The sequence below is a fragment of the Macaca nemestrina genome, chromosome 1, assembly GCF_043159975.1.
Source record: "Macaca nemestrina isolate mMacNem1 chromosome 1, mMacNem.hap1, whole genome shotgun sequence".
NCBI lineage: Eukaryota > Metazoa > Chordata > Mammalia > Primates > Cercopithecidae > Macaca > Macaca nemestrina.
The window spans coordinates 122,968,970-123,111,269 of record NC_092125.1 but is presented as its reverse complement, the minus strand read 5'-3'; the positions used below and the strand labels follow the sequence as shown (position 1 = coordinate 123,111,269).

General features: G+C 44.9%; 3 protein-coding genes and 1 long non-coding RNA gene across 6 annotated transcripts; 2 read left to right on the top strand and 2 right to left on the bottom strand.

The window, feature by feature from the left end:
* Positions 1–40,897: 40,897 nt before the first annotated feature.
* On the bottom strand, positions 40,898–47,026 carry LOC139363600 (uncharacterized). Its single transcript, XR_011624280.1, has 3 exons — positions 46,913–47,026; positions 43,466–43,613; positions 40,898–41,012 (listed from the first exon to the last, which is right to left on the bottom strand). It is a non-coding gene; the product is annotated as an uncharacterized lncRNA (long non-coding RNA).
* Positions 46,889–87,332, top strand: LOC105479256 (adenosylhomocysteinase like 1). 2 transcript variants are annotated; one of them, XM_011737179.2, is made up of 17 exons: positions 46,889–47,298; positions 72,253–72,364; positions 74,426–74,569; positions 75,577–75,677; positions 76,116–76,218; positions 78,016–78,110; positions 78,677–78,783; positions 79,605–79,721; positions 79,939–80,002; positions 80,767–80,855; positions 81,220–81,290; positions 81,647–81,741; positions 81,826–81,924; positions 82,327–82,395; positions 82,824–82,902; positions 84,026–84,146; positions 85,272–87,332. In XM_011737179.2, the coding sequence occupies exons 1-17, from the start codon at positions 47,179–47,181 to the stop codon at positions 85,276–85,278; spliced, it is 1,593 nt and encodes a 530-aa protein (XP_011735481.1). In that variant the 5' UTR covers positions 46,889–47,178; the 3' UTR covers positions 85,279–87,332. The 2 variants fall into 2 exon arrangements, with proteins under 2 accessions (XP_011735481.1, XP_070953982.1); XM_071097881.1 differs by lacking the exons at positions 82,327–82,395; positions 82,824–82,902; positions 84,026–84,146; positions 85,272–87,332 and adding an exon at positions 82,151–82,288 and having other exon boundaries at positions 47,140–47,298.
* Positions 87,333–98,794: 11,462 nt separating this feature from the next.
* Positions 98,795–119,712, top strand: LOC105479253 (striatin interacting protein 1). 2 transcript variants are annotated; one of them, XM_011737176.2, is made up of 21 exons: positions 98,795–99,072; positions 102,457–102,526; positions 103,364–103,438; positions 103,856–103,990; positions 104,079–104,199; positions 105,342–105,410; positions 106,552–106,658; positions 106,750–106,877; positions 108,102–108,284; positions 108,653–108,870; positions 109,872–109,937; positions 110,047–110,110; positions 112,018–112,089; positions 112,571–112,645; positions 112,801–112,898; positions 114,158–114,284; positions 114,502–114,602; positions 115,376–115,442; positions 115,988–116,092; positions 116,719–116,923; positions 118,692–119,712. In XM_011737176.2, the coding sequence occupies exons 1-21, from the start codon at positions 98,800–98,802 to the stop codon at positions 118,937–118,939; spliced, it is 2,607 nt and encodes an 868-aa protein (XP_011735478.1). In that variant the 5' UTR covers positions 98,795–98,799; the 3' UTR covers positions 118,940–119,712. The 2 variants fall into 2 exon arrangements, with proteins under 2 accessions (XP_011735478.1, XP_011735479.1); XM_011737177.3 differs by lacking the exon at positions 105,342–105,410.
* A 5,097-nt stretch (positions 119,713–124,809) lies between these two features.
* Positions 124,810–135,588, bottom strand: LOC105479254 (ALX homeobox 3). The gene is made up of 4 exons (XM_011737178.2): positions 135,311–135,588; positions 129,568–129,884; positions 126,470–126,598; positions 124,810–126,076 (listed from the first exon to the last, which is right to left on the bottom strand). The coding sequence occupies exons 1-4, from the start codon at positions 135,585–135,587 to the stop codon at positions 125,768–125,770; spliced, it is 1,032 nt and encodes a 343-aa protein (XP_011735480.2). The 5' UTR covers position 135,588; the 3' UTR covers positions 124,810–125,767.
* Between the last annotated feature and the right edge of the window lie 6,712 nt (positions 135,589–142,300).

Here is a 142,300-nt window from a genome sequence, read left to right as displayed (position 1 = left end):
TCTTTTCTAAGTTTTAATTATGGCAAATATAAAACATGTACCAACTGGGCACAGTGGCTCACACCTGTAATCCCAGCACTTTGGGAGGCTTAGGCAGGTGGATTGCTTGAGTCCAGGAGTTGGAGACCAGCCCTGGGTGACATGATGAAACCTCCCTCTACAAAATATACAAAAATTAGCCAGGTGTGGTGATGCATGCCTGTAGTCCCAGCTACTCAGGAGGCTGAGGCAGGAGGATCGTTTGAGCCCAGGAGGCTCTTGCAGTGAGCTGCAAGATCACTGTGATCTTGCAGTGAGCTGAGATCATGTGACTGCACTTCAGCTTGGGCAACAGAGCAAGATCCTGTCTCAAAAAAAAAAAAAAAAAAAGGACCAAAATAAACAGATAGTAAAATGAAATCCCATGCACTCATCACTCGGCCTGAACAATTACAGCCAATATTCATTCATCTATATTACCACACACTATTCCCTGCCCCACCTCATTATTTTGAAACAAATCCCACGTATACCCTATCAAACATAACAATCTCAGTACGAATCTTTAAAAGATAAAGATTTGTTTTTTAAAACATAACTACAATACTCATCACTTCTAAAAATTAATAATCTCTTAATGTAATCCAATAATTTGTCTCAAATTTTTTAAAGTTTGTTTGAATATGGATCCAATATTCATACATTGCAATTAGTCAATATGTTTCTTAACACTTTTCATCTCTAGGTCTCCTTCTCCTCATCTCTTTCCCTCAGCAGGTTATCTGATGAAAAACTTGCTTATTTGTCCTATAGAGTTTCCCAATATCTGAATTTTTCTGGTTGCAGACTCAATATGTCACTAACGTGTTCCTCTGTCACTTATATTTTCTACAAATTTGGAAATTCAATGTAGAGATTTAACCAGGTTCTGGATCAATTGTTTTTATAAGAATACTTCATAGGTGCTGTTGTATACTTTGATCAGAAGGGTACATAGAACCAGTTGTCTCCTTTTGCCTTCATGATATCTTTATCTTTAAACTTGGAAACACCTTAAATATCTGATACTAGGAGAATAGTTATATAATAATAGTTCATCATTTACAGTGGAATTTTATGCAATCATTACTGGTCATAGTTTTTAAAGAATACTGAGTGATATAGGAAATGCTAATCATATAATATTAAGGAATAAATGAGAATAGAAAATACCCATGGGGCTGGGCGCAGTGGCTCATGCCTGTAATTCCAGCACTTTGGGAGGCCAAGGTGGACAGATTACTTGAGACCACGAGTTCGAGACCAGCTTGGCCAACATGATGAAACTCTATCTCTACTGAAACTACAAAAATTAGCCAGGCATGGTGGTGCACATCTGTAATCCCAGCTACTCAGGAGGCTGAGGCACAAGAATCACTTGAACCTGGAGGTGAAGGTTGCAGTGAACCAAGATCACACCACTGCACTCCAGCCTTGGTGACAGAGCAAGACTCTGTTTCAATAAATAAATAAATAAGGTAAGCCATATACCTGTACATAGAAAAAAAGATGAAAAGGAGCCATTAATTGCAAGGAAAAATGACTATGTTAATGGAGGCTGTTACTAAGGGTTAGAATTATGGGTGATTTAATTTCTTTCTTTATTCCTTCTACATTTTCCAATTTTTAATAATACATTTACATTACTTTTATAATCTGAAAAAATATTTTATAAAACTCGTATTTTTGTAATGAAGTTGTGATTTTTCTGAAGTCATCCACAGCAGGGCCAGGAACTGGTACCAGTCCATAGGCTGTTAGGAACCAGGCCACACAGCAGGAGGTGAGTGGTGGGCCAGTGAGCAAAGCTTCATCTGTATTTACAACTGTTCCCCATTGCTGGCATTATCACTTGAGCTCTGCCTCCTGTCAGATCAGCAACAGCATTAAATTCTCAGAGGAGCACGAACCCTATTGTGAACTGCACATGTGAGGGATCTAGGTTGCACACTCCTTATGAGAATCTAATGACTGATGATCAGTCATTGTCTCCCATACCCCCAGATGGAACTATCTAGTTTCAGGAAAACAAGCTCGGGGCTCCCACTCCCTCTACATTACAGTGAGTTGTATAATTATTTTATTATATATTACAATTTAATCATAATAGAAATAAAATGCACAATAAATGTAATGCACTTGAACCATCCCGAAACCATCCCCCACTCCCTGGTTCATGGAAATATTGTCTTCCACAAAACCGGTCCCTGGTGCCAAAAAGGCTGGGGACTGCTGATCCACAGAATGGCAAAATGCTACCTTGAGGCAAGATCTAAACATACTAAACAGTGTGGTCATAGAACAAATTGCTAGTCCATTGCTGGTTGGTCACTGGTTGTTTGATGACTCTGAGTGGTTATTTTGGTCACAAAAATCAGTCTGCTGCTCACGGGAGCCTGGCAAGAGTGGAGAAGAGTTCATTAGGAAGGCCAAGGGAGAAGATCCTTTGGTTCAGCTGGTCTGGCCAGTAGGCTTGAGTCTTCAGAAAGCCCAGTCTCACTGCCCTGTGCTCTCTGTTAAATCGTTCACTATGAGACCAAATCACTCACACAGCCACAGAGGCGCGATCCCTCTAGCAGCAAAGATCTCCAGCAGGGCTAGACTAGCGTAGCAGCTATGGGAGGCATGCCCAAGGGTCCTTCCACCAGGACAGCAAAGGCCAGACTTGAAATTTGACCAGGACAGAGGAAGATGTGAGATTTCCATTTCTGATTTCAAACTTCTTCTCCTTCCTGGTCGATGTTAACCCTGAACAAAGGAGGCATCAGATACTGATCTGTAAGAAAAGAAGATTCGATTTTAGGATCTCTGAAGCCCCTTTCTAGCTCTGACACTCTAACCTTTTCTGGACTGGTTTTCTCCAAATTCCATAAACCATTTAAACTCTAAGAAGAGGCATTTTTTGTTTCTTCATTCATAAGTAATAATTTAAATCTGTATCCCCACATATAGACCATCTAATTGCAGCAGTGCGTCACATACACAAATCTACTCATTATGCAGCTCCACCCTTCAGACACCACAGATCACTAGGATGACCATTCAATCAACCAGTCTCTTCTATGGTGTTCATGTCTTCCTTTAAGTGGATGATTTATTTTAAAACATTTTCTCTTTTTATAAAGTTAGCACGAGCTGATAATAGGTAAATAGGAAAATGCAGAAAACTGTAACTAGGAATATAAAAATCACTCTTGGTTGGGCGCGGTAGCTCATGCCTGTAATCCCAGCACTTTGGGAGGCCAAGGTGGGTGGATCACCTGAGGTCAGGAGTTGGAGACCACCCTGGCCAACATGGTGAAATCCCGTCTCTACTAAAAATACAAAAATCAGCCGGATATGGTGGTACATGCCTATAATTCCAGCTACTTGGGAGGCTGAGGCACGAGAATCACTTGAACCTGGGAGGCAGAGGTTGCAATGAGCCAAGATTGTGCCACTGAACTCCAGCCTGGGCGACAGAGTGAGACTCCGTCTCAAAAAAATCACTCTTAACCGCACCATTCAGGAATAACTACTGTCAACATTCTGTTGTATTTCCTTCCAGTATTTTAATAGTATGTTTATATTTTTACGTAGTTGATATCATAATGAATGTACAGTATTGAGTTTTTACATAATGTCATAATCATGAATATTTTTCCATGTCATTACAATTTTTGTAGATAGCTTTTTACTCTTTTACCTTCTATGTTTTGTGCATTCAAAGCTTTCAGACAAGGCCAGGGAGGAAAGAAAGTTCATGTGTCTCAGAAATGGGAGACAGATGATAGGCAGTTCTGTGGACCAAATTTTCTGAGCCGAAAATTGAGCCACAAGATCTGACCGAAGTGCTCTTGGGTAAATAATTTAATCTCTCTGTGACTCAGTTTTCTCATCTGTAAATTGAGGGTGATAATAGCACAGTTCTTACTTCTAAACTGTCCTGGAAAATAGCACCATCCAAGTTGTAGTTTTTATCATTTGGGAGACACAGGTATTTCAGAAGCTCTTGCTTGGTTGTCAAAATATTTGCATTTCACTGTAATGTAGAGATTGTGGGGTAAAATATTTGAAATCTTAACTGTCCTGGGAGATGTAGAATAAAAGATTACTCCTACCTAGAGGAAAGGGTATGGAGAAGGGAGAGAGGCCAAGGGACAGAAAAAGAGAGAGAGAGAGTCCTTCCAGCAAATTATCAGGGAAGAATACATAGAGGAGGAGAAATTTTAAGTGGTCTTTAGAATCTTCCTTAAAAGTCATAACTCTTTGAGTTAAAAGCTCAAATACTGAGGTAGACGAACGTCGTCTGACATTCCCTCATCATTGGATGGGAACTCCATTCACAGGGCCTGCCCACCACCCACCACAGACCGGCAGAGAGAAGGCGCTCATTTAACGTCCGTGGAACTGATAAGAGCAAAATGGAAAGAGAAGACGAATACAACTTTCAGACCAATTATTCCCCTTTTTATTTTTTATTTTTATTTTATTTATTTATGTATTTATTGAGATGGAGTCTTGCTCTGTCGCCCAGGCTGGAGTGCAGTGGTGCGATCTCGGCTCACTGCAAGCTCCGCCTCCCGGGTTCCCATCATTCTCCTGCCTCAGCCTCCCCAGTAGCTGGGACTACGGGCGCCCGCCACCATGCCCGGCTGATTTTTGGTGTGTTTTTAGTAGAGACGGGATTTCACCATGTTAACCAGGATGGTCCCAATCTCCTGACCTCGTGATGAGCCTGCCTCGGCCTCCCATAGTTTATTTTTTAACCAAGAACCAAACCCTGAACCAGAATTTTTGTTCTAGTGCAACCATTCTCCACCAATTTTTCAGCACAACGTTATTTGATATGAGAATATCAGCAGAGGTCCAAGTAGAATGTATTTTAAACAGCATTTGGCTTTTTGGCTCACAGAGAATGCTCATCTCTCGCAGAAACTACTGTCTTCATCCTTTGCATGATTTAACAATGAGCAATTTTCTTTTCCTTTTTTTTTTTTCGAGATGGAGTTTCGCTCTTGTTGCCCATGCTGGAGTGCAATGGCGCAGTCTCAGCTCACTGCAACCTTCACCTCTCTGGTTCAAGCGATTCTCCTGCCTCAGCCTCCCAAGTAGCTGGGATTACAGGCACTCACCACCACACCCGGCTAATTTTTGTGTTTTTAGTAGAGACAGGGTTTCACCATGTTGGCCAGGCTGGTCTCAAACTCCTGAACTCAGGTGACCCATTTGCCTCGGCCTCCCAAAGTGCTGGGATTGCAGGCATGAGCCACTGCACCTGACCAACAATGAGTAATTTTCTAAAACAAAAACCAAAAACAAGACAAAAAAACGTTAACAGTATTTTTTAAAGGGAAAAAAAAAAAAACACAAACAAATTTCAGCCCCTAACTCTGCCTTGTGTTGAAATAGAATTGATGGAGAAAGGAGCACTGATTGGAACCACGCAACCTGGGTTCTGCTCTGGGCACCTTAATGAGGAGCTGGGATGAGGTGGTGGAAGTAGGATTAAGAAGGGCTTATGGAAAAGTTAAGATTTAGCCCTATGAAGGTGCCAACTTCCCCACCACTGAAATTCCTCATCATCCAGAGGTTCAAGTCACCTACAAAGGATGCAGGTTATCCCTTCACAATCAGGGCCCAATCTATCATTTAGCCATTTAACCTCATCTTCAGCCATTCACATTCACATCTAGTAAATGTTCTTCCTCCTTGCCCTTCCTTGGGCTCTCGCTCCCCTTCCCCTTCTCACATCTACTTCCTGTCCAACCACAACCTGCTAAAATGTCCTTCCTCTAGAAAGCTGTCCTGATCCTGCTGGCTGAGTTAATCTCTTCTGTCATTCCATCTGAATCTCCAGTATGTCATTTATGTCTTTCTCATATGCCTCAAGCTACTTAAGTGAGTGTCTTGTTTTTTATGTCTTTCTCATGTGCCTCAAGCTACTTAAGTGAGTGTCTTGTTTTTTATGTCTTTCTCATATGCCTTCAAGCTACTTAAGTGAGTGTCTTGTTTTTCTTATACCTAATTACAATAACACCTCTTATTTCTATAATGCTTTACAGATTACAAAGCAAGTTGGCATATATTTTATCACTTGGTCCTCACATCTGGTGAAGCAGCTCTTTCTATGGTTTACACAGAAGGACCTAAACCCAAAGAGGTTAAATAACTGGTCCAAAGTCATGACAACCCAGAGCTTTTATGCCAAGACTCTCCTGCTGGACTGTAAGTTCCTTGAGGGCAAGAACCCTGCCTTAATTATTTTCATATCCCATCAAAACCAACACAGGAGCTGGTTCAGAGCGGGTGCTCAATAAATGGATATGTATGACCCTGGACAATCCCTTCACCTCTCCACACCTAACAGTGCTAGGTAAAGATGCTCTTAACATACTTCCCAACTTCCTTTATGGCAAGAGTCAATAGCACCACTTCTCTGTATTCCCTTCTGACACCTGGATGAGCTGCATGTCAACAGAGCAATTGTCAGGATGTCCATTCCATTCTGTGCCTCTTCTTTCACTAAACACTAATATATTAATTTCCTACTGCCGATATAACTAATTGCTGCAAACTTAGTCACTTAAAACAACACAAATTGGGCCGGGTGTGATGGCTCAAGCCTGTAGTCCCAGTCCTTTGGGAGGTCAAGGTGGGTGGATCTCTTGAGGTCAGCACTTCTAGGCCAGCCTGGCCAACATGGTAAAATCAGGTCTCTACTAAAAATACAAAAATTAGCCGGGCATGGCGACTCACACCTGTAATCCCAGCTGCTCAGGAGGCTGAGGCAGAAGAATTGCTTGAACCAGGGAGGCAGAGGTTGCCGTGAGCCAAGATGGCACCACTGCACTACAGCCTAGGCAACAGAGTGAGACCCTGTCTCAGAAACAAACAAAAAAAACCCCACAAATTTATTCAATTTATTCTCTTAAAGATCTGGAGCTCAGAAGTCTGAAATTGGTCTCAGTGGGCCAGAGTCGAGGTGTGGGTTGGGCTGGTTCCTTCCAGACACTCGGAGGGGGAAATCTGTTTCCTTGACTTTTTCAGCTTCTAGAGGCCTCCTGCATTCCTTGGTGTGTGCCCCCTTCCTCCGTCTTCAACGCCCATCACACCAGTTGCAGCTTCCACCATCACATTGTCTTCTCTTCTGTGGGGAGATCTCCCTCTGCCTTCCTCTTATAAGGACTCTTCTGATCACATTTAGGGCCCACCTGAGTAAGATGGCATTCACAGGTTCCAGACACAAGGACCTGGATCTGTTTGGGAGACATTATTCAGCCTACCACAACTATTATTACACCCACAATTTACCTATTATTTGTATATGTATCTGTATCTCCAATACCCTGTGAGCAACTTGAGGACAAAGACTGTACGTTATCTACCTCTCTATTCTCATCTCCTAACATGTCTCCTCAGATACAGTAGGTGCTTAATAAATAATGATTGTGTGAATAAACAATCCCATACTTACAGACTTCTATTGCTTTTGCCTTAGGGAGCATCACAGCACAACATTCCAAAGAAATCTAAAGCTGACTTTTCTTTTAAAGCCTTAAAATAAATGTCAGTCTTTAGCAAAATTATCTTGGGACGTAGAGGAGAAGGTTATACAACACATTGCACAGCAACGCTTCCTAAAAATGCCCTGAAGACATTTCTTCTCTCCTCCAGACCCCTTCACTTGGTCCCTGCACTTGCCTGCCCATCCACTGCCTCAGCCAGCCAAATCTGTAACTTTTCCCAGGGAAAATGCACAAGCATCAGGATTTAATTTTGACACTACCCACTCTCAACCAATGGGCAGGCAATCAGCAGGAAGGAAAAAAAAAGCACTATCTACTTTCTAAATTCTTGGATGTGTTTCTGAATCTGTCTCCCACACAGTGGGGTCTTCAAGGCACCCGTGGTCTAGTGCCCAATGATCCCATGGCTCCATTTGGGACCAGTCCTGCCTCACTAGAAGCAATTCAAGAAGAACTCCTCTAGCCAGGGCCCCAAGGCTGACTGTGACAGGGCCTCTGGTGAGGGGAGAAACCTGCCTCGTAGCCCAACTGAGAACTGAAGGCTTAGGGCATCCAACCTCCCCATGCCAACCCAGCATCTCCAGTGTAAATAACTTGAAGGCTTTCTCTCTTCCTCCTCCCAGATACTCACTGGGTTGGGTAGCTCTTGGTTATAAATTCCTGATGCTTCTGTCTGATCCAACCTTTCTTATTCTCTGAGCAGTGCTCCCAGGCACTTTGCTGCATGGCAAGATAACCGTAGTACAAAATAATGACAGGAGCTTGAAGTTAATGAGAATCCTAATGTGGGAACTTTTCCTGTTTTGTTGCACCTAAACCTCACTGCACCCCTAAGAGGAAGGTGCTGTTGTTAAACTGAGCCACAGGCGTGTAAGTGACTTGCCCAAGGTCACACAGCTAATAAATGGTAGAGTCAGAATTCAAAGCCAGGGCTGGGTGTGGTGGCTCACACCTGTAATCCCAGCACTTTGGGAGGCCAAGGCTGGTGGATCACCTGAGGTCAGGAGTTCAAGACCAGTCTGGCCAACATAGTGAAACCCCTTCTCTACTAAAAATCCAAAAATTAGCCGGGCATGGTGGTGCACACCCGTAATCCCAGCTACTCAGGAGGCTGAAGCAGGAGAATTGCTGGAACCCAGGAGATGGAGGTTGCAGTGAGCCAAGATCAAGCCACTGTACTTGAGCCTGAGTCACAGAGTGAGACTACATCTCAAAAAAAAAAAAAGAATTCAAAGTCAGGCAGTCTGGCATGCCATGCAGGTAGGCAAAACATCTCATCTTCCTGTTTACCTGTATTTTGAGTTGGACAAATAAATTGTAACTCCTCTCCGTCTTGCCATGTGTCCTGTTTAGAACTTTCATGCATCCTGTGGCATTTACAGAAGGCTCTGGGTTCACACAGGCAGAATTCCCTCACAATGGACCTTTACTCTGGAATTTTCCCATCCCAAGGCCTGCCATTCCTGCAGCCTTAGAAGGCACTTCTTCCCTGGTGCAATGCTCCCTGCAAAGTTCTCTAGTTTCCCCGAGTGTGGCTTACAGCTTCCTCCTTTGTGGGCACCCAGTTCCTAATGAAGCTGAACCTTTCAGTCCTGCCTGCCTGGGCACCCTCCTCTCTTCCTCTTACTGCAGGACAAGTGTGTCCTTGAGGCCGAGTTAATAGTGTCCATGAAGTGAAATGAAATCATTACTTCAAGCCTCAAGCCTCACCAGGGAGTTTCTTAGACTTTTCAGTCTGGCAGGTTGGCATAACCCTGTGTAAGAGGATTCTTCACCTAGGACAATAAGTTCTGGGCAGCGCACTGTTCCAAAGATTAGAATTCTGTTCTCAGGGGTGACCTCTCTTGGCTTTATTACAGAAAAATCATACTTCAGCATCTCAGGTGGTAGCACTGCTGTGTTAACATTCGCATTCTTTCATGTTAGAAAAAAGTCCCCAGATTTTCATTCTTAATTGTCCAGTGTGTTATTACAAGAAAGTCTGCTTAGAATTTCCTCTATTATTTGGCACTTGAGTCATTTCAAAGTTTCACTTTTTCACACAGGATGAAACAGATTGATTTTTTTTTCTGTTTGCTTAATTTTGGGTTTATTTACTTCCTTGTAGATAAGCTTCCAAAAGCAGAGTCAATAGTCCAAAAGATATGAGCATTTTTGCTGCCTTTGATGCATGTCCTTTTATTGTTTAAGAGATTGCACAAGTTCATATTATCACCAGCAACATATAAGTACTTGTTTCCCCACAGTTCTGTTAACATGGGATTTATCACTTTTATTAGCTTTTTGCTAGTCTAATAGTTCTAGAATGATATGTTAAAGTTGTTTAAATGGTCTTCTCTTTATTGCTTTCAAGGCTGTATGTTTTTCTATGTGATAATTGTTCTTCCTTTTTGGGGGGAAGAAACTATTCCTCTTCTTTGACAATTTACAGAGTAGAATCCAGACACAGCCAAGAATTTTCTCCATCTGTTGTTTTCTATTTGGGGATAAGCTTTTAATAATTAATTTTTTCACATATCTTTTATTTCTATAGCGTAGTCTTGTATGTAGTAGCTACTGTAAAGTTCAGAGTAATCTTTATGTATTTGGCCAGGTATAGTGGCTCACACCTATAATCCCAGCAGCTTGGGAGGCTGAGGCGGGCAGATCATTTGAGGTCAGGAGTTCAAGACTAGGCTGACCAACATGGTGAAACCCCATCTCTACAAAAAAAATACAAAAGTTCGCTGGGCATGGTGGAGTGTGCCTTTAGTCCCAGCTACTTCTGTGGCTGAGACAGGAGGATCGCTTGAACCCAGGAGGTCAAGGCTGCAGTGAGCTAAGATTGTGCCACTACACTCCAGCCTGAGGGATAAAGTGAAACCCTATCTAAAAAATAATAAAATAATATATGTTTATATTTCTCTACCTTGTCCATAATACATTTTTTTCATTTCTTCAATAGTCAGACATTTATGACCCCTTCAAACATGAGATAACCATGTTATTTTTCCCATTTAAAAAAATACTAAGCTGGGTGCGGTAGCTCACGTCTGTCATCCTAGCACTTTGGGAGGCCGAGGTGGGCAGATCGCTTGAGGTAGGGAGTTCGACACCAGCCTGGCCAACATGATAAAACCCCCTCTTTATTAAAAATACAAAAATTAGCAGGGCGTCATTGCACACGTCTGTAATCCCAGCTACTCGGAAGGCTGAGGCAGGAGAATTTCTTGAACCCGGGAGGCAGAGGTTGCAGTGAGCCAAGATCACGTCACTGCACTCCAGCCTGGGTGACAGAGCGAGACTCCGTCCCCCCACCAAAAAAAAAAACCAAAACAAACAAAACAAAAAACAAAAAAAACCAGTGTAGGTTTTACTCTAATCCATCTGAAATGTATTATTATTATTATTATTATTTTATTTTTTTGAGACAGGGTCTCACTCTGTCTCCCACGCTGAAGTGAAGTGGCATGATCTCAGCCTCACTGCAGCCTTGACCTCATGGGCTCAAGTGATCCCTCCACCTCAGTCTCCTGAGTAGCTGTGGTTACAGGTGTGTGCCACCATGCCTGGCTAATTCTTTTATTTTTTTGTAGAGATGGGGTTTTACTATGTTGCCCAGGCTGGTCTTGGACTCCTGAACTCAAGCAATCTGCCTGCCTAGGCCTCCCAAATAGCTGGGATTACAGGCCTGAGCCACTGTGCCTGGCTGTATTATTATACATAATGCCATGTATTACTCTAAGGTATTAAATTCCCTTTTTATTATTTCATTGCTCAAACAATTAGCAAGCAGTGAAATCTTTCTGCATTGTTGTGTTGCTTCTGCTTTGTTGTAAATTAAGTTTATAAAATAGCATAGCAGTGCCACAGGAATTTCTGTTCTATCTCATTCATTCATTCATTTGACAAATATGTGTTAAGCACCTACTATGTGCCAGGTACCATTCTGGGTGCCAAGGATACAGCTGTTAACAAAACAAACATCCCTGCCCTCATGGAGTTATATCATTCTGGTGGTGATGGAGACAATTTAAAAATAGATAATAGATGGATAAATAAATAATAAATAAGATAGGAACGAGTGATAGGGAGCCTGGCATGGGAATGAAAAGTTGAACTTTTCTCTGGGAATCTTAAGGAAGATCTCATTGAGAAGAGGCTGTTTTAGCAAAGTCTGAAGGAGGGAGGGGAGGGAAGAAGTATGCAAATATGTGGGAGAAAAACGATTCCAGACAGAAGCACGAGTATAAAGGAACATCAAATTTTGTGAGCTGGAAAGTGCCTAATGCATTCAGGCCTAGCAAGAGGCCAAGGTGACTGCAGTGGAATAAGTGAGGGACAGAACAGGAGAGGTGACCTGACATGGAAGGGCGAGAGCAGATCTTGCAGGGCCAGGTCGTGCATTGTAAGGACTGTGGTGTTTACTCAGAGGCAGATGAGAAGTCTAGGATGGTTTTGCACAAAGGAAAGGCAGGGTCTGACTTAGCTTATCAGGGCCACCCTGGCTGTGGTGCTGAGAAAGTTTTGATCAATGTACTTTTTGTAATACATTTTAAATCCTGTGAAAGCCCTACTTTTTTTGTATCTTTTCTTATTTTCTAAGATTGTTATCTATTATTCTGCTTCTGTAATTATTTTATAAGGCCTTAAACTAGTACTGCATGAAATCTATTAACTTTGAAACACTGTCACATTTATTAATATGTATTTTTCCAATAATAATCTGGTATATCTCACCACTTGTTCATATCCTCCTTTACTTTTCCTGCTGTCGTTTAGTAATTTTCTTGGAATAAATCTTGCGGCTTAAAGAACATCCTCAAGCAAATTTATTTTTGGTTTATGGTTATGAATGGAATCTTTCTTTTTATTTTATGTTTTTATTAATATGCAGCTATATTTCACTGACAGAAATGCAATTGTTCTATGTGGGTTTCTTTTGGCTCACATCTTTGCTAAATTCATTTATTATTTATAGTAATTTAGGGGATACTATTCTTGGAACATTCAGATAAATAATCGCGTCAACTGGAGTAGTATTTTTTACCCTAATTGTTTGTTTTTTTTTTTTTCCGAGAAGGAGTCTCACTCTGTCACCCAGGCTGGAGTGCAGTGGCTCACTGTAACCTCCACCACCTGGGTTCAAGCCATTCTCTGCCTCAGCCTCCCGAATAGCTGGGATTACAGGCGCCCACCACCACACCTGGCTAATTTTTTGTATTTTTAGTAGAGACAGGGTTTCACCTTGGCCAGGCTGGTCTTGAACTCCTGACCTTGTGATACACCCACCTCAGCCTCCCAAAGTGCTGGGATTACAGGCGTGAGCCACTGCGCCTGGCCTACCCTAATTAGTTATGCCTTTCCCAAACAGCTATTGTCAGCATTTCTAGTACCATATTGAGAAAAATACACATGGGTGCACCTTCTGTTCTGTTTTCCAGAGAAACAAGCTTCATGCATCTCCAATAAGTATGACATTGGTTCTTCAGATTAAGTACATTTTGTTCTTATTTGAGAATAAAAATCTCTGCATCTAATTACAAAGATTTAATAAGGAATACATATTAAACTTTACTGACTGACTTTTCAACAAATATTAAAAATATTTTCCCTATTTTCTCTCTTTTGAAAATTAGCTAGTTAATAAAGTGCCAAGGAATCCAAATGCAATTATATTTTCATTTTTCTCTTTTTGCATGTCTTTATTATTGCGTTATTTAGATCCTAAAACTTGAGGATTACTAAACATTCATTGCTCAACATAGGTTATCATTCTTCATATTTGTTATCATAAAATCTCCTTTGCTGCCATTTTTTTATATAATCAGGCGAGAAGTTAGGATACTCCCATCATCTTAGTCTTTTTTTAAAAAAAGTCTTGTGGTTTTAGGCCAGGCGCGGTGGCTAATGCGTGTAATCCCAGCACTTTGGGAGGATGAGGTGGGCGGATCACCTAAAGTCAGGAGTTCGAGACCAGCCTGGCCAACGTGGTGGAACCCTGTCTCTACTAAAAATATAAAAATCAGCCAGGTGTGGTGGCAGGCGCCTGTAATCCCAGTTACTTCGGAGGCTGAGGCAAGAGAATCACTTGAACCTGGGAGGCAGAGGTTGGAGTGAGCCAAGATCACACCATTGTACTCCAGCCTGGGTGACAGAGTGAGACTCGTCTCAGAAAAAAAAAAAAAAAAAAAAAAAGTCTTGTGATTTGTGATTTTTCTTTTCCTTTTTTTTCTTTCTTTTTTTTTTTTGTTTTTTTTTTGTTTTGTTTTTGTTTGTTTGTTTGTTTCTTTCGTTTTTTGAGAAGGAGTCTTGCTTTGTCTCCCAGGCTGGAGTACAGGGGCGCAATCTTGGCTCACGGCAACCTCCTCCGCCTCTCGACTTGAAGCTATTCTCCTGCTCCTGCCTCAGCCTCCTGAGTAGCTGGGACTACAGGCGTGTGCCACCATGCCCAGCTAATTTATTTTTTTATTTTTAGTAGAGACAGGGTTTCACTATGTTGGCCAGGCTGGTCTCAAACTCCTGACCTTGTGATCTGCCCGCCTCAGCCTCCAAAAGTGCTGGGATTACAGGCGTGAGCCACCCTGCCTGGCCTAATTATTTTTCTTATAGATAATTAATAGTTACATTTCTTTTTTAACTCAGTCTTTAAACTTATTTTCTCCTTATAGGGAGTTATCTTCTGGATGTATAAGTGATATACTTGTAAGATCTTTAATTGGTCCTGGTATTTATCTTTATTTCATCATTCTTGACTTTCTTGATTTCTTCAACTCGTCTTGAAGAGGAACAGAAGTACCAATCCCAATCTTTGTGGTTATATTTTGACAGTCTGGAATCCTTTTTGAGGTTCCGGTTTTTCAGATGGGATTTGACAGATATTTGAATGTCAGGCATATTTTCTGCCTACATTGTCCCATTTATATGGGGTAACAAATGTGGGAAGTAGCTATTATCTTCATTTTGTAGACTTCGAAGCTCAGGGATGTTGGTTACTTGTCCGTGTTTTATATCTCGTAAGTGGTAGAACCGTAATTTAAACTTTATTAAATGTCATATTACCAGTTGTTTTTACTTTGATTCATTAACCTTGCCTTTTGATAATGTCCTAGTAGATTATTTTTACCGAAAGTTTTTTCAGGTGACTTCTTTGTCTCTGGCTGTGCTCTTTGCCTCTATAGGAATCTGCTGATAAATAGAACGCAGTCCTCTTCTTTGATCTTCAAGAAAAAAGATGGAATCGGTCAATCTCATTAGATTATAGGAAAAGGAGAGGTTCAGATACAAGTGTGCCCTTCTCCGAGTTCCTGAAGTAGCTTCCATGGTGGTGTTTGTGTAGCTATGGCCTGGGGACCACCTACCTCAGATGCATCTGAGAAATTAACTGCTGTCTAACTAAACAGATCTATGGGCCCCACCTCAGACTCACTGAGTCAGAAATTCTGGAGATAGGTCCCAGGAATCTATCTACTAACAGGCCCCCAGGCAATTCTTAGGTATACACAAAACAGAACCACTGCCCAAGTTTGACACGTTATGCTGCCTATGTAGGACAGATTCTAGGATGACCCCCTAGTGAGTCATTGGGTGGAAACTGTGACCCTCCTCTGAGCAATAGAAAAATGGCAAAGACAGTGAGATAGACTCTCATGTTACATTATACAAGAAAAATGGCATTATGCAAGAAAAATTTATACATTATACAAGAATGTATATAAGAATGTAAAAAATGTATACATTATACAAGAAAAATGGCAAAGACTGGGATAGACTCTCATGTTACAGTATACATTACACTTTACATTATGCGAGACTTACATTATGTCGCTACATTATATGAAATTCTGTCTTAGAGGACTAGAGAGAGGTTCTTGTGCTGGCCTTGAAGAAGTAAGAGGCCATGTTGTGACAGCCTGTGAAAAAGTCATATGCCAGGAAGTGTGGGTGACCTCTAGAAGTTGAGAGCAGGCCCAAGATGACAGTCAAAAGAAAACAGGGGCCCAGTCCTACAACCACAGGAACTGAATTCCGCTAACAGCCATGTGAGCTGGAAGAGGACCCGAGCTCCATAAAAGAATGCAGCCTGGCAGAAATCTTGATTGCCACCTTGTGAGACACTGAGCAGAACACTCAGCAGAGCCATGCCTGGACTCCTGACCCGCAGAGACTGTGAGATAATAAATGTATGCTGTGTTAAGCTACTAACTTTGGGGTCAGTTGCTACATAGCAATAGAAAAAAACTTAGACACCTTCCTTCTCAAAATTTCAACATTCAGCTTTTTCATAGCATTATTTAAGACTTGGAGGGAGAGGCTATAAGTAATGACCTATTTATTTATGTTTTATTTTAAATATTTCTTTTAAAATAGTGAATACACCACTACACACTCAATATAAAAATTAAAAAGACCCAACAACACCAAGTACTGGCAAAGATGAGTACAACTTGAATTCTTATGGTAGAAATGGAAAATGATAAAATCACTTTGAAAACCTGGCATTTCTTTAAGAGTTAACATATACCTACCATACTATCTAGCTGTTCCACTCAGTATTTACCCAAAATAAATAAAAACATATTTCCACTCAAATGGAACATTATACACAAATGTTCATAACAATGGCTGGGCAGGGCATGGTGGCTCACGCCTGTAATCCCAGCACTTTGGGAGGCAGAGGCAGGAGGATCACTTGAGGTCAGGAGTTTGAGACCAGCCTGACCAACATGGTGAAACCCCATCTCTACCAAAAATACAAAAATTAGCCAGGCATCTGTAATCCCAGCTACGCGGGAGGCTGAGGCAGAAGAATTGCTTGAACCCAGGAGGTGGAGGTTGCAGTGAGCTGAGATTGTGCCACTGCACTCCAGCCTGGGTGGCAAAGCAAGACTCTGTCTCAGGAACAAACAAACCAAAATGATCGTTAACAGGTTTATTCATGTAGTCCAAATCTGTAAACAATCCAAATGTTCATCAACAGTAGACTGGATAAACAAAATGGGGTATATCCATTCAATAGAATGCTATTCAGGAATGAACTATTGATACACATAACAACACTAATAAATCTCGAAATCATTATGCAGAATGCAGAAGTCAGATACAAAAGAGTATATACTGTGTGATTCCTTTGATATAAAATGCAAACTAATCTCTAATGACAGAAAGCAGATCAGTGGTTACCTGGGGCCAGGGAGGAGAGATGACGGATGGCAAAGGGCATGAGGCATCTTTTGGGGAAACGTTAATGTTCTGTGTCTTGATTGCGGAGCTGGTTTCACAAGTGTATAATTTTCTTTCTCTCTTTCTTTCTTTCTTTCTTTCTTTCTTTCTTTCTTTCTTTCTTTCTTTCTTTCTTTCTTTCTTTCTTTCTTTCTTTCTTTCTTTCTTTTCTTTCTTTCTTTCATTCTTTCTTTTTTTTTGAGACGGAGTCTTGCTCTGGCACCAGGCTAGACTGCTGTGGTGCAATCTCGGCTCACTGCAACCTCCAGCTCCCTGGTTCAAGCGATTCTCCTGCCTCAGCCTCCTGAGTAGTTGGGATTACAGGCACGCACCACCGTGCCTAGCTAATTTTTGTTTTTTTAGTAGAGACAGAGTTTCACCATGTTGGCCAGGACAGTCTCAATTTCCTGACCTCGAGATCTGCCTGCCTCAGCCACCTAAAGTGCTGGGATTACAGGTGTGAGCCACTGTGCCCAGCCTCACAAGTGTATAATTTTCAAAAGTCATTGCATTGTAAATTTTAAATGGATGTGGTTTAACTATACATAAATTATTGCTCTATAAAGCTGATTAGGGAAAAATAGATAATATACATGGTACAAAATTCCAAAGGTACAAAAGATTTTAAGTAAGTGCCCAACCTTAGAGGCAACCACTGTTACCAGTTTACTATGTATGTTTCTAGACATATTTTTACTTAATATAAATTGCAGGTCTTTACATATCGGTCCAATTTTTTTTTTTTTTTTTTTTTTTGAGACGGAGTCTCGCTCTGTCACCCAGGCTGGAGTGCAGTGGCGCGATCTCGGCTCACTGCAAGCTCTGCCTCCTGAGTTCACGCCATTCTCCTGCCTCAGCCTCCGAGTAGCTGGGACTACAGGCGCCCGCCACCATGCTTGGCTAATTTTTTGTATTTTTGGTAGAGACAAGGTCATATCAGTCCATTTTTAAAAGCCCTCTTTGTTTTTAAAAAGTGTCCATTTATGGCTGTATCATAATTTGCAGACCCAGTCTCTAGTCGGTGGTTGCTAGATTATCTCCAATCTTTTTACAAACAAAAATGAGCATAAAATTGCTGGACTAAAAAGTATGTGTATTTTTTCTATTTTTAAATTATCTTCCATAGAAGTTATAGCAATGTATATTTCCACCAGCAATGAGAGAGTCTATTTTTCCATCCCTTGCTGACACAGCACGTTACAAAATATTCCATTTGATAGGTAAAAAAGTAAATATCACTACAATTTTGTTTTGTATTTTATGTTATGAGTGAGATTGAACATCTCTTCACATTTTTTAAGAGTAATTTACATGATTATTTGCTTTTAGAGTTGCTTTTTGGTAAACTATTTAGACCTGCCTGCTTTTCTATTGGACTGTTGGTCTTTTTCACATTGTTTTATAATAGTTCTTTATATATGGTCTTGGCTCAGAATCCCCTATGAAACAGAGCCTGAAGCAAAGCTCACATGGTAATGCTTTACTGAGGGAGTGCAAGCCCAGAGCAGAATGCATGAAGGGAAAAACGGAAGGGAGGACAAAAAGGAGAGAAAGCAAATACAACATGATACATTATCAGGCTGACCATAGCTTCATGAGGATACAGACAGTTGCTCAGTTAAGTTGCTCAGTTGTCAGGAGTGAAGCATGGTGGGAATGGGAATGAGAGGATTTTATCTGTCCTCCTATCTGCAGCCTCTCATAGATCCTCTTTTGACACAGAGCGTTAACTATCCTGCACTTCTGGGTTGCCTTACCTAGCACAGATGATGGGAAAGCCAGGTCCTATGTCCCGCCTGAGACCAAAGGAGGAGAGCATCATATCTTCCAGATTTGGGTACCTGTGCAACTGTGGCCCTTGCCCAGCCTTCATCCTGAGGGGAGATGAGACAGGCAGTGTTGCTGGGGAGAAGGTAGAGAGGGAAGTGTTCAGGGCACCCTATGGAGCAAGCCACTGAGGCCCTGGAGAGGCAGGTAGATGTGAGCAATTCTGGAGGGAATAATAGTTATAGACATAGATACAAATATAATAAAATATACTTATAATAATATGTATAATTATTGTTTTGCTGTATTATAATTTTTAGATATCCTCACCCGCCCCCAAGTTTGTTATTTGACTTTAATCATTTATGTGATTTTTTTTGACCATGCAGAAATGTTTGATTTTTATCTGACTGAATTTATCAATTCTTTATATTATGGCTTCAGCCTTTTCCACCACTGAGATTATGAAAAAACTAACAAGCAAACAAAACCAAAAAAAACTTCTATATTCTTGTGCTTCTGGAATTTCATTTGTCAAAATTTAAATATCTCTGATCCATCTGGACTTTATTTTGGTATAAAAGCCTATATTATAGATATAATTTTATCTTTTCCAAATGGCCACACATTGTCCCTGATGTAAAAGGCCACCTTTATCATATATTAAACATACTTATTTCTGAAAACTTCTTATTGAGCATGCTTTCACCTAATCTGAATCAGACCTAGTCTGAAGTTTACTAGGTCTAAGAAATGATTTATGGGGGGAAAGTCACAAAATTGTAGAGCTGCACTCTGTCCTGCACTATTGTCCACTCTATAGAGGACAATAGTGGTCAAATAACGGAGTTAAAACATAATTAATAATTCATTTTGTAATACTATGGCCAAAGTTTCATCTCCTTCATTTCACCAAGATGTTGATAGTTGTGGAGACATCGCCCAGTCATGACGTATTGTGGTTTGAATTAAAGCTTCTTTCCCTGGAGAATGTTGTAAAATATAAATGTAGTTTTAGATGTGCTATTTTTACTTGGCATGGTCTGTGGGATATCCTCAAAGGTATTCAAAATGAAAAAAAAAAAAAAACCAAAAAAACAAAACAAAAAAAAACCCAGTAAGACAGGAATGAATAGGAAAAAGAAAAAACATGTTTAAAAGAAATTGGACCTTCGAAACAACCCTTGCCCTAGAGAATTAACCATTTATTTGTGCACCCAACCCCCACTCCATTGACCTATTTAACTTGTACATCCTTCTGGCATAACCCCAAGACAATTTTAATGTCATTTAATTATTTACAGTCCATCCCTCCTGGCCAGACGGAAGGAAGCCATGCCTACATTTAATCCCAGGGCTTAGCCTAGAGCCTGAAACAGAACAGTTGCTTAAAACACATTTCTGAAATGAATGAAATAAAGAGCAGGACAATGAATCAACCCAAGTCCTTTGAAAGCTTCTTCTGATGCCATCATTTCTTCGTCCAACCCCACCTGGACTCTGGGGTCCCACTGTGCCCTTTCATCTAATCACTGGCTTTCTCACTTACCCATTTACGTGTCTGTCTTCCCCATCAAAGTGTGAACTCTGAAGATGACTGTCTTAATCATTTTTATATCCCTACCACCTGATATACACTGTAAACATTTGTGGGGTGAATAAATGAATTAATTACAGTTACAGAGGCAAACAATTAGAAAAGGTCTGAAAGTTGTTAAGGGGAAGCCAGAGTATCTGGTCTTTGCCTCCAGAAAAATGGACTTCTCTTTGCAAAGGAGAAAATGTGGCCAAGTAGAAAGAGCATGTGCTTTGGAGAGAGAAGGCCTGGGTTCTAATTCCAGCTCTGCCACTTACTTTGGGCAAGTCACTTACCTTCTCTGAGCTTCCGTTTCCTGCACTGTAAACTGGAAATAGGATTGGAGATAACGCTTGGAAGCGTCCACCACAGGCATGGGCATGTAGTAGGTTATAGCTGTGCTTGGCTAATATTAATATTTACACTTATTGTTATTAAGAGGTGTAGGAGGAATACAGACCAAAGAGAGCTGTTAAATTTAGAATTTAGGGCCGGGTGCGGTGGCTCATGCCTATAATCCCAGCACTTTGGGAGGCCGAGGCAGGTGGATCACTTGAGGTCAGGAGTTGGAGACCAGCCTGGCCAACATGGCGAGACTCCGTCTCTACTAAAAATACAAAAAAAAAATTAGCAGGGAGTGGTAGTAGTCCCAGCTACTCAGGAGACTGAGGCAAGAGAATCGCTTGTACCTGGGAGGTGAAGGTTGCAGTGAACCGAGATGGTGCCATTGCACACCAGCCTAGGCAACAGGAGACTCTGTCTTAAAAAATAAAATAAAATAAAATAAAATAAAACAGAATTTGGGTAGCTTTGGAGGAGATAGTTTGGGTGTGGAATGGAGTGTGGGGGACCTCCAGTCATTGTTATGGTGATGCTAACCATCAAATACTGAGCCTACACTCCAAATACATCATTTCATTAATCCTCACAATAAATCCTAACATCAGTGGTATCACCCCAATTGTCAAAACAAGGAAACCAAACCTCAGAGAACATCTTTGAGTTTCAAGGTCACAGAGCTAGTAAGTGGTTGAGCTGGGTTCAAACCCAAATTCATTTGATTTCAAAGCACATGCTCCAATTTTAACTTTTATTATCTTATTCTGAATAATCTGGGAGCTGAGAATATTCTGGGAATCCAGGTTAGAGACCTGCCAAAAGCCTAGATAGTGAGTTAAGCTGGGCTAAGACACTGAGTAAACTCAGAAATACGTCTGTTTGTCATCTCCCTGTGCTTACTGCTCCTGTTGTTAAAGATGTCTTAGCATCTTAAACAACTGAGCTTGTGCTGAACCAATGGACTACATTGGGTGTGGGAGCTGGTCCTTGGGGGAAAAAACTCTCTCCCTGCACCCATATGTTTAGAAGCAGAAAGTTACCAGTGATTTTAAGAAAGCTGCCTTTTGGGAGACTGCCCTGGGCCTGGCTTATCACATGAATACAGACTATTGGTTTGCATTTCACCAGCCTACATCAGATGTTTGTCTTAGCATACCATACATTCTTAAAGCATGTGGGACAAGGAGATGCACCCCAGGAAGGGCCCTTTCAAAGTTTCAACTGGCCATAACCTCTTTTGACCTTTGCTCTAGTGCACAGGCTCGTCCTGGTCAAAGACTTGTCTTCAGCATTACAAAATTTAGAACCCAACTCTGAATTCACATGCATTGTTTGCCAATGTTTTTCAAGTCTTCTCACTTCCAGCCAGATGGTCTTAAATGTGCTCTGACCCGCACAGTTTCAGACAAGTTGCAGAGCACTTTGTAGGTATTTGATAAATATGCCCTGAATTGAGAGGCTAATTAAACAAGAGGAATTTAGCAATATCACCTCTTGGCATCAGTATTATGTAGCATCAGTATTCAGGAGGGGTGGAGGGGTTGTAGAGCAGGGGTGACTTCTTTAAAACCTCTCAGTTGCATATATGCGTCCCCTACTGAGAGTCCTGCTGGTAATAAACATAATCTGCCCTGTGTGTTCCCACCACAGGAGGGACATATAGCATGAATAAGAGCTGACTTCCCTTGGACAGCTTTTGCTATTTACTCAGCAAATATTTACTGAGCAAAATGGGATAAGAAGGGCATTCCGGGGAGAGAGATGAGTTTGAACAAAGCTAAAGCGGAGGGAAAACCAGGAGGATGTATGGGATACACTGAATAGTCAAATTCAGGTGATAAAATCTGAAAGGTAGGAGGGAACTGATAAGTAGAGCTTTGAATGCGTGGCATGGAGTTTGGACTTACTGAAATAGGCAAGAGGGAGCCAAAGAAGATTTTGAGCAAGTGATAAACATAATAAAAAATGCTTATTAGGCAAATTAATTTGCCAGCAGTTCCTAAATTGGACTGGGTTGAAGAATAACTATATAAAGTAGCCAGCAATGATTGAGTAGCTACTATGCACCCAGCACCATGCCAAACTCCTTGCATACATTTTCTCATTTAATGAAAGTAATAGTTAATGCATTTAAGACTCGGTGTCTGGCCCATAATGTATTCCAACCCTCACAATCATCCTGTAAATTGAGTATTATTATTACCTCAGTTTTATAGATGATGTCTGTATTGGTCTGTTTGCTATTGCTTATAACAGAATACCTGAAACTGACTAACTTCTAAAGTTTATTTCTTACAGTGATGGAAGCTAAGAAATCCCAGGCTGAGGGGCTGCATCTGGCGAGTCTTCTTGCTGGTGGGGAGTCCCCAGGTAGTGCAGGGCACCCCATGGTGAGAGGCTGAGCATGCTAATTAATTAATTAACTATTTAATCCATTAATCCATGAATGAATTAATCCACAAATGAGGGCACTGCTCACATCAAATGTTTGATTTTTTTTTTCCTGTGTCTAAAGGGTTTTTATTTAAGAGCCTGTAGTGCCGAGTTACACCAAGGAAAGGTCACTCTCAGCAGCAGCCACTTCTGCCAGGACCAGTGGTGAGCACCTGGCAGAGGAGCCTTGCTGTTTCCACATAAGGCAAAGGAATCCAGCTTTTCTGTACGATTTTTGCTGCAGCTGTTCAAAACTCTGTGTGAGCCAGCAGTTCCAGTTCAAAGGTTAAGAAGGTGCAGAGTACCTAGGTGGCCAGGTTCCTGTGAGTCACCACTCAGGCCATAAGTACACCATGGAGGGGAGAGACAAAGCAGCCACAGCTGTTCTGTTTCCAGTCCCACCCCTCTGGCAAACAGATCAGGGGAAATGGAGAAGAAAAGTTCACAAAGTTGGTGAAATGGCCAGGCACAGTGGCTCACACCTGTAATCCCGGCACTTTGGGAGGCCAAGACGGGTGGATCACTGGAGGTCAGGAGTTCGAGACCAGCCTGGCCAACATGACGAAACCCCATCTCTACTAAAGATACAAAAATCAGCCGGGCATAGTGGCAGGCTCCTGTAATCCCAGCTACTTGGTAGGCTGAGGCAGGAGAATCGCTTGAACCCAGAAGGTGGATGTTGCAGTGAGCCAAAATCGCACCACTGCACTCCAGCCTGGGCGACAGAGTAAGACTCTACCAAAAAAAAAAAAAAAATGTAGGTGAAATGAAGGGGGCAGAGGAGTTGTAGGCAACTATGTGCAGGCCCCATGCACCTGACAGTTCTGCCCTCAAGATCCAATCACCTCTTAAAGGCCCTACCTCTCAATACTGCCACAGTGGGGGTTAAATTTCAACATGAGTTTTGGAGGGGACCAATATTGAACCTATAGCACTGCCCAAGGTTCAAAGAGGTTAAGTATTTTATACCAAAGATCAAAGAACTACATGTGGCAGAGCTAGGATTTAATCTCAGGTTGATCTGACACCAAAGTTGACTCTTAAGGCAGGGAAGTATTAGGAAGCAGTTTCAAAAGTTCTGACAAGTGGTGATGGACTAGGGGAACGCGGGGGGAAAAAGACAAGAAAATGGATGTACAACTAAGTTACAAATGCATAGCACACATGACATGGCAATTGGTAAAACTTTAGATAGAGAGAATGGTCAAAAATGACCCAAGGTTTCAAGCATGAGTGACCAACAGAAAGGTGGCACCAGACTGAAAATCCAGAACATAAGAGGGAAAGTCAGTTAAAGGGATTGTGAATACGTTGAATTTGATATGTTGATGATAACCATGTGGAGATATCTTGCAAACATTTGGAAAAATTTTCTTATTCCTTATACTCCGTTCGTTATTCTTTTATTTAAAAACATTTTAAGAACAACTGAAAAATCAACAGCTCTTCTTAGATCCTTCAGAGAAGTGAGGTCACGGGACAAATCACTGCCTCTAAAATTAGAGACAGATACAGAGAATTACAACTTAACCAAGGCAGAAACCCATGAGCAGAAACTTCTGCGGGAACCAGTATTAGGGTACAACAACTTAAACTGTAATTGATAAATTGCTAGAGGCTCCATGTGGACAAGTCTGAGAAATAAAAATTCCAGGGGGTCCCAGTCAGAGGGAGGCCCCACAAGTTTTTTGTGAGGTTTAGCTCCAGGAGCGCTACCAGGTTCTCACAGAGAGTACTACAGAAAAATCCCTTTATACTTCTGGGGAAAAGTAACCATTTTGAAATATGCCAGAGCGTTCTGTTCTTCTGAACAAGGTCTGCCTTCAAGGGAAACTATTTTACCAGAGCCTAACCGAATGGGGTTTTATCAGAGCCTAAAAACAACTGGGCGGAAGGGAAATACCCAACTCCAGCCCACTGCAGCCATCCTGTCCCACACTGGGGGTTGAGGTGGATATTGAGAAGCACTGTGAAGTTTACAGCCCAGGGGCACAGGCTTACTAAAAAACTGAGACCTCATTATATAAAATGCTCATCCTCCCACTACGTCTTAACTCCACACCACTAAGGACTGTTTATCAGAGTTTCTTTTACCCAGTACATTGTATCTGGGGTTCAACAAAAAAAGTGCAAGACATACAAATGGCAAAAAACATAGTTTAAAAAGACAGAGCAAGCATTATAAGCAAGCTCAGGTATAGCATGGATGTTGGAATTATCAGACCAGGATTTTAAAACAACTGTGATTAGTATATTAAGGCCTCTAATGGAAATAGTAGACGACATACAAGAACAAACGGGTAAACAGAGGGATGGAGATTCTAAGAAAGAATTTTAATAATGCTAAAGATAAAAAAACACTGTAACAAAAATGAAGAATGCCTTTGATGGGCTCATTAGCAGACTAGACATAGCTGAGGAATCTCTCAGATTGAGGATATGGCAATAGAAAATTCCAAAGAGAAACGAGACTGAAAAAAAAAAAAAAGGAAGAGAATTTCAAGAACTGTGGGACAACTACAAAAGGTGTAACATAAGCATAATGGGAATATCTAAGGGAGGAGAAAAAGAGAAAGGAACAGAAGAAATACTTGAAGCAATAATGACTGAGAATTTCCCCAAATCAATATCAGTTAACCAAACCTCAGATCCAGGAAGCTCAGAGAACACCAAGCAGAATAAATGCCAAAAACAAAAACAAAGCCCCACACCTAGTCATATTATATTCAAACCGCAGAAAATCAAAGATAGAGAAGCCAGCTAGTGGAGGAAATCCCATTACCTGTAGAGGAGCAAAGGAAAAAATTACATTAGAATTTTCGGAAACCGGCCGGGCGCGGTGGCTCAAGCCTGTAATCCCAGCACTTTGGGAGGCCGAGACGGGCGGATCACGAGGTCAGGAGATCGAGACCATCCTGGCTAACACGGTGAAACCCCGTCTCTACTAAAAAATACAAAAAACTAGCCGGGCGAGGTGGCGGGCGCCTGTAGTCCCAGCTACTCGGGAGGCTGAGGCAGGAGAATGGCGTAAACCCGGGAGGCGGAGCTTGCAGTGAGCCGAGATCGCGCCACTGCACTCCAGCCTGGGTGACAGAGCCAGACTCCGTCTCAAAAAAAAAAAAAAAAAGAATTTTCGGAAACCATGCAAGCAAGAGAGAGGAGAGTGAAATATTTGAAACATTAAGAGAGAGAAAAAAAGCACCAACCTAGAATTCTGTGAAATTATCCTTCAAAAGCGAAAGAGAAATAATTACTCAGACAAACAAAAACTGAGGGAATTTGTTGCCTGCCTTGAAAGAAATGCTAAGACAGTTTTTTCAGAGACAAGGAAAATGATATAGGTCAGAAACTGTTCTATATAAAGAAGAGTATCAGACAAGAAATAAGTGAAGGTAAAACAAAACTTATTTTTCTTATACTTAATTGATCTAACAATAGTTTGCTCAAAGTAATTATATTATGGATACTTGTGTGTGTGTCTATATATGCTTATGTATGTGTATGTATTAAGTAAAACGAATGAATGATTAAAAGGATGGGAGGGAGGAATTAAGAATATTTTGTTATTGTAAGGTACTTTCCATATCCCTGAAGTGGTATAGTGTTATTTGAAAGTAGACTTGGATTAATTGTAAACACATATTGCAAATTCTAGGGCAACCATTAAAAAACGTTTTTTAAAAAGTATATATTAATTAATATGCTAAGAAAGGAGAGGAAATGGAATAATACAAAATGCTAAATTAAAGCCACAAAAGGCAGAAAAAGAATAGAAGCCAAAAATAGGAACAAAGAATAAGGATAATGAATAGAAAACAGTAATAACTATGGTAGATATTAATCCAAATGTATCAATAATAATTTTAAACATCAATGGTCTAATATGCCAATGAAAAGACAGATTGTCAGAGTAGATTTTTAAAAACCAACTATATGTTGTATACAAGAAACCCACTTTTAATATAAACATACAGATTAAAAGTAAATTATGGAGAAAGGCACACTATGTTAGTTCTAATCAAAAGGGAGTGTGAGAAACTATATTAATTTTAGGTGCAGACTTCAGAGCAGGAAAGTTATCAAGGGTAAAGAGAGGCATTAGATAATGATAAAGGGGTTAATTCTCTAAGAAGACAGGACAATTTTTTTTTTTTTTTGAGACGGAGTCTCGCTCTGTTGCCCAGGCTTGAGTGCAGTGGCCAGATCTCAGCTCACTGCAAGCTCCGCCCCCCGGGTTCACGCCATTCTCCTGCTTCAGCCTCCCGAGTAGCTGGGACTACAGGCACCCGCCACCGCGCCCAGCTAATTTTTTGTATTTTTTAGTAGAGACGGGGTTTCAGCGTGTTAGCCAGGATGGTCTCGATCTCCTGACCTCGTGATCCGCCCATCTCGGCCTCCCAAAGTGCTGGGATTACAGGCTTGAGCCACCGCGCCCGGCCTACAGGACAATTCTTAATGTGTGTGCACCTAAAAACAGAGCTTCGAAATATGTGAGCCAAAAATAGATAGAATAGCAAGGATAAACAGAAGAAACCACTATTATAGTTGGAGACTTCAACGCTCCTCCATCAGAAATGGACAAATCCAACAGGCAGAAAATCAGTAAGGACATAATTGAACTCAATAGCACCATTAATCAAGTGGATATAATTAACATCTATAGACGACTTCATCCAACAACAGCAGAAAACACATTCTTCTGAAGCTCACGCGGAACATCCACCAAGATGATCACATTCTGGGCCATAAAATACACCTTAACAAATTTAAATGAATAGAAATCACACCATGTCTGCCCTCAGATGACAATGGAACTAAACTAGAAATCTATCACAGAAAGATAGCTGAAAAGCCCCAAAATACTTGGGACATAAAACACTTCTACACAACACATGGATGGAAAACACAAATCTCAAGAGACTTTTTAAAATATTTTGAAGTAAATGAAAATGAAAATACAACTTATCACAACTTGTGGGATGCAGTGAAAGCAGCACTTAGAGGGAAAGTTGTAGCATTGAATGCATACATTAGAAAAGAACAAAGATTTAAAATTAATAATTGTTGTGTACTGAATGTTTGTGTCTCCCTGAAATTCATATGTTAAAGCTCTAACCTTGAATGTGATGGTATTAGGAGGTGGGACCTTTGGAAAATAATTAGATTTAGATAAGGTCATGAAGGTGGAGCCCCCATGATGAGATCTGTGCCCTTATAAAGAAGAGGAAGAAGCACCAGAACTTCCTTTCTCCACCATGTGAAGACACAGCAAGAAGGCAGCCCTCTGCAAGACATGAAAAGAACCCTCACCAGAACACAATTATGCTGACACCCTGATCTCAAACTTCCCAGCCTCCAAAACTGTGAGAAACAAATGTCTGTTGTTTAAGCCACGGTCTCTGGTATTTTGTTATAGCATCCCAAACGGACTAAAACAATAAATAATCGAAGCTTCTACCTAGGGAAACCAGAAAAAGAAGACCAAATTATATACAAAGTAAGCAAAAGAAAAGAAATAATAAAAATTAGAGACAAAATCAATAAAATTCAAAACAAGAAATCAATAGATAAAGTCAATGAAACAAAAAAAACTGGTTGTTTGAAGAGACCTATAAAATTGACAGGCCTCTAGCCAGGCTAACTTAGAAAAAAAAGAGAGAAGACACAAATTAGTAATATTAGAAATGAAAGAGGGGGCATCACTACAAATTTCATGGACACTAAAAGGATAATAAATACACTTTGGGAGGCCAAGACGGGCGGATCACAAGGTCAGGAGATCGAGAACACCCTGGCTAACACGGTGAAACCCCGTCTCTACTAAAAAATACAAAAAATTAGCCGGGCGCAGTGGTGGGCGCCTGTAGTCCCAGCTACACAGGAGGCTGAGGCAGGAGAATGGCATGAACCCGGGAGGCGGAGCTTGCAGTGAGTGGAGATCACACCACCGCACTCCAGCCTGGGCGACAGAGCAAGACTCCATCTCAAAAAAAAAAAAAAAGAAAAAAAGGATAATAACTAAATATGTGAGTGACTGTATGCCCACAAATTTGATAACCTATATTAAATGAACCAATTACTTGAAAGACACAATCTGCCAAAACTCACACACACACAAATAGACAATCTAAATAGGCTTATATCTATGAAAGAAATTGAATCAATAATTAATGACCTTCCAGAGCAAAAAGTACCATGCTCAGATGGATTCACTGGTGAATTCTACCAAACATTTAAGGAAGAAATTATGCCATTTCTTTATAATCTCTCCCAAAAGATAGAAGCAGAGAGAATATTTTCTAACTCATTCTATGAAGCCAGAATTACTCTAATACCAAAATCAGACAAAGACATTATAGAAAAGAAAACTACAGACCAATATCTCTCATGAACATAGAGCAAAAATCCTCAACAGAATACTAGCAAATGAAATCCAATAATGTACAAAAAGAATTATACAGGCCAGGCATGGTAGCTCATGGGATTACATAGTAGTGTAATCCCAGTGCTTTGGGAGGCCAGTAGGAGAACTGCTTGAGCCCAGGAGTTTGAGACCAGCCTGGGCAACATGGTGAGATACTGTCCTTACAAAAAATAAAAAATTAGCTAGATGTGGTGGCAAATGCCTGTAGTCCCAGCTACTTGGGAGGCTGAGGCAGAAGGATTGCTTGATCCCAGGAGTTCAAGGGTGTAGTGAGCTATGAGCAAGCCACTACACTTCAGCCTGGGTGACAGAGCAAGATCGTGTCTCTTAAAAAAAAACAAAAAGTATACACCATGACCAAATAGGTCATATCCCAGGTATGCAAGGCTGATTTAACATTCAAAAATCAATTAATGTGATACATCTCATCAACAGGCTAAAGAAAAAAATCATACAATCATATCAATAGATACAGAAAAAGCATTTGACAAAATCCAATACCTATTCACGATGAAAACTGTCAGCAAACTAGCAACAGAAGGGAAATCCTCAACTTGATAAAGAACATTTGCAAAAGCCCTACAGCTAACACCATACTTAAGGGTAAAAAACTGAAAGTCTTCCAATAAAATCAGAACAAGGCAAGAATGTCCCCGCTAACCATTCCTTTTGAACATTGTACTGGAAGTCCTAGCTAATGAAATAAGACTAGAAAAGGAAAGAAAACATATTCGGATTGGGAAGGAAGAAATAAAACTGTCTTTGTTTGCAGATGACGTAATTGTCTATGTAGAAAATCTGAAAGAATCAACAAAAATCTCCTGGAACAATAAGTAATTATAGCAAGGTTGCAGGATACAATGTTAATATATAAAAGTCAACCACTTTCCTATATACCAGCAATAAACAAACAGAATTTGAAATTAAAAACACAATACTATTTACATTTGCATCTCTAAAAATGAAATACTTAGATATAAATATAACTAAATATGTACAGGATAAATATGAGGCAAACTACAAAACTTCAACGAAAGAAATCAAAGAACTAAATAAGTGGAGAGATATTCCAAGTTCATAGATTGAAAGAGACAATATTGTCAAGATATGTTATTCCTAACTCAATCTGTAGATTCAACATAATCCCAATCAAAATTTCAACAAATTATTTTGTGAATATTGATAAACAGATTCTAAAGTTGATATAGAAAGGCAAAAGACCGAGTATAGCCAATACAATGTTGAAGGAGAAAAACAAAGTTGGAGGACCAACATTACCTGATATCAAGATTTACTACATAGCTAGTCAAGACAATGTGCTACTGGTGAAGGGATAAACAAATCAATTAATGGAACAGAATAGAGTGTCCAGAAATAGGCTTGCACAAATATAGTCAACTGATTTTTGACAAAGGAGCAAAGGCAATCAATAAAGACAGTCTTTTCAACAAATAGTGCCAGAACAACTGGATTTCCACATGTGAAAGTATGAATCTAGACAGAGAGTTTATACCTCTTACAAAAATTAACTCAAAATGATGGCCAGGCACGGTGGCTCATGCCTGTAATCACAGCACTTTGGTAGACTGAGGTGGGCAGATCACAAGGTCAGGAGTTCGAGACCAGCCTGGCCAACATGGTGAAACCCAGTCTCTACTAAAAATACAAAAATTTGCCGGCCATGGTGGTGCACGCCTGTAGTCCCAGCTACTTGAGAGGCACAGGCAGGAAAATATCTGGAACCTGGAAGGTGGAGGTTGTGGTGAGCCGAGATTGTGCCACTGTACTCCAGCCTGGTGACAGAGCAAGACTCCATCTCAACAATAAAATAAAATAAAATAAAATGAAATAAAACTCAAAATGGATTACAGCCCTAAATGTAAAACTACACAAAACTACACAAACACAAAACTACAAAACTCCTAGATGATAACATAGGAGAAAATACAGACAACTTTGGGTATAGCAATGACTTTATAGATACAACATTGAAAGCACAACCTGAAAAAGAAATATTAATAAGCTACACTTCATTAAAATTAGAAACTTCTGCTCTGTGAAAAAACTCAAGAAAACGAGAAGACAGGAATGTAAAATGATACAGTCACTGTAGAAAACAGTATGGGAGTTCCTCAAAAAAATTGAAAATAGAATTACCACATGATCCAGTAATTACACTTCTGGATATATTCCCAAAACAATTAAAAGTAGGGTCTTGAAGAGGTATTTGTACACCCATGTTCATAGCAGCATTATTCACGACAGCTAAAACATGGAAGCAACTATTGTTTTTGCTTACGCTATTGCTTGCATATTTGGCCCTCCAAACCTCAGGCTGAAATTTAATCTCATGTTGGAGGTGGGGCCTAATGAGGAGTGTTAGTCATGGCAGTAGATCTCTCATGAACGACTTTGCTGTACTAGAGCAAAGATTGTTTAAAAGTCTGGCACCTTCCCCCACACCCACGCTTCTGTTCTCTCATCATGTGATCTCTGCACACGCAAGCTCCACTTCCCCTTCTGCCATGAATGGAAGCAGCTTGAGGCCCCCACCAGATGCAGATGCCAATGGCATACTTCTTGCACAGCCTGCAGAACCACGAGCCAAATGAACTGCTTTTCTTTATAAATTACCTAGCTCAGGTAGTCCTTTATAGTAGCACTAAATGGGCTAAAACACAACTCAAGTGTCCATCAACAGACGAATGGATAAGCAGCATGTAGAATGGAATATTATCCAGTTTTTAAAAGGAGGGAAATTCTGATATATGCTACAACATAAATGGAACTTGAAGACGTTATGCTAAGTGAAATAAGCCAGTCTTAAAAGTGATAAATACTGTGCGATTACACTTATGTGAGATACTTAGAGTGGTCGAACTCACAGAGACAGAAAGTAGACTAGTGGTTGCAAAGGGCTGGGGAAGGGGGAAATAGGAGTTATTGTTTAATGGGCATGGAGTTTCAGATTTTGCAAGAAGAAAAGAGTTATGCAGATGGATGGTGATGATGGTAGCACAACATTATGAACGTATTTAATACAACTGAGCTGTGTACTTACAATGAGTAAGATGACAAATTTTATGTTATATGTATTTTACTGCAATGAAATTTTTTAAAAGAATGGGAAGATAAGCCACATACTGGAGAAAATATTTGCAAAAGACATATTCAAAATATACAAAGAACTCTTAAAACTGAACAATAAGAAAACAGCCTTATTTAAAAAATAGGCAAAAGACCTGTACAGTCACTTTACCAAAGAAGATATACAGATGGCAAGTAAGCATGTAAAAAGATGTTCAACATTACATGTCATGAGGGAAATTGAAACCAAGACAACAAAGAGATACCGCTATACATCTATTAGAATGGCCAAAATCCAGAAAATCGACAACACCAGGTGTGACTGAGGATGTAGAGCAAGAGGAATGCTCATTCATTGCTGATGGGAATGTACATTTGTACAGACACTTTGGAAGACAGATTGGTGGTTGTTAAAAAGAACCTGGCACTTTCCACAACACCCTTGCTTCTGTTCCCTCATCATGTGATCTCTGCACATGCCAGCTCCACTTCCCTTCCTGCTGTGAATGGAAGCAGCTCGAGGCCCCCACCAGAAGCAGATGCAAAGGTAAACATACTCTTACTATATAATTCTGCAGTCCGGCTCCTTGATATTTACCCAAAGGAGTTGAAAAGTTACTTCCACACAAAAGCCTACACATGGATGTTTATAGCACCTTTATTAACAGTTGCCAAAACGTGGATGCCAAGATGTCCTTCAGTAGGTGAATGGATAAATTGTGGTACATCCAGAAAATGGAATATTATTCAGTGCTAAAAAGAAATGAGATATCAAGCCATGAAAAGATATGAAGGAAACTTAAATACATATTACTAAATAAAAGAAGTCAATCTGAAAAAGTCATCTGCTATCTGATTCCAACTATATAATATAGTGGAAAAGGCAAAACTATGGAAACAGTAAAAAGATCAGTGGTTGCCAGGAGTCAAGGGGCTGGGAGTAATGAACTGGCAAAGCACAGATTTTAAGGGCAGTGAAAATATGCTGTACAATACTGTCATGGTGGATCTGTGTCATTATACATTTGTGAAAACCTGTAGAATGTTCACACCAAGAGTGAACCCTGATGCAAACTATGGACTTTGGGTGATAATGATGTGCTAATGTAGGTTTGTTGATTGGAACAAATATACTACCCTGGTGAGGGATGTTCATGGTGGGGGAGGCTGTGCATGTGTGAGAACAGTGGATATATGAAAAATCCCCGTACCTCCTGTTCAATTTTGCTATGAACCTAAAACTGCTCTAAAAAATCATCTAATTTTAAAAATTTTAACATAATATTAAATTGGCATGGATGTGTGTAGACTTGAAAATTTTAACATATGTATAGGTTGGTGCAACCACCACCATAATCAGGATGCAGAACAGTTCCATCACCCCAAAACTTCCTCATTCTTTCTTTTTGTAATTACGCTTTTTCCCTATGTCTAACCACTGCCAACCACTGATCTGTTCTCCATTACTGAAGAATGTCATATAAATGGAACCATGCAGTATGTAACCCTTGAAAGACTGGTCTCTTTCACTCAGCATGCCTTAGATTCATCAAAGTTGTTTCATGTATCAACAGTTTACTCCTTTTTAATCTATTGTGCGGATGAACTGCAGTTTGTTTATCCATGTACTTGTTTAAAAATATTTAGATTATCCATTTTGGGCAATCATGTGTACAGCTGCTATAAATATTCTTGTATGGGTGTTTGTGTGGACACAAATTTTTATTTTTCTAGGGCAACTAAACAGTTGCCCTAGAACTAGATATAGACACACACAAAGACGGCCAATTGATGTTTTACAAAGGTGCAAAGGCAGTTCCCTGGAGAAAGGATAATCTTTTCAACAAATTGTGTTGAACAAAATGCAAAATGGCTGTACCATTTTGCATTTCCACCAGCAGTGTATGAGAGTTCCATTGTAGGAGAGTCTTCTCATCAGCACTTTGTAGTGTCAATACTTTTATTGTCACTATTCTGATGTGTGTCATGCATCTTATTAAGGGTTTCATTTGCATGTTCCTAATGACTAAGGATGTTGAACATCCTTATTTGCTTTATATATCATCTTTGGTAAAGTGTCTTTTACTCATTTTTTTGTGGGTTGTTTGATTTCTCGTGCAAAGTTTTGAGAATTCTTTATATATTCTGTATTCAAGTCCTTTTAAAAACCTGATTTGCAAATATTTTCTCACAGTCTGTAGCTTGTTTTTCATACCCCTTTATCGTGTATTTTACAGAAGTTTTTTCTTAACTTTGATGAAGTCCAATGTACCCATATTTTTATTTTATAGATCATGCTTTTCTTGTCATGTCTTAGGTCTTTATGCGTACTTCCAGGTCATTAACATTTTCTCCTGAAAGTTTTATAGTTTTATGTTTTAAATCTGTGATCCATTCTGAATTGATTTTTGTATAGTGTGAGGTTTAGGTTGAGGTTTTTCTGCGTACAGATATCCATCTGTTCCAACACAATTTGTTGAAAAGATTATCCTTTCTCCAGGGAACTGCCTTTGCACCTTTGTAAAACATCAATTGACCATCTTTGTGTGTGTCTATTTCTAGATTCTTTATTCTGTTTCGTTAATGTATGTATCTCTTCTGCTTCCAATACCACAATGTTTTGATTACTGTAGCTTTGTGGTAAGTCTTAAAATCAGGTAGTGTGATTCATCCACTTTGTTATTCTTTTTCAAAATTTTTCTAGCTATTCTATTTCCTTTTCCTTTCTGTATAAACTTTGGAATCAGCTTGTCTATGCCTACCAAAAATCTGCCAGGGTTTTGATTAGAATTGAGTTAAATTTATTTATCAATTTGCAGAGAATTGAATGTATACTCGATTGAGTTTTCTGATCCCTGAACATGGTTTATCTCTCCATTTATTTAGATCATCTTTGATTTCTTTCATCAATATTTTATAGTTTTCAGCACAAAAGTCCTGTACATGTTTTAGGATATTTACATCTGAATATTTCATTTTTTAATTATTGGAAATGGCATTGGTTTTGTTGAATTTGGTTTTCAATTTTTGTTTTTAGTATACAGACATATAATTGATTTGTATATGTTGACCTTATGTCCTGCAACCTTGTCAAACTCACTTATTAATTATACAATAAGTGTGTGTGTGTTTGCACGAATTATTCAAGCTTTTCTACATATACAATTATGTGATATGTGAATAGAGATGGTTTTATTTCTTCTTGTCCAAACTGTATGCCTCTTATTTTTATCATAAATAGATGTCATTTTGTCAAATGGTTTTTATGCATCAGTTGCAATGGCTTTTTTCTTTAAATGGCAAATATGGGGATTACATTGATTTTTTTTTTCATTTTCAAATATGGAACAAGGCTTGCATTCCCTAGATAAACCCCACATGAGCATGGTGTAGAAATCCTTTTGTGTCTATGTTCATGAGAGATATTGGTCTGTAGTTTTCTGATTTTTTTCTGGTCTTGGTACAATGATATCCTGTTCATGTACCAATGCTTTATTTTTAAAGGATGGAACTTAAGAAATGACAAGGATTCTGCAAACACCCCATAAAAGACACTTCCTGGTAGCATTTGTTGGTCTATGAATTGAATATGACTATGTTTTGCTCCTGAATTTCAAATACAGATGATAGTCATGTTATTCTCGGTGATAACTGACTTGTATAATCTCGCTGTCTTATCATAATTGTTAAAATGGGTTTTTCCTGCTGACACATTTTCAGTGACTGATGCAACAAATGTTTACAGTTTCCTACAGCTGCACGGCCAACCTGATGGCTTTTTCTTCTTCTATTTCATAGCCACAGCCAAAGTGGAACAAAATCTACCAACTGGGTAAACTAAGACAAGACCTCTGTGCATTTCACAACTATGTAGATTCCAAGTTGCTGAGGGTATTTCTGTTTCCTTTTCCTCCAGAAAAGTACATATAGGTCAGGTAACCCAGGCCTCTAACCACGCACAGCATTTGGCTGAGGAGACTGCCCACCTGAGGCCCATGGTTGTTCAGATAAAGGCCATCTCAGGTCATCGACTAGGACATGTGAAAGCAGACAAAGCGGGAAATTTCCACCAGGCAGTCCCTCTCCTGGTGCTGGGAAGAATAGACAAGAAGTTAGTTATTCATTTATCTTGTTCCATCTTTTTAAAAAACTATTTTTAATTTGTCCTACATATTAAATGTATATAGTCCTAATGTGGAGGGATGCTAATGAAGTAGAGTGGGAAATAAATGATTAATAAGTAAGTTAAAATAGTTAAAACTCATGTGGTGCTTTTTATATGCCAGATACTGCTCTAAGAGCTTTACATGTATTAACTAATTTAATTCTGATAAATATCCTAATAGGGTGGGTATCATTGTTATCTTGATTTCACTAGGGAACTATCACAGGAGGGTTTGCCAAGTAATACGAATAGTACCATATGTACAATCTTAAAAGCCACATATGAGAATATGATGTGGAGGTGAGGTTACCCCACTCTACACCTGGAGTGTGGGAGTCAGTAGAGAGAGAGGGGGTTTTCACTTTTGTTGTACGTACACCTGTTTGTTTAGATTTTTTACAATGAGTATGTTTTACTTTTGTAGGTTAAAAAAATTATTTTAGGCCAGGCATGGTGGCTCATGCCTGTAATCCCAACACTTTGGGAGGCTGAGGCAGGAGAACTGTTTGAGCCCAGGAGTTTAAGACTAGCCTGGACAACATAGTGAGACCATGTCTTTACTAAAAAAAAAAAAAAAAAAAAAAATTAGCTGGGTGTGGTGGCACACACCTGTAGTCCCAGCTCCGTGGGAGGCTGAGGTGGGAGGACCAATCGAGCCTGGGAGCTTGAGGCTGCAGGGAGCTATGATTGTGCCTCTGCACTCCAGCCTGGGCCACAGAGCAAAACTGTCTCAGGAAAAAAAAAAAATTACATTTAAATTTAATTTGAATTATTCAGTAACATAAGATAATACACACTCATTGCAGAATTTTTGAAAAAGGAAGACAAGCAAAAATGAGAAAATAAAAATGATCTATAATCTTACCACATAGAGGAAATACGCATTTTGGTGTTTACCTTTCAGTTATTTTTTCTTTATATAAATATTTAATTTCGTGTTTACCAAAAAATTGGGTCACACCATGATGCTGTTTTCAAAATTGCTTTCTTTCAGCTACCAATATTATCATGAACAACTTTCCATGTCATTAAATATCCTTCTGCCAGGCTACACAGTACAGCCTTCTATGACTGTACAGTATTATTAGTCACTTACTGCTGAACTTTTCTTTTGCTGTTGTAAGTGTAACATGGCGATTAATTGAACATTTAGTGTGGCAGAATAACGTGATTGAGAAATCAGCCATATCTGGCTTTCTTGGCTGCAGACTCTTCAGAAAAGAATGTGAAGTATTTTCTCCACATCCTCCCAAGGGGGCAGCCAGGGCTTCAAGTCCAGGATGTAGAAGAGGTTGGAAGGTGGTTTTTCCGTTGAAAAGCAGAGTAGCCTTACCTGTGGACACTGACTTCCAGCACCAGGAAAGACGGTAGGAGATCACGAGTGTCCACAAGTGGCAGCAGTTGAGATCCAACTGGAACTCCTCCCTCCACCCTGGGGATGGCACAACCTGAGGTAGAGCTGGGGGTGAGGAGGCTGGAATAAAGTCCACTAAGTAGCTTGCTGCTAGGAGAGACCACTGTGAGTGGGCAGCTCCCCAGCCTGCCTGGAGAAGCAGTGCCCACAGACAGGGAGGACCCGCATACAGCCTGAGGGGCAGCCATTAGCAGTGGCGAGCCCCACGGAATCCCAACCAGCTGCCCCAGTCCTGCAAAGAACAAAGTCTTTGTTTATTTGGGGGTTTTCATTTTGTTTTATTTTTTGTAAAATCCAATGAGCCAAGAGAGGAAGCCCTAAGAATGATATCAGACTTCTCACACACTGTGGATGGGATTTGGGACCAGATTTAAATAAATGTGGGAAAATAAAGAACACTGGCATGTCTTTCTCATCCAGTGTCATGAAACTATTCCTTCCTCATGAATACGCAAATATGCAGCACCATGAGGAGCATTCATGTGTTCATCCATGATCACTGGTTGTTCATTTCATACATCACCTTGGACCCCTAAGGAATGGCAGGGTCTGTTGCGTCAGCCAACTCCATAGATAAAACCCCCTGGATTAAGGGACGTGAACTGAGCCAAAACAGATAGGGGTGGGAGAACCTGGGTCCGGTCCTTGCTCTGTCACTAATGTGCTTTACAGCTCTGAGCAAGTTTCTCACCTTTTTGCTCCTAAACAGAGGATTAACAAATAGGCCGCTCTGTAAAGCTCTGGGAATCTATGGGTCATTGGCACTTGGGAGTCCTCAGCCTGTAGGGAATCTAGACAGACTCATGCATCCACGGAAACTGTAAGCGGCTCCACATTCTCCCATGTGCTCCAGTCAAACCACATTGCTGGCCATGTTCCAGAGCATACCCTGCATTTCACACCTCCATATTCCTGCTCTTGCTGTTCCCTCCATCTAAAGTCAGCGTCCCTCATGTTCACCTCTTGAAATCCTAGTCATCCTCTAAGATTCAACAAAACCAACTCTCCTTCACAAGCCTGCCCCATTCCCTCCACGGGGAGCGTCTTTCTTTCTTTTTCCATGGGCGTCTTCCGCCTCTGACTGCAGTCATCTGAACACATTTTGCAAGCTCCCTGAAGGCAGGGGCTGGGCCTCATTCATCTCTGCATCCCCCACAGGACCCAGCTCAGGATCCTGCAAGCTGTGGAGCAGCCAAATGTTTGTGGAACTAAAATTGGGACCTGGGCCTAGGCTTGGATGAAGTTTCGGGCTATTTCAGGCCCTGGAATGGGTGGGGCGATGAAGGGAATGTTGGGGTTGGGAGATAAAAGACCTGAGCGGGAATGTGGCCTGGGCTTCACTGACTAGAACGGCTTCTCCACCCCCACCCCTTGATGTCTCATCTAGCCCGAAAGAAACAGGGAAACACTGTGTACTTGCAACTCTCTTCCATCAGTCCCTTGAGCCCTTCCAGGCCCTCACGTCACCCACTCCTTCCCTGAGCCCCTATAAAGAGGTCAAAGGGCCAAGCAGGTCTGCAGGAAATGGCTGAAGGGCCTTTGTGGAGAAGCCAAGGTCCAAGCTCCTGGTCTCTGGCATGAGATCCATTCTTGCCGTTGGTCTAAACATTGTGTTGACCCTCCGTTGGAATTCTGTGGAAGTGTGGAAGTGGCATGAGCTCATGCTGGAGGCTGAAGAGCTCTGTCCTCACTGCTACAGAATGGGACAAATGCTGAGGGTGTGGAGGACGAAGCTTAACTCTTTCCCCGGGGAAGAGGCCAGGCTTGTGTTGTGCATGTGGAGCCTTCAACCCTTAAAAGGCTGCCCAGGCAGAGCTCCTGGAATCGTGCAGCAGAAGGGAGGTTTGACAGGCATGAGGAGCAGCCTTGGGAATCCAGGTCGGCTGCAGGGAGGGTTTGAGAGGGTGAAATGGTTAATGGTTTGTTGAAAAACAGGGAGAGTCCCTCCTCCAGGGGCCCAGTTGGCTGCAAAACCAGGAGCAGACACTCCAAGGGTGATGCAATGGGGCCCGCCCTGCACACCAGAGAGGGTGAGGAAGGCAGGCTCCCACCCCGCAGCAGCCTCCACACCACCAGCAGCCGACCACTCTCCTCTGGCTCCACCAAACCAGCCACAGGCCAGGCCCTTCAGGGCAAAGGGGCAAGACCCTGAGCACGTGAGCTTTGGGAGATGGCAGCTTCTGTCTGTTCCACGCCATCAGCCCCAGCACCTTTCCAGTCAAGACAAATCCTCTGCTAGCCCCCAGCAGGCATCCTGAAGGAATACCCACCAGGATATTGAACCATCCTGGCCACCTGTGTCTCTGCGATTCCAGGACTGTTTCCAGTACTAGAGGCAGGTTGCAGGTTGTGGGCAGAGAGGCAGGCCTGGGAGAGGCAAAGACAGGCAGTCGCCCCCTTGTCCCAGAAGCTGACACTTACATCTCACTAGTCCACTCACCATTGTCCTGGGGGAGCCCATCTGCCAGGGAAGCAGTGTCCCAGAAGCTTCCAAAAGACTCGGGGCTACTTCAAGGGTGGGTCAGCCTCTCTGAACTCAGGAGAGAGACTGCTCTTCCTTCTCTAGCATGGGGCTACACACAGCCTCAGAGGCAGGGAGAGGAAGCACGCCACACACCTGGAAGACTGCTTGGGGTGGAGCACATGGAGACAGCAAACAGGGGGTGTGCCCTCTCAGTACTGGGAACCTCGATTTTCTGACAAAGTTTTGCTATGGACTCTAAACCCCATGAGGACAGGAACTGTGTCTGTCTTGTTTACTGTGGGATCCTTAATGCTCAGCACAGCTCCAGGGACAGAGCTGATGCTCAATAAATAACTGACTAGGCAGAGGCTGAAGTCCAAGGCCAGTTTCACAATTTCTGCTTTTTTGGTAAACTCCTCACCATCCCCACCTCCATCCTCCCCCCTCCCATATAGGCACTTAAGAGCAGGAAAAAAACATACAAAGTAGCACAAAGAGTCATCAGAACAGACTTCTTGAACATTGTTTACAATTGGTGGATGCCTTCTCAGTCTGAACTTTAACGTGTGGCAGCTTTGGGAACTGAAGAAAGATACATCAGGATCTCTGGTCCAACCTAGATAAAAAGCATGTGAGGAAGTTCCAAGGGGCTGCTGGTCACACAGCCAGACCCCGGGGCCAGGTTGGGCCAGGAAAGCAGCAATTGCTCATGGCTGGGGCAGTGTCAGCCCTCCCTTTTGAGGAAACACAATCCACATGTCAACAAGTACTCAGAACCAGCAATGACAATCCTTTCCTGCAGCAGACGCGTTTCTGCTTATTCCTGTCGTTCTGGGAAGCGGAGAAAAGAGAGAATTCCAAATTCTCAACAATAGCTCCTTTGCCCTCCATGGTTAGCCCGGACCCACATCTTAGTACCTTACATTTGCACAACATTTGCAACTTGTTCAAAGCTCTTGCATATTTATGATCACACTGGATTAGGTCATCACAAGTCCCAGATGGAGAGCTATCAACCTGTCTTGCATGAGGAAGAAGAGGTCAAAAAAGGTCCAGGATGCCAGGGGCCGACTTAGTAGCAGAGTAAAGATCTGAGCCCACATCTCTGCCCAGTTTTCCTGCTTCCTCACACCATGCAGCCTTGCCATGAGTCAGCTATCACGAGTTCCAGACACAGGACCTCAGATCCTCTAGGGTCAAAAGGTGCCTCCTTATCCTGGTCCTTGTTTACAGTCAGTACAACTGGCCCCACTACTTACATTTTTGCTTCCTTTCTCTGGCAGGACCTGGTGCTGTGACCCATCTTCGCCTGTTTTGCTTGAAAGCCATCCCCACACCCACTCCGAAACCACCTCCCTCCATTCCATTATATTGCACTAGTTGGAAGCAACTCAAATACCCAACAATAGGAAAACAGTTAAACAAACTCATAAAGCAGTAAGACAGAATGCTTGGGAAACATGGGCAATAATAACAAGTATGTCGATGTTCTCTGTATGGGTCACGTGTTTTTGAAATATTGTAATTTGATCAAAGCAGTATACAAAAGGACATGAACCTACAAATCACAGGTATGTAAAAATGAGTTTCTGCAAATTGCTAAAAACTAGGAGTGAACTTAACAAGATGAAAAGAGATTTTTTAAAAATCTTCACGGGTTTTTCTTTCCTATAATGTTCAAAATGATAATAAAGAGTAAATGATCCCAATAGATATGATAATAATAAGCAGAGGGGGAGACAGAGAAGGAGGAATGTTTCCCCACTGGAACTGGAGAAGGGGAAGGAGAAGAGGCTGAGGGTAGGGAGGGAGGGAACTCGGTGGGAAGTAGGAGCCAGGAAGCCTGAGTACCAGCATCCACAGCCACAGAGACACAACCAGGAGCCCAGCCTCTGGGAGTCCCTCAGGGCCAGCAAGGTAGGTGACCAACCTGAAGTGGTGCTCCAGGGCACCTTTCACAACAATTACAACGTCAGTGGTGCCTCCTAGAGCTGTGCAAGGTAGCAATTCTGGGACAGAAAGAAGGCTGGAGTTGGAGGGTTTGCCCATGCTGGAGAGCTAGAGGCAGAGCCACTGCCCTCTTCACCTTCTTCCGGACTTCCATTGTCACCCAAGATCTCTGCAGTTTTTCTGCATTTTCATTCCAGAGAGCTAACATTTGGCCTGGCCGACAGGAAGTGAAAGGCCTTCAGGAGGAGCACAGCCTCCCCCTGGTGGGGAGCCTGACTGGTAGGGAGCAGGCAGTTCCAAAAGGTGCCAACCTGGGCTCCCCTGAGACTCAGGGACAGTGCCCTCCATAGACATATCAAACTCAACATGTCCCAAGCTGACTCCTCTCAGCAGCACCCCCTCCACCCCTCTAGCCACATCTGCTTCTCCTCCTGTGCTCCCCAGCATGGCAGACATCACCACCACCCGCCCAGTGCTTAACAGGCCCTGCAGGATCTGGCCCTGGCTTCAGTGCTCACTTCACCCTGCTTTGCACCCTGTACCCCACCCACATGGCGATATTTACAGTTCCCGTAATATGCCAAACTGTTTCCATCACCATGCCTATTCTGAGGCTGTTTCTTCAGCATGGAGAATCTTCCCTCCCTTGCCCAGCTGCTTATCTGTCAAGACTCAGCTCCGGCAGCATCTCCCTGTGTGTCATTGCTTTGCCCTCCACTGCACCCCACCCCCATCACCTGTCCCCACGTAGAGATCAGCACCTCAGCTTATTTGTCTCTGTAGTCCCGACCAACATCTAGCCCTGCTGCTGGCACTTCTTCGGCATTCAGTATATATTTTGTAAATAAAAGAACAAATGACTGAATGTGGAACATAAATTTGGGAGTGGACAAAGAGTGAATCTGATTAACCAGACCAAGCCCATGTGTGGTAGTCCAATGCCACTACATTTCTGGTGACAGCAGCTCCCAATTCACCACTGCCCTTAGGCCACTCCTTTCTAGCAAGGGTCCTCGCTGGTCTCCAGGCCCTTGGAGACTTCCCACCACCACACACAGCAGGTGCACCTGTCTTTGGGTCCCTGCTCTTCTCCAACTGCCCCGTAGAGGGGTCTCTCACCTGTGTGTGGACTGTGCTGTTCAGGGCAGTGAGCTTGCCAGTAGAGGTGCTGAGTCAGGTGGGTGGGTAGGCTGAAGACAAGTCATCTCTTGGCATTCATGAGAAGCAACCGCCTTAGCTGTGCCATGTGAGGCTATCTGAGGATTGGCTTTGGGGGTGGGGGACAGGGTGCAATGATTCTCATGGATGTTATGTTGTCACACTCCCCGGCTAGGTGAGCTCTTTGATCTCCAGCACACACGTGATGGAAGGGATGGCAGCCACCCATGCCCCCTGCAGTGGCTGGTTTCCAAGAATGTCCCGGGCCCCTGGCCTCACTTGAACCACATAGGCCCAATGCTTTCCACCAGGGTAGGGGGCGCTGCCCTTCCCCTTTCCAGTTTGAGCCCCCGGACTCTCCTACATCAGCTCATCAATCTCCCCTCAGGCCAGCCACTCAGGTGAGTGAAGTCTGACCTGCTGATCTCCTTCTTAGCCCAGACTGCTAAGGTACTGCATGCTCTAGGCCTGGCCCTGTCTGTCATCCTCGGTGGCAGCAGCAATAGCAGACAACACTGTGAGCCTGGTGCTAGGGCAGACCTGGTCCAGGAGGAGCAAAGGAAAGACTGAACTTCAATCTCCAGGAAGCTCACAGTCTGGATGCTTAAATGCACAGCAGAACTGGGGGACTGAGAGACATGTTTAGACAAAGTGAGTTCTTTTTTTTTTTTTTTTTTTTTTTTTTGAGACGGAGTCTTGCTCTGTCACCCAGGCTGGAATGCAGTGGCCGGATCTCAGCTCACTGCAAGCTCCGCCTCCCGGGTTCACGCCATTCTCCTGCCTCAGCCTCCCGAGTAGCTGGGACTACAGGTGCCTGCCACCTTGCTTGGCTAGTTTTTTGTATTTTTTTAGTAGAGACGGGGTTTCACCAGATTAGCCAGGATGGTCTCGATCTCCTGACCTCGTGATCCGCCCGTCTCGGCCTCCCAAAGTGCTGGGATTACAGGCTTGAGCCACTGCACTCGGCCCAAAGTGAGTTCTAAAAATCAAATCCAAAAGGCAGATGCACTGATACTTCTCTTTAAAAAAAAAAAAAAAAAAAAGTTCATCTTAAGTCACACGTTTTTCTGTTACAGGGACTTGAGATTTCATCCCTAGTTCCAACGGGCTCTGCCTCGGGTCTTTGGGCAGGCATCTCTGATCCCTGGGCTCTGCCAACAGTTCGGGCAAACCCATAAGGATGAAAGACACTGTGAGCCTTATGTCCAAAGAGTCCTCAGTGCACCAGGTGTGGTTCCCGACCCCTAGCTGAAAGATGCCAGTCTGGCACCCTCATGGATGAACCTGGTATTCTGGTCTCCATTTCTGTTCCCGTTCTGCTACAGCGATACCCCTGACAGGGAAGTCTGAGTGCTCAAAAAAGTGAGCAGATGAAAGAATTCAAATAGTTCAAGAGCAAGATCTGCAAAGAGTGTATTCTTCCAGGCACTTCTACAGCCCTTTTCAAACAGACAGTCTCATGAGGCTAGGTGGCTGGAACACAGGATTCCCTGACTAAGACTTTTAGGGCCCTAGAGGTGAATATTTCACACTCTCCCCAGCCCTGAACATTAATCAGTGGGGAAAATGTCATTTCAAACCCAAACTTCCTTCTTGAATGGGTATGCCCTGTTAAAAACCTGGGAGTTTTCTGGATGTTAAAAGGTGGTCTTGGCCAGGTGCAGTGGCTCACGCCTGTAATCCCAGCACTTTGGGAGGCCGAGGCGGGTGGATCACGAGGTCAGGATTCGAGACCAGCCTGGCCGAGATGGTCTGTCTCTACTAAACCCTGTCTCTACTAAAAATACAAAAATTAGCTGGGCATGGTGGTACACGTCTGTAGTCCCAGCTCAGGAGGCCGAGGCAGGAGAATTGCTTGAACCCGGCAGGCGGAGGTTGCAGTGAGCCGAGAGCACTCTAGCTTGGGCAACAGAGAGAAAAAAAAAAAAAAAAAAAAAGTGGTCCTGGGGAGGAATTTAGGGAAAGGACACTGGAAAGACTAGAATTGCTCAGCACAGCAGAGGAGAATCTGGCTTCCCAGAGTCCATCAAGGAAGGAAGGATGAGGTGCAGGGATGGGAAGGGAGGAACAGGAGGAAGCTAGATTAGATGGCAATGGGCTAGGGAGCGTAGTGGGATCTTGTGGCCATTGAGAAATCCCTGGGTGGTGAGACAGCCAAAATAACTTTTCAGAACATTTCAGAAATGTGATCTTAAATTGTTTGCTCTGTGATGTAATCTCTCCCCTGTGACCCACAAACCTTTATGAAAAGTTTTACTACATGTTACAGCCTTATTTTGTATTTGTTTAGCATGGGGTGGGGGTTGAAAGAAGCAGCAGCAGAATTGACCCCAGGAGCTACAGAAACAGTCACAAGATCAGAATAGTGAATAAAATGCCAAACAAGGCAAAACAACAACAACAGCAACAACAAAAAAGTAGAACCAGAGGTGACCATGAAAATCCAAGTCCTCCCAGTAATTCACAGAAATCCCGGGGAGGGCACTGGACTTTCCACAGGACATGGTAATTAGAGCCAATGTCATTTGAATCTCAAAGGACAAGCTACCTCAGCTGACATTAGGTTACAGGCAGGCTTTGCCTCTCCAGCTGAACTAAGCCTTGCAAAACATAAAATGCGTCACATGCCCTTTTGCCAGCAGGGCCTTAGCACAGGCACTGCACATAGTAGGCCCCGTAAAAGGGTGTGAACGGTCCATGAATGTCCTGGATGCCCACTGAGAGCTGTAAGAGTCTAATGCTTTGGTGGAGCAAGGACCGGAAAGCCATTCTGGCTGGGGACTTCTCCATCAGCTCTCCTGGTCTCCACCCTCATAGCCATCAGCCCTATTCCAATGAGGGTTTTGTAAACAGGCAAGGCCCAGTCGGAGATGATGGTGGAGGAAGTCACAAAGGGTTGTGCAGAAACCAGACTACTCTGAGTCAGTTCTGCCCCCTATGAAGTCAAAGAGGCAGGCACTGCCCCTTGGGAAGGAGCTTTAATACAAACGGCCTGGGGCTGGGGCAGCGAGTGAGTGAGTTGTCTCAAGCCCCGGACTTTTCCTAGGAATGGTTGTAGGATGTGTCGTGTTGGGCTCTGGTCTTTGCTCCCAAATACCCTTTTTATGCGCCACTGAGGCCTCGCCAGGAACCCCGCAGCCCAAAGACCCTCCGTTCCGCAGCGTCGTTGCATGAACCACGCGCTCCTCCCAGGGCTGATGGTGCCACCTGGTGGCACAAAGAGTCCTGCTCACTCTGGGAACTTCGCTCTCGAGCGGGAGAGAAGGAGCGGCTTCTGTGGCCCAGCCCAGCGTGGTGACGTCACGACAGAGTGCCGTTTCTCCCCGCCTCTTCCCCCTCCCGGGAGCTGCCAGTACTTGACGTGGCGTCACCGCCCTCTACCCTCGCTTTGCGTGCGTGTTTGCGTACAGCGGAGGTGGCGGCGCGGGCAGGTCGGAGCTCGGAGCTGCTGCTTCTGGTTCTCTTGTGGCCGCCGTCGCTGTCCGGCTGCCTTGAGCTGCTGAACAGACGAGGCGTGGGCCACAGCACCTCAGAAGCCAACGCAGCTCGACGCAGGGCCCGGCGGGAGGGTGGGCGATCGCGTGTCGGAGGGCGCCGCGCGGGCAGGCGGGCGGGCGCCTGAGGGGGAAAGAGGCGGGGGCGGCGGGTCAGCCGCGGGCCGGGCCGGCCGGGGGATGTCGATGCCTGACGCGATGCCGCTGCCCGGGGTCGGGGAGGAGCTGAAGCAGGCCAAGGAGATCGAGGACGCCGAGAAGTACTCCTTCATGGCCACCGTCACCAAGGCGCCCAAGAAGGTGCGGGGGCTCTGGGTGGCGGCGGGGGCTCGGGCTCCGGCCTCGCGGAAGGGACGCGAGCAAGCCCGGGCTCTGGCTAGTTTGGGACTTCTGGGGCTGGGGTTGGGGTGACTGGGGACGGCGGAGGTGATGTAGGGGGTGACGGCTATGCGGCCCCAGGCCTATCCCGGGTTGAAAAGGCCGCCTCTGACCTCGCTTTCCTTTGTCCCTCGGCCCAAGTCCTCCGGGATCGTTTTGAAACCCGACAGGGCCAGGCCTTAAATTTGCGACTGACTTTTCCTAGATGAAGGTCCTCGAAGACGAGAGTGGGAGGGGGTGAACCAACTCAGTTGACCCTGTGACCGGTCCGGGGGCATGGGGTGTACAGAAAATCTCCTTTCATTTGAGTGGGTAAATCTGGCAGAACTTCCGTCAGATCTTTGGGAGCAGTGGTCGGTTTATCCAACAACTGCGTGATAGCTGGGAGGCAAGAGAAAAGAATGCGTGAAGCTAGCTCTGATATACAGGTGAAAGCAATGAGAGTAACATGAAATTGAAAATCTGTGATTTTCACTTTCTACAGCCTTCCAGTTACTCCGAAATATGTAAGAAATTGACATTTGGAGGGTGGTGACAGCAGACACTGTCATGGATACAGGTGGATCCTAGAGTCATGTGAATAGATTTCTTAGGCATCCCTGGAGAAAGGAGCTTGGGTGGGTTGGAGTGGTGGGTGGTAAGGAAAGATTGCTCACTCTTGACTGTACTTTTGAGGCAGAACAAGTTTGATCTATTGTGCTGTGGGTTGAGCTCAAAGGACACCCTTAGAATTCTCTCATAAATGGCAACCTTTGAAGATGTTAGTCTCACTAGCTCTCTGAGTGGTGGAATTGGGATCCTTATTGTTTTCTGATCATTTACTGCCAACCACATCTTGATTATCCATACACCTGGCACCCAGTTAGCAGTAGATCAGAGAACCTTTACAAAGAGGTGACCTTCCTGAAGCCAGTGAGAACCCAGATAAATGTCTCCCTTCTCTATAAAGACGGAGTCTTACAAAGCTGTCTCTGCCTGAATGCAGTGTTTAATAGGACGCAGGGCTGAACAAAGCAAGGGCTGCAGGAATAGTTAAGTCCTTGAGGCTTCAACTAGTTAAGCTGTCTTAAGTGGGAGAGATGGCTTTTTTTTTTTTTTTTTAAGTGAATTAACCTGCCACTCCAGAAATCAAATGCAGGATTAAAAAGACAAGTCGCCTTTGTGTGCTTTCATTCTGTTTTTTCACAAAATTAAGAATTTAATTCTTTAAAAGGTTGTGGAAGATCCCTTGACTCTGAGGCATCTGATTAACTTCAGTGCTGTCAGTTCAGTTGACTGCTTTGTTGGGACAATGACCCTTTGCAATCTGCACTATTCTTTGGAGAAACAGTCAGTCCTTATAAGCAGAATGATTGAGAGTGGGACCTTAGGTGAGTTAGAGGAAAGAATGGAAAAGCCCTAATACCTGAATTTCCTAGACTCTGACATCTTTGCTCTTACTTGCCTTTATGTTAGTAAATCTCTATTCTTGAAAGTACCTCTGTTGATAAGACAAAGTCTATATTGTAGATTGTAAAAACTCATTAAGGCAGGAATTCTTGTTCACCTTTGTATCCAGTGTGCCTAGCGTTGTACCCAGCATATAGTAGGTACTCAAATATTAATTGCCCACCTGGCTAACTAGTAACTGAGATGTCCATATAGCTACCTACCAGGAATAACTATCCCTTTTCCCCTCTTCTTCCCAGGAGGAATATTACTAATGTGTATTATTGTCAGGCCAAGTGCTGATGATTTTAGACTTACATTGCATTAGCTAAAAGAAGCAGGCTTTGCCAGGAATGTGGGAAGACCCCGTTTTAAGTTTCCATTTGCCAGTAAATGTGCCCCACCGTGTTTCTTATTAATCTTTCTCTTCTGGGTTTTATTGTTCAGCATTTACGTAGTACTTTGTAATAAAGTGTTTTATGATGACTAATTACCCTTTCCCTAGTGATGATAAAAGACATTTATTTAGTTAATGGATCAGTTGAGGACTAGTCAAGGTCACATAGCAAGTCCTAGTCTGTTTTTCAGAAGTGCTGAATTGAACATTATGACTTAAGTCACTTTTGTACCTCTGCCATGTGTTGATAATGTGAGAAAGCATGGGAAAAGTAAGAGGGAAAAAAGTAACTTGGCATGGTACTTAATGGTGTAGAAAAAGACCTCTTCAAATGGTGCAGTCCTTCACCTATGAGAATTCTACCCTGGCTCTAGACCAGTAATCCTTGGATTATTCTGAAGCCCTGAGGCCGGCCTCAGGAATTGAGGATGTTCTTGATACCAGAGGATATAGGTTACTTCAGGGTGACCTTGATGATCCTCAGTTAGATCAGATCCCAGTGTCACTTTCTGGTCAGCTTTTATGCATTTTGTTTGCTTTGTTTGAGATAGAGTCAGTTTTTATTCATTTTGTTTGCTTTGTTTGAGATAGAGTGGATGTCCATCAATTAAAAGTATAAATATCTAGATTCTTCAACTATAATCATGACTTACTCAGTTTTGTATGCCAAGGTCTGTCACACTGCTGTGAACAAAATAGGACTTGTTGGTTTGATTGAAGATTTCAGATATTTGGGTGTCGAGAAGTCAACTAAAGGGGTATGACCTTGAGCAAATTAATTAGCTTTTGCACCTCCATCTCATCTGCCAAATACATGCCTATTTTTTGGAACAGGTGGAGATAGGGGCATGTTGGGGAGTTAAGATAGCAAGTGTAATTTTTTAAAAGTCTTATTTATATATTTATATTCTTCAATGGGTATTTGAAGTGGCTTATAACACAGAACCTATATGTGATATAAGAGGAAGTAAAAACTATAGAAAGAATGAAAAAAATATTGTTAACCTCGAGGGCTAAGATAGTTGATGAGGTCCATCACATGCAACTTTAAACTTTTAGCAACCAGAGGATAAAAAGAATCATAGTTACAGTCTCCTTAGCAGGCATGGGAAATAATACATGTCAGTTCCTCAAGAGGACAACTTTTCCTGACACAGAGTTCTAAAAGAATTTTTCACGGGACTATCTTAATAGCTGTAGTATAATTCACATTGCAAGGCTTGTTCACGACTGTCACTGGTGATTTCAGATGGTATGGCTAGGAAAATTTGAGGTAAGAAAAGGAATCCTTCAGTTGTAAGAGTTAAGTGTACCACAACTGAAGAAGATCCTTGTTTAATGTTGGCAGTTATCAGTCAAACCAAGTAAGTAATGTAGTTCCCCATAACCCCTGGTTATTTATGCCTCTTTTTCTGCTACTTTGTGTAACAGGAGTGATAACTGTCCTTGGACCTTTAGAAATTGACACTGTGTCAAGTTTATTCTTTTTTCATAATATAAACCCAAATCTCCAACTTGTTGGAGAGCTCTTACAATAAGCATGTTTCTCTGGAAGGCCTATCAGAACGTTTGCTGTTCTCTGAACTTCTGAACATTAAGGGCACTCTCCAGAGTGATCCATTAAACATTTTGACCTAGGATCTGTGCAGTCAGACCCACCAGCAAAATGTGGGGAAGGAGAAGAGCACAAAAGAAACTACTTTTGTTTATAGGATATTCTTTATTTGAATGAAGCTATGTGGCACTAATTCATCAAAAGGGTCAGCTGAGACTTAGGAAGCACATCAAGTAGAGCCCCAATGGGTACAGCTTGGCTGTTAACCTGATAGATAAAATCCGGGTTTCTCGTTTTCTCATAAGAGTTATCTTATGGTTAATTTTTGGTGCAATTGTATAGAATTTACACCAGGACTTATCAGAATCACTGAAAGAAGATTTCATAGGTTGGCATTTCCTATCTTCACATCATTAGTATCTCTTGATTCTCTTTAGAGTGGCTGCTGTTTTAGTAGCAGTCTTTGAAACAGGAGTTGGGGTGTAAGAAGATCCTCTTTTTCAGATTTCTCCACAGATATTGATTACCTCTCTTTTTCTTGTTTGGTTTAGTTAGTTACACTCTAGTTTCCAGATTACTTTGTTCTAAGTTCCTTTAGACATTTAGCTTGTAACAGAAAGAAATCTGTTAGAAGATTTCTAGATCAGTAGTTGTCTAGATCTTTTGCTGCCAAGGTTACAAAGATACACCTTTTCTTTTATCAGGAGTGTGTCATTTGGATCCAGAGTGTTTTACCCAATATAATATTCTTTTTTAAAATGTATTTTTATTTTTTATAGAGATGGGGAAATCCCTGTGTTGCCCAGGCTTGTCTCGAACTCCTGGGCTCAAGCGATTTCCCACCTCGGCCTCCCGAAGTGCTGGGATTACAGGCATGAGCCACCATGCCCACCCTCAATATAGTATTCTTGGAAAGTTGTCTATAAAAGCTATTTGATACATGGAAACATGCAGGTCTTTAGTTGCCTGTGACTTCTAGCAAGTGTACTCTGCCACTCCAAGTAGTTAATGATCTGTAAATAAGCACTTTAATGCCCTCTTGGGGTTGTTTTAAAGGAACTGGCGAGTAAAGGAGAATCATTTATACCTACCTGTTTCTCAAGTTTGGGAATGTGAGTATTGCATTTTTAGAAAGAATGTCAACCCTGATTATACTGGACACATTTTATTATAATTCAGAACTGAGTAGTAACTCAGAACACATGCTAATAAGGTGCGTCAGATGCATTCCTATCATGCGTGAAGGACAACCTGTGTGCATAGACCAGAGTTTTTTCATCTGAGAATCCCAAATTGAATACAAATTCTTACCACAAATTTTCCTTTTGATTATTGTCAATACTATCAGTGCCTGTTGTGTAGTAAGCAGTTAATAAAAATTCACACAGAATTGCAGTTGCCTTTCCTCTTCTGATTCCATATTTTCCTTTGACTCACTCAAGTAGTTCTTTTGTCCCACTGTTGCTTGGCTGTTACATGAGACCCCTTTAACTTCCCGTTTCTGTTCCTAAAACTGTGAGTAGTAGTACAACGTAAGTTAGGCACTTGATTTTTGGAGTCAGTTTTACCTTTAGTCTCTACCATCTACTAGTTGTGGGACATTCAACAAGTGAGCGTCCTTTTCTCATCTATAAAATGGGGAACAATGATAGTGCTACCTCTATAGATGGTTGAGAGGATTAGCATTTAGTAAATATTAATTAGTGGCTTATTTTGTACCTAGAGTGACCATATATTCTGGTTTGCCTGGTGCAATTCTGGTTCATACGTGTTATCCTAGCATGCAGTCCAATGAGTGCCTCCGCAACTCTGAAAGTTACCCTGGTTTATGTGGCCACCCTATTTATAACTCTCTGGATGATGCAACACGATAGTGCAAATGAGAGCCTAATTTTGAAATGTTAAAAAACCAAAACAAAGAAGTTTTTATTGGAATGTCTTTTCAATAGGAAAATTTTTTTTCTGACAAAAATGTTATTTTATATAGAGCTTACAGCTACTGAACCTCAAAACATTTTGTTGATTACGGGGGCGGGGTATGTAGACAGAAATCTTAGAGCTTTTGGTGGAGTTGAGATGTCCTCTACCTTACCATTCCCCCATTCGTCCCCCATAATACATAATGCACTCATAGAATGTGGGTATTTGTCAGACAGTGGGCCAGTCTCAGTCCAGGAGTTTATTTCCTTAAACTGCAGGTGTTTAGGGGTTTTCCCAAACTAGAATCCTTGAATTACATTAAATAATTCCAAAGACTGCTGAACTGTGACTTTATCATTTTAGATATGTACTCCAGCACCCCGCCCCACATCCCTGCAGGTACTATTTTTTTTTTGCTCTTAACAGCTTGCTCCTAATTGTGTATAACTGATTTTCTCCTGTAGAAATGTGTGGCCTTTGCTGCATGCCACTCATAGAACTAGAGTAGAGCATCCATGCCTTTATTGAGAGACTCAGGCTGGTTTCATTTTTGTTTCTATCTCTGTTTAATTTTTCTAAAGGATTTAGCCTGGTGCCTTACTCTCAGAATGTAGATAATGATTGATACTGCTTAGCAGTATACACTGGGCGACTTAATCATTTACTACCCAAATGGGACACAAAGTAAAAAGTTTAATAAACTACTGGTGAAAGGTAGTATTTGGAATCCTGGGGTAGAGATTGGGAAAGTGCGTTTGAGAACCACAGGTACAAGACTCTCCAAGCATGCTCCTGCTTTCTTACCATAAAAGCCCCAATGCCTCCGCTAATGTGCCTGTGTACTTAACCTGTGGGGCTTAATGGGCTTAACATGTTCTCCCCTACCAGCCCTAGCCAGTTCACTTGTTTTAAAGTGGACAGCCTGTACTCAGTTGTGTGATGGAAATGAGGCGTATTAAACAGGAGGGGTCTGAGACTGCTCTCTGTTCCATGCTGTTCATCTTGGACCTGCCTCAGGCTTACTTCTTCACAGTTTGAGGAACTGCCCAGCAAGAGCACACCCTGTTGTTGACATGTTTTTCTCTTTTCTCCGGAACCTGTGAGTGTACGATGGCATTAGTGGAATCCCTCTGAGCCTGTGTGCCAAGGAAAATACTACTGTGCTGATCCACAATAATGCGTGGCTCAGTGTGAGCTAGATGGTAAATCTGTGAGTGACAGAGTAAAGGGGCAGGAGGCTGGAGGAGATAAGTGTAACCATCTTTCATTCACTTAGACCTCCTGAATGAGTTTTGAGCAATGAGAGGATTGTGGAAGTTCTGTTTTTAATAAATGGCTCCAACTCTTCTAGTACTTACTACTTGTATTAAGGTGAACCTTTGGGACATAGGTTTCCATGTGCATAATGGGAAGTACTTCGTCCCTTTTCCCCCAGGACTGGCTTGACCTCACGTCAGAGTTTTTGGGCCATGACCTGTTTCCTTTGTGGTTCCAAAAATCAGGGGGAAAAAGAGAGAGAGAGAGAGAGAGACCTATCATAAAAGTTAATAGGACAGGCCGGGCACGATGGCTCATGCCTGTAATCCCAGCACTTTGGGAGGCCGAGGCGGGTGGATCATGAGGTCAGGAAATCAAGACCATCCTGGCCAGCCTGGTGAAACCCCATCTCTACTAAAAATACAAAACAAATTACCTGGGTGTGGTGGCACACACCTGTAGTCCCAGCTACCCAGGAGGCTGAGGCAGGAGAATCGCTTGAACCTGGGAGGCGGAGGTTGCAGTGAGCCAAGATCGCACCACTGCACTCCAGCCTGGCGATAGAGTGAGACTCCGTCTCAAAAAAAAGTTAATAGGACAGAGATTCTGATCTGCCCTCTTTGACCAGACCCACCCCTTCTCCTTCCTCAAAGACTTTAAGACTTCAGGTTCTCATGACTGTTAGCTTTATTTTGGAGATGTAGAAAAGAGATTCACCTTGAATTTTCAAAATGCACATCCCCGTCTTTGTTTCTAATTTTAGAAGAGAGGTCAATAAGTAGACAGATTTGTGTAGAAGATAGAGAATTAGAATATGCTTCTTTTTTGCCTATTTGAGGGAATGCTCTTGAGAATCACTGGATTAGAGACCGTAGAACAATGGTTCTTACTCTTTGAGTCAGAGGTCCTTTTAAGAATTTAATGAAAATCCTGGTTCTTTCCTCAGGAAAATTCAGGAGCACAGGAATTTGCATACTCTGTTAGAGGATTTATGGGACTTCTGAAACTCATGGATCCTGGGTTTTAAAGCCCTGATATAGAAGGCCAGGCCTCCAAGCCACACTATCTCTTTTCATTACAAGTCCACAAACTACTAAGAGATTAAGTTTCCAGCCTGCAGTTTGTCCTTATGGCTTGGAACAAAGCTGAGGTTGTTGGCGTTGTCAGCTGCCTCTTTGGGATGCTCCTCAGCTTCCCAGAAGACTCATTAAAAGTGCCTTGAGAGTTCAGCTCAGGAATTTACACACATTGGAACCAGCATTTCGACCACTTCGGGGATTTTTTTGGTATTACCTTAACTCTACCGCTCTTCATATGAAATGCGGATGCCCCTGAAGCTTCAGAGCTGATTCCATAGGAGTGTTTGAAATAGGAGCTCACATAGTAGATTATCAAAACTAAGCAAAATAATTTTCTTCTCTGTGTCTCTCAAAAATAAGTTTGATTTCAATGTAGTACTTCTCAAACTTATATCTTAAGGACTGACCTGATGATATTTGAATCTTACTCGTCATTTGACTTTTCTAGATGGAACATGTTGAGGGCAAAGACCATATCTCACATATATGTATATAGTACCTGACAGATAATACTGTCAATAAATGTTTATTGAATAAAATAATGTGAGATAATCATTCCTAGGAGAAAGTAAGTTGGACTCGTGTGGTGGCTTTGACTCACTTTCCCTTTCAGTTGGCTGGGGTGATTTTTCTAACTCTTACAGCCCTCTCACATAGGTGTAAGGAAGTACCGAGAACTGCAGGTGAGAAATTGATGAGAATTTCCAACTTAATATATCCCTTTATAATGCCAGAAATAGGAGGTCAGGGAGAAGACATCTGAATATATGCCTCCAGCTTCTTAGCCCAGTGGCAGTGGGCATAGGGATATCCTTAGACAATAACGGGGAAGGTGACTTGAATTTCTCACCATTGAAACAACTTTTAAGCCCTTAGCATTAGGGACACTGCCCAAAGTTGAAACTGGTATCCTGGTTTATACATGCTCTTGATTTAAAGAACAGGGAGGCTTTCACATAGGGTGTTTGAGGTTTGGGGATTTGTGATGAGTTGAATAGTTTGATTTTGAAAAGTACATTGGAACTCTGAAAGTAATAAACAATAGCTCTGCCCGGCAGTGATGAGCAAACTTCTGGTTCTTACTCTGCAACCCTGGCTTCCCCTTCTGAGCCAAAGGCTGCGTTTGATGCTCAAAAGCTATACATGCCCTTCTCTCTTTGAAACACACCTTCTTTAGAATTACAGTCTTCTGGGAACCAGGCCAATGCTTGTCCTAGCCAGAAGCTCAGGCTGTAGTTGGCACTAAATTTTGTCTGTTCTGTTTCACTTCAAGTGTGTAACTTAGGCAAGATTCAGGGGAAAGGGAGACCTTCAGAATTTTGCTATTTTGTGTTGTTTGTTTGTTTGAGATGGATTTTCGCTCTTGTCGCCCAGGCTGGAGTGTGATGGCACGATCTCGGCTCACTGCAATCTCTGCCTCCCGTGTTCAACAGATTCTCCTGCCTCAGCCTCCCAGGTAGCTGGGATTACAGGCATGTGCCACCACACCTAATTGTGTGTATGTGTGTGTGTGTGTGTGTGTGTGTGTGTGTGTGTGCGCGCGCGCGCGCGCGTGTGTGTGTTTTGTAGAGATGGGATTTCACCATGTTGGTCAGGGTGGTCTTGAACTCCTGACCTCAGGTGATCCACCACCCTCAGCCTCCCAAAGTGTTGGGATTACAGACGTGAGCCACTGCGCCCGGCGAATTTTGCTATTTTGGAAGTTGAAATAGGTGCTTCGGTAACTAATTCAGTTTCCTGTGGGTGGCCAGGTGGTATCCCACTTCTAATTCAATATTTGAGGGTTCGGTGCCCAGCTTCTGAGCACCAGATTTCTTAGCAAGCAAGACATGAAGATTCCCAGTGTTCATTTGTGAGAAGTAGCCCAGCTGGCTTGTCATGCTGGACTAGATGAATTGTGAATGTTAATTATATTGATAATACAGTGGCCTTGGTAACAGACTTGTAGCTGCTGTAGAATCTGTTTACTTCAGGTTTGTAACAGAAAAGAGACCAAGCTGGTTGGGAACATGGTGTTCTCAGTGTAATAAGATGTATTGTAAGTCCAAGGAAAATGCATCTTGGAGGGGCTGACCTTATTGCACCCCTTCCCCAAGATTTTACAGAGAGAATATTCTGGGGATAGTTTCTGTTCTTGTTCACCAATCAAGAATGAACTGAGGTTGGGAAAGGCTGGGTTTTCAGTGGAAGTGGGATAAAGTGAGTTTACAAATCATAAAGTTTAGAAGGAGAACACCTTTGTTAAGCACCTTATTTATCTACGTAGTTTATAATTAGGAGGGGATGGCTGATGAGATTAGTTTTGGCCCTTGTGTTCAGAAGGTGGAGCCCCTCCTATTTGGGGAGTAGGGGGTTCATAATTCTGTACATTCTTATTCCACAGTGAGGGGATTAGCTGAGCGCTGGGCATGTTTGGAATGAGAGCACTTTGCCAATTTTTACTGAATTTGGACCAAACCGTAATAAAAATACAGTCTCTGTCTTCCTCAGACAGTCTCTTTGTCGTATTCTCCTAACCCCTGTGGATCCCTCTGATGGATTGTCTGTTCCTAACAGATGGAGTTGGTATTAAAGGTAGATTCTCTACTTCCTTCGCCTTATTTGTTTTATTTCTGAACAAGGCATATCTAATGCATTTGTTCCCTGTGTTGGAAGTTGCTTTGTCAAGAGCCTGGTAAACTCAGTGTGCTTGTGTTTCCTTTTCTGATCCTGCTTAGATTATTTCTTAGATCAGCACTTCTCATTCTGTAGAAGGAGAAGAAGGTATCAGTCACATGGGGAGCTTTTTTCAGTAACTCATTACCTGGTTCTAAACTAGAGCTGTGTAATCAGAATGGGGGAGGAGCTGAGAGTAAGAGAGCAGATGGAGAATCGATTGACATTTTGAAACAGCTTCACCAGATAAACTTGAAAGCTCCCAGATTTAGAACTATTCTTTTAGATTATCTAGCAAGACTGGCCAACACTGTTAGGAAATGTAATATTCAGATGCTAATGGGCCAGGCACGGTGGCTCATGCCTGCAATCCCAACACTTTGGGAGGCCAAGGCAGGCAGATCACTTCAGATCAGGGTTCGAGACCAGCCTGGCCAACATGGCAAAACCCCATCTCTACTAAAAATACAAAAATTAGCCGGGTGTGGTGGCGGGTGCCTGTAGGCCCAGCTACTCAGGAGGCTGAGGCAGGAGAATCACTTGAATCCATAGGGCGGAGGAGGTTGCAGTGAGCCGAGATGGCGTGACTACGCTCCAGCCTGGGCAACAGAGCAAGACTATGTCTCAAAAAAGAAAAAAAAGATGGTAATGCAGCTACCACCTTTCCTGGATGATTCTGATCACAAGGAGAAATATTGGTCCTCCCTTGTGTGAAAGGTCCTGAAAATAGTCTACTGTTGCTCTTTTTCTGCAAGTATTCGGAGTAAACCATGACCAGAAATCATGTAGCCCTGTCTGCTCAGGATGCAGTGTCCCAGGACCTGTGCTAGGCACTTAGGGCACATCAGTGAACAAAACAGAGATTCGTACTCTGTAGAGCTGACATTCTTGTGAGGTTATTATTTGGATCATTTAAGTCCAGTGTAGTGGTTCTTAACCATTTGGGGTTTGGAACCCTCTGAGAGATGTGTACATATTCCAGCAAAATGCACATAGTCATGTGTCACTTAACAAGGGGGATACATTCTGTCAGCTGTGTCCTTAGGTGATTTTGTTGTTGTGCAAACATCATAGAGACTTTAAATGACTGACAGCACAGTAGGTTTGTTACACCAGCATTACCACAAACATGTGAGTAATGCGCTGCACTACAGTGTCACCAGGCAATAGGAATTTTTCAGCTCTATCATATTCTGTGGAACCACCACTGTATATGTGGTCCATCATTGACCAACCTTTATTGCACAGCACAGGACCATATAAGAGGAAATTGGCAGCCTGAAGCCCATCCATGGACCCAGTGCTAAGAACCTAGAAGACTTGTCTAGAATTGAGGATGTGGTGATTGGGATAAAACCAGGCCCTGAATTGGGTGTTTGGAACCATTATCTCCTAGCCAGACTGGGTTGTAGTTTCTTGATCTGTACAGCCAGAGCAGTGTGTAAACAACTCAAGGATATCACTAGAAAAACAGGGAATGGCTAAGCCTTCTCTAAGCTAAAGAGTCTGTGTTTTATGTGAAATGCTAAGAATGATTCTGACTCTGTTCTCACTGTTAACCCTAGTTTCTGGTTGGCTGGGCTTCTGGCGTTCAATAGATTAAAAGTCAGGTCAGAATAAGAATTTCCCTAATGTGCTAATTTATATTATGAATTCCTAGACTGACAGTGATAGTAAAGTTATAAAGATCACAAGAAGAGGACATTTTAGTGAAATTCTGGCTTCAAAAACACAGAAAGTGACAGGAGTTGGTTGAGGGGCTGATGAAATAGCCAAAGAGTAAAGATTAGAGAAAGATGACAGGAAGAAAAGGAGGGCAGAACTCAGGCAGTCTACTAAGCTGGTGAGCCAGTAGCCAGGAGAGTAGCTTTCTCCTTAAGCCATAGTGAGCCGATCTGAGACTTACATACAGAAAAATACTCCTTTTTGGTCTTGGAGGGGTCTGTCACTGTTGCTTTGTTACCAAATAGGACCCGGGATAAAAAGGAGGAGGGCAGATAAGGGTTTGCCTGATTTATACCAATGTTAATCTATCTTTGTTGCTGGAAAAGTTGGTATTAAACTTGAAAGAATGGCCAAACCATGCCTGAGGGTTGGTGCAGTGTGTAACACGTACTGCAGAAACATGAATGAAATGGGACACTGGGAGAGAGAATTATGTAGGAAGATAGCCAGATTTAGAGGTTGGAGCACAGAGTCCTGTGCCAGTTCCACCTTTACCTCCCTGAAATCTGATCTTTAATATAACCATAGGCCAAGACCTCTTTACTTTAGGTTGATCTTTACAGGGATACCTAAGGGAGACTTTCCATATGCACACTGAAGGGTAGCTGAATAAGGGCTGTGTTCAGGCTAAACTTGTATAAACTCATCTCATTAGAGAACAGAGCCCACAGTCCTCCCCAGAGGAGTGAGGAGGCTCTAGATGGTTCCAGTTATAACTGCTCTCCAGCATATGGAAAAACGGTTCTGCTATGAAACCTTCCAGCCAGCTACTCACATAAAGACATCTCATTGTTTGCTCAGTGGTGCATTAAAGCTGAGGCTGCCTAAGCTAGATAATATAATCACATACCAATTATCTTTTTTTTTTTTTTTTTTTAAAGAACCCCTTTAAAATAACCAAAAGAATTTCACACCTCACTTCCTGGGACTGGGTCTGTTTTGCAGTTGTATTCAGCTTGTGAAGTTATATAGTTAAAACTTGCTACTCGGTTTTCAGAAAAATTATTCTTAAAAATTATAATTAAAAATTCTTATTCTTGGGCCAGGTGTGGTGGCTCATGCCTGTAATGCTAGCACTTGGGGAGGCCAAAGCAGGAGGATCCTCTGAGCCCAGGAGTTTGAGGCCAGCCTGGGTAACACAGGGAGACCCTGTCTCTAAAAAATAAAAATAAATAAAAATTATTGTTTTTTTGAAACCGAGTTTCACTCTTTTCCCCAGGCTAGAATGCAGTGGTGTGATCTCAGCTCACTACCACCTCCGTCCTCTGGGTTCAAGCAATTCTCTTGCCTCAGCCTCCTGAGTAGCTGGGATTACAGGTGCCCACCACCACTCCTGGCTGATTTTTGTATTTTTAGTACAGACGAGGTTTTGCCATGTTGGCCAGGCTGGTCTCAAACTTCTGACCTCAGGTGATCCACCCACCTTGGCCTCCCAAAGTGCTAGGATTACAGGTGTGGGCCACCGAGCCTGGCCATAAAAATTCTTAAGTGAAAAATTTTCTCTATTCATTGAGTATTGGATATTTTTTTCAACCTTATTAAAGTATAATTGACAAGTGAAAACTGTATGTATTTGGGCCAGGAGCAGTGGCTCACGTCTTTGGGAGGTTGAGGTGGGAAGATTGTTCAAGGCCAAGAGTTCAAGACCAGCCGGGGCAACATAATGAAATCCCCATCTTTTACAAAAAAGGAAAAAAAAAATCAACTGGGCATGGTGGCACATGACTGTTATCCTAGCCACTCAGGAGGCTGAGGCCGGAGGATTGCTTGAGCCCAGAAGTTGGTTGCAGTGAGCTATGATCCTGCCACTTTACTCTAGTCGGGGTGACAGCAAGACTCTGTCTCTTAAAAAAAAAAGAAGTATTCAAGGTGTACAGTGTGATATTTTGATGTATACATTGTGAAATTATTACCACAGTCAAGCTAGCTAATATATCCATCACCTCATAGTTCCTTTGTGTGTATGTGTGTGTTGTATGTGATGAGAATACTTAGGATCTACTCTTAGCAAATTTCTGGTATACAATATGTTATTGTTAACTGTAGTCACTGTGCTGTTCATTAACTCTCCAGAACTTATTTATCTTATTCCACCTTCCTGACTCCTGGTAAGAACCTTCTGCTTTTTGCTTCTATGAGTTTGGCTTTTTTAGATTGCACATAAAAGTGAGATTATTTAATTGATTACTTTAAATAAATACCTACCATAACTTTGAAACCAAGATTCAGTAATCACATATCATGTTACTTAAATCCAGAATACTTCAATAAAAATAATAGCCTTACAAGAACTTTTGTTAGTCATAGTAGTCACAAAGGTGGTACCAGAAAGTGGAAATACATCAATGGTAATTTTTTTTTTTTTTTAACCCGAGGTCTTCAAATTTAATATAACTTTTTTTTTTTTTTTGGAGACAGGGTCTTGCTCTGTACACTGGCACAGTCACAGCTCACTGCAGCCTCGACCTCCCAGGCTCAAGTGATTCTTCCACCTCAGCCTCCCGAGTAGCTGGGACTACAAGTGCGCACCACCATTCCCCGCTAATTTTTTTTATTTGTTGTAGAGCCAAGGGCTCACAATGTTGCCAGGGCTGGTCTCAAATTCCTGGGCTCAAGGGGTCCTCCCTCCTCAGCCTCCCAAAGTGCTTGGTTTATAAGTGTGAGCCACTGCACCTGGCCAAATATAACTCTTTTTCTGTTGGTAGAATTCAACTTTGCTAGATCTTTTAGACATAAGATGTGAAGTGACTTGGAAAGGGTGCTTTTTGAGTGGCACACTACAGATGAGAAAGGAACCTAATGGAATGTTTTTAGTTTAAAAGAAATTCTCTGATTGTGCTAAGTGTAGATGTGTGAAAGAAGTAGTCCTCCAGCACCATTCAGCACAGGATAAACCCCTTCAAAAAGCACATTTAAAGTATATTCTCTGTTGCATGTTTTAGAATATGATAACTTCTCATGAAATAACCAGCGAATTTCCCCAGTGACCAAAAGAGGAAAAAGAAAAAATCAGTGGTCAATTTAACTATACTAAACTAAAATTTTTGCTTAAACACTGGTGGAAATGATACAAATAGGGACTTCTGAATTAATTTCTTTTGTCCTAGAAAAGTAGTCAAGATTAGATTGCCCATACGTTCTCCTCCTTACTCCATTCCCAAAAGACAATGGAAGTATATTCTAGAATGAAACATTTTGTTACCACAGTGTTTGGGCTCTGCTTTTACTGGACTCTCCCCACCCTTTCTAGGTCTATGGAGCAGTACTTCTCAATGGCAATTCGTTGGCAACTTAAAAACATTACATTTCTTTGCATCATTTTACTTTTCTGAAAATTAGTAAAGATTTTTGGAACTGAAAGAATTATTTTCCTTTACCAATGCTTACAAATGTTTATCTGGTATTATAAGCTCAGAAAGCTTATAGTGCAAAAGTAGACCATTCCAAGGTAACCTGACCCCTTGGAAATAAAGGGGAAAGCTGCCGTTTCCCCAGCCTATTCCAAAAGAAGGAAAATAGAACTGGGCTTGTGGGTGGGTTTTTTTGTTTTGTTTTGTTTTGTTTTTTTGCTTTTTGCTTTTTAAATCTCAGTGTTGGTAGCAAATTGCCTTAAGCAAATCACTTAACCCCAACCCCTGTTGTTTTCTCATTTGTGAAGCATAGATGCAACATTCAAAGGATTCTGGAATGTTTTAAAAATGCAAATCCTCTATAAAATGTAAGCCACAGGTATTCAGGCAAAGCACTTAAAGTCATATAAATCTAGGCATTCAAGATCTTGGTGTCCACCCTACTAGTAAGTGTGGATTTCAAACTTCCTGTCCAATCAACTTTAAGTAAAAATCTTCATCTAGTGCTGTCAGGTGGTGGTACCAGTGATGCTTGTTATTTGTATGCCAAAAGTTCAACAAAAATGGTTTGTAAACTATTTAGATCAGTGATATTCTAGCAGTGATACATATTGACAAAATTTGTCGATATTTTCCTATACAAAATTTAATTTTTTTTTTTTTTTTGAGACAGTCTCGCTGTGTCGCCTAGGCTGGAATGCAGTGGTGTGATCTTGGCTCACTGCAACCTCCACCTCCCAGGTTCAAGTGATTCTCCTGCCTCAGCCTCCCGAGTAACTGAGACTACAGGCACGTGCCACCATGCCCGGCTGATTTTTGTAATTTTAGTAGAGACGTGGTTTCACCATATTGGTCAGGCTGGTCTCAAACTCCTGACGTTAGGTGATCCACCCCCCGTCGACCTCCCAAAGTACTGGGATTACAGGCATGAGCCACCGCACCCCACCTTGACAGCTTTTTCTTTCCCTGAGCCTATACTAGTTGGTTCTTATACCCTATGAACCAATACAAAATGATTCCCAAGTGAAAAAAACAAGGTGCAGACTATATTATCATGCTACCTTTTGACTAAGGGAGGGAAAATAATATGTATTTGCTTCCCACACTCCTAAAAAGAAACATAAAAAAGATAAACCAGAAACCAGTGAAAATGGGGAGGGACACGCAGAGTATCAGGGCTAGGAATAGCAGTGAAACTTCTCTGAGTATACCTTTTAAAGTTTTGAGACATGTAAATGTTTTATATGTCAAAATCAAAGAGAAAAAAGGAAACCTTTAAGTTGCTTACAAACAAAAAGGAATGAACCCAAGTAAAATATAAAATCCAAAGCTAATATATCAAATTGATTACTCAGTCACCCAGAAAATAGTACTTTGACTATACATCTTTATGAAATATATTCTGAGGACGAAAAGAACTTCGATGAAACCTTGACACTTCACTCAGTAAATTTTGGTGCATAATATAATTAGTCTTGTCATTTTGAAACTATTTTATATGCATTATAGAATAAATCAAATAAGTAAACATTTATTAGAGATGACATACAAATAGTAAAACTTGTTTTAAAAAGTAATATTGAATCTGAAGTAGAAATATCAATATGAACTCATAAGTAAAAGGATTGATTTTTCTCTCTACCAAAAGAACCTAGGCGTAGAGGCATCTCTAATAGCAATTATCACACCTCTTACTCCAGATACTAGCTTCTAAATACTACCCCCTCCTAAAAGAAAGGCTCCTGAGAGAAATGGTTGAATCCGAGTTTGGAGAAGAGGAAGAATAAGGTGAGCCTGGTATATCTTCTTTTGTCAAAACGAGTGGAAGGACTGTAATGGAATCATGTCAAAAGGACAGAAGAGCCAGCTTGAAGGAGGCTCCCACTGGCCCAATTTGAGACAATATGAGTATTCAGTGCAATTAAGGTGTAATTAAGTGTAATCTGTTAAATACATAAAAATCTGAATGACAAATGGAGAAGAGTTTTCTTTGCAAAAGAATGCCAGCTAATGTGAAAGGATTGATAGAAAAATACAAGTTGTGATTCTATAACCTTCCCAATATAATTGGTTCAGGCAAGGATTATTAACAGATGGTAAAGTCATTAGGGAATAGGATATTAACATGTTGAAAAAAAGTATCGCCCTACAAATTAACTTTTACTTGCAAAAGAGAAAATGTACCTTTCAAAGGAGAGATCTGATGGTCTCACTTTAACGAGGACTCAATCTTAGCATTGCTAATAGTGGAACAACCTGACATGTGCCTCCTAATAATGATGCTAGGTGAAATATACTACATAATCCAGGAAATTTTAACCTTTTTCTAATAAAACCTCAGAACTGAACTTCCAGTTTGTAGGAAGGAAACCCTCTGAAAAATTCAAAACATGAGTGATTTTATGAGACAATTAATCTGGGTTCCTCAAAGAAAAGCCAGTATCACAAGGGGCTGGGGGACATTGGAGAGACTGTTCTAGATTAGCAGAGGCTAACAGAACCTAACAACCAACTGCATTTAATGAACCTTGAATCCATGCTGGGTTGGCAGGGTTGAGGAGACTGTTGGGATATAAAAAATATTCTTGAGAAAATTAGGGAAATTTGAATATAGTCTGGATATATGATGATATAGAATAATTGTTAATATTAAGTGTGATATGTCATCATGGTTCTGTAGGAGGATATTCTTATTCTTAGAAGATACATTCAGAACAATTTATTGGTAATGTTCATGTTTGCAACCTTTATTTTTACAGGACCATGTGAAAGTATGCATGTGTATGTGTGTACATATACAGAGAAAAAAACCTATTATGGAAAATGGAAAGATTCATTCTAGGTGGAGAGTACAGGTGTTTATTATACTATGCTTTTACATTTTTTGTATGCTGAAAATGATTGTAATAAAGTTGGAAAAGTAACCAGAAAGTACAACAGTAGTGCTAGCAAGTGAGGATGGAGGGTAGCAGGTGGGAGAGGAGACTTTAGTGTTATCACTAAAGTAGTGGATATGTTCCAGGAACCAGGATTTCTTCAGTCACCTGTACTGAGTTTTTTTAAAACCTAGAATTGATTATAATTCAATGTCGGGAGAAACAGAGATGACTGGCATGTGTTTATATACTATTGGTGGTGGGACTGAGGAAAAGAGAAATATGGACAGGTCAGGCAACTGGGTAGGTAGTAGATAGCTAAACAGGTATTGAAACAGTCTAGATGTGTGTTACATTCTTTTGCAAATTGTGGTCAAAAGATTGGGAAGCCCTTTTCAGTCCTACTTATTGCCTTTTTTTTTAACCTCTTACTTTTACTTCTAGTTGACAGTCGCAGGCCTCGATCCTGCATATTGACTGGAGCACTTTGGGAGATAATAGTGAAGTGTTTTGTCTTATAGGAAGAGAGGGGAGTAGCTCACAAGGGTCAAACTACTCTTTGGCAGAGTTTTTCAAGCTGTATATTCCTTACCTTTTAAGTGACTCAGCAGTTTGGAGCCTGGTATTGCCTCACCTCTTCTTGCCGCCAGCATTGACAGAAGATCTAGTTGAGTCCTACTTTGAAAGGAGTATTGCTTCTGACTGTGGAATTCGATTCTAGCTGTGTGTGTATTATATCCTGTTACTGTTGAGACACAGAGGCGGGAGTTGGGGGGGAAGATATGTGCTGAGATTAGTCAGCCTGCCCTCCCTCTCCCCCCAGAAACTCAGGCCCCATCTGGGGAGACTGAGAACTTAAGAAACTTGAGACAGGGAAGGAGAGCAGGGAGCAGCCAAAACCTGCTGAGTCTCAGAAGACTGGTTTCTGCACGAGGGAATGGAAGAAGTGACTGGAGGTGGCTGTGGATTCAACTCTGGCCTGAGACTGATGCCCTTGAGATAAGTTGTTTTTCGGTGGGTGTGTCTGGGGGCATTGTGTTGGGAAGGGAATTCCTTTCTTGGGGAAACTTTTTTTTACTTGAGGTGAAAGGTATTCAGATGTGTGTATTTCTTGTACCAAGGAGTGGGTTTTTATTGATAACTGTTTCTTTGGGTTCATCTGAAATGGGAATCAGACTGGTAAATATCAAGAAAAACTGGGCAGGGTGGTATGGGCCTATAGTCCCAGCTGCTCAGGAGGTGAGAAGATTGTTTGAGCCCAGCAGTTTGCAGCCAGCCTGGCAAACATAGTGAGACCCTGTCTCTTTAAAAAGAGAGAGAGAGTAAGGAAGTAAAGGTGTTACACCTGTTTTGGCTGTCTGCCATATCCTCTTCCTTTCCTCTGAAAAAGAAGTGGGTGAGGGTAGAATCTGTAGAAGAAAGAATAATTTAACCAGAAAATATGTGTGAAAGAGGGATTAGAAAAGATGTAGGAATCTTGAAAAGTGTTCTAACACACTATGCTTAGTAATGATGAACTTGTTAAAATTTCTAGTTTTTTATTGTTACTTTTTTTTTTTTTTGCTCAGTTGCTAAGAAATATGCTGACCATAATTTCTAAACAGAAAAATCTCTACACACAATATGCTAGGAGAGACAATGGGACAGAATATATAAATTTAGGAATGTCCCAGAGAATCAGTAGTGTACCAAAAGAGGGATACTAGCCCTTCAAATAATTCTCTGCAGTAAGAAAGACTGCTTTGCTTACTTCTACGTTACACTTTCTTAATGATTTGTTTTCCTAGTAATTGCTGTTTATCTTTGAATCTAGTTCTTTACCCTTAGGAAGAAACCTTTCTGAGGAAATTAAAAGCTATTAGATTGGCATTTAAAATAACAAATTTGACAAGATGTCTAAGTTAAACCTAGGTTAAACAATATCCAGATAAGGCTATGAAGACTATAATATCTGGCATGTTCCTCATGGAGCAGTGAAATTCCATGCCAAAGCCACTTATGTTACTATACTGTGGGTCAAAACATGTCTACAGATTTTAAGGGACCATGTTTCCTTACATAGAACTTTCCTGGAGTAGCACTGGATACTTAGTTGGTGCCTAGCAAATGTGATGATTAAAGAATATAATGCACCACAGATATTATCCTGCCTGATCACCATTTCTTGGCTAAAATGTTGTGGTGGAATTCTGGTAGCTGTTAATTCTTTCTCATTCAGGAGATAGCAGGCAAAACTGGGTGGGCCCTGGGAGGGAGTGTAGCTGGGCTCTTTAACTTCTAAGAATATAGGATGTGTGTTTGTGAAAGTAAACTCAGCTTCTAATGGTAAAAAATATATATCAATTAGGATCAACTAAATGAATAGCATACAATTTTTCTTCTCTTGAGGTGTGTAACTTTTTTGGATTGTGTCTGCTACCCTTTTCTTGGTAAGGTCTGCACAATTCTTTCAGCTCACTTTGTCAGCAGACTTCCCACTAGGTAGTGGATATACCCCAAATTATTCGTTTGGTAGAGCTTTTCTTTACCATTCTCAGTATCAAATGGAAGAAAGTCAACCATTGTACCTGCTAAGCTATTTGAAGAGGTGCTTTAAATAGCATGTTAAACTGGCCTGATATTTAATTGGGTTTTTAAGACGCAGCAAGTAGACTTCTGTATTTGGGTGTGCTATTTGAAGAATGGGTCAATCTGACCTTCTAGCCTTTCATAAATATGCTCTTAGTGTAAGAATGGAACACTGGTGTGCTTGTTCAGTTGTGGGTAAGGCTGTTTATGAGGTGGTGAGTACTCAAGCATAACATCGTTCTTTAACATAAGACTTTTTACTTAAAGATACTTTCTGCGTTTCAACCACTGTATTTCCTTTCCATTCCTTCTCTTCCCAATCCTACTTTTTTTTTAGGTGTAGTATTCCTTGTAGATGGTAGATTTGAAGAAAGATGAAAGCACAGCAATTAAGATTTAATGTTTGGGGCCGGGCGCGGTGGCTCAAGCCTGTAATCCCAGCACTTTGGGAGGCCGAGACGGGCGGATCACGAGGTCAGGAGATCAAGACCATCCTGGCTAACACGGTGAAACCCCGTCTCTACTAAAAAATACAAAAAATTAGCCGGGCGAGGTGGCGGGCGCCTGTAGTCCCAGCTACTCGGGAGGCTGAGGCAGGAGAATGGCGTAAACCCGGGAGGCGGAGCTTGCAGTGAGCCGAGATCCGGCCACTGCGCTCCAGCCTGGGCGACAGAGCAAGACTCTGTCTCAAAAAAAAAAAAAAAAAAAGATTTAATGTTTGGAAGAAATTATGATGATAGGAATTAATAGAAACAGAACAACTTTGTAGTCTTTTCGTCTTACCCAGATTATCATATTTGCCTTAAATGCAGTGAGTCCAACCCAGTCAGAAGGCTGTTGTTGAGATCTGGAGAGAAAACTTGTGATATCCAAAAGTTGCTTTTGGCAGCAGTGTTTATATTTACAGTGTGAGGGTGAACAATGCTCCAGGAGGTAGTTCACCAAGAGAAGACAGAGCTACTAGCTGTGAAGATAACCAGTGGAGCTAACAGGTCTGGAGGAAACTGGCAGAGCAAATGTATTCCACAGCATCAATTGTAACACAGATTCTCTTCAGCATGTAATTTGGGGTGGAAGAGAAGACCTTGCTGGGACACCTTGTAAGTGGTGAGAATGTCAAACAGCTGCAAGAATACGCAACCCATTCATCCTTGCCATGGCTTGAGTTAACATTCTACCCACTTCAAATATGGACCATATTCATTATTTGAGAGATGGGGAGGTAGGGGCACTGCACTGGTTAGTAAGCTGCTAAGCTGCTTGCAATACAGTCGAGTATTTTTAGATGGGAAAGATTTTGCTTAGCTTTAGGCTACTGATGAGCTGTATTAATATAAGGGGAAATTATGATTATTCAGTTTTTAAGTTGCTGAAGAAAAACATTTCTCTCTTGCCACAGCCACCTCTCTATCTAAAAAACTGCAAGCGTTATTGCAGTTCCCTCCCCCACCGTCACCCTTCATGTACCTGGCATCTGGGAACATGCCCAGAACCCTTTGAAAAAAGGCAAACAGAGGAAGGAATCAGCAGAGGGGAGAGCAGCTTCCGAATAGAATAGTCTGCATTATGCCGGCAGCAGGGAGGCTGGTGGAGGAAGGGCTGCCTCTGGAGAGTGTTAAGAGGGTTTGATGGTCTCGTGACTGTATTTTTTGCCATCACCAAAATAACAGCATATTGAATTGGAAGTCATTACCTTGGTCCTGGATTAATTTCTTCAGTGAAACTAGCTTTGCTGACAGCAGAAATCATGTGAACATGCAGTGAGGAATCCTATCTAGAAGGGCAAATGCTGACCTGTGGCCACCTCAATGAGTATTTTTTTTTTTTTTTTTTGAAAGATAGTTGTGCTTTTGATGTTTAAGGTATTTATCGTTAAAATTTTAGCACCTAAACTAAAAAAGCAGCTTTGGATGTATAAAGATATTTGTTTAGCTCCGGTGCAGTATATGTGGTTTGACTTGAGTCTTTATTTACTTTTTTATTTATCTTTGAAACTTGATTGATTTATTTTACACAAGAAAGTATTTTTTTCTTCCTTTCCTTTTTTGAATCCTAATTGTGTGGAAACATAAGAAAGGATTTTGAAAGGATCACTCCTTCTACAGATATTCATTGAATGCCTTCCCATATGTTTAAGACCCTGGGCTAAGTGCCAGCATAGGTAGCTCATTCCCTTCCATGCCTTTAGGATCTGTCCTTAGATTTAATTAAACAGGATCTGTCCTCTGTCACCTCCTTATTTCACAGAGTAGGCTAAAGAAAAAAATTTGCCCAGCTGGATACTGAACTAGGATAAGTTTTAAATAGACGTACCTTCAGGGTTTTATCTTAGGCCTACTACTGATAGTATCCATGGCTGTTACTACATGGCTGGTCTCTGCTTTCATTCTTGCTGTGAACCATGCTAGATAGAAAGTTGCAAACACAAACCTGTGTTCCCTTAATTACTGCCTTATTACCTGTGGAGTCGTGCTAATTCCGTTTCCAATTTGTTTATATTAGCTGCTTATGCCTAGACTGCCCACTTAAACCTGATTCCTACACTGCAATCTGGTGCTCCCCTAGCTGAAGGGTACTTGTGAAAGAGGAGGTGAAGCTTTTGTAGCTGTAACTAACGAGTAGTTTACTGTTCCTGGCTTTAATTTAAAGTGGCTATACCCATGTTGCCAGTATTATACAGAGAATATTTTAATCTGTAGTCATTTACACTTCCAGAGTATTTGCCAAAGACTTAGCTTAATGGATTCTCTATGGGAACCTTTTCAGATTTAGTTGGATTGTGGACAGAATCTCAGTTCACATTCTCAAACCATCCTGCTTATTTCAGGATGGTGAAGTTTATTTTATTTTGAAGAAAGGGTTTATCAGAGTTTAAACAGGAGTTCAGGAAGAAGGTTTAAACCATGTAATAAAAGTGTTACACACTTTATAAATCTATAAATAATATCAATTGCAAGCTATTTGCTATTGATTAGATCCAGTTTTCCAAGTATTCTTCAAAGAATTATCTAGTTCTGACTTCATTTAAGGAAGTTTGTTTGTTTGTTTTTGTTGTTGTTGTCGTTGTTGTTTGAGATGGAGTCTTGCTCTGTCACCCAGGCTGGAGTGCAGTGGCACGATCTCAGCTTACTGCAACCACCGCCTCCCGGGTTCAAGCAGTTCCCTGCCTCAGCCTCCCAAGTAGCTGGGATTACAGGTGCCTGCCACCAATCCCAGCTAATTTTTGTATTTTTAGTAGAGAAGGGGATTCACCATCTTGGCCAGGCTGGTCTCCATCTCCTGACCTCGTGATCTACCCGCCTTGACCTCCCAAAGTGCTGGGATTACAGGCGTGAGCCACCGCGCCTGGCCCATTTAAGGAAGTTTTTAATGCAAAGTTTACCAAGTCATTATTTTCTCCTTCCTTCAAATTAGTCCTAATGAGTTAGATTTTACTATAGTGTGTGTGGGTTTTTCAATTTATCTTTATAATTATATTCTGGTATTTTAAATTTTTACTGGGATAGAAGGTTCTGGAGATACTACATTGGCTTTGTGAAGTATAGACATATGGTTGGGCTCTGAGTATTGGCACCCTAATGCCCATCACCATTTCTAGTCATCTCTTTATAATTCTTTCAGAAAGCAAGACCATCGCCAACTTTAGGAATGTGCTACAAGAGAATATTCTGAAAACAAAAACCAAAAACCCCAGTAGCACTATGAGATTCTGTTTTCTGAAAGATTTGGGAAGAAGGGTAAAGAGTTTAATCTGTCAGGGTTATAAGAGGGGAAAAAAACTTGATGGAATGTGAGAAAGATTTGTAAAATTGGACAAATACTAAAAGAAGTTGGGTCTTAACCTTAGCCCCTCCTCCCAAATCCTGCAGAAACAATTGGGAGGAGACAGTGATTGACGTTTTGGGAGCCTCGGCCTTCCCCCATTTCTGGTGGGAAAGTTGCTGGCTTAGTAGGAGCCATGTGACAACACTGGCTTTTAGGAAAGGCAATGTATAACCTTACAAAAAGAAAACATTTCACTGATTTTCCATACAAGTTTTCAACTGTTTGTTTTCCTTTTATATAGCAAATCCAGTTTGCTGATGACATGCAGGAGTTCACCAAATTCCCCACCAAAACTGGCCGAAGATCTTTGTCTCGCTCGATTTCACAGTCCTCCACTGACAGCTACAGTTCAGGTAGGTGTGAATGAACTCTATGTCCTCTCTAATCTCTCTTCCCTGTTTGCTACCAGTGTTGTTCACTTAGCAATCTGAAAATACCTCATGTTATGACTGCCCACCTTTGTGCTGAAAACTGTTAGTTAGTGGCTGGGCACTGGGAATGTTCTGCAGTCAGGCTAGTAGCTGGGGAAGCTTCTGTTGACTGGCTGTCTATGTGTGTGGTCTGTGGCCAGTGGCCAGTTGGTAGGACTGGGCTAGTTCCCATTCCCACATTGATCCACCCGCATTTCAAAGGGAAGAAATCAATGCTATTTTGGCTGACAGAATTGGCCTTAAAAAAGAAGTGCATTTTGAAGCACGATTTCTTTGTATGAAATATATCCTGCCACCTATCTCTTTCTTTCTTGTCCCCAAGACTGCTTAGATTGTAACAAGAAAATTAATATCTAGGCTTCTTTTATTTATTGGGTTATTCCTTCTGTTGAAATATCCTCCCTGTTAGCCTCTGGAGTAGGAAAGATTCAGACTACTATAATGTGACTCCAGCTCTGTTTCTTTGTAGTTCTCTCCTCCTGTCTTAACTCTCTATAAATAAAGTCTTTTTCTGTTTCGTATTGTGTCCTTCCCAACTACAGAGTATGTATTAGAAAATTAGCATGGAAAAGAATATAGAATCTTGGCAGCTGAATATAGGAGAAAACATTAGGGACATCTAACGGGGCATCCAATACAACTTTGTTGTTGTTTAAGTGAAGACTCATTGTTAAACGATTAAGAGGTTACAGATTGCTATTAATGTCAGCAGAGATATTTGTACCAAAAACCATTCATTGTCCTTTGCCAGAATACCTTTTACATTGTATTACTTACATTAAGGATTAACATAAATGAAAAGCCATTATATGTGATCTTGGAGTGACAGATAAAAAGTGGTGTGTGACAAGCAGGCTAATTGTAGCCAAGAAAGAAGAAAAATTAATTGTGAAAAATTGAGTTATGAGAGGAAGAGAGGAAGAACGATAAAACGACTGAAGAAGGCTTTTAAAAAGTCTTCAAAGATCTTGATGGCCATGTTACAGAAATGTATTAGAGCCTTTTAAAAAGCTTAGTGATATGGTTAAATTGTCATCGTGGGGAAGATAAGCTTTAGTAGTATTTGTGTTAGCTGGACCGGAGGAGGACCTGTACATAGAAGTCAGTCCATGAGAGAGTCCAGATATACTAGAAACTGTGATGAGGAAAATACTCAATTCAGAGAGGAAAAAAGTGATTTGAGAGGTAAGGAATGATTGTTGTGTATCCTCATGCATATCTGTCGGATAAGTGGTATTTTTGGCTTTTATGTGAAACCGCTTTTTAAGTTGGTCATTTTGACAGACTTTCCCAGGGCTATCAATAGAACCAGAGCTGCTTGCCTTTTGTGCCATTTATTTCTTTCTCTATTCCTTGAGCACAACTTAGTGTAAAATCCCTTGTAAGACTATCTAATCACTTTTGTCTATATCCATGGTTCTCAAAGCATGGTCCTCTGACTAGCAGCATCAGCAACACCTGGTAACTTGTTAGAAATACTACTTCTTAGGTGCCACCCCATACCTGCCAAATGGGAAACTGGCCATGGGGTCTAGCAATATATGTTTTAACAAACCTTCCATGTGATCCTGACAGATGCTTGAATTTGAGAACCAGTAATCTACAGAAATACCGTTCCTTATCTGCCCTAAATTGTTCTTCTGTTTTTGCCAGGTCTAGTTCCAATCCAGATGGGACCAGGTACCTCTATTATCTGGGATTACTATAGCTGGTACAGGTTTAGAATCAGTAGTCCCTTATCACAGGCACTAATGGCATAATATTGTTAGGGTGGGTGAAAGAGCTGCAACACGGAAGCATCCACAACATTTTCATTCATACCACCAATTAGAACCTAGAGGAGCAGAAGTGAGAGGGTTATAAAAGGTAACTCCAATTAAGAGTGTTCCCTTGACTTAAATGAAAGTCCCTTGGGGACTGCACTCTGTAGAGTTGGGGCCACTGAGGTTTTTCTATCCTTGTTTTTTTCTTTCCTGGCTCTAGCTGCATCCTACACAGATAGCTCTGATGATGAGGTTTCTCCCCGAGAGAAGCAGCAAACCAACTCCAAGGGCAGCAGCAATTTCTGTGTGAAGAACATCAAGCAGGCCGAATTTGGACGCCGGGAGATTGAGATTGCAGAGCAAGGTAAAGAAAGGGAGTGGTTTAGGGGACGAGAAACGACCCTCTTGTTGGCCATCAGAATCCACAAACAACTTAAGACTTGAAAGCTGACTTGAAAGTATACTGGGAAGAAAGTATTATGGACTTCCGGATAAACACTTCTCTCTCTATGGAACTTGAGTCTCAGGATTCTTGTTCTCTCTTCCTTCTGTTCTCAGCATGTGGTGATGACACACAGAGTAGTTTCTGTTTTCCTCCCCGCCCCACCCCACCACCGTATTCAAAGATCTACATGGCAGAATTGGCAAGTCCTAGATCACTACTTGGTAGTTGGTTATATGGGATCTTACTATAGCTGCCAATGCCAGAGACCCAGATTGCCCAGAAACAGCTGATGAGGAAGGGTTTTAAGCTAAGGATGTGGTGACCTAGCGTCTTGTTTGGTCCTGAGCACCCTCTGCTGGAGCAGAGTAAAAGTGACTGACAAACAGTTGAATCTTGGTTTCCCTACCCCAACCACTCCCAGTAAGGTCCTCTTTACTCTTGTGTTGTTTACACATTGAAGGCATGTTCTTTACTGAAAGAGAATAGAGAAACCAAACAGACTGACAGGATATGGTAAGACAGCATAGAAAAACAGAAGTTAGTGATTTCAGCTGAGGGTACAGTCTTTCTGGTCTGATGATTTTATATATAGGGATCTGTTAGCCAGTGCCTTAACTACTTTCCTCTCTTCCCAAATGAATGATGAGATTTACCCTTCATTTTGATCAGTTTTAAGGATTTACTTCATTCTCTGTTCAGTCCTCTGTGTATAAAGCTGAAGCAGTAGAGGAAGAGAGAAACTCCAAGTGGTTGCATGACCGCTCTCCACTATTACTGTGCTGTTGAAGCTGCCAGTCATCATGAAAATAGGCTTAAAGTTTTTCTGTCTCATCTCACCGTATCTCAACAGATCCAGACCAGCCCTGGGGCAGGAACTGATGATACTGCTAGTGCAGACCTAGCTCAAATCCTCTGTTCTTTCACAGACATGTCTGCTCTGATTTCACTCAGGAAACGTGCTCAGGGGGAGAAGCCCTTGGCTGGTGCTAAAATAGTGGGCTGTACACACATCACAGCCCAGACAGCGGTGAGTTTGTTGGAAGAAAAGAGGGACTTCTGATAAGGGGAAGAAAGAAATCAATGTTTTTTTTTTTGTTTCACTTTTCCTTCCTAACTCACCAACCTCCAAATGCTAACTATTAGTAGGATCTCCCTGCTACACAATAGTGGCGTTTTCTGGGGGTTTTTTGTATGTGTAAACCCACTTTCAGCAAACTTGACCTAGGAAAGTCTAGATTTGCAAACATATGATTGTTATAAAATGTTATTAAGACTTTTAGAAACCTACGTTTTATGTAAAGTTAAACACCAGTGCACCACCTCGCTGGAGTACACCCCTTTCTAACTTCCCAGTGTAGCGCCTGTTGGTGCAGAGTTGATAGGTATTGTTATCTTGCTGAGGCTTGCTCTCCATTCCTGGGTGGCCCTTCTCTTCCTCACCCTGTCTTCCTATACCTCTACACAGGTGTTGATTGAGACACTCTGTGCTCTGGGGGCTCAGTGCCGCTGGTCTGCTTGTAACATCTACTCAACTCAGAATGAAGTAGCTGCAGCACTGGCTGAAGCTGGTAAGTTCAGTATTTTTTTTTTTTTTTACCAAATTTGCCCCAAAATAGTTATCCAAACATATAACTTTTATGTATCAAAATTGTCATTACAATGTCATATATGTCTAGAGGCTGTAAAATTGGGGATGGTGAAAACCTCAACAGGAAGAATGTGGATAATAAAATTAAGATGTATATCCATGATGGAATATTATGTAGTCATTAAAAATGACCTTTGAAAATAATCTAATGGCATGGGGACATGCACAGTTCTGGTGTTAGTTGAACGAGGAAGAATGTTAAACTATATACGTGCTATCAGTTTTGTGAGAGAGCACAAGTAGGAAGTGCCTTTTATATTGATAGTGCATTAAATAATTTGGTATTCAGTATGGCATTGAAAATATATGAGCTATTCATGAGTTTAATTAAACAAAATAATTTTTTATTATTCAGGCCAGGCCTGGTGGCCCATGCCTGTAATCCCAGCACTTTGGGAGGCCGAGGCGGGCAGATCACTTGAGGCCAGGAGTTCAAGACCAGCCTGGCCAACATGGTAAAACCCCACCTCTACTAAAAATACAAAAGTTAGCCGGGAGTGGTGGTGTGCGCCTGTAATTTCAGCTACTCCGGAGGCTGAGGTAGGAGAATCACTTGAACCTGGGAGGCAGAGACTGCAGTGATCCGAGATCATGCCACTGCACTGCAGCCTGGGCGACAGAGTGAAACTCCATCTCAAAAATTAATAACAATAATAATAATAATTTTTATTATTCAAATGTTCAGAAGAAAATCACCATGAAGTTTCTTTGAGGACCTCTCATCTTTCTCTCTTCCCTTCTCTTCTCTTTCTCTTTCTCTTTCTCTTTCTCTTTATCAAGATGGAGCCTTACTCTGTTGCCCAGGCTGGAGTGCAATGGTGCAGTCTCCTGGATTCAAGTGATTATCGTGCCTCAGCCTCCTGAGTAGCTGGGATTGCAGATGCACGCCACCACACCCAGCTAATTTTTGTATTTGTAGTAGAGATGGGGTTTCACCATGTTGGCCAGGCTAGTCTCGAACTCCTGACCAGCCTGGATGTTTGATCTGCCTGCCTTGGCCTCCCAAAGTGCTGGGATTACAGGCGTGAGACACTGCACCCAGCCAGACCTCTCATCTTTCTAAGAACCTCAGAAAGTAACTTTATAATACTTTTGGGGTTTTTTGTTTATTCTTTTCTGATAAGTGTTTACTGCAAAAAATTTAGGAAGTTCCCAAAAAACCTACAATCCCACTACATAGAGTATTTGATGAATTTTTTTCCTTTTCCTTTTTTCTACTTTACATGGATGAAATAAATTCTAATATGTATACAGTTTTATAACCTAAATATAATATTTTCAGATGTAGTTTTCCATGTCACTGAAAAGTTTGACAGCATCATTTGTAATACTCATTCATATGGCTATGTGATTTTACTTCACTATTTTCCTAATGGTGAACATTTAGATTGTTTCAAGATGTTTACTAATATCAATAATGCTCCAGTTGACAGCTTTATATTAATTCCCACTTCATTTTATCTCCTTCTCAGTATAAAATTAGCCCAAAGAAAGGAACACTTTAAGGTTCCAAAATACTTTTAAAACAAAAATTCCTTAATTTCTTAACATAATTAATTTCTGAAGCAAAAGTGATTCTTTGACTTTTGGCTCTAAATATTTTCCTTTCTGAAATTGTTTCTTTTGCCTTTTTCTCTTCACATGGATCTCAGAAAGTGATTTGGTACAGGACATTCCTCAAAGGAGGCGGGCAGCTGATTCATTTCTGTCTCTACAGGAGTTGCAGTGTTCGCTTGGAAGGGCGAGTCAGAAGATGACTTCTGGTGGTGTATTGACCGCTGTGTGAACATGGATGGGTGGCAGGCCAACATGGTAATAATGCATATACATCCTACACTTTGACAATAGATTTATTTCCTTTTTTTCCCTCAAAGCATGGTTCCCTAAATATGTTTTGGATGTTTGGTCTTATGCACTGACTTTGTTGCTAAAGTGTTTAGCTTGATACCTATTCAGAATGGGTCTGAGTACTGAATGGAAAGGTGGGGGAAGGGTAAGACTAGCTGAACACATGGCTCAGACACACCAGAATGAAATAGTGGTGCTTCTTTGGAGTAGGATTCTGCTTTCTTTCCTTCTGCCCCAGTTCTCCTTTTATATTCAAAGGGCCTATATATTTCAAGACTCTAGACTAAAAATGAGTCTGTGATTAGCTTAATACTCATCACTGTAGCCTAAAACAAACCTAGGAATCCTTTTAACCATTTTACACCAACAAATTTGACTGTATTTCCACTATCTAAGCCTGCTCTAAGGAGCTCTGAGGAGTGCTCTTCCAAAACATACAGGGCTCTCTTACTAGTACAGAAAGTGGGTTCAAAGTTCCCCCCAGCCCTAGCAGCCTGAATGCCCATAGAAGTCTTCTGGCTGTTCTATAGATCCTGGATGATGGGGGAGACTTAACCCACTGGGTTTATAAGAAGTATCCAAACGTGTTTAAGAAGATCCGAGGCATTGTGGAAGAGAGCGTGACTGGTGTTCACAGGTAACAGATTCTGGAGTAGCTGCCCCTTGTGTCCTTGCCTCAGCAAACTCTTCTGGTCTCTCTTAGGCTTTAGGACTGTGTTTCAGACTTATAACTAAATGGGAATATCTTCATTAGATAAAACTTCTGAGTTTTTACTTTTGAAAAATCAAGTTGATCCTAGAAGGAAGTTATTTCAGGTTCTAGTTCATACATTTTTCTCTCCCATTTACTCCACTGAGTGATTCTCAACTAGTGTTGAGGGGCGGGTAGGGAATAAGTGTATCTTGAAAAACTGTATTCAATATTGTATTATCATTTTATATTTGAAATATGAAAAACAATCCTATTGTAAAACTACATGTTAACACTACAAAAAGTAAAACTGGGCAAAATATTCTTGGCTTGTCGGAATACTGAAAAGATATCTGAAAGAGTGTTTCTTGGGGGCACATTGCACATGCTTACTCTCTCTCACACACACACACACATGGAACCATATCAGAATCATTGATAGTCTTTGTTTATCAGAAGTAGGCATGGATTTCTATTGAAAACTGCTGATCAAAGGAAATAACACGCCCTATAAAGGGAAGAGAAGTACATTTCTTCAATTGAAAGCCTTTTTTTTTCTTCCAAAAAAGGGGTAAAGGGAGAAGAAAATGAAAAGAAGTGTGGAGGGATGACAAGGAAATAATCATGTTTTCTAATATCCTTGGGCAATAAATGAGACTGGGAAGGGCAGCATGGAACTTGAAGAGAATTAGGCAGATTTTGCCACATATTATGTTGTGCCAGCTAACTTGGTTTTTGTTTGTTTTTGTGACCTCTTCTCCCTTTAGGCTATATCAGCTCTCCAAAGCTGGGAAGCTCTGTGTTCCGGCCATGAACGTCAATGATTCTGTTACCAAACAGAAGTTTGATAACTTGTACTGCTGCCGAGAATCCATTTTGGATGGGTAGGTTGAATGTATATATATTCAAATTTCTAGGGGCTCTGGTCTTGTCCCCTGGTCTTCCTTTGGCTTTAAAAGTTTATTAGAGGGACCATTTCATACTGAGCTCTGCCAGCTTCCAATTGATATTCTCAAGGGCATTGGCCCACACTTTTAACTGTGAAGAGGAACTGAGTTTGAGCTGTTAACATTTGAGTTGAGTCCTTGTCTGTTTCCACAGCCTGAAGAGGACCACAGATGTGATGTTTGGTGGGAAACAAGTGGTGGTGTGTGGCTATGGTGAGGTAAATAGCTGGGTCTCAGTGTCTCTTTCTTTTTGTGTACTTATTAGAAATAGTTGGTGAAGGAGGCTTATGCTGTCAATCTAGAGTCACTGATACAAGGTTTAAATTTTTTTAGATAATGTATCTCAAACAATAGCAAAAGTCTTTTATTCAGATTTATGAACAGAAACATACAAAATGAATTGAGTTTTCAGATTTTACCATTTTGTTTTGTGGTATAGATACCAGTATCATTTTCCCCAATTATAACAATAACCTTTAATGAGACTTAATTCAAATGAATGTGTAGCATTTTAGCCCCCACAAGTGACTTGCAGTAGAATTAAGGGTGGAATCTGAAATGGCATACAGTTGAGTATCTCCAAACTGGAATAGGTCACAGATTTTGTTGTCTTCAGCAATGACCCACAGAAGTTCCTGAGCTACGAAGCTATCCTTGAGTAGATTCTTGTCAAGTAAGAGAATAAGAAATTAGAGGTTGCTTAGAGTAAGTTGCTTTTGCTTAGTCTTGTTTCCCTAATGAAAACTGCTGTGCAAAGCCCAGTCCTTCCTATGACATGTCTGCTAAATTACCTCTCTAACTGAGGTTCACCACGTAATCTGGATCTGTTTCTGTTCTGCTTGGGATTGGAGCATCTGTGCAGTTGCTCATCAGATGACGGGCTGTTTCATGAAGGTTAATTCCTGTCTCACAAATAACCTACCTATCCAAAATATCCATGATGTAATGAACCTAATGACTTGACCGTTCTTTTCTTCTGCAGGTAGGCAAGGGCTGCTGTGCTGCTCTCAAAGCTCTTGGAGCAATTGTCTACATTACCGAAATCGACCCCATCTGTGCTCTGCAGGCTTGGTAAGAACAGACTGATAATACTATTAGATTCACCCTAGGTACTTTATGTTACTGAGAGTTCATAATTGAGTATATTAATCATTTTTGCAGAAATCACCTAGGGGAAGAGAAGGCTAGGACTGCTCTGTTCTTCTCATTCTAACCCTAGGGCTCTCTTAGAGCCTCTTGGCAGTTTTCCTTCCTGGATGGAGTCTTAGGGACTCTGAAGAGGCCAGTGTATATAGTTTAGCACAGCTTATCACTCACCATTCCTGTGAGGTGGCACTGGATCCAACTTTAGAAGGGGATCTTGTCTCATTTCATGACCATCTTCCCTCCCACTGCCTTCTTGCTTTACTCATAATGTTCCTTTCTTTTCTTCTAGCATGGATGGGTTCAGGGTGGTAAAGCTAAATGAAGTCATCCGGCAAGTTGATGTCGTAATAACTTGCACAGGTAAATAACTTGCATAGAGGGGTGTTTATTCAGAGGCTAAATCTTGAAAGTAGTCTTAGTGACTTTCATACAAAGGAGGTGAGACCTCTGTTCAGTATAAAGATCTCAGAACTAGAATAAGCTGTCAGAACCTTAACATGTTTTCCAGAGTAAAAAACTTCTTTCCCTGGTGACTTTTTATACTGCTTGATCTGAAGACCAGGTAGCCTAAGGAGTGGTTATGCATGTCTTCTCTCAGAATGTGTACATGTCCTTTAATGCCAGCAAGCCTCCTGTCTCCTATGTTCTACCAGAAAGCCAACCAGTACCTTTGTTGTCCAGCATCTCTTTCCTTAGCCACTCATCTTTACTTTTAGGAAATAAGAATGTAGTGACACGGGAGCACTTGGATCGCATGAAAAACAGTTGTATCGTATGCAATATGGGCCATTCCAATACGGAAATCGATGTGGTAAGGCTCCTCTCATTTGTTGCTAGGCATTTCTCTACTACCTTTCATTAATAACGATAGTCAACTGTGCTTTATTCCTTTCAGACCAGCCTCCGCACTCCAGAGCTGACGTGGGAGCGAGTACGTTCTCAGGTGGACCATGTCATCTGGCCAGATGGCAAACGAGTTGTCCTCCTGGCAGAGGTACACACAGAAAAGGACTCTGGCAGAGCAGCACAAGCAGAGTAGTTAGATCCATGGTGGGGGTGGCGGGGGGGAACAAATATTGGGCCTGTGTTTCCCTGAATTTTATCTTTGGAGAGAGATATATTTCACAAATTATCTGGTCCCCAAAATAAAACCACTTAAAAAAAATCTCATTACTAAGTAACACTATTTCCTAACCACAGCTGATTCTTTAACCTTTCAGACTCAGATGGATTTGCAGAAAATAGGAAAAAGCCTAGAGTCCTGATCTGGAACTGTAATTCTTCCTCTTCCAGCTGAGTCTAGAGGGGTGTAAAGTCTTCTTCCGCTTTGGCTTGACTTGTATGCCATTGGAATCTGAGACAGAGCTCATCCCAGGGCTCTCTCTTACCTTTCCAGGGTCGTCTACTCAATTTGAGCTGCTCCACAGTTCCCACCTTTGTTCTGTCCATCACAGCCACAACACAGGTATGTGGCAAAATGCCTGCTTACATTGCACTGCAATTTGTGGAACTGGGCGTAGATCAGTTCCAGTGAGGGTGTACTGTACTATGTTCTCATCATCCTATTCTTTTTTTATGTAATAAATTGTTGAGACTTAGGTATTCTCAAGTACAGAAAAGAGTCACTAGTCAGTATTTGTTGAATTGGCTGTTTAGTTGAGAATATAATGTTCCAGCTTAGTTTTATTTGAGTTGTTCTTTTGTCAGGAACTAAACAAAAACAACAAATCCTCTTAGGATGTGTGCTGCCCTTTAGTATAGGCAAAGTCTTAGGTGCTGTCACTATGGTAGATCACTGTAGTACTTACCCAAATGCTATTAAACCTGGTTTTATTTTTATGTACCTGTCTAACAATTATTTTTATGTTTTCTGGTCTTCTTTTCCCACCTTAGGCTTTGGCACTGATAGAACTCTATAATGCACCTGAGGGACGATACAAGCAGGATGTATACTTGCTTCCTAAGAAAATGGGTGAGTGAAAAACAGTGGAATCCTATGCAGACAGCTGCATAGTTTGGTAAAATGACTGCCATGAAAGGCATTGGATTTAGAGTCAGAGTTCCAATTCCTGTTCTTGTGCTTACTGGTTGTTTGACCTCAGGACAAGTTCTAATCTCCATGATCCTCAGTTTCTTGATTGGTAAAATGAGAATAATACTACATACATTGTAGAATTGTGTGAGAATCCCAGCTAATGAGTAACAGTGCTTAACACAATGGTTTAGGGTAGATGTTCTTACTCTAAGTAGCCTTATTAAGTTCAGTAAACTTCCTAGTGCAGCTGAGTACATACAGCCTTGGACCAAAATGAAAGAAACACAGGTTTTATTGTCCATTATCTGTGAGGATATGCAAACTATCCAATCTCTTGTAAGCAACCCATGCTGTGTTAAAGTGACATAATACATCATCTGTAGTCCTTTACCTTTCTGCACGGTCGTACCCATCTCCCATATCTCCTTGGCTAGGCCAAATCCCTTACTTCTTAACGCTAAAATACTTCTTGCTGTCCTCTCCTCCAATAGCTTACTTCAGACCTTTTTTTTTTTTAAGTGTATAATTATAAAAGGGAAGCTTATCTATGGAAAAGTAATAATTTTGTGCCAACTACCTTGGAAATTCATGATCCTAAGATTTGATCCTAAGATCCATGGATCTTATCCTAAATAAGTGTTATTGACACAGGCTCTTCCTAGCTTACTGGTGTCCACTTTGATTGCTAATTTGACTATAATTTAATCTAGTTAAGGAGGTTGCTGCAGGAAGGTAGGAGTAGCATGTGACATGTTGGCCACTGCAGGGAGGGCCCCTGCTTTGTCACAGAAGGATAGAGAGGTAAAAGCCCACTCCCTTTTGTTACCCTGGTAAGTGGCTTTTCTGAACTCACTTGAGATGTGCTGAGAGAAGCACCCTGCCCAGAAAGGCAGCCTTGAGGTTTTTTTTTATTAAGCAAATATTTCAAGTTGTGGATTCTTTTAGAGTTATTCCATCCCTTGTCTGCTTTCTTAAAAAAGCTTCAAATGAAAATGGGAAGTTATAACCTGAGAGACATTTTGAAAAGGAGTGTGCTCTCCTGCCACTTTGCTCTTCCTAGATGAATACGTTGCCAGCTTGCACCTGCCATCATTTGATGCCCACCTTACAGAGCTGACAGATGACCAAGCAAAATATCTGGGACTCAACAAAAATGGGCCATTCAAACCTAATTATTACAGGTAAACCTGGGGAGAAGCAAGTGAAAAGCTCTTTTTCCCAGTATTAAACCAAGCAGGCTAGCCTGTTTCTGACATAAAGATCAAATGTTGTACCAGAGTACAAGAAATCTGTTCCAGGCCAGGCACGGTGGCTCACACCTGTAATCCCAGCACTTTGAGAGGTCTAGGCGGGTGGATCACGAGGTCAGGAGTTCAAGATCACCCTGGCCAACATGGTGAAGCCCTATCTCTTAGCCGGGCATGGTGGCAGGCACCTGTAATCCCAGTTACTCAGGTAGCTGAGGCACAAGAATCACTTGAACCCAGGAGGCAGAGGTTGCAGTGAGCCAGGATCACACCACTGCACTCCAGCCTGGGTGATGGAGTGAGACTCTGTCTTAAAAAAAAAACAAACAAAAAAAAAACCAGTTAACAAGGTAGATAGAGAAATTGTCGTAGATGTAAGGGAGTTTGGGGTTTTTTTTGAAATTTTGGAGCCTGGGCCTCACCCCAAGAGATTCTGATATATTTGGTCTGCGATGGGACCAAATTTACAAAACATTATTTTGTAAAACCTCCCCAGATTATTGTAATGTTTAGTCAGGGTTGAAAAACACTGACTCGGCCGGGCGCGGTGGCTCAAGCCTGTAATCCCAGCACTTTGGGAGGCCGAGATGGGCGGATCACAAGGTCAGGAGATCAAGACCATCCTGGCTAACACGGTGAAACCCCGTCTCTACTAAAAAATACAAAAAACTAGCCGGGCGAGGTGGCGGGCGCCTGTAGTCCCAGCTACAGAGGAGGCTGAGGCAGGAGAATGGTGTAAACCCGGGAGGCAGAACTTGCAGTGAGCTGAGATCCGGCCACTGCACTCCAGCCTGGGCGACAAAGTGAGACTCCGTCTCAAAAAAAAAAAAAAAGAAAAAGAAAAACACTGACTCATTCCTGGGAACAGGTGGTAACACCAGAAATGGCATTGCTAGAGACCCTGTGGAAGAACAAGGGAGAATGGTGCCCTGGAGAATGACTGCAGGGATCCCACCCAGGCTGGGGAGGGGCCCTGGAGAAGGTGCTCTGTTTCTGATTGTTCTCTTGGAACTCTCATATGGAAGACATAAGTGTTAACCAATCTCTCTCTCTTTACAGATACTAATGGACCATATTACCAAGGACCAGTCCACATGACCCACACACTCTAAAAGAAATATTTTTTAAGATAACTTTTATTTTCTTCTTATTCCTTTCCTCTTGATTTCTTTCCTATAATTTCATTCTTGTTTTTTCATCTCATTATCCAAGTTCTGCAGACCACACAGGAACTTGCTTCATGGCTCTTTAGATGAAATAGAAGTTCAGGGTTCCTCACCCTAGTCACTAAAGAAGGATTTTACTCTCCCATCCCAGAAAGGTGATTCTTTCTTTACCATTTCTGGGGACTTTAGTCTTAATTAGGTACCTTATTAACAGGAAATGCTAAGGTACCTTCTCTGTGGAACAATCTGCAATGTCTAAATCGCCTTAAAAGAGCCCATTTCTTAGCTGCTGAAATCAGTGCTCTTTCACTTCTTCAGAGAAGCAGGGATGGTACCTACCCGGCAGGTAGGTTAGGTGTAGGTGGTGCATGTTAATTTCCCTTAGAAGTTCCAAGCCCTGTTTCCTGTGTGAAGGTGGTATGTCTGGTTCAGAGATGTGTATAATGAGCGTTGCTTGTTAAGACCAGGAGGCCCACTTGGATTTATAGTACAGCCCTTCCTCTACTCCCACCAGACTTTCTCATTTTTCTAGTTTTTAACTAGACTCTATTGAGTTTAATTTTGTCCTCTAGGATTTATTTCTGTTGTCCAAAAAAAAAAAAACACAGAAAAATTAAGGAGAATTTTTAGTGTTAATGCTGAGGAACTACTTGAGTGGTTAGTTTTTACCAATTTCTCCTTCGAACCTTTGGAGCTAAGGGTGCTGAGTCTAGAGAAGTGCTAGTCTCAAGCCCTTTTAAGTCCCTCTGTTTCTAGCCTATAGTTTATAGCATCAGTGAACTAGAGCCATAACAGCAAATTCTATCAGCTCTGTCCCATACAGCTTGTGCTGAAGGCAAATTTCTTGAGCCATTGCTCAGTGTAAAGCACTGAGTTCTATCTTTAGGATTTATCTTTAAGAGCAAATTTCTGGTCAGCTGTGCTTTTGCAACCTAAAATATTTAAAGGGAGGTAGGTGTGGGCAGGAGGAGAAATGATAAATTGGGCCAGGGCAAGAAATATCTAGCTTCATATAATTTGTCTGGGATTATACACCCTATATAATGTTAGTTTTACAGAAGTAATGCGACTTTTGATTGCTACATACCACAAAAAGTTTATGAACTGAAATCTTAAAGGGCAGTTGATGTGGGAAGAAAGTAGTCAGTACATCCTGGCTCATGCTCTGAAAGAATCTCCAGAGAGGCTCTCTCAAAGATCAGGGAGATATATTCCCATGCCATGCACCCTGCTTCCCAGCATTTCTGCATGGTCAAATGAGCTTTATGCTCATGAGCTTTAAGTTTATAATTATCCAGGATTTTAAATCCTCAACTTGTTCTAGCTTGTGATCCTTCAAAGTTGGGTCATACATTAGTGCTAGATACTAGAAATATTCACTTTTCCACTGATCAGAGAGACAGACATTAAAAACAAAAATAGAAGAAAGGAAAGCTTTCACCCTGCAGCTTCTTAGCAGGGGACAATTGTCTTGCCAAAACTTTTTTCCCTTTTCTCTCCCATTTTCTCCCACCCAGTCCCTTCTCACTCCTTGCCAGTGTGACCATGCTTTCTTCTCTGTAGATGTTAACAGTTAAGGCCCATTTTCCTCAGGCACTTAACCAGCCAATCAGAACACCACATCTGTTAGGGGAGGTAACCTGGCCAACAGTGTGTCCATCACATCAGCCCTGCTGGAGGGAAGGGACCCACATTCACCTGCCCTCTGGCCTGCCCCCGATCCCATATCTATTACCGTGTCCATAGGAATAATAGGTAAGGGCTGTGTCTCTGTCAAGCCATGTAACAAAGGACACTGTAAAAAAAAAAAAAAAGTCTGGCATCAGAGGGAGCATGTGGAGAGCAACTTGGGAGGAACAAGTTCATTTTGTATTGAATGATTTTTAATGAATGCAATATTAATCCTTGCAGATGAGCAATAATCATTAAAATCGATTAAAATGATAAGACCTTATTGGCAGTCTGTGTCATTCTTTGTTGAACAGCAAAACTTCATCAGAACCTGTTTTCTAGGGTGTGACAAGTTATAGGTCAGCAGCATTTAATAGAGATGTGTTGAGGGCCTAATATGTAGAGGCTGGATACAGGATTCTTCAGTAATATCTGAAGTTTTCTATGCCTGCTCTGTGCCAAGCACCGGGCCTGGGTACTTTCACTCCTAACTTCCTTCAGGAAGCAGACTTGCTGCTTCAGCCTCAGGGCTCCTCATTTGCATAGTTCCTTCTAAGACCTAATTTCTAAAGAATGCCCCCAAAGTTACGTAAGCTTCAGCCTCCTCCTACACCTGTATCCATTTCTGAAGTGGTCTCAGTGTCTGGGGTTTTTTTGTTTGTTTGTTTGTTTGTTTTTTGAGACAAGGTCTCACTCTGTCACCCAGCTTGGAGTACAGTGGCTTGATCTCAGCTCACTGCAACTTCTGCCTCCCGGGCTCAAGTGATCCTCCCACCTCAACCTCCCAAGTAGCTGGGACCACAGTCTCAGCTAATTTTTTGTATTTTTGGTAAGGATGGAGTTTCATCATGAAGTCCAGGCTGATCTCAAACTCCTGGGCTCAAGTGATCCTCCTGCCTCTGCCTCCCAAAGTACTGGGATTACTGGCTAGTGTCTTCTGATGTAACAAAGTATTTGTCTTAGTCAGTTTCTGCTGCTCCAGCCAAATCCTGAGACTAAGTAATTTATAAAGAACAGAAATTGATATTCTCACAGTTCTGGAGGCTGGGAAGTCCAAGGTCAAGTCGTTGGCAGATTTGGTGTCTGAAGAGGGCTGCTCCCTGCTTCCAAGATGGTGCCTCTTATGCATCCTAATATAGCAAAAAGTAGAAGGGCAAAAAGGACCTACCTATTTCCCTCCAGTCCTTTTTTAAGGTCATTCAACCCATTCATGAGGACAGAGCTCCTAAAGGCCCTACGTCTTGATACTATCACATTGGCAATTAAGCTTCAACAGATGAATTTTGAGGGACACATTCAGATCACAGCATTCCATCCCTGGCCTCCCAAATTCATGTCCTCCTTATATGCAAAATACATTCAATCCATCTCAATACCCTTTAAAGTCTTAACACATTCCAGCACCAACTCAGAAGTCTAGAGTCTCATTTAAATCAGATACAGGTGAGACTCAAGATATAATTCATCCAAGGCCAGACATGGTGGCTCACACCTGTAATCCCAGCACTTGGGGAGGCTGAAGCGGGTGGATCACCTGAGGTCAGGAGTTCAAGACCAGCCTGGCCAACATGGCCAAACCCTGTCTCTACTAAAAATACAAAAATGAGCCGGGCCTGGTGGTGGGTGCCCATAATCCTAGCTACTCAGGGGCTGAGACAGAAGCATCACTTGAAACTGGGAGTCAGAGTTTGCAGTGAGTGAGCTGAGATAGTACCACTGCACTCCAGCCTGGACAACAGAGCAAAACTAAATCTTAAAAAAAAAGATACAGTTCATCCTCTGTGAACCTGTAAAATCAAATGAGTTAGGTACTTCCAAAATACAATGGTGGGGTAGGCATAGGGAACATTCTTATTCCAAAAGGGAGAAATAGGAAAGAAAAAAGGAGTAACAGATTCCAGTCGAATCTAAAATCCAACAGGTCACATGTTAAATCTTACAGCTTCAGAATAATCTGACTCCATGCCCTACCTCTGGACACACTGGGGTGGGGTTTGGGCTCCAAAAGCTTTGCTTGGTGCAGCCCATGTGACAACTCTCAGGTTGGAGTCTCATGTCTGCAGCTCTCCCAGGCTGGAGTTTGTTCTGGGTTCTTGAGGTCACCTTGCTTCCATAGCTCCACTAGGCATTGCCCTAGTGGGAACTCCGCAGTAGCCCTGCCCCTGTGGCAGTTCTGTGCCTGGAACTCAAAACTCTCCAAGGCATCCTTTGAAATCTGTCTAGGCACTACATTCTCCACTGAAAGGAGCCAGGCCTCACTGGAGAAATGACTGATTTCATGGCAGAGCAAAAAAAGTACAAGATAAGCCAGAAAGCAAGGAAGGGCTTAAAAAAGAATACATAAGCCAGCTTTAAGGGATTTACATGGGGTAAATCTGAGACAATCTGAGCATCAGAATAGTAATGACTTGTAACGCATTGTAACAAAATAGAAAACTATGACTCTCTGCTAATAGAAATGAATGACTGAATAAGTAAATAGAAATTTAATGAGGAATGGTATATGTACATATTTTCTTTTATTCCATTTATTTTTGAGATGGAGGCTCACTCTGTCGCCCAGAGTGGAATGCAATGGCGTGATCTTGGCTCACTGCAATCTCTGCCTTCCGGATTCAAGTGATTCTTGTGCCTCAGCCTCCCGAGTAGCTGGGATTACAGACTCCCACCACCACACCCGGCTAATTTTTGTATTTTTAGTAGAGATGGGTTTTCACCATGTTGGCCAGGCTGGTCTTCAACTCCTGACCTCATGTGATCCACCCACCTCGGCCTCCCAAAGTGCTGGGATTACAGGTGTGAGCCACCGTGCCCAGCCTATATATACTTTCAAAGCAGCCTTCCGTAAAGTATTTCTTAAATACAATAATGGGGAAAAGAGTAGCTTCACAGTAGTGAAGTCTGGCAGACCACCTTAATCAATGGAAAGAAATGAACCTCAGTAATGGGACAAATCTAGATCTTTGCCACTTGATAGGTTGCATTGAGAAGAATACAGCATCCCTTATATGAAAAATCCATATTGAAGGACATTTTACAAAAGGACTGGCTCTTCTAAGGTATCAAAGTCAACGAATGACTAAAGAACTTCAGGAGACTAATACAACAACCAAATGCTATCCTGAACTTGTTCATTTTGCTATATAAAGATATAAAGGACTTTATAGGAACAACTGGTAAAACTTGAAAGAGCTTGGAGGATGAGGCAATAGTAATATCTGTTAATTTCCAAATGTTAATGGCTGATCTGTGGTTATACAGAATGCTTGTTTGTAGGAAATCAACACTAAAGTATTAGAAGTGATGGGTTATCAAGTCAACAATTCACTTTCGGATGGGTCTGGGAAAAATTATTTGTAATATACTTGCTACTTTTTTGTTTGTTTATTTCAAAGTTAAAATTTTGTTCAATGAGAATTTGAAGATCACAAAATCCGACCAGCTTGATCGAGAAAACTTTAAAAATCAATTGTGCTCTATTTAGGGACATCTTAGACCAAAAATAAAGGTGAAGGCTTTTGGATTAGTAAAGGAAAATAAAATCAACAGAAAAACAGCATTTTACATGCCTATACAAAAAAAGTATTTCACTGACAATACGTCACCACTAAAGTAATACACAGACCAGAGGGTTCGACAAGAAACCGGAGTGGCTTTCTCCTGTAATCCCAGCACGTTGCGAGGCCAGGGTGGGAGGATTGCTTGAGCTCAGGAGTCGGAGACCAGCCTACGCAACATTAGTGAGACTCATTTAAAAAATTACCTGGATGTGGTGGTGCACACTTGTAGTCCCAACAACTTTGAGGGCTGAGGTGGGAAGATTGCTTGAGCCCAGGAAGTCAAGGCTGCAGTGTAACCCTGATCACGCCACTGCACTCCAGCCTGGGTAGAAGAGTGAGACCCTGTCTCAAAAAAAAAAAAAAAAGTGACGAGTGACGAGTGGGGTTGCAAGAAACTACTCCAGAGTGTTCCTTGGTTATGGATACTGAACAAAGTCTTCCCCACCAAATAACTTCTGAATTCAGGACATTTCTAGAGAAATTTGTAAATTTTGAAAGAATGTAAAAGAAGAATTAACAGCTGTACTTCTCTGCTAATGGGTATGAAACACTGGGTTAGGGCAATGGTTGGCAAAACTATAGCTCTCCCAGCAGCCAAACTGGCCTACTGCTTGTGTTTGTGTAGTTCACAAGCTAAGAATGGTTTTTACATTTTTACACAGTTGAAAAAAATCACTAATATTTTGTGACATTTGAAAATTATAGGCCGGGCGCGGTGGCTCAAGCCTGTAATCCCAGCACTTTGGGAGGCCGAGACGGGCGGATCACGAGGTCAGGAGATCAAGACCATCCTGGCTAACACGGTGAAACCCCGTCTCTACTTAAAAATACAAAAAACTAGCCGGGCGAGGTGGCGGGCGCCTGTAGTCCCAGCTACTCGGGAGGCTGAGGCAGGAGAATGGCGTGAACCCGGGAGGCGGAGCTTGCAGTGAGCTGAGATCCAGTCATTGCACTCCAGCCTGGGCGGCAGAACGAGACTCCGTCTCAAAAAAAAAAAAAAAAAAAAAAAAAAAAAAAAAGAAAATTATATAAGATTCAAATTTTAGTGTCCATAAATGGAACTTTAATACATAGCCACACTCATTCATTTATGAAATGTCTATGGCTACTTTCGTGCCACAGTGGTAAAGCTGAATAGGTGCAAACAAATGTCTTACAAAACCCAAAATGCTTACTATCTGGCCCTTTACAGAAAGTTTTCTGATCCCAGGTATAAAAGCTGTGTTAGGTATAAAGGTAAAGATGTAACAGAAAGCATTTGATTTGCAATCTGTTAGGTAAGAAGAGGGATCTCTGTGTGAGAGCAGAAACAGAGAATAAACATGAAAGAAAAGGATATCAAACAAAGAGTTTTCCAGTCTAGGTTGCAGATGCTAAATTCACCTGCATCCTGGCCAGGATTCACTTTAGGATTAGGAAATGTTGCAAACTGATAAAGCAACTCAGATAGTGCTTGGGAAGGTAATTGTTATTGCAATTTAGAAATATGTACTTGAGTAATCAATTTAAACTTGCAATTTTAAGTTGCAACCAATTTTACATACAGTATTGGAAATTTATACTATGTATTGGAAACATACAAGTACACAGTATCAGAACTTTTAAGAATAGTATTTTGGCCAGGCGTGTGGCTTACGCCTGTAACCCCAGCACTTTGGGAGGCCGAGGTGGGCGGATCACCTGAGGTCAGGAGTTCGAGATCAGCCTGGCTAACATGGTGAAACCCCGATTCTACTAAAAACACAAAAAATTAGTCGAGTGTGGTGGCATGCGCCTGTAATCCCAGCTACTTGGGAGGCTGAGTCAGGAAAATCGCTTGAACCCAGGAGGCGGAGGTCGCAGTGAGCCAAGATTGTGCCACTGCACTCCAGCCTGGGCGACAAGAGCGAAAACTGTCTCAAATTGAAAAAAAAAAAAAAAAGGAAGGAGAGAAAGAAGGAAAGAAGGAAAAGAAAGAATAGTATTTTGTTTGCTTTTATTTTGTTTGTATTTTGTGCCCATTGACAAAAGGCAACTTAATATATTAAATGTATAAACATATTTGAAAAGGTTTAAAGGAATTTAAGTTTTTAAGTGGGATATTCAAAATCCCTTAGAAGTCATTAATATTTGCTAGGTTTTTACAATAAGATTTATAAGCTGAACTTTTTTTTACTTTTTTTTCTTTTGAGACGGAGTCTCACTCTGTTGTCCAGGCTGGAGTGCAGTGGCATGATCTCGGCTCACTGCAACCTCTGCTTCTTAGGTTCAAGCGATGCTCCCATCTCAGCCTCCTGAGTAGCTGGAACTACAGGCGTGTACCACCACTCCCGCGTAAGATTTTGTATTTTACGTGAAGATGGGGTTTCACCATCTCGGCCAGGATGATCTTGAACTCCTGACCTCAAGTGATCTACCCACCTTGACTTCCCAAAGTGCTGGGATTACAGGTGCGAGCCACCACGCCTGGCCTATAAGCTGAACTTCAAAAAGCTTAAGTCATGTTTTTGTTACGTTAATACATTGAATAGTAACTTATTAAGCTGAAGTAACATCTCATCTGTCCACACAGGCAGCCCTTGAAGACATTTTATTTCATTTATTTGTTTATTTATTTTTTGAGAAGTCTCACTCTGTTGCCCAAGCTGGAGTGCAGTGGTGCAATCTCGGCTCACTGCAACCTCCGCCTCCCAGGTTCAAGCGATTCACCTGCCTCAGCCCCCGGAGTAACTGGGACCACAGGCACGCACCACTACCCCTGGCAATTTTTTTTTTTTTTTTTTTTTGTATTTTTAGTAGAGACAGGGTTTCACTGTGTTAGCCAGGATGGTCTCGATCTCCTGACCTCGTGATCGCCCGCCTCGGTCTCCCAAAGTGCTGAGATTTCAGGCGTAAGCCACCCCGCCCGGACTTTGAAGACATTTTATAATGTCCTCCAGAAGGAATTGTTCTGGGTTGTGGCCCTGAGGGTACTTGTCTTGGATCCAGGCCTTTCTTCCCTGCTGTCTTGTGGCGTGGTTCTCCACTGCAACCACCAGATGGCGCGTTGCTCATGTGATCTGGTTGTCAGGGTCTCCTGCCAAGAAAGGATAATAAAATACAGGTCTGAAATTCTTTCTCTGAAACCCCTATATTTTGAAATTGAGAATTTCCCAGGTGTTTAGGAAATAGATAAAGACACAGTATATTACATAATACTTTGACTTAATCTTTTTTTTAGTTTTCAGTTTAGAGACAGGGTCTTGCTCTTTCTCCCAGGCTGGAGTGCAATGGCAGGATCATACCTCATTGCAGCCCAGAACTCCTGGTCTCAAGCGATTCTCTCACCTCAGACTCCTGAGCAGCTGGGATGACAGGCACACCACAATGCCTCTAATTTTATAATTTTTTTGTAGAGATCAGGTCTCGCTATGTTGCCCAGGCTGGTCTTAAACTCATGATCTCAAGTGATCTTTCCCCTTTGGCCTACCAAAGTGCTATGATTACAGGCATAAGCTACCATGACCAGCCTTGACGTAGTCTTTTGACTAATTCATGTTGTATGTAAGAAAGCTGAGATGTTATAAATTAATCTGACCTGAGACAGAGTGAAGCTGGCTGGTCCCTTTGGAAGACAGAATTAACTATTAGTTATTTGCCTTATTAATTAACCAAAACATTATTAATATTATCCTCTTCTGATAGCCATTAATGGAGAGAACTCCATGTGACACAGTAACTAGAGGGTAAGACCAGACCCATAAATGTTTTATATGCTATATAGATTACTTTAATAGTGAGCATTTCAGTGACTAGCAATGTATTGTCCAGGGCTAGGATGGAAATTGCTAGAAACAGGCTCACTCTGCCTCCCAGCATATACTTAGGTATCAATGAATGTGAAACATGTTACCGAGTACCTGACACGCTGTAGGCACAGAATACATGCCAATTTCCTTCTACAGAGCCCACCTGGAGCAGCCACTATATTCCTGCAGCTCCTGCAATACTAGAATGGCTCAAATATGAAATTTCTTCCTCCAGTCTCTTGAACAATGACTGCTCGTGGTGAAGGAAGGGCTTCTCACCTTGGTTATCACCTCTTGGTAATAATTCTCCTTTATTAAAACAAACAAACAAAAACAAATAATGCTTTATAGTTTTCTTTTTTCTTTTCTTTTTTTTTTTTGGAGGCACAGTCTTCCTCTGTCACCCAGGTTGGAGTGCAGTGGTGCAGTCTCGGCTCACTGCAGCCTCTGCCTCCCAGGTTCAAGCTATTTTCCTGCCTCAGCCTCCTGAGTAGCTGGGATTTCAGGCGCCTGCCACCATGGCTCAAAATGTTACAGGAAAGAGTCTCAATCCAGACCCCAAGAGAGGGCTCTCAGATCTCTCACAAGAAAGAATTCAGGGTGAGTCCATAGCGTAATGTGAAAGCAAGTTTATTATGAAAGTCAAAGTATAAAAGAATGGCTGCTCCATAGGCAGAGCAGCCCCGAGGGCTGCTGGTTGCCCATTTTTATGCTTATTTCTTGATTATATGCTAAACAAGGGGTGGGTTATTCATGCCTCCCCTTTGTAGACCATCTGGGATAACTTCCTGGTGTTGCCATGGCATTTGTAAACTGTCCTGGTGCTGGTGGGAGTGTAAAAGCGAGGAGGACTAGCTGTCACTCTCATCACCATGTTGATTTTGGTGGGTTTGGGCCGGCTTCTTTACTGCAAACTGTTTTATCAGCAGGATCTTTATGACGTGTATCTTGTGCTGACCTCTATCTCATCCTGTGACTAAGAATGCCCTAATCTCCTGGGAATGCAGCCCAGTAGGTCTCAGCCTCATTTTACCCAGCCCCTATTCAAGATGGAGTTGCCCTGGTTCACACACCTCCGACAAAAAGGCAAGTGGGATTATTCTCATTTTACAGATGGGGAAGGAAAAAAGAGAAATGCATGAAGACACTTTACAACTTCTACTCTCTACTGGGTTGTGCTTCTCTCAAAGTTTCCTAGCAAGTTGGAGTAGTGAGCTCTCCAGCTGTGCTTCTGCTCCTTCACATTTGGGATTCTTTTTCCTTCCAGATCTGTATACTCTGTCTTATGCATGCCCCATTCCATTAGTTAGCCATTTCTTTTTCAAAAATTTTTAAATTTGATTTTTTTTTTTTTGGCGGGGGGTGGGGTACAGATAGGGTCTCGCTCTGTTGCCCAGGCTGGTCTCAAATTCCTGGGCTCAAACGATCCTCCCACTTCAACTTCTCAAAGTGCTGAGCTTACAGGCATGAGCCATGTGCCTGGCCTCTCAAAGTTAACCATTTTCTTATTGGCTATTTCTCAAATTAGGTTAATCGCAGCTTTACACTATTGAAAACACCATTGCCTGGAATATTATTGTACACCTATCTTTATTTAAATCTGATTATTTCCTTAGAATCTATTACTAGAAGTGGAATTATTGAACCAAAACCTTCCCTGTTCTAAATTTAGCTGAAACATGTTTTTCCCCAGGTGACACAGCTTATGATAGGCACAGGAAGATAGATAGGAGGAAATAGCAGTGTGGTAGTTTTGGATTATTTATTAATTTACAACAAAGACTTTTTAAGCACCTACTAGGTTGGACCTCAGGGGAAATCCCTGGAGAGTTGTATCACAGGGACTTTCTGGACTTGAGCCTGGGGTGTAGAGCAGGCAATATGTAAAGCTGGAGAGACAAAGATAGATAAAATGCCTTTAAGGATTTCACAGTATAACAACAGATAATGGTAAGAGCTATTATCACACAACACTTCTAAGATGTCTGATGAGTATCTCGAACTTGATGTGTCCAAAACTGAAGTCTTGATCTTTCCTCTAAACCTGTTTTTCTTACTCTTGGGCTTACTTATTTATTAAAGTGATACAGCCATCCACTCAGTTGCCCAAACCTAGATCTAGGGGGTCATTGTTTATTCCCCCCACCCAGCTGATCAGATTCCAGCAAATCCTGTCCCCCTACCTACACAAAATAGAAATATCAACCCAACGCTCCACTCTGGTGCAAGTACCATCATCTCCATCTACATGGTCCCCTAACTTGTCTTGCCTTATCCACTCTTGCAACTCTCCAATCCCTTCTCCAAAAGCAGCCAGATTGAACTTGTAAACATCACACCATAACATCTCCGTGGTTAACACCCTCGAATGGTTTTCCATTTCACTTAGAATAAAATTCAAACTCCTTCCCACTACCTTCAAGGCCCTGCATTCTTCTGGTCCCTGCATTATCATTATATGGCTCTCATCAACTACTATCCCTCCCTTGGCTCACTCAATTCCAGACACTCTTAACATCAGGGCTTTTGCATTTAGCCGTTTCCTCTGTCTGTGTGCCCTTCCTGGAACTTTGCAGGGCTTCTCCTCACTTCTTTCAGAACTCTTCTAAAATCACACCCTCAGGCCTTCCCTGGGCAGCATGCTTGTATTATAGCCACATTCTCCGCTTCCACCAACCCGTCCCCCGCCCCACTGCCACCTTTTAACCTCTTAATTTTTGTTTCTTCTAACAAAGATTCTCTTCTTTGGCCTAAACTCTAGTCAGGCTCCTGTTAGTCCTCTGCCTGACTAGGCCTAACCCTTTGGGCTTCCCTTTCTGTCCTTGTTGAATCCAGTTTGTGCAAGAACTCTCCACTCTTGGCGTCCTAGTCCATTTTTTGTTGCTATAACAATACCAAAGAGGGTAATTTATAAAGGAAGGAAAGTTATTTTTTGCAGTTCTGGAGTCTGGGGAGCCTAAAGTCGAGGGGTTGCATCTGGTGAGGGCTTTCTTAAACTGCATGGTAGACAGCCTCTCACGATGAGAGAGCAAGAGCATGTGTGCCAGCTCAGATCACTCGTCTTCTTCTTACAAAGCCACCAGTCCCATCACAGGGGTCCTACCCTGATGATTTTATCTAATCCTAGTTACCCCGTCAAGGCTCCACCTCCAAATACTATCAATATATGAACTTTAGGATTGAGTTTCCAACGTATGGAATTTGGGGGACACAGTCAAACCATAGCACTCGGTATCTGACCACCCTCAACATCTTAGCACCCTGTCCTGCTTTCAGCAATAATCCTGTTAGGTCAGTTTAGCAAGAAACTTCTTATCCTTGATGTTTCTCTTAGTAGTTTTTGTCAGGCCTCTGAGCCCAAGCCAAGCCATTGCATCCCCTGTGACTTGCACATATACGCCCAGATGGCCTGAAGTAACTGAAGAATCACAAAAAACGTGAAAAAGGCCCTGCCCCGCCTTAACTGATGACATTCCACCCCAAAAGAAGTGAAAATGGTCGGTCCTTGCCTTGAGCGATGACATTATCTTGTGCCTGGCTCATCCTGGCTCAAAAAGCTCCCCCACTGAGCACCTTTTGACTCCCACTCCTGCCCGCCCGAGAACCCCCCTTTGACTGCAATTTTCCTTTACCTACCCAAATCCTGTAAAACGGCCCCACCCTTATCTCCCTTCGATGACTCTCTTTTCAGACTCAGCCCGCCTGCACCCAGGTGAAATAAACAGCCATGTTGCTCAGACAAAGCCTGTTTGGTGGTCTCTTCACACGGTCGGGCATGACAGTTTTCCATCCGCTGACCCTCATCCTGCTCTTTGGTTATAAATCTCCACTGTTTCTTGTTGGAGTCAGAGTTGAGTCTAATTCCTCTTCTTCACTGCAAGGTCTGGTTGTAGTGGTCCCTGTAACTATCACCATGGGCTCTCTTACACAAAGTCTGCCTTACCATCTTTAATTAGTGCCGTGAACAAATTTTCCTTTAACACTTTTCAGCATTTATTTCTCTGTATTTGTCTATTGTTTGTCTGACTCACCAAGCACTGTTATGTACCATGACTGCAGACACTTGTTCCTCATTTTATCCCACTGCTTGGTGCACAGGAGACATTTATCAAATGTTTGTTGAATGATTAGCACTTGTCACAACTGCAACTCTGTGAACTAGGATCCTATCCATTTTGTTCATTACAAAATTCCGCCTAAGCCTTGAACAAGGCTATCAGTGATAAGTGCAAAGCAATTTAGAGGAAGGAGGGGTAACTAAACTGAAGAAGCTCAGGGAAGCCTCACAGATAAAATTACTTCTAAACTGAAACTGAAAGTTGGGAGGAAAACTAAAAAGATCAACAACGGAAGGGCTGCAGACAGAATATCGCGAGGTGTTGGTCAGCCAAGATGGCTTCTGACACTGGCCGCCACACTTAATATGGCGGCCAGGGAAATTTCCTCGAGAAAATCACGCGAGACTTGCATCACGGCGGTTGTCCCCGAGTCAACCTGGGGGTGTGGAGCAGCCAAGATGGAGCCGGCAGCCGGCGGTCCGGGCCCACTGATCGTGAACAACAAGCAGCCCCAGCCTCCGCCACCTCCGCCGCCGGCAACCGCACAGCCACCACCCGGGGCACCGCGGGCCGGCGCGGGCCTCCTTCCTGGGGGCAAAGGCCGGGAGTTCAACCGCAACCAGCGCAAAGACTCGGAGGTCAGGAGCTTCGGGGGGCGAGGCTCGCACCCGGGCGGGCGGCGTCGGGGGTCCCGGGCCCGAAGCCACTGTCGGGACCAGGTTGGGCTTCCCAGAGGGCTCGGTAGAGCCCGGCCGAGAACTGTCAGTATACAGCGAAAGGAGCAGGAAGCGAGGCTCGCAGCTCCTGGGGTCGAGGGCATGAAGCTGGGGTCCTTGCTAGAGCTCCGCCGCCCGGGAGACCTTCCGGGAGCCGGCAACTGCTGGTTTGCTCCCTTGGGCCCCGGCTGTGGGCGTGGCCTCGAGGCCCCAGCCCCTGGGGAAGCCGCCTTCGCGCCAGCTCGGGGCCGAGGAGTCGGGGGTCTGGGTGCACTCCAGGGCGCTGGGCGGCCGCGTCCCCAACCTAATCATCTCGGGCCTCTGCCCCTGGCACGCGGGCGCCAGCTCCTGGGTCCTGCCGCGTACAGAGGAAGGCGCTTGTGGGCAGGAAAGGTACCGGCGAGGATCTAGAAGGCAGTTAGAGCCGGACCGAGCTAATTATCACTGAGAGTATTGCGCTGCCGTAGGTTCCGAGAGTAGGAGGAGGAAACATGCCCTGTTCTGACCTGAGCCAGATCAGGCCGTGGGGTTGACAGTGCCTGTGGTGGGTGTTGTGCCCAGTGCGCCTGCTACTGAACTGATAAAGATGAGAAATAGACATTTTAAGCGTCCGTTAGGACCCAGCATTCATTCGTCTCGCCAGTGAGCCGTTCCTGCCGTTCTGGAGATGGCATAGTCTGGAGCTGACTAGTAACCTCACCCCAAGTTAAAGAATTCCTCCCACTACCTCCCTTTGCAGAATTCATGAATGAAGATACTCATGTCACGGCGTTTTAGGGCTTCTTAATCAGCAGGTTCCCAGAGCACTTACTATGCCATCTCCTAGATTGATCAGCAGCCAACCTGATCAGCCAAGTTAATGAGAGGGAATTCCTCATTGTCCAAGCATAATGTACCAATTCATACCGAAGAGCGATGATACTATCTTTAGACCTGTGAAATCAGTTCCTCAGAAGCTTTTATTTTTTGTTAGCAAGCCTAAACCCCTGAGAAAACATGTCAACAATTGGCAAGCCCGAAGTAGACGTAATTTGAGCTTGGAGTGAATTCTTTGAAAAAACAATGACACTGACCTTTTAGGAGCCCTTGCATGGTGGGATGATGGACATCAGTGGTAACTACTCAGTTTTTCAAGTGTGGAAGTTTACAAAAGTGGAGGGGGGTGAACCTACCTTCATCATGAGAGGAGTTATTTTGAAAAATGGTTTAAAATTTGTCTGAGTAGCTATGAATGGTCAAATAAATACCCTTTGATGAATTTTTAATTTCTCTTTTTACCCTTTAATTTCCACATAGCGGACGGGTCCAGTGGCTCAGGCCTGTAATCCCAGCACTTGGGGAGGCCGAGGCGGGCGGATCACCTGAGGTCAGGAGTTCCAGACCAGCCTGGCCAATGTGGTGAAACCCCATCTCTACTAAAAGTACAAAAATTAGCCAGGCGTGGTGGCAGGAGCCTGAGACAGGAGAATTGCTTGAACCTGGGAGGCGGAGGTTTGCAGTGAGCCGAGATTGCACCATTGCACTCCAGCCTAGGTGACAAGACTGAAACTCTCCCCGTCTCAAAAAAAAAAAAATTTCCACATAGACTGATTACATGAAAGACCAGTCAAATAGACACATTTAAGCAGAGACCTGTCTAAATCCATTTCTTTAGAGAGGCTGCCGGGCGCGGTGGCTCAAGCCTGTAATCCCAGCACTTTGGGGGGCCGAGACGGGCGGATCACGAGGTCAGGAGATCGAGACCATCCTGGCTAACACAGTGAAACCCCGTCTCTACTAAAAAAATACAAAAAACTAGCCGGGCGAGGTGGCGGGCGCCTGTAGTCCCAGCTACTCGGGAGGCTGAGGCAGGAGAATGGCGTAAACCCGGGAGGCGCAGCTTGCAGTGAGCTGAGATCTGGCCACTGCACTCCAGCCTGGGCGACAGAGCGAGACTCCGTCTCAAAAAAAAAAAAAAAAAAAAGAGAGGCTGATTCCGTGATCTTTCTTTAGTCATAGCTGAAATCGGTAGTTTGGGAGCCTGATCAGTGAATGCCTGGAGGAGAGGGAGGCTGACATTTGATGAGAGCTCACTGTGTACTACATAATTTTGATTAGTCCTTAAAAATCTTCAGAGTAGATTTTCATCATTGCCATTCAATGAGTGAAGAAACTGAAGCTCAATAACTTGTCAAAGTGTACACTGTGTTGTCTCTGAACACAATGTGGAGTTCTTGTTTGTGGGTATGTTTTTTGTTTTGCTTTGTTTTTTTGTTTTGCTTTGTTTTGTTTTGAGACAGAATCTCCCTCTGTCACCCAAGCTGGAGTGTAGTGGCGTGATCTTGGCTCACTGCAACCTCTACCTATGGGGCTCAAGCGATTCTCCTGCCTTAGCCTCCCCAGTAGCTGGGACTACAGGCACGACCCACCATGCCTGGCTAATTTTTATGTTTTTATTAGAGATGGGGTTTTACCATGTTGGCCAGGCTGGTTTCAAACTCCTGACCTCAAATGACCTGCCCACCTCAGCCTCCCAAAGTGCTAGAATTACAGGCGTGAGCCACCTCGTCTGGCCATTTGTGGGTATGTCATTTTGTGGCTGGTCTTTGTCTTCCCAGGTAGATTGTAATTAAACCTAAGGACTTTACCTATTTGTTTCTCACTTCTCTCTTCCCAGTACAAGCCTTCCAAGATGGTGTGTTCTCAGTAATCACCTATTTCCAACAGGAAAAAGACTGTCTTTGTCACATTCTCTCTTATATGTGGGAGGGAAGTTGATCTGTTTGGCGGTGGCCTTCTTTGTCAGTTCTCACTGAAATTTGAGACAAAGGCGGGGAAAGCTGAGGGTTTCAATACTTATTTTTGTCCTGAGCTGTTGACAGCTCACTAGCCAGAAAGAAGTTAAGACTTCTGGAATCTTAGCATCACGTGGAATGGTCATTTACTGCACAAAATACATAGAAACCTTGTATTTGTTCATTTAACAAATATGTGAGTATAAACCATTCATTCATTCACTTATTCATGCCAAATACTATGCTGGACCTTGTGAAATCATTGGTAAGCTAAATGGATGATGTTCTTGTTCTCAGGGAACTTGCAGTCTTGTGGAAAGGCAGACACTAAACACATCCTATAATGATAAGTTATGATAAGTGCTCTGAAGGAAAGGTATAGGATACTCTGAGAGGTTTTAGGAAACAAAATGTGAAAAAACATCAGAAAAGTGGAGGCACTGGTGTCCTGTAACAACAGCATCTCGAAGCATGTGTTTCTTTGACAAACAGCATGATCCTTTTTCCTAAAGCTCTCTCCTCTTGTCAGCAGGGCTATTCGGAGTCACCAGACCTGGAGTTTGAGTATGCTGACACAGACAAGTGGGCTGCAGAGCTCTCGGGTAAGGCAGGGACCTTTGTGTTATTTGGGGGTAGTTTTTTCCTTATTGGTCTTTAAGAAAATTAAGAATGAATATCATTTAGGGCTTCATTGCTTTCCCTAGTTAGTTCTATCAGATAGATATATGTGTGTGTATGTATATGTGTATATATGTAAATATAGTGCATATATGTATACGTATATATGTGTGTATATATGCATATATGTGTGTATATGTGTGTATATATGTATGTGTGTATATGTATATGTGTATGTATATATGTATATATATGACATATTAGTTATTTGATTCAAGCCTTGTGTATCTTATAACTTTGTGTTGTCCTTTACTTTTATGAAGCTGACTAGAGCCCAGTCCCATTGTGAGACAGTGATGTTCCTTGGCTATCCACTGTGACCCTGATAGTGGTCTCTCCTCCAGCAATGGGTCATGAGGGATGCCTGCATCTGTGCCCATCTGCTGCTGCCACTGCCACTCTCATGTAATGCGAGGTCGGTGTAAGCTGCTTCTCCAGCCTCTGTAATACATGTCCTGCTCAAGAGGTAGCAGCCACTTGAGAGGCGCATCCCAGGTGGCCGTCAGCCCTGGCATGGCATGGTGGGATGGATGCACATCGGACAGGAAGTGTCCAGATGGCATTCTGGCACTCTGGTTCTCTCTATTGTGCACATTAGAGAACTAAGATCCCCTTCATAATTAGAGAGCTTATTCCAGGAGTCACTATGACTCAGGGCCAGAGTTGAGAGTGGAAGCAAATGCCTTGCCTTCTCTGCACATGTGAGACTTGGTGTGCAATGCAGACATGGAACCAATGGTGATGAGACTTTGTTCCAACAGAGCTTTACAGCTACACGGAAGGGCCAGAATTCCTGATGAATCGAAAATGCTTTGAGGAGGACTTCCGGATCCATGGTGAGATGATTTCCCCCACTTCTTGCTTCCTTTGCCCTGCATGATGAGAGCTGCAGGTTTCTTTTAGGCATCTGAATGACCTGAGTCATCCTTGAACGGCCTGAGAAGCCTGCTGAACCCTGATGGTTCAAAGCCAGATACATGTAGAGTGGGCTTGTGGCACATCCGTGGGGGCTTTTCAGAATGTGCAGATTGGGGGAGGAAAAAAAAATTCATGTGATTAAAATTGCGCCCAAAATACCAGCGTTTCAGTTTGGAAATCAAATTCATAGGGCAGCAGTATGATCTTACCACTTACATAGGGGGTAACTTGTCTTTCTGGTCCTATGGCAGTCCTGAAATTGGTGAGTTAACATGGGTCCATGCCATTGTGAATATTTTTCTAGGCTCAGGTGTAACTGGTTTCTTGCCCTGCAGTGACAGACAAGAAGTGGACTGAGCTGGACACCAACCAGCACCGGACCCATGCCATGAGGCTCCTGGATGGCTTGGAAGTCACTGCCAGGGAGAAGAGACTTAAGGTGGCTCGAGCAATTCTCTATGTTGCTCAAGGTATTGAGTGGACCTCCCCAGGATTCCCTAGCACCTCTGCCCACTCAGATGCAGGGAGGGGCTCAGTGAACTGAACCCTGTGTTGCAGGCACGTTTGGGGAGTGCAGCTCGGAGGCAGAGGTGCAGTCCTGGATGCGCTACAACATCTTTCTCCTCCTGGAGGTGGGCACGTTCAATGCTCTGGTGGAGCTTCTGAACATGGAAATAGAGTGAGCATTTTTGAGAGGCTGAGTAGGGAAGGGGAGGCTGGGGTGGGAAGGGGGACACAGCTTGCAGAACTAACTGGCTTTGAGAGGGTTAAATGGGCCACATGGGGCAGAAAGTCTGGTCCCAGGCTGTGTTCTGACCACCTGGGTTGAATAATGGAGTTGGTCACTTACACCTTGAAGATTAATGGAGACTAATGACAGGTCCCTGCAGCTCCCTGATGCCAGAATTTTTACACCAGACAGGGTAGGCCCTACCCCGGTTTTGCGGGGCTGCTCCTCAGAAGGAGACTCCTCACTTTGAGCTCTCTTTTGAACCTGTAGACTCTGCTGTGTTCGCCCTGCAGTTCCCCGCTTGGCAGGAGGCCAGGCACAAGACTGACACATGGGCTCAACCAGTGCCTGGCCTTGCCTGTGTCACCTTTGTCCAGTGGACAGGTCAGCTGCTGCTCATCTAAGGATAACGCCATCAATGATAATAGCTAAGACCACTCACTGAGTGCCTATGTGTCCCAGGCATTGTTCTCAGGATATTACAGGTGCTAATTCATGTTAAGGATATAGGTACTGCTATCATCCCCATTTTACAGATGAGGAAACTAAGGCACAGTTAGAGCCAGGATTCAAACTGTGGCAGTCCAGTGCACGACTGGGTTTTTTTTGCTTTTTTGTCTTTTGTTTTTTGTTTTTTGGGGTTTTTTTTGAGAGTCTTGTTCTGTTGCCCAGGCTGGAGTGCAATGGCGCGAACTTGGCTCACTGCAACCTCTACCTCCTGGCTTCAAGCAATTCAAGCAATTCTCCGGCCTCGGCCTCCTGAGTAGCTGGGATTACAGGTGCCCGCCACCACACCCGGCTAATTTTTGTATTTTTAGTAGAGATGGGGTTTCGCCATGTTGGCCAGGCTGGTCTCAAACTCTTGACCTCAGGTGATCCACCCGCCTCGGCTTCCCAAATGGTGTTGGGATTACAGGCGTGAGCCACCGTGCCCAGCCATGGCCTGGGTTCTTAGCCATCGTATCCTGTGGCTTCTTGTGCAGTCCAAGCATGTATCACAGGATTTTGTGTCCCCATTGGTCAGTACTTGTCAGGGACATCACTTATCTTCCTTCTTGGAGGAAGATGCTGACTCTCAAAATCTCTTGCAGCAACAGTGCCGCCTGCAGCAGTGCTGTGAGGAAGCCCGCCATCTCCCTGGCTGACAGCACAGACCTCAGGTGAGGCAAGCAGCAAGCCTGGGCTTCCGAGCGTTAGTCAGAGATGAGATCAGAGCAGGGTGTGGGAGGCTGGCTGTGGGTGTCCTTGCTGTGTGTGCTTCTGTACACGTCATCTGCACGTTTGATGGGCCCACTGTGAATGCTTAGTAGGAACTGCTGAGGGCTCATCCTAGGTGGGGCTCTGGGTTGAGACTCCCAAAGGCAATCCAGGGTCAGGTGACTTAGAGCCACAGCTAAGTGTGGGCCTCCTACTCACACTGTTACTCAGGACCCAGTTGTGGGTGTTTTGTATTTGGGTGAAACACTTGATAATGTTCCCAGGGCTCCCGCCGCCTTGTGTACACAGCTTGATCCTCATCTTCACTGGGTTAGACCCGACAGCTTCCTAATGTTTCATAGCTGCCCAGGAGCTCACAGCAACTGCTGAACACCAAGATCACCCTTCAGTTTTTGAAGGTTGAAATCTGGCTCTTTTTATGAATTTGGAAGTTTTTAGACTAGGTGGTTGTAGTGTTCCCTCCTAGGTGTTAGGATCCCTGGGTGTCACCTCTCAGCTCCTGCTTTCCACTTCCTCATCAAAAACCCTGTTTCTGTTCTCGCTGTGACCCCGTTCTGCTTTGACCCTATAGCTCACTACCATCTCTGGTGCTTTTCTTTTCAGGAAGCTTAGGGCGGTAAATGCTTTTGGCCATTCTTGTTCATATTCATTTATTCAGCTACCATTTATTAATTTTTTTTTTTTTTTTTGAGACGGAGTCTCGCTCTGCCGCCCAGGCTGGAGTGCAGTGGCCGGATCTCAGCTCACTGCAAGCTCCGCCTCCCGGGTTCACGCCATTCTCCGGCCTCAGCCTCCCGAGTAGCTGGGACTACAGGCGCCTGCCACCTCGCCCGGCTAGTTTTTTGTATTTCTTAGTAGAGACGGGGTTTCACCGTGTTAGCCAGGATGGTCTCGATCTCCTGACCTCGTGATCCGCCCGTCTCGGCCTCCCAAAGTGCTGGGACTACAGGCTTGAGCCACCGCGCCCGGCCACCATTTATTAATATTAAGCCCCTGCTTTGTGTAAGCACTTTGTTAGACACTAGGGTGCTCCTTCGACCCCCCCACCGCCCTACTTCATTGTGAGCTGGCTCTTGTCCTCAGGGTCCTGCTCAACATCATGTACCTGATAGTGGAGACCGTTCACCAGGAGTGTGAGGGTGACAAGGCTGAGTGGAGGACCATGCGGCAGACCTTCAGAGCCGAACTGGGTAGGACCCTGGGGATCCTCTCTAGAGGCCCTGCCTGGAAGCTGAGGCGGAAGGCTTTGGGAGGGTCCTGATACCTTTGTGTCACCTCCAGGCTCCCCGCTGTACAACAGTGAGCCGTTTGCCATCATGCTGTTTGGGATGGTGACCAAATTTTGCAGTGGTCACGCCCCTCACTTCCCCATGAAGAAAGTTCTCTTGCTGCTCTGGAAGACAGTATTGGTGAGCACCTACTTGGAGGAGAACTCAGGTGCTAGGGGATGGGCAGTAAGGAGACTGTTCCTTGAATATCCTTTTGAATATTGAATTATGTGACTATAAAACTGCTTTGGTAAAAAAAAAAAATTATTTAAAAAGCGCTAAAAGAGATGACAAAGTAAGTGCCACTATTGTCCCTTTGTAGCCAATGAGGACATAGGCCTTGAGTCAGAACAGACTGTTGGCTCCCTGACTCCTGGAAGATGTTTTCTGTCATAGAACAGCTCTCCCCCAGACAAGCTGCCTCTCAGCAAGCAGCTCTGGACCTGGAGTTTGTAAAGGGATTTAAGGCAAAGTTAAAGCTGGTGTAATTGGGGCCCTGGTAGGATGTCACTTGAAGGGGCAAGCGTGAGCCCTGAGCCAGCCTCCATTTTCTTCAGGGTATGGTGTCAACCCGACTCTGTGTCTAGGTAGGGAGGGACTGGGTGCCAGCGTGGGCCGTCCAGCACACTGGGCTTTGGAGCATTGTTAGCAGCCAGGCCATGCCAGGAGGCCTTCCCAGGAGGAGTGGCATGGGGGAGGCAGTGGAGGTGGGTTGGGCCTCTGTTACACTGGGGCTCATCCTTCCTTTCAGAATGGGTCAGCTCTGGAGCCAGGGCTCAGTAAGTGTAGGATTTCTTGAGTCATTGACGCATTTTTATCTTGGCCACACATCCTGTTCTTCACAAAGCCTTGCTAAGGCCAGAGAGGAAAGCTGAACTGCTCAGAAACAGCAAAACTAAGCAATCTAAAATTGCTGCATGGTGCTGGGGTTTCTGTTTCTTGGGAGATGTTTAGATGAAGCTTTTTTTTTCTTTTAAATGTGAGCAACCAACTGTATTTCCAGTTTGACTTGGAAAGACTCGCATGTACAACTCGTGAAACATGAGTCTCACCAACTTTTCTAGGAACTTGCAGGGTTAGGCTCTTTGCTTTTTAAATGAAGAGTATGTCATAGGTGCAGAGTTAGTGTATCTGCACTAGGGTCAGTCAGCCTGCATCTCTACTCTTTCCTTGTTCCTTTTTCTCTTTTCCCTTGCGGATGTCGCAGAATTCTCCTCGGGAGTGGCTTCAGTCCGTTGTTCAGGGGTTGCCTGGGTCTCTATAAAGACGTGGGTCATGATGTGGTGCTTCTGAGCCCAACACAATGGTCAGGGACCAGCCTGTGGACACGTTGACTCTGGCTCTGCTTCCCTGTCTGTAATGCAGTGCACGCTGGGCGGCTTTGAGGAGCTGCAGAGCATGAAGGCTGAGAAGCGCAGCATCCTGGGCCTCCCCCCACTTCCTGAGGACAGCATCAAAGTGATTCGCAACATGAGGGCAGCCTCTCCACCAGCATCTGCTTCAGACTTGATTGAGCAGCAGCAGAAACGGGGCCGCCGAGAGCACAAGGTGAGGGTGACAGAGGTCCCTGTGACTCCTGAGGGCCCTCAAGGTGTATGCTTGCAGCAGCACAGTCCTTGGAGGAGCAGGGCTGCTGGAAATGATCTCTGATCAACCAGTCAGAATCATGCCTCCACGGCAAGGACACTTTGTCCCCAGCTCTGGTCCAGTTTATGGTGGGTGCTCAGCACGTGGTGCTTTTGAGGGACTGGAGCAAGAAGTACTTGATGGTGTGGCCCCCGTCTTGACTCCCCCTCTGGTTTTTCCACTGTTCCTGCCTCTACCTGACACCCCTGTGCGCTGTGTCTCCTCCAGCCGCACTTCCCTAGTCTGCATCCTCAATTGGCTCTTGTCTCATCTCGCTTCCCTGGTTTCAGGCTCTGATAAAGCAGGACAACCTAGATGCCTTCAACGAGCGGGATCCCTACAAGGCTGATGACTCTCGAGAAGAGGAAGAGGAGAATGATGATGACAACAGTCTGGAGGGGGAGACGTTCCCCCTGGAACGAGATGAAGTGATGCCTCCCCCACTACAGCACCCACAGACTGACAGGCTGACCTGCCCCAAAGGGCTCCCCTGGGCTCCCAAAGTCAGGTGAGTCTCAGACCTCCAGAGCACTCATAGCTCCTGAGGCCAGAGCCCTCACACCCTCAGGCCTGCCGCCTGGCCTGCGTCACCGTGTGTGGTCCTCTGCAGGGCAGGCTGACCGTGGCTCTGGGATGAGGCTCTCTTAAAGCGCCTGGTGCTGTCCTGAGGGTCTCAGGGAGGCTAGCCTTGCTGGTCTCACACAACATGGCCCCCATGTGGCTACTGAGTCAGTAATTGGAGTTAGCTCTTGGTTAGACATGCTAGTGAAGGGGGATAGGAAACAAATAAAAACAAAAGCATTTAAGCAAACATGTCCCCACCCCTCCCGGGGTTGTATATGATTTTTAAGGGAAAAATGATAGATTAAGGAAGAGTTTCTTTAGAGCCATAATGAAAATGTTTGAGATATATGTGGGTACATCGATGGATGGGAAGGTACCTGGAGATATATAAATGGTGTCTGTTTGATAGGCAGCAACTTAAGAAATAGATGGACATGTGAGAGGATATAGAAGTCACTTTCTTGATCCAGGTAAAGCCTCAGTTTTCAGTGATCTGTGAAGGGAATGCAAAACAGATCATCAGAAAATGCAAGGTATGCTGATTGTTTGGGATAGGAAAATGTGACCTACATGAAAAATCAGTAGCCTGTAGCTTTAATTGTTTAACAAAGTTTTAGTATTTAAGAAAGTCTGTTGACAAACCTGTTCATACTATGTGAATAAAGTATGTTTTTAAGTTTAATGTATCTCTTTAATTTTATGAATAAACTAGTTAACATGTAATATATTTCCAGGTTATTGATCCAGCAAAATTATAAGAAACATTAAAATACACTGAAAATTTCTATTTTTTCCCTTTTTTGAAAGAGAAAAACAGTTGTGGGAGACTTTTTCTTCTCCTGGCTTCACAGTTTCTGGATGCTCTATGTTTTTGTTAACTGTAACACTTTGAAATAGCATTTGCTAAAAACCTTTTTCTCTCTCTTTTTTTGGGGGATGTGGCAGAGAGAAAGATATTGAGATGTTCCTCGAGTCCAGCCGCAGCAAATTTATAGGTTACACACTAGGCAGGTGAGTAGAAGCCAAGTTCATTTTGCTGTTAGCTCTCCCAGCCTTTGGTGTTTGGGATCCCAGGTGAATTAATGTCGAGGCTCAACACAGGGCCTTCTTTATTCTCCAGTGACACGAACACAGTGGTGGGGCTGCCCAGGCCAATCCACGAAAGCATCAAGACTCTGAAACAGGTGAGTGGCTTTGGGTGAGCATTTGGCTTGTTTGGTCCGAAGTGAGTAAAGTGAAACCAGCCTGTAGGGAGAAGCCTTTTAAGACTGTTGTCTGCCTGCAAGAACCTGGGGTAGAGGCCAGGGTGGACTTTGGAATAATCTTGCAAACAGTCTTTCATAACTTTTGCTTGTTTTATTATAAGTTTTACTTGTTTTAGCTGAGCTTTTGTTTGGGACTGACTGGAAAGTCTTTAAAGATTGTATTACCTGACCACTGGGCACCAAGGCATACGCCTGTAGTCCCAGCTACTGAAGAGGCTGATGCAGGAGGACTGTTTGAGCACAGGAGATCAAGGCTACAGTGAGCTATGATCATGCTCCTGCACTCTAGCCTGGGCCACAGAGTGAGACCTGGATTCTTTAAAAAAAAAAAAAAAAAAAAAAAAAAGGATTATATTACTTGACAGTTGTTGGAATTCTACAGAGCTCAATAAATAACCCTCCTTTTCCTTGCCCACGTTCTCAGGCAGTTGAAATAGAGGAGTAGGCAGATGGAGATTGTAATGCCAACTTTATAGCTCATAGAGCCGTGGAGAATGAGGCTTAAGAACGCAGCAGTAGTGTCCTAATACATTGTTTCAGAATTAGGCAGAGATACCTACCAGTCCCAGGCAGTGCGGGCAGGAGAAGAGAGCACAGACTCTCAGCAGGCAGACAGGTTCTAAAGGGAAAAGAGAAGAGTGGAGCCAAGGCTGCCCTGTGTCCCCTCCCATACTCTCTGATCAGAGAAGGGAGCAGTGAGTGTCTGGATGGGGCAGAGAGAGATGAGGGGTGTTTGGCAAACCTCTGTCCCTCCACATAGGAGAGAACATTAAGAGTGGGGAAGAAGGTCGAGCGTGGTGCCTCAAGCCTGTAATCCCAGCACTTTGGGAGGCCGAGACGGCAGATCACGAGGTCAGGAGATCGAGACCATCCTGGCTAACACGGTGAAACCCCGTCTCTCCTAAAAAATACAAAAAAACTAGCCGGGCAAGGTGGAAGGCACCTGTAGTCCCAGCTACATGGGAGGCTGAGGCAGGAGAATGGCATAAACCCGGGAGGCAGAGCTTGCAGTGAGCCGAGATCCAGCCACTGCACTTCAGCCTGGGCAACAGAGCAAGACTCCGTCTCAAAAAAAAAAAAAAAAAAAAAGAGTGGGGAAGAGGCATCTCCCCTAACAGCTGTCTGGAGTGAAACTGTTGATATGTTTTGAAATATATTTTTGGAATTGGTAGTACTAAGTGGTCTCTCTGCAGCTAGGCATTTTGAGTATTTGATTTTGCTTTCAGTTTTTCCTCCTGTCACTGTAGCTATCTGAAAGCCTGTTTCCCTCCTTTAATTTACTTTTTTTTTTATCTACTGTGGGCTTCCTACTCTAGTTGCAAGAGGAAGGGGCCCATTTAGAAAAATATTTTGGGGCCAGGCATGGTGGCTCATGCCTACAATCCCAGCACTTTGAGAGGCCAAGGTGGGTGGATCACCTAAGGTCAGGAGTTCAAGACCAGCCTCACCAACATGGCAAAACCCCATCTCTACTAAAAATACAAAAATTAGCCAGGCATGGTGGTGCACGCCTGTAGTCCCAGCTATTTGGGAGGCTGGGGCAGGAGAATTGCTTGAACCTGGGAGGCGGAGGTTACAGTGAGCCAAGATCATGCCACTGCAGTCCAGTCTGGGCAATAGAGGAAGACTCTATCTCAAAAAAAAAAAAAAAAAGAAAAGAAAAAGAAAAATGTTTGGGTTTGGGATTTTAGTTAGGGATTTTTGTGGTGACTTATCCTCTTTCAGAAGACTGTTTGAAGACAAATGTGTGGGGCTTTTGCTAGAGTGCAGGGAGTTTGGCCAGAGAATGTTCTCCCCAGCCCTTCTTTTCCCATCTCTCCCTCCAGCACAAGTACACGTCGATTGCAGAGGTCCAGGCACAGATGGAGGAGGAGTACCTCCGCTCCCCTCTCTCAGGGGTAAGTTGGAGGTCCTCTTCAGCCACCAGGATCCCCAGCTCTTCCCAGGCATTGTGCTGGGATTAGACCACAAGGTTGCCCCAGGCCCTGCCCTCAAAGAACTCCCAGTCCACCTCCCAGTGCAGAGGGTGACACAGGTCTAGTGCAGGGTTAAGAATACAGACTGAGTCAGGAACCTGCCTCTTATGCCTGGATCTACGACTTTGTGGATGACAACTTAAGCCAGTTACTGGGTGTCTCTACGCTTTATTTCCTTGTGTGTGAAATAGGAATAATAATACCTTTATAGGGTTATTATAATAAGAATGAACTGAGTTATTACAAGTAAAATGCTTGGCACATTGTGTTCAGGGTTTGCTGTTATCATTAACAACATTATGTACATCACTGTCTACAGGTTTTCCTCCAGCCAGCTAGCAAGCTGGCTCAGGAGATTGTATTCTGGGCTGGGGTTTTATGCTTGTACCCATTATGTTAAAAGGGAGAAGAAGAAGTTGAGCAAGTCCCTGCAGAAACCCTCTACCAAGGCTTGCTCCCCAGCCTGCCTCAGTATATGGTGAGTGGCGCTTGCAGTGGGACCCTCCCACTACAGTGGCCTTAGAGTGGGCTCTGCCCTCCTCCTGCCACCTGTGGACCAACAGAAGGACTGCTCAGAGCTTAATTTTGGCCCTGGGCTCTCAGACCTGTGTCTGAATGGTCTACTCTTCCCAGATTGCCCTCCTGAAGATCCTGTTGGCTGCAGCACCCACCTCAAAAGCTAAAACAGACTCAATCAACATCCTAGCGGATGTCTTGCCTGAAGAGATGCCGTGAGTATCGTTCTGTGAATGGAGCAGGTGGGGCAGAAGATAGATGGAGAAGGGCAGACGTTTTCCTCTTGTCAGGTTGGTTGTTATTGGCCCAGCTTCTCTACAGGTTAAATGTAGGTATTTTTGACTCAAAAAAAAAGGAAACTACTAGATTAAAGAGTTTCACTGGTTAGGGAGATGGCTTGGTCCTGTTGGCCTGGATTCTAGTGTAGACTCTGCCACTGAGCGAACTCCTGAGTGAATTGGGGAAAGTAATTTCCTCCTCTGTAAAATGAATGGGGCCACCCTGGACATTGCCCCAAAGCCGCCCTCTCCAAAGCCGCCCTCTCCAGCTGTGATCGGGACACCGGGATAAGGAGGGTTAGCTTGTAGACAGCTTGCCAGCAATAGCTGAACCTGTGCCAGGTATAGAGACGTCCCTTTTCGCCAGTAAGCGGACGCGCAGAATGCTGGCAAATGGCTCAGGGTGATAGAGTGAGATTCTTCAGAGCTCTTCTGCGCTGGGCCCTGTACTCGTTTTTCATGTGAGAGTACAGATTGAGATCATGTTCTACTTTGAGAAGGACCTGGACCTTGACCTGATCTCCTGCCTGCCTGGGCCGCCAGCCCTGAGTCCAGCTCCTGGGTGGCTGTGGCCCTGAAGTATGGCAGTGATGGCCAGGTGAAGGAGGAGGCAGGAATTGGCTAATACCAGAGGGAGAATCACAGAACACTAGGCCATCATGTGATGATCCTTGAAAAAAAGGTTCTAGAGTCATACTATATATTTGATTCATGGATTTCTCTTATAAGGAGGAATTCCTTTTATAAAGATGTACAGTGAGAAGTCCTGAATTAAGAAACTGATGTAACTCAGTGCTTCCTAAATTTATCTGACTCCAAAACCCTTTTTTCCATGACATGAAATTTGCCAATATGCTGGTATTCCACAGAACACATTTTGGAGAACTCAGGTTAATACGGCAGCAGAAGCTTAGGGGAGATCTTGGAAAGGAGAAGAAGTTCATTTTTAGAGGAAAGGCAGAGAAGCAGACTAAGAATGTATTTGAGGGCATCATGGGGAAGGAATAAATTGTGCCAGGCTACATTGCTTGGGAGGTGGATGGGGGAGCCCTGGGCTGACTTCTGAGATGTCCATGGGGTGAGTGGGGAGGTGGGAGTCTTTGCCCAGGGAGGCTCAGGAGTCCATCTTTTCTGTGGGCACCTAGAAAGGAGGTACTGCACATGCTGGTGGCTTACCCAGGCAATTATGTTTCCAGCACCACAGTGTTGCAGAGCATGAAGCTGGGGGTGGACGTAAACCGCCACAAAGAGGTCATTGTTAAGGCCATTTCTGCTGTCCTGCTGCTGCTGCTCAAGCACTTTAAGTTGAACCATGTCTACCAGGTACCCGCAGGGCTTTCCCTCCTGTCCTGTGGTCTGGGGCCTCGGGCACTACTGCTCCTCCAGCCCACAAGAACGGGGGCCTTGGCCTTTGACCCGCTTGAACTCTGCATGAATGTTCTAAGACATGGCCCTCCAGCCAAGGCCTTTCATCCCTGGAGGAAAGAAGGCAAGGTCCCAAGGGCCACGCCTTTTTTTTTTCTTCCCCTGTTGGCTTCAGTTTGAATACATGGCCCAGCACCTGGTGTTTGCCAACTGCATTCCTTTGATCCTAAAGTTCTTCAATCAAAACATCATGTCCTACATCACCGCCAAGAACAGGTGACGAGGGCCAGGGACCGTGAAGGGGTGGGTATGGTCAGACAGCAGAGTTCCCAGCTGGTATTTCCCACTGCCTCCATTTTTCCAGCATCTACGAGCCAGCGCTCTGCAAGGCATCAGGACACAAAGATAAATGAGACATGGCCCCTGCCTGTGGAGAGCCCAGTGTGTCAAATCTGAGTCTAGCTAGTCGTGCCCCAGGTGACTTGGCCTGTACCTGGGCAGGAGGGTTTTCATCCCGGGATCTAGTACTTTCTTCCCTGTCCCTTTTGTACTTTTTTTTTTGAGGAGACCATGGGCTGCTTGCTCTCTCTAAGGGGCTCGGCCATGTGCCCTGTAATGCCCTGTCTGCTGACTCTTAGCCCCTGCTGTTGGCCTGGTGCCAGCTATAGTTGACATTACTTGCTCGTCAGTGTGATATACCACAGGGCGCTGGCCAGACCCTGTCTCCAGAAAGGCTTGGCATCAATTAGTTGCCCTGAGCAATCTCCTCCCCAGCCCGGCACTGATGGCTATGGGGGAAGCTGTGAGGGTCTCTGCCCCTTACAAGATCAACCAGCTGGCCTCTGGCTACAGGAGTGCCTTACAAGTTCCCTTGTAGCAGATATTTCCTCGTCTTATAGCTGGGGAAACGGGTGGGACAGACCAGGTAGATTCCTACTTCTGCTCCAACAAGTGAGGGAGGAAGGCTGGGAACTGGCTCAGGCACGGCTGCTCCACTAGGCCCTGGGCCTTTGCTCATGGTGGGCACCTGGATCCTCTCCCCTCTGCAGCATTTCTGTCCTGGATTACCCTCACTGCGTGGTGCATGAGCTGCCAGAGCTGACTGCGGAGAGTCTGGTGAGTGGCTGGGCTCTCCTCGGCTGTCCCTTTGGCACCCGGGTTAGTGAGTAGAGAGCCTGCCTACCCCAACAGCACAGGAATAGAGGTGTCTCCCACAGGCGAAGTCACTGTGGAGTGCCCGGCTTTTAGAGCACTGTAAGTGTACAAAAGGGCCAGGAGGAGGGCTCTTGCAGAGCAGAGAGATTTGGATTTAGGGATTTGTCAGGGAGTGTGATCTTCAGGGGCTGCTGATCCAGAGCTCACCTCGTAGAGGGCTTCTCTCCCTCAACACTGGACTCAGCAGTAGGAGCCCTAGGGCAGCCCAAGGCTGCAGCTCCCAGTATCACGGTTCATGTTTCCTTCAGGAAAAGTCTGGGGAGCCTCCCTCTTCCCCTAGTCCCTGCCAGCTTCTGGGACGGAGTCCTGGGGCTGCTCTGAGAGCAGGGGGTTCCTGGTAGAGGCCTGAAGACCCGGCTCTTCTAAGATCATGTGTGAGGGACTTTTGGAAACTGCTGCACACACTGTAGCCGTGAGGGCTGATTGTTCCTGGGTTTACCCTGCAGGAAGCAGGTGACAGTAACCAGTTTTGCTGGAGGAACCTCTTTTCTTGTATCAATCTGCTTCGGATCTTGAACAAGCTGACAAAGTGGAAGCATTCAAGGACAATGGTAAGTGAGTCAGTGCATTCAGCAGGCTTGGAACTTGGAGCTCAAAGAAGAGTGCTGGGAGCAGGGAGTCCCTAGGGTGGGGCTCACTGTGCCTTCTCACTTAACTTTGCTGTAGCCATATCCTTGCATTTTATGGGCCAGTTCCCAGTTCCTTGATGAGTTTGATGAGTTGAACTGGAAGCTGGAAGAGGCCCAGTCATGCACTAAAACAAATCTACACTTATAGAAGAGCTTTTTCCATGTCATCTTAATCTTGATTGGTTACATAACCAGGGTTCTGAGAATCTTCCTTAACTCTGGGTCTGTGGATGCCTTTGGGGTGGGGAGGTCCTTGAATCCTCTGGTAACTTATGTGTACATGTACACAGGAATGTTTCTGGAAAGAATCCATAGCTTTCTTCAGATTCCAAAGTGACCCTTAGTTAGGGTGACCAACCATCCTGGTTTGCCTGGAACTCTACTGGTTTTAGCATTTGAAGTCCAATGTATTAGGAAACGCTTCAGTCCAAGGGAAACTGGGAAGGTTTGTCACCTTAACTTCCAAAGGGTTAAGCAGCAGCGTGACCAGGGCTGTATGCATTTATTTCTGTCTTCAGCTTGGGCTGCTTGCTTGTTTGCCTTCCCAGATGCTGGTGGTGTTCAAGTCAGCCCCCATCTTGAAGCGGGCCCTAAAGGTGAAACAAGCCATGATGCAGCTCTACGTGCTGAAGCTGCTCAAGGTACAGACCAAATACTTGGGGCGGCAGTGGCGAAAGAGCAACATGAAGACCATGTCTGCCATCTACCAGAAGGTGCGGCATCGGCTCAATGACGACTGGGCATACGGCAACGGTGAGGCTCTGCACTCAGTCACATTTGGGTGGGAGTGTGTCGGGCAAGGTGACATCTTCCACTCCCTGCCCGTGGTGCTCAGGTGCTTCTCTGCCCTGAGCTTCCCACCAAGGAACAGAAAGGAGCCCAGCTTCTGCTTTTGTAGCATCAGGATGGGCACTCTAGGAAGGACTTTGAGAAGCTACCCAGGCTTGGCATCTGCGATCATCCCCATCTCTCCCTGTACCTCCAAGTCATTCCTTTTCTAGAAATTGTCATAACACTATGTCCCCTCTTTTCATCCCCATTTTGGCCACCCAAACTTTTACAGCTCTTGACTGGCTTCCCTGCCTCTAGTTCCTTCCCCTCCATCAGTGTCTTAGATTTCCCTAGTGATCCTTTTTTACTTTAATTTTTTTCAAAGATGGGGCCTGTTTCAAAAATGGGGCTGTGTTGGCCCAGGCTGGAGTGTGGTCTCGGCTCACCATAACATCTGCCTCCTTAGTCTCCCGAGTAGCTGGACCGCAGGCACATTCCACTGTGCCCACCTAATTGTATCTTTTTTGTAGAGACAGGGTTTCACCATGTTTCCTAAGGCGTTTTTTTGTTTCTTTTTTTTTTTTTTTTGAGACAGAGATTCTGTCACCCAGGCTGGTTTGCACTGGCACGGTCTCAGCTCACTGCAACCTCCGCCCCCCGAGTTTAAGCAGTTCTCCCCCCTCAGCCTCCCAACTAGCTGGGACTACAGCTGGACTCCACCATGTCCAGCTAATTTTTGTATTTTTTGTAGAGATGGGGTTTCACCATGTTAGCCAGGCTGGTCTCGAGTTCCTGGCCTCAAGTGATCCACCCGCCTCGGCCTCCCAAAGTGCTGGGATCACAGGCGTGAGCCACTGTGCCTATCCTTCTCAGGTGGTTCTTGAACTCCTGGGTTCAAGGGATCCACCTGCCTTGGCCTCCCAAAGTGTTGGGATTACAGGCATGAGCCACTGCGCCCGGCACCCTAGTGAATCTTTTCAACATGCAGCTTCTGTGCTGTTACCTCCCTGAGTAAAATCCTTCATTAGCTTCCTGTTTCCCTTAGAATTAGATTCAGACTCAAGCATGAGGCTCCCTCGTCCTTTTTCATTATCCTCCTCTGTAATCTGACCCAGCTTCCTTTTCAACCTCGTTACCTGCTGTCAGTCCAGCCTCCATCATACCCAGAGCTCCAGGCACAAGGAGTGCTTAGTCCCCTAACATAGCTGTGTGGTTCCCACTGCTAGGCCTCTGCAGACGCTCTTCCTCCACCCGCAGGGTCTCCCCTGCCCGCCTGGGCTGCTCTATGTGGGTGTGTTGCCACATTGTTGCGTTTCTGGAGTATACCACCATGGCTAAATGACTGTGTCTGTACTCTCAGTGCCTTGTGAATGTGTGCAGGCCCACGGTGGCACACGGTACCTGGTCAGGGAGTTGAGAGAGAATGAGCAAATGAGAGGATTTCCAGGTTCCTCCCTCTGACCCCAGAGAGCTAGGGAGGTTGCCACTTTGAGAGAAATGTGTTGTACACATGACTCTCCCTCTCTGGGTCTACATAATCTCTACAGTATAAGCCTCTTTGTCGGTACTTCTGTCTTTTCTGCTTGTACTTGACTCTCCTTTGGATCTAGGAAGGAATTCCTAGAGCTCGGAGGTATCCTGCTCCTAGTTGACACTCAATATTCCTGGCCAGGCCCCTGAGCTGCAGTGAGTCCATGGGGAGCTGCTACAGGGCGTGGCTCCTAACTGTGTTCTTCCTGCTTTGTCTCAGATCTTGATGCCCGGCCTTGGGACTTCCAGGCAGAGGAGTGTGCCCTCCGTGCCAACATTGAACGCTTCAACGCCCGGCGCTATGACCGGGCCCACAGCAACCCCGACTTCCTGCCAGTGGACAACTGCCTGCAGAGTGTCCTGGGCCAACGGGTGGACCTCCCTGAGGACTTTCAGATGAACTATGACCTCTGGTTAGAAAGGGAGGTCTTCTCCAAGCCCATTTCCTGGGAAGAGCTGCTGCAGTAAGGCTGTTGGTTAGGGGACTGAAACAGAGAAAGGAGGATCTCAAGGTACCTGCAGGACTGTCCTAGTTCATGGCTGCAGTGCTCCCATTCCCCACCAGGTGGCAGCACAGCCCCACTGTGTCTTCTGCAGTCTGTCCTGGGCTTGGATGAGCCCAGCTTTACCTCCTATTGGTTCCCAGGGTCCAGCTCAGAAGCAGTCATCTCTGCCTGGGATCCATTCTTCCTTTATTTCTCCCACCCTCCTCTCTTGGACATGGTTGGTTTTGGCTCATTTCACAATCAGCCCAAGGCTGGGAAAGCTGGAATGGGATGGGAACCCCTCCACAGCACATCTAAATTTCAGGGGTCATGCTGATGCCTCCTGAGACACACAAATCCTTGCTTTGTCAGCTTGCAAAGGAGGAGAGTTTAGGATTAGGGCCAGGGCCAAAAAAAAATACAACGGTGTCTTGGTTGTGCTCTGGGGTGGGGGTGGGGGTTTTCTGTTGTTATTCCAGCCTCCTGCTATGTTATATGCAGAAGTAATTGCAGAGGCTCCTGCAGCTGCCTCCACACTTTGATTTTGGACAGGGACAAGGTAGGAAGAGAAGCTTCCCTTAACCAGAGGGGCCATTTTTCCTTTTGGCTTTGGAGGGCCTGTAAATACCTATATATAATTCTGTGTGTATTCTCCTGTGTCATGTTGGGGTTTTTAATGTGTTTGTGTATTCTGTTTACATTAAAAATAAGCAAAAATCATTCCCGTTGGCTTGTCTACGGGAAATATGGCCTCTACATGTCTCCTCCAGGTCTAGAAAGTGTTTTTTTCTGCTAACATTGCTGGTCACTGCTTGTCTTGCCAAGCTGCCTGCCTTTCCCATCCTGGGGGAAGAGAAGAGGGAGTTGGCATTTATCCAGTGTAAATTAACCCCACAGTAATCTGGGATTACTCTCACCCAACTCCAGGGCACTATCAAGGTTACTTTACTGAGACATTGTCCTGCACCCCTGGGTTTGCTGTAATTTCAGTAGGAGCCCCAGGTTTCTCTGGATCACATCACTGAGCTGGCCTCAGCCAAACCAGTGTCAGTGCTAGAGAGGGAGGGGCTAGGTCAAAGCAAGGGGGTCAGCTGCTCTAGGTCCTCCCTGGGGCAGGTGGTTGGGACTGAGCAGAAACTTCAGTACTCAGAGCGTAGGAAGCAGACTATCAGGAGTCAGGTTCATGTTGCCAGGAGCCAGGAGCCCCCTGTGGCTGAGAAAAAAGCAAGGAAAATCTTTGAAGTGGGTGTCAGTGGATACCTGGCGCCTACACTCTGGCCTCCAGACCCCTGGTTGCGTCTGCCTGAGAAGATATTACCGTTTTGATGCTGGTAAAAGGAGTGTTCCCTTTTTAGAATTCCTGGAAGCTCTCATTTTACCTGTAGGCAGTTGTTTTATAGGTTCTTAAGTCTTGAAGGGTCTTGACTTGTAAAGGAAACATGTTCTGGGGAGAATCTCCCCTTCGTTGGGTCTTGTGTTCAGTGCCTGCCTGACCTGGGACCTGCTGAGCCTCAGACAGGCCTTTTGATGTGCCAGCATGGTTAGGGACAGCAGGGGTGGAAGGCAGCAGTGTACTCCTGGTGGTCACACAGTCTGTGAGATGGGAAGTCCCATCTGTGACTGATGGGCCCTTTGCCCCAAAGTAACTTGTACAGGACAAGGGAATTGACACAGTTTATGTGTGGATGATGGATTTTCTGCTATTTCTTGCCAGGACTGGTAGGAAATATGTATCTTGAGATTTCAATTAGGGAGAGATGGATTTTTCACATTGGTACTGTCCCATGAAGCCTGAGTCACTGAACCTGCATGGTCAAGGCCTGTCTCTCCTCTGACCTGCAAAACAGAATGCAGGACTATCAAAACTGCAAGGGCCATGAAGCCTGGGCAGGTGAATCCCTTCAGCTGTAGGCCCAGGAGCCAGCCCAGAGAGAGGAAGGAGCTTCTCACAGTCACAGAGCATGTTAGTGGCAGGTTGGCCATTTGAACTCAGGACTTTGTACAGAAATGTCTTTTGGAGCCACCCAGTTTTTGTGGCTTTTTAAATCTCATCTGGGTCATGAAGTGGGCAGAGTACATGAAGACCCTTTGTAAATGATTGAATTACATAAAATATTGTTTATTGCTAAGCAGACTCAGGGTCCACTCTTCAATCCACTGAGAGACAGACTACCCTGAGGCAGTATCACTGTAAGGATAGGAACTGTCCCTTATTAATCATAAGAGTTACCACTTATGGGTTGCCAAGTAGGTACCAGGCACAATATTAGATGCTTCTCAAAGCCTTATTTTCTACAAAGCCAGTAAATACTGAGTACTTACTATGTGCCAGCCAGCATTCTAACCACTTGATGTATAATATCTTATATATTCCTTGTAATATCTTGAAAGATACATGCCATTTTAATCCCTATTTTGCACAGGAGAAAACTGTGGCACAGAAAGGATAAAGAACTTGCCCAAAGTCATATAAAGGCAAGAGCCAGGATTCAAATCCAGGCCTCTGTCAGCACATGCATTTTTTTCACTTCCTCACACCCTTTGCTATTAGTCATTGTCATACCCCAGCACTTACCACCAGTACTTACCACCAGTGCATTCATTTGCTCATTTATTCACCACAGCCAATACTTCTATTTGCTCTAGCATCATCCCTGGCATGAAATATTCATGGTAAATGTCCATTGCTTTAGGTCCTAACTGGACCACCCAAGCTTAGCCTTGGGCTAGCCTCTGGTGTTCCCTGAATATGCCCTCCTCAGGGTAACTTGGCTGGTGCTGCTGTCTTTTTTCTTTTCAGCCTGAGCCTAAATTTCTTTCTCTTCTGGGTCCCAGAGGACTCTTGTGTTGGCTGCCCTATCCAGACCTGTTAGGCTCATTTCCCAGAAAGCTGGCTTCTTGTCTGTCCTGGATGAGCTGACTTCTCAGAGGAGAATAGCTGTTACATTCATTCGGCACTTAGCACAGTCAGCCTCAGGAGCACCCTTTGGAAGTGAGACAGCCCTGACTTTCAGTTCGGGCTCTGACATTTATTCACTGAGGGACCTTGAGCTAGTCAAGTTCCAAGTCTCAGTTGGCTCATCTGTAAAAATTGGTTTAATAATAGCCCTATTGCGTGGACTGAGTAAGATCATGGAAATGAACCTACAGGTCTGGCTGACAAGGGATGACAATAAATGGTAGCAGTTCTTAGTCTTGGCAATGGCCCCTCCAACTCTAATGTTCTATGAATTTGCACCCATTTCTTGTGTCCCTAGAAGACAGAAATCCCCTTCAAGGACCAGAACCATGTCTTAGGCCTCCTTAAAGCCCCTGGACCTAGCTTGCTGCTCTGAATCCAGAGGTGTCTCAGAAGAGTCAGCTTCTCGTCCAGCAACCTGCCATCACACCTTGAAGGCCTGTTGGGGCCAGGCCCTGTGGTTGATGCCCTGGATATCCAGGTGACTAGGATACCACACTCTCTCACTTCTCTCGAGCTCACAGTTGATGGAGACACAGTCATAAGAGCAAGTAAAAGCAATAGCATGATAGGTAACAGATGTCTGAAGGGCTTACCTCAGGTCCCACTGGTCCCAGCCTCTTACTATTGGAGGAGAGATTGCTGGGGGAGCTGGCAGTTGCTGAGTGGGAAGGAAGGGGGCTCCAGCATCAGTATCGAGGGCTCTGACAGCTAACGCTTGATGCTTACCACCTTCCAGGTGAAAATGGCTGGGATGAGCCTGAGGAGGAGACTGGGGCAGGGGCAAGGTATGTCTTTCCTCTGCTGGATAAAGGAAATGTTAGGGTCTTCCCAGTTCCTGGCCATGCTAGACTCTTCCTGTCTGGAGCTGCAGAGGGTCTGCACTTTGGGATTGTAATTCAGGTTGAAGTGTAAATGGGAGAGGTGCGGAAGGAGGATTGAATGCCTCGTAGGAGAAGCATTTCCAGCTGCTGACTGAGGTGGGCAGACTGGACTGATGGGCCCCCTGGCTGTGGCCCTCTAGTCCTGACCTGGTGTCCATGTTCCTGCCAGGACCAAGATTTAGGGCTCTGGCATCTTCTCTGGGGGAGACAAGAGCCTCAGCAAAAGGAGCTGGGATTTCAGGAGGGGCCATTTCCCCTTTCCCTTCCCAGAAGGAGTGGCCAGAGCACAGGCTTGGCCTTGAGGAACCACTGGCCTGGGCGGAGGTCTGAGGTTACCTCTGGAGTGAGGCTGGGGACAGGGGTATCTGGAGATGGGGGCTGTGTCTTAGGGGTGTGTGGGAGGAGGAGGGACACAGCTAATGAGAAGCAGGTGGAAGGGCTGCATGCCCCAGCCAGGGGACAGGCTGGCTGGGATGGCCCAGTCAGTAGGAGGACCTGTCACCTCACAGACAATCCCACGGAACAGGCTCCGGGATGCCCATTCATATTCATTATGTGTGAAGTGGGCGGTTGTAAAGTTAGCTTTCTCTTCATTTAGCTGTCACTGGACAGAAAAATATGAGCTGTGGGCAGATGCCCCTGGATGAGAGCCAGTAGCCAGTCTCTGGCCTCCCTGTACCCTCCCCTAGGAGCCCCCCATCCCACCATGGGTCCCCTCCTGGCCTCTGCCAGCCTCTGCCAGCTTCTCCCACTCTTGCTTCATTGACCTCTGGCTCACCTTTATTTTTTCTCCTGTCTCCCACTTTTGGTTTCTTTGTCTGGGTTTATCACAGATCCTTTCCTCTTCCCTCCTTTCATCTTTCTAAGCCCTCTTGAGGGAAAAAATGATATTTTTCCACAACCATCGCTCTATCTGGCACCCAGCACATTGCCAGGCTGAGTTGGTACTCAAAATGTTTGTAGAACAAACTACTCTTTCTACATCTGACTTTGTGGGGAAGAAGGTCCAAAACTTTGCTGATCACTCCTTGGATGAAGAAACTTCTCATACAGCGGTGTGAGCCCTGAAGTCAGAATGGTGGGCTTGAGCCCCAATTTCATTACTGCCTGGCCAGGTGAAAGAGATTCTGTTCATCAGTGGCAGCCAGGCATGTCTCTCCTTCCTACCCTGACTCTCCTCTTTCTGCTGGATCCCCTCCCGGATACAGGGCTCACACCTGTGGACCTCAGAGCCCGCGTCAGGACCGAGAGGAAAGAAATCACCAAAAGTCAGACCCTTGTATAGAGGGAAGGGGAAGGAAGGGAGGGAAGACAGACTCCTCTGGGGATACATGCGACTGTCTTGGCTGGGAAATCTGATCTGGTGGGGGACTCACCCCCTCCTCTGGAATCAGCTCAGCCCTGATGTGTCTTTGTGGGCTTGGGTTTCTCTGTGCCTGAAAGATGAGGCGTGGGGGGGGTGGCTGGGCTGCTGGCAGAGGCTGAATTCTGAGCAATGTGGTTGTGTTTACTGGGAGGGTGGGAGGGCCAGACCTTTTTCCTGCCTTCCAGGCTTCAGAGATAAGGCAGAAAGTGGGGATGAAGGATAGAATGGGTAATACTCTGAAACTACAAGAAAGAGTTCTGGCTTTTGTCTCTGCGCCACAGCTCAGACATGTTCCTGGGGCATCTGGAAGGAAGCCACCCCACTCCCACCACCCTGGGGTCCCAGCCCATGGGGAGCACAGAACCTCAGTGGGCACCCCTTTCTTCCATTCTACCTCCCGTCTGTTGTCAGTTTAGCCACAAAGTTATTTCAGCTTTTTTGCTACCCTTCCCACCCTCAGTTTTCCCTGCCACATGCACCCAGTCCTAGAACTGAGCTTTTCTCCCTGCCTCCCAGCACAGCCAAAGCCACAGAGACCCTAGGCAGGTGACAGGGCCCGGCCTGGCATGCATCGGCCTTGAGGCCTCTGCTGCAGGACCACCTTCCCCTTCCTTGCTGGCCCCTCAGAGGTCCTGGCCCAGCCTGCATCCTGGACACAGACCAGCCCCAAAGCAACCAGTGTCCAGCCCTGGGGATAGACAGTCACCTGGTATTAAAAACACCACCACCTTTATTAGAATGCTGGGCAGCATTTTTTTTCTCTCTCTCTCTTTCACTTTTCTTTCTTTCTTTTTTTAAAACGTGTCTTTACAAAAATGGGGATCAGGATCTCAGTCTGTGGAAATCTATTTTATTCTGACCAACATCCAGTATCATTTCCATGGCATAGCTCTGGGCTGGTCCCATGGAAGAGATTCCAAATATGTGATGATTTCTGGTGGAATTTCTGCCCCCTTGGAGGGGAAGATGACTGCATGGCATGCTGGGAGTGCAGGCACAGGGCAGGAGTGAAGGTGGCTGGAGCTGAGGAGCCAGTGTGCCTTAGTCTATGCTGACTTTGGCGTTCACGCCCTCCTTAGTGTCAGATGCCAGCGCGCCCCCTGCTGGTGGGGAGGGGAAGCAGGGCTGACTCTACCCAATCATGGGAGACTCCATTTTGGTTTCCATCTCATCATGAAGAGCTCCCCTAGTCCACTCTGCGTTCTCCTCCCATTTTCCTGGGTTCCCTGAACGATAAGCCAAGTAAGCTGTCTTAGCTGGAGAGATGACAACAGACTTGGACAAAGTCTGGAGTCAGCAGGGCAGTGTCTCCCTGTCTCCAGCCCAGAGTTCAGGTGAGGGGACTCAGTTTGTGGTAGGAAGAGTCCTGGCTGCTTTGAAGCCCCTTCTCCAAGGCAGCCCCACCTTATTCTAAGAGAAAAGACCCTGTAACGTGTTCCCTGCTCGGGGCTGACAGTGCCAGCTGTTCCCACAGGCCTCCAGAACCATCTGGGGCTTGGAGGCAGAGGTCCTTCCTCCCTGGTGTCCAGGCAGGGGTGGGCTGGGAGCGGCTGGGAATGGAAAAGGAGGTGGGCAGCTCATTCTGCAGGTCCATGCTACCGATCACGTGGTCCAGTTCAGAAGGCCAGGTGGCTCCTTGGGCTTTACCCTGAGTGAGACGAGGCTTGGAGACTTATAGTCACCCTCTGAGGAGGGCTCAAAGCTGTGGCCCCCCAGGGTGGGGGGAAAGCCGTGGATGGAGTAGATGCCAGGGTGAGCCACAGAGGAGGCTGGCACCCCCATGAAGCCAGTCACACTCCCATGGGGGTGGGAATATGGAGACATGCATGGGGAGGGGATGCCCTCTGGAGACACAAGGCAGGGGCCCCCAGGGCTCCCGGATCCTGGACTGGCCCACAGGGAGTTCTGCAGCTGAAAAGAGAGGGAAAGAAGGCCCATGAGCCGGCAGCCTCAGGAGCTCACTTCCTTACCCGGGGGCTTTCTCTTTGTCCTTGGGGCCCCAGAAACTTTCCAGGAAACCTCCACTTGGCTCAGATCTACCCCCTCCCACCCCCAATACTGGCAGTGGCATCTCAGGAGGCTCCTGCCACTGTTCTCAAAATGAAATTTTCTTCTGTGATTCCTTTGTGTTCCGCATGCGTCATTCCGGAGACAGGCAAGAGCCCCGGTTTGCAGAGGAAGAGTGAAGTGGTATACCCACCGTCATACAGAACCCTGACGCTCTCCAGGTCTCTTCAGACCAGAGCTCATACTCTTTTTTGGTGACCCTGCCAGACCCTGGCTCAGGTAGGGCTGGGGTCTTACCTGAGGGTGGCTGTCAGTGCGGGGCAGCACAGAGATGTCACAGGCAGCGGTGAAGGGGTTCCGCCCCTCCTGCATCTTCCCATAACGCTCGCGCTTCCGCCACTTGGCTCTGCGGTTCTGGAACCAGACCTGGGGGCAGGTTGGTGGGGGTGATAGGGCAGCCTTGAGGAGAGAAGCCTGCTAGGGATAGTTGGTGGTTGTGTCCTCTTGTGGGATGGGGAGCAGGCTCCAGGATGGAGGATCTCAACTGTTAATCCACACTGTTATCCAGGCCAGGGAAGCCTGGGAGGAAGCCTGGGAGAGGCCCAAACCCAAAGCGGGTTAATTGGCCCCATGGGCCTCCAGCTACCACTCTCTAGGTCGAGTCACTCTGGTCCTCCAGCCTGGTGTCTAGTAAGGGTGTTGTGGGGGCGTCTGTGGGCCTCAGGGGCCCTAGGTACTTCCTGGGTATACTGTGCACATGTTTTGGGTTTCTAGTCTCCCTGCCTCATCTCCTTTTCCAAGCTACCCACCTCATAGCATCCAAGGAATCTTAGACATTTCTGTTCAGGTCATGGTCCTGTTTAAACCCTCAGTGATTCCCCGGAGACCTTGGTCCAGAGCATAGCTTCTTAATAAGGCCCCTGCCTCTCTGCACAGCCTCATGTCCTCCCAGGCAAACACATTAGATTCTTCCCCGTTGCCTCCCAAGCTCCCACCCAGCTCTTCCAAAACACACTGCTATCTTGCTCCTTCCATCTTTTGCTTAGGTTTTCTCTTCCTGGACTACTCATCCCCTCAACATATACATCCATGCTGGGCATCCTCCACAGGACTTCCAAAATACCCTGGACCTTTCTTTGTACTCACCCCATTCCATTACCATGATCTGTTTTGGAATCTGTTTCTCCCATTTATTTGTGAGCCCTTGGCAGATAGGGGTGGCACATCTGTGTGTTGTGCACATCTGTGTACATATCTGTGATGAATTTGTTGTTTGGTATATGTGCTGTGACTGTTACATTTAAGTGTATTGGTATATATGTTTTGTATTTCTATCATTTAATCAACATTCATGTGTCAGCCTCTAAGCTAAATTTAACAATGTCAAAATAAAACCAGCCAAACAAAAACAACCCCTGCTTTCCAGGGATATCTAGCTGGGAGTCACAACAGAAGCTGTGTGTGTGTGTGTCAGTAATCCGTCTACCCCAGCTGGGATGAGAAATCCCACCCCAGCCTCTCAGGCTCCCTGCCCCTGTGGTCATTCCTACTCATGCAGGCAGGTAAGGCACCAACAGTGAAGGGGCTGTGCATACCCCATCCTCCTAGCTCCCAGGTTGCCAAGATAACAGAGCAGGCCTGCAGCAAGGTCAGCAAAAGGCCACCCCCACCTGCCCAGCTGCCTGGATTTCCTTTCTCTGCTCTCCCTTCCCTGTGGGAGGATGAGGGAGCCTGGAGCCAGTGAATCTGGCTATTGGGACTCACTTTTCTGTCACCACCCATTCTCCCCTGGGCTCTGGACCTGCCCTCTGCATTGTCTGGTGTGTAGTCTCATTCTTCCTTTCCATGGGGCAGGGTGTATGGGTGGGTTTCATGCTCCTGCCAGAGAAAACATTCCTACTCTAGGGTCTCCGTCCTTCAGGGAGCTTCTAGACTAGGGCTGAGGGCCTTGTGGCTACTCCTGCACCCTCTCAGGTTGAAAAGGCCTAGGAGAGGAGCAGAGGAAGTGCTCTCCACCTCCCACAAACACTTGCTTCGGGAAGAGCTGGTTAGACCACACCCTGGAGGCCCGCTGAGGTAACTCCATGGTCCATTCCCATGGCTTATATCATGTGGGGTTGCCTTGAATGCTGGGCCTTTTGCCCTGATGACTCAGCCCCTGGGGGTCTTGGGGGACAGTCTTGGAAGTCTGTTTTGGCTGCCACCTGGGAGGAGCAGGGAGGCAGGAGGACTCAGCAGAGAAGGGGAAATAGCCCAAGTCTCTCTCATCTTGTTGGATGCAGCTGTAGGGCCTTCTCTGTTAGATGACAGCACCTGACCTCTTTATAGACTGGCCTGCCAGTCCCCATATCCTGCCAGGACTGTCTCCTGCCCTAGTGCCTTCACAGAGTATCTGGAAGGGCCCCATGCAGGGTAAGATAGCATGAGCTTTGTTCCTGCTAAGTCTCCTCCATGGTGGGAGAGAGACTCCTCTGCCTAAGAGGTCACCTCCTCACCTTTCCCCAGAACTCCAACCCACCCCTCCCAGTGCCTCCTGCTTGGCATTGGGAAGCCTGCTATGACTGAGCCGGTTCAATGCAAGCCAGTGAATGGCCATCTTCCTCTTGGGCCAGACTTTTATTGAAACTCCTTCACCATCCCCAGCCTGCCTGCCACCTTCATGTGCTTTGACACTTCCAACATGCTTGGATGTGGGCTTCCCTTGCCTTCCTCCCTTCTCAGCATTTACCCACCCACAGGCTGGGCTCCCCTCATGTAAAACTGGCCACAGCCCCTCTGGGAAGCCCTGGCGCCTAGTCTCCATGGGGGAGTTTGTTAGGGTGGGGAAGGGCTCCCAGTCAGCCTTTCCCAGCCAGGGTCTGAGCGCTGGCAGGGACCCAAAGTCGGTGGCTCCTGATGACTTTGAGAATCACTGACCCTGAGACCTCCCGACAGGAGGCTGAGACCTCCCATTCTAGGCAGCCACCTCAGGAGCAGCCCTGATGTGTATTCAGCACTTCACCGCTTCCAAAATGTGGCCATCCCTGTGATCCTCAAGGTAGTCCCTACGCAGCCAGTCCCATCATTCCCTTTTCCTGAACTGGGAAACAGACTGAGAGATTCATTAACATACCCCAAATCACCTCCAGTAAGTGGCAGAGTTAGGACTCCCACACAGGTGATGGCTCCCAGAGGCCATCGCCCTTACACCCAAGCAGAAGCCTCAGTTTGGGCCAGAAGAGCCTGTGGCTGCAGCAGAGCTGGACGTGAGGGTGAGCCAGGAGGGGAAGGCTGAGGCAGGCCCCTGGGAAAGGTAGCTCTGGGAGGCACCAGTGCCCACCTCTCCCAGCCCTTCCAGGGTCTGGTCACTGTGTGGTAGAGGCAGTCAGAAAGCCCCATCCCCGCAGCACCCTCACCTGTACCCGGGCCTCGGTCAGGTCTGTGCGCAGAGCCAGCTGCTCCCGGGCGTACACATCAGGATAGTGGGTTTTCTGGAAGACCTTCTCCAGCTCCTCCAGCTGGAACGTGCTGAAGGTCGTGCGGTTACGGCGCTTCTTGCTCTTGTTCTTGGCCAACTCCATGGAGTCAGAGAGTCCCGGGGAAAGAGGAAGACGCAGGCTGGCCAGGCAGGGGCCTGGGGAGCCTTGCAAGTTAGAGGGCCCGTCTCTGGGGCCCCCTCGGCAGTCCAAGGGCAGCTGGGGGAAGCTGGCAGCTTTGGAGGCCTTCTCCTCAGCTGCAATGGAGAACACAGAAAGGAGGATGGCAACTGAACCAGGGGCTTTTGTGGGTTGGAATGGAGGGAGGGGGAAGAACATTGACGCCTCAGTCTCCGCCTCCCCCTTCCTTTCCCTTCCCGTCCTCCCAGGCGGCCACCCTCCATGGGAGCCTGGCATTTAGAGGCCTGCCTGCTGAGCCTCCAGCTGGGGAGGGGGCCCTGGGGAACTATGTGCTCTGTGGTCTGGGCGGATCTGCTGGGGCCAGAGTGGGGTTCATTTCGGGGAAGTGCTCTGTGGTAGTGCGTTCCATAGGGACGGGAGAGGACTGGCGCCGCAGCAGGACCACCACCCTGGGAAGGCCAAGCATGGGGGCAGAGGGCGGGGTGAGGATGGGATGGTTGACATCTCCTGCTCCTGCCAGAAAGTGCTTCCTTGTTCCTAACTCTGCAGGCCTTGGTTCCCAGGCCCTTATGCCCACACCACTGCTCCCAGAGCCAGGCAGGCAGTGGACGTGGGTGCTCAGACCACCTTTGGCTGGTCTGGCTGAACTTTATTCTCTGAACCCCCGGTCTCAGGTCAATATCAAATTCCCCAGCTCTGGTGTAAGAAGGGCAAGATGGGACAAAGAAGTTTCCAGAGGGATTGCCTCTCTCCATTCCTCCTAAAATTGTGGTGTCTGGGCAAGGACTTAAGCTCCATCTATAGAGAAGCAGAGCTGAGACAGGCTGTGCTCAAAGAAGGAGAGTTGGGGACCAGTGTCACAACAGGGCACAGCCCCCTGTCCCCATCATTCCCATCATTGCCCACCCCCTCCTTCCTCAGGAGTTTCTGACTGCTCCCGCATTGCCTGTGTTTAACAGGCAGGGAAGGACTTGATTGCAGACTGGAACAGTTTCCAGCAGCCCCACTCTGACGTGCTAACCCTCACTCCAGAAACTTGGCGGAGCCTCACCACGGCAGATCGACCGACGAAGCATGGTGAAAAATAGGTCACCCTGATTGCCCACGCCCTCTCCCTCTGGCGAGGACCCCTAGCAGCGTCCCCATGAAATCCCTCCTCAACAGTCCACTGGGATGGCAGCTGAGACGCCACAAAGACGCCCCACTGACTCACACAGCCTCTTGCCTGGCTCTGGGCCCATCTCCAGTGGAGGCCTGGCCCTGAGGAGACCCAGCTAGCTGGCACAAGAGGCAGTTTCTTCCCAGGACTTGGTGTTGGGATCACAGCTGTGGTTGGGGGAGGATGGGACTGGAGGAATGGGCCTCTCAGGATCTGGGTCTGATGAGTCCCTGTCTGCACTGCGAAGGACAAATCAGGCAGGGTGCCCCTCAGCTGGAAGGTGGTCAGTTACTTTCCAGGACTACCCAGGCCATGAAATAAGCTCCAGTGTGTGTCCTGGAGGTCCTGGAGGACTGGGAGAGTCAGGCAGGGCTACCTAGCCTTAGACCATGCCCAGCCTGTACACAGGTAGCCCATCCTTCACAACTCAGGTGTTCCAGTCCCCTGACTTCCATTCTTCGGCCAGCACATTTCCGGTTTAGGGGCAGTTCCATTTGATAGAAGCTTAGGAAGGAAGACTCACAGAAGTTGAACAAAATATTTGAAAATGATCAGGAAGACTAGGGACACTGGAATGGGAAATCTGCCCCCCATCCCCGCCGCCACCACCACCACACACAAACACACAGCAGGCCATGGAAATGTTCAGCCTGAGAAGGAAGAGTCTTGGTGTCTTGGGTTCGTAGGGAGGCTGTGCTGGACTCCAGGCAGAAAAGGGGTGAGGGTAGCTCAGGGCTGAGGGTCAGGGCTGGGGTTCAAGAGTACTGACATCCCAGCAGAGGCCCTCCAAAGCCCTGGGGCTTGCTCTTCTGCCTCTTGGGTCTCAATAGGACCTGCCCAGAGGAAGTGACCAGATCTGGGGCCCTGGGACTTGTGTTCCTGACCTTGAGCCACCAAGCTGCCAGGGACAAGGGATGAAAGTGCAGTAGGACTTCTCAGAACAGCTTCCCCAAGGAAGAGGCCAAGCCTGCTGACCCTTACCCAACTCCCACGCCTTCCCAGTCTACAGCCCTCTCAGGGGACCACAGAACTGCTCTCTCCCTCATTGTCATTGCCCTGAAATCTCCTTCATCTACCTGGAGGACAAAAGAGGGAGGGTGGCATCCCCCCACTTTGGAAGAGAGGGACACTCCTCAGAGAATACAGAGCAGCCTCCTGAGGAGCAAGGCCCAGAAGAGGAAAGGGATAGAACTGGGATAAATGGAAGGCGGAAGCCAGGAAAGACAGGCCAGGAATAGCAGCCAGCAGCTTGAACCTAAGCTTGTAAAGGAGAGAGGGCTGCTCTGCTGAGGATGGGGCACATATGAGGTGTGTATGGGCTGTGCAGAGGAGTCACTGCACCTGATCCAGACACTGGGTGGTTAAGGTGGGGTACTACATGTTGGAGACAGCCTGAGACTGAGCGCTGGGGCGTCTTCTGCCTGCATACCCGCAGGACCACAGCAGCAGCTGTTGGGCGTGAAAGCCAGGAGCATTTTAACGTAGTAAAGGAGCTCTCTGTCCCTGACCCAGCTCTCAGGCCTGCCGCACCCTAAGCACCCCTCACCCGGAGGAGTGCCAGAGCCCCTACCAGCAGCTGCTTCTAAGCCACTGTGCAGCCAGGAAGCAGGGCCGCAGCAGGCCTGAGTGCTCCACTGTCCCCACGGAAGGCATCCATTGAGGCAGCGGGACCAGCCTCAGCTTTCACATTTCGCCGCAGCCTTGTTCCACGCCGCACTGTTTCCTCCGGCCACTGTGAGGTCGCTACGCGACCTGCAGAGCTCACTGAGGCCCAGGCTCCTGCAGCTCCCGCCGAAGACTCAAAGCCAGCGTGGACATAAAAGCCGGGGGCAGGACCCCGGTGAGGCCTCGGTTCCCTTCTTGGGGGTTCTCAGCCTTGGCCCAGAAGCCTCAGCCCGGGTCTAAGAACTTGGGACTCCCTCCTCGACGACGGCGGTCGGCCGGGTCATCCGGCTGAGGGCCTCAGCGGCAGCGGGCAAAACTCTAGAAGGAGTCGCTTGCCGAGGGCGTGTTTCGACGTCAGAGCCAAACTCCGGGACAGACTAGCCAAGCGCGGAGGGCGCAAGAGTAGCTGGCAGCGCCAGTACGCAGCCTGGGTTCAGAGCAGGGCTGGGCGTTCTCAGCAAAGGGCGGCCTGGGGCTGCGCGGGCGGCGGGCGGCGGGCGGCGGGCGGCGGGCGGCGGGCGGCGGGCGGGAGAGGGGCGAGGTGCGCCAGGCTCTGGGGCGCGCAACCGCCCAGCCTCGTGAAAGATCGCGCCGCAGATGGGACGCAGCTGCACGCTCACTCGTATGGACTGGAAACACTCCGAGCCGGTTATTTTAAAAACGGAGAAATAAGGCGGGTTCCCTCTTCGCCCGCCACTTCCCACAGAGTAGGCTGCGCGGCCCTGGGGGCTGATTGTCCCCAAGCAGCCAGGCTCCACCGCGCCGCGCTGCGCGGAGGTCCGCTCTGCCGCAGGGACGCTGGCCACCCGTCCAACACCGGCCGGAGCGCCACAGGCGAGCGGCAGCCAGGATCTCTACCAGGCTCTGCTCGCACCTGCCTGCCTACCTACCTTTCGTCTGGCCTGTCCTCCGCTCAACTGAAATCGTTAATTTTCTTATCCCCCTTGTTCTCATTTTGATATATTCCACGCTTTAAACATGCTCCGTTTTGTTTGGTCTGCTCCCTCCCTCTTTGTCCTTTTACCCTTCTCTAGTTATCCGTTTCGTTCGATCTTGCTCCTGCTTTTTTTCTTCGTTCGTTCCTCATTTATTCATTTCAGTTCATCCCAGCTCGCCCACTGCCATTTACCCTCTCGTTCCCGCCGCGCTCTCCGTTGTTTTGTTCAATTTCTCTTCCCCTTTTCTTGGTTGTTGTTCGCTTTCTTTGGTTTTCTTTCTCGGTATTTCGTTGTCAAGGACACCCTTGCCGTCGGATCCCAGGGTGCTGGGTTCCTCCCGGCCGCTCGTTCCCCACCAGCGCTCTCTGCAGTTCGCGCGGCACCGGTGTGGTACGGGAGCCCGAGCGGTCGGTGCCGGGTGCGGGGCGCCTAACAGGGACGCGGACCCGGTGGGGGTGGCTCCTGCCCGACACGGAGCGCTGAGCCAGGCCGGGTACCTGTTCCTGGCGGTGCTCACCGCGCTGCGCGGCCGCTGCAGTCTGGCTGGGATCAGAGGAGCCAGGCCAACTGCTTCTCATTAAGTCCCAACTGTGGTTTTTATCAGGAGAGCCTCTTTCAAAGGGCACAGACACGAAACTCCGCGGACTCCTTCATTTCCTCCGTTGACCCCCACACACCTCTCCGCCCTCCCCGACACATTCCCACCGCCCCGGCTGGGCGAAAACTGGAGATGCCCGGCCACTCCGTGGAGGCCCGCGAGGCGCCAGCCGGGCGGCGGCAGGGGGTTGAGGCGGATCTTGGAGGATCCAGCTCTGGGCCTAGGCTGCGGGATATGGCAGCGCAGATAAGGTAGGTGCGGTTTGGGCGTCGAGACGCCTTACAGGTCACAGGGTGCGGCGGACGGTGGCAGAGCTGCCCATCAGCCTGCCAGGCCCCTGCCTTCAGGCGCATTCTCGGGTGCCGGCGCAGTTCGGCCGGCCTTAGCACAGGGCACCGGCCCGGGAGCCCGCGGCGCCTGGGGGTTAGGTTGCCCAGAGCTGCTCCTGACTGCCCAGCGGTGATGATCCAGTGCAGGGAAGCCAAGACTGCCAGAAGGGCGGCTATCATCGTGCATAACGGCAGGGAGACCAGCTTAGTATGAGAAATAAGAATAGTTATTCCGTCTTGAGGACAGCCCTGGCATTGCACGACCAGTCGCGGCCAAACTGTGCCAGTCTAGCGCACAGGCAGCACCCTTCCTGTGAAGAATAGGCCCGGGGAGGAGAGGTGGGCCAAGGCCAGGCCTCAGTCCCCAGCCTACCCCGATTTGGCCACTCTAGGTCGAGGCCCAGCCTCAGGGCCCTCAAAGGGCGCCAGACACAAAAGCCGCGCTTCTTCGTCAGGTCTCAGTGTGGCTCCACAGCCCTCGGCCCGGTCTGGGCTTCGGGGTAGGTGGCAGTTCCAGTCCAACTTCGGCAAAGCATGCTCTCTCCTTCCCAGGTCCGGCTGCTTTCGGGCCCCGACTGGACCCCGGGCCGTCGCCACCGCACCTTCCCTCGACCTCCCGCCTCCCATTCCCGCCGCCGAGGAACGGTGGTTCAGCCTCCCGCCCCGCCCTGGCCTTTGCCTGACCCGGGCCAGTGCCAACTCGGCTTCCGTGGGAGCCGTGGCGAAAGGCGAGAGAGGCAAAAAGTTGAGAAATAGGCGAGCGGGAGAGATAAGCAGGAAGGCCCGGGTGGGCCCGGGTAAGGAAGAAGGAGAGAGGGTCGGGCTGCGCGCTACGCCCCTCGCCGCGCGTTACCTTCCGCGGAGCCCTCGTAGAAGTGGCCGCCGTTGAGCGCCGGGCCGAGCCCAAGGTCCTGCAGGTACTTGGCGGGCGGCTTGGCCGGCTCTGGGAGGTAGGGCTCCAGGGTCCTGCAGGCCGGAAAGCGGGTCAGCAGCGGGCCGCGGGGCGGCGCGGGGTGCAGGTGAGGCGCAGCGGCTGGGGTTCCCTGCGGGCCCAGAGGCTCGTCCCCCGAGGCCACATAGGGGCCGGGTGCAGGCCCCACGCGGAAAGGCGCGCAGTGCTCGGGGTCCATGCCGGCTCAGGGTACACAGGCCTCCGGGGCTCGCGTTGCCCGCGCGGCCTGTGAGCGCCCGCCAAGGGGGAGGGACCAGGGCGCGGGGGCGCGGAGCCCCCGGGAGCGGCGCGCGCCGCGGGGGGCGGGGGGCAGGCGAGGGGGCTGCGCCTCTGACTTAATGCTGGAACCATCCACGTCACGTGTGGCCCGGTGCGGGTTAACCCCTCGGAGCCCGGGAACCCCCTCCCCCCATTCACCCAGAGCCCAGTCCCAGGCAGCTCTGGAGAGGATGAAGCAGCCTCCTCTCTAGGGCGGAATCCCTTTGTCTACCCATCCAGGTGAGTCTTTTGCTCAGAGCACACCCGTGGTCCTGATATCCAGCCTAGAGGCTCTTGCCCCTAGAGGGGTGAGGCCGTGTGGGCATCCCCCCCAAACACTTTTAGGCCTGGACTCCGGACATCAGCCTGGGATGAGGGCCTGGGCGGGCAGGCAGGCCTTAGGCTGCAATTTTACCTAGGTCTCCACTGGGAGCTGGACAAAATGTTGCCTCAGCAAAAAAACACCTCCCTTAGAGATCTCTTGTTTCTCACAGTGAAAGGAGCTATTGGGAGTGTTGTGTGGGAGCAGATCTAAGCTGGGAATGGGGTGCTGGGGAGCTTGGGCCTGGACACTATCGTTCATTAGCTATGGGTCCTTGAGCCAATCATGAGTGTCCTCATCTGACTGTGGAGGTCGGGCCAAAACAACTCTGGGTCTTTCTATGTATTTGAGGTGTGTTTCAGAAGTAGAGGCAGGGCCAGAGCAGACAGGAGACTCCCACCGGCAGCTCAGGACTGAACAGTGTCCTGCGGGGGCAGCCTTTGGAACAGGTGGAGGATGAGCAGAAGGGCTGGTGTTTCCTCTGGCAGCAGCTTGGAGTGAATGCCTTTCAATGGGCAGATGACCCAAGTGTCTGGGGATCCACTGGAGAGACTGTCTGCACCTCAGACCTCAGGGCTGTGCTCCCTCAGGCCTGACGATTCAGAAGGGGTGAGAGTAGAACTGCATCTTCTAAGAGTTGAGCCTCCCCAGCCAAAAGGAAACAGGATTAGAGCAGTAGCTTAGAATTTTGGAAAAGAGAAATAACCACCACCCTACCTAAGATCTGGGGAGAAACACCCAAGGAGCTGAGGACCCTGCTCGCTTCCCATGGATTGAGGAGCCTGTAGGGCTGGGTTAAACTGTTTTTATTTTCAATGCCCCCGAGACTAGCAAGAGAGGTGGAGAGTCAACATCATTTGTATTTCATTTGAATTCTCAATTTTTAAAGGAATCCAAGAGTCCTGGTGTGAACACCTCCCTCTTCCGCTGGGGGCTTAGAAGGGGTTCTTGGCTCCTCAGCCAGAGTTGGGCTGTAAATCAAGACCAAACAGGAACCAGAAGCCTTGCATCTCACAAGGAGTCATTAAGCCGTTATTAAACATACCATAACTTCTCTGAAGCCTTATTGGTTTCAACACCACATTGGAGGCATTATGGCCATTAGGGCCCCTAATCACGGAATGCAGACTGGCCAGAGAGATGGGAGCACCTGGGGCTGGTATTTCTAGTCAAGAGGGAGGTTTGACTTGAAATTAAGCTTCCCTTCTGGCCTCACCAGAGGGATCCTTTCTCCAGGATCTAGTGGATCCAGCTCTGGGCAACCAATTTCAATCGATCACCTTTGCCCATTAATAAGGTTTTTCAATAGTTGTTGATTGGATATCTTTTTTTTTTTTCCTCTCTCTCTCTCTCTTGCCTGTACCTGTGAAATTGGATATTGTTGACTTTCTAGGAGGAAGTCAATTCAGGATACCTATTCTATTCAACAGAGTTATCAAGCAGTTTACTGTGGAGGATGCAAATATCACCCAGGAAAATGTCACCAACAATTTAAACAAGGCAGCCTGAATCAAAGGCTGAGTCTTTGCCTCCCATGACAACCTTGCTGAGCCTCAGTTTTCTCATCATAAAGGTGGGCCACACATGGAAGTAGGATATTTGCAACACATTCGTGTTTTGATGCACTGTATTAATTTAACAGATGGTGGATGATTACCATCTCCAGTGGATTCCATCACTGATTAGGTAGAAGGCTTCTGACTTCAGACTGAATGGGCCTAAGGCTGGAGCTGAGCAGAGAGATGCAAGGACCTGCATCCACTTTCAAGCCCAGAAGTTTCTCTTGACATGCTCCCACTCTCTGAACAGAGCCAATTTCCATGCTGGGATGGTGTTACCAATTAAACTGAAGAGAGAGAAAACCCTAGACTACATGGGAGTTTTGTGGGTAAGTGGAGTTGCCCCTCCTGGGAGAGTTTTCTTCCAGAACCACACAAATCAGCACACTAGGAGGAGACTTTTCCACTGTCTTTTAAGCCATTTATGCAAACTTTTATCTATCTCTGTGTGGTCTGGAAAGAGTTTGATGGAGCAGGTGCATAGCAACTCAAAAACAGCAATCTCAGAGTTAATAAATTTTCCTTCTTAGGGAGGCTGGGAGATCATGGAGTGCCACAAAGGCCCTCATATTATAGGTAAAAACAACAGCTAACACATATATCTACAGTGTGCTAGGTGCTAGCTCATGTATTCTACATACATTGTTCTATTAATTTTTATTTTATTTTATTTTTTTAGATGGAGTCTCAGTTGCCCAGGCTGGAGCACAGTGGCCATGATCGCAGCTCACTGCAACTTCCGCCTCCCAGGTTCAAGCGATTCTCCTGCCTCAGCCTTCCAAATAGCTGGGATTACAGGCATGTGCCACCATGCCTGTCTAAGATTGCTTTATTTAATCCTCACAGCTCAATGAAATAGGCACCCTGTTTTCTAGAGAAAGAGCCTGAGGCCAGGAGGGAGCCATTTGTTCAGGCACAAATGGGGTTTCTTGGCTCTTTTGTGCCAGTTTGTGCCAGAACCAGAATTTATACTCAGATCCACGGTTCCCCACTCCGCATGACTCCTCAGTCCTTCTTTAGTTAACGAAGCTGAAATCTTCCACTGTGCACCCTCATTTTCCCAAGGAGAAAGCTGGGACTCCTTCCGGAAAGGAAGGCTGAGGCCAGAGTGGCCTGAGGACACTGCACTGCTGCTTTCACGATCAGCAGATGACATCTGTCGAGACTCACATGCCTAGCTTCGGCCGCTGGTACAGTAGGTGGAGGGTGGTTTCTGCTAAGCTGAGACCAAGTGAAACAGAGTGCTTAACACTTGAGAGGTTTATGACCAACACAGCCAGGTGTGGGGCAGAATTTCAAGATAATTTGTGAGTTCACCATTCATGCTGTTCAATAACCAATTGAATTATAACAGCATTTGTCACTGAAAAATTGTCCGTGGAGTAAGAGATGAGTGGATGGCAAGATCCAGATAATTCCAGGCCCTATAATGAAAAAACTGAACAAAACCCCTCTCCATCTGCTGAGAAGAGCTATCTTTTAAATGGAAATGATACTTACTAGCTGTTTTACACTGGCTGAATGTTTAATTCATTCATTTAATAGGAGAGCCTACCATGTGATCCCCATTTGCTGGTACCAGGATACAGTGGTACACACGACATGTGATCCCTGCCTTCACAGTGCTTACACTTTGCTGGAATGGAAGTGTCTCATCCACATTGAAGAAAATCATCATTTGGATGTGAATTAGAGTAGAATCTGGTCTTGTGAGAAGAGTTTCTGGCTCTGGGCCTCAACTGTAAGGTCAATTCTTCATTTAGAGAAACATCAGCCACGGCACCACATTCCCTTTCATTCTCTACTTACCTCAGCCTGCACCACAGGAAGGACAATGCGCTCCTCTCCCCCTCAGTGGATTTCCAGAAGGGATCGGCACGATGAGAAAGAGGTAACCTCAGATCTGAGATTTGCTTGACATATACAAAACTTCTTTCCGACAGGGAAAACTCAGTTGCTTTTTTTTTCCTTCAAAGGAAAGACAGTTGGTATTATGTTTGTCCTGTTTAGATACTGAAATCCTAAATTGATTCATATAAAAATTCTGGGTTTGGGAACCCAAGAAGATTGTTTCTCATTAGTGACATTCTTCCTGGAAGGTCAGGCTGAGGAATGGTAAATAAACCTGTGGGTCTGGTGCTTCCTGCTCACTCATGATGAGAGAGAGTGAGAGAGCAAGAGGAAGAGCGAGAGCGGAGAGGAGAGGAGGAGAAGAGAGGAGAGAAGAGAGGACAGAGGACGGGAGGAGAGAAGAGGGGAGGGGAGGGGAAGTGAGAGGAGGGGAGGGGAAGGGAGGGGAGGGGACGGAAAGGAAAAGAAAAGAAAAAAACTTTGTGTTGTAGACACCCAAACTCCTTGGCTGTGATTCTAACAACCCAGGCTGAAGTCTGCTTTGGAGTAAAATTTCTGGGAAGTTTTTTCTCTTTCATTGATGTGATCTGATTCATTGGGAAAGACACTTAACCTCTCTGTGCTACAGGTTCTTATGCGAAAATGGGAAGAAATGGTTCTGTACTCCAGCTTTGTGGGAATGAATGTGATAGGAATGATACACATGTTTCTTGAGCCTGAATTCACCACTGAACCTATGGTTTTCTGCTCATTCTCTCTGCCCAGCTCACTGAGATTGGGTTGTAATGGAGGGAGGGGCCAGAGAGGCGGAGCTGTGTCTCTTCTGTGGTGGACCTGAGTTTGACCTGTTGCCTTTGTGTGAAGGTAAATAGATTCTGTGGCAAGTGCTGGCATGGACCATAGATAAGTCATTTTGTAAAAGAGTTTTTTTTTTGTTTTTTGAGATGGAGTCTCGCTCTGTTGCCCGGGCTGGAGTGCAGTGGCACAACCTTGGGTCACTGTAACCTCTGCCTCCTGGATTTAAGCAGTTATCCTGCCTCAGCCTCCTGAGTAGCTGGGATTACAGGCATGTGTTACCACACCCTGCTAATTTTGTATTTTTAGTAAAGACAGGGTTTCACCATGTTGTCCAGGCTGGTCACGAACTCCTGACCTCAGGTGATCCACCTGCCTCAGCCTTCCAAAGTGCTGGGTTAACAGGTATGAGCCAGCACGCCCAGTTTTGTAGAGGAGTTTTTGATGAACTATTTCTTGATATAAAACAGACCCTTCTGTTTTAGGTTAGACTTTTTGGCAATTTTAACAGTTTGATTAATTTTTGTGCATTCCTTTATTCACCAAGCATTTATTGACTGCCTGCCATGTGCCAGATAGTGGGGTCGCACAGTGAGAACAGATCCTGAGAGAGCACCACTTACTCCCAGGGCTTTTCCAGATAACAGAAGAAAGACACAAAGCAACAGACATTTACGCCATGGAGTGTGACTGTGCTGAGGGTGGGAGAGCACAGGGGGCCTGGGAGCTAGGAGAAGGGCAGCTGTCCCAGCTTTGGGATGGAGGCAGCTGGTCATGGAATGCTTTAAGTTTGAATCTGGGAATCTGGAAAGTTGAGTGGGGGGTGCCTGGGTGGAGGAGTACTAAGGGGCAGAGAGAGAGGGCATTCCAGAGACAATGGCCCAAGAGTGAAAGCGAGGAAGCCAAGCTCAGGGAACTCAATTTGTTGAATATTCCTGGAGCCTGGAGAAAGAAGAGAGGTTGGGGTGGGAAAAGAGAGACAAAGTCCACAAGAATCTAGAGACTAAACTCCGGGGTGGGGAGAATGGCACTATAGGCATTGGGTCTGCAGTGTCTGCCAAGCACAGCTTGAAGTACCGACTCACTAGTGGGAGATACGGAGGAAGCCCCAGGCCCAGGGAAGCACCCCTACTCTAAAGGGGGGACCCAGGACCCACACCAGCAGGATACATTAAGAAAATACAAAAAATGGCCGGGCGCAGTGGCTCAAGCCTGTAATCCCAGCACTTTGGGAGGCCGAGGCGGGTGGATCACAAGGTCAGGAGATCGAGATCACAGTGAAACCCCGTCTCTACTAAAAATACAAAAAATTAGCCAGGCGCGGTGGCGGGCGCCTGTAGTCCTAGCTACTCAGGAGGCTGAGGCAGGAGAATGGCGTGAACCCAGGAGGCGGAGCTTGCAGTGAGCCGAGATCGCGCCACTGCACTCCAGCCTGGGCAACAGCGTGAGACTCCGTCTCAAAAAAAAAAAAAAAAAAGAAAATACAAAAACAAGAACACCTCCAGGAAGAACAACAGAAAGCACGTTTGTTTGCTGGGAGTCACGAGGTGGAGAATTGAATGGATAGGGCAGAGATGAGTGACGTGGGCAGGGCGGTGCAGTCTGTGAGGCCTTTTGTAGCCATATTTTGACTCTTACAGGGAATGCTGGCTAGGGCACCCCTTGAACTCATTTCACCAGGAAATCCATTGGTTCCAGAGTGCAGATTCCAGATTTGTTATTTTACAGAGCTAATAAGTATGTAATTATCACATTTGGAGCCTTTCAAAGGAAATGCAAACACACACCACTGAACACCCTGAAAAATGTGAGTGAAACCCACTCCAGAGTTCTGGAAGGAGCTCCTCACCATGTCACACAGAAGCATCTACCCCAGCCCAGGGTCTGCTCCTACACTGGAGGAAGAGAGAGGAGGGAGATTGGGCCTGAACTTTACAAGGAACTGAAAGAAAAACAAGATAAGAGGGTAGAAGGGCCTCTGCCCAGCTTCCAGACTCCTCTGGAGTCTCCAGGGAAGGAGAGGTAGAGGGTAGGTAATAATGATAAAATCTACTATTTACAGAACACTTACCATGTGCCAGGAAAACACCATCTCATCTAATCTTT

Excerpts from the sequence above, each read along its gene's own strand:
- LOC105479256 (XM_011737179.2), top strand. The coding sequence starts at position 47,179 with ATGTCGATGCCTGACGCGATGCCGCTGCCCGGGGTCGGGGAGGAGCTG. Across the intron at positions 47,299-72,252 it reads TCACCAAGGCGCCCAAGAAG|CAAATCCAGTTTGCTGATGA; the intron begins GTGCGGGGGCTC and ends CCTTTTATATAG. Across the intron at positions 80,003-80,766 it reads TGGTGTGTGGCTATGGTGAG|GTAGGCAAGGGCTGCTGTGC; the intron begins GTAAATAGCTGG and ends TTTCTTCTGCAG.
- LOC105479253 (XM_011737176.2), top strand. The coding sequence starts at position 98,800 with ATGGCGGCCAGGGAAATTTCCTCGAGAAAATCACGCGAGACTTGCATC. Across the intron at positions 105,411-106,551 it reads GCTGACAGCACAGACCTCAG|GGTCCTGCTCAACATCATGT; the intron begins GTGAGGCAAGCA and ends TCTTGTCCTCAG. Across the intron at positions 108,285-108,652 it reads GGGGCCGCCGAGAGCACAAG|GCTCTGATAAAGCAGGACAA; the intron begins GTGAGGGTGACA and ends CCCTGGTTTCAG.
- LOC105479254 (XM_011737178.2), bottom strand. The coding sequence starts at position 135,587 with ATGGACCCCGAGCACTGCGCGCCTTTCCGCGTGGGGCCTGCACCCGGC. Across the intron at positions 129,885-135,310 it reads CTACGAGGGCTCCGCGGAAG|CTGAGGAGAAGGCCTCCAAA; the intron begins GTAACGCGCGGC and ends TCTCCATTGCAG. Across the intron at positions 126,599-129,567 it reads TGACCGAGGCCCGGGTACAG|GTCTGGTTCCAGAACCGCAG; the intron begins GTGAGGGTGCTG and ends ACCTGCCCCCAG.